We start from the raw sequence: 144179 nt of genomic DNA on the forward strand, positions 1-144179 counted from the left end.
ATAGGGTATTGTTTTCTCGGCACTCTCTAACTCCGGTGATTCCTGTGGATGGATGACCCCTTATTGAACATTTATAGGGTGGAATAATGGTGGGAGAATGCTTTCTTGGTGCACCCTAGTTCCTCAGATACCGGATGTATGACCCCTTCCTGCAGACTGACGTAAGTGTAATAACGGTGCGGGGAAGGTTATCTTTGCACACCCTGCTCCTCTGATACCTGTGGATGGACATATGAAGAGCAGTCCTTCCTTGAGGCTTTTATCTAATCTGTGGCAATTGCGAGTAGCTATAGTGTCGGCATCTCCAATATTCCTACACTACAATGTCATCACTTTTTCACATTTATGCCACACTGAATTGCTGCAGTTTTGATGGCAGCAGAACCAAGAAAATTTGATCCAGCACGTTTCTAGACGTTTCTAGGTAAAGTGGCAGATCACGTTATATACAGTCTAAACTCAGTCAGTGGTCCATTATCTCTCAGCCAATCTTTCTTCTTGGGATTTATAATCAGATTCAAGTGCACAGATATCGGACTTAATGACAATTTTTAAGAAATATTTTAAGAACTGACGTCTGACCTCAACTCAAAGGCCAAAGATCTCCACCAGTATCTATGAAGCACTTTACTCTACGTCTACTGTGAATAACTATGACGGCTGCCCAGTCAATCATAAGTCCGTTCTTGCAGATTTTCTGAAGGTATCAAGTCGAGTGAATGTTAATTGTGCTCTTGTGACAAATTCACAGTCATGAAGCAATGACAAGTCAAAGTAAGTTATTCCAGTAATTAGCGATTCACTAATAAACCCTAAACACATACATATTAACCCCTTAAAGACCAAGGATATTTCCGATTTTTCGTTTCCATTTTTCGCTCCCCTTCTTCTCAGATCCATAACTTTTGTTATTTTTCCATCACTACGGACACGTGGCGGCTTGGTTTTTTTGCGAGACGAATTTTACTTTTGAACAACACCATTGCTTTTACCAAACTGTACACTGGAAAATGGGGAAAAAAATTCAAAGTGCAGTGAAATGGCAAAAAAGGGCAATTCCACAATAGTGTTTTGGATTTTTTTTACTATCTTCAGGAAAACTGCCACTATCACTCCCCAGGTGATTATAAGTTCGTAGATACCAAACATGTAAAGGTTATTATTTATTTAAGTGGTGAAAAAAAATCCAAAGTTTGTCAAATTTCTTTAGAAATGGCGCCATTTTACAAGACCCGTAGCGTCTCCTTTTTCCCAGGATCTGGAGCTGGGAGAGTGCATATGTTTTGCGTGCCGACCTGATGTTTTTATGGACACTATTTGGGGTAGATATGATGTTTTCATCACCCGTTATTGTATTTTATTGCAGTGTTGCAGCGACTAAAAAACTTAATTCTGGCCTTTAGATTGTTTTCTCGTTATACCGTTTACAGTTCGGATTAATTCTTTTTATATCTTGATACATTAGGTGATTCTGAATGATGCGATACCACATATGTGTATTTTTTATTTTACTTTGAATGGGCCAAATGGGGGTGATTTGAATTTTTACACTTTTAACAATTTTTTAATGTTTAAAATTTTTTTTTTTTACTTGTTCCAATAGTCTCCGTGGTAGACTAGAAGCTGCGATCATCTGATAGCTTCTGTTACACATAGCAGGGCTGCAGAACTGCAATGTGTAACAAAAATGATCATAGCAGCTCAGCAATGACAACCCCATCGGCGACCCACGGTCATGTTACACGGGCGCAGATGGGCAGAGCTGAGACACGCATCCCGTTTGTGTGAGTTAAATGCCGAGATTAACAGCGGCATTTAACTAGTTAACAGCCGTGGGTGGATCGCGATTTTACCCACTGCTGTTAGGGGCACATGACAGCTGATGAGATCAGGCTCTGGAGACTGCAACAAAGAGGGGCGGGTGACCTATGACGGACACGGCACGTCATAGGTCATAAAGGGGTTAATGACTCTGATAAATGACAGACTGGCATAGAAGTTATTCTAATGCGATGCAGCGGGGCTGGAGTGGAAATTCTGGCAAATGCCAAATGGTCAGTGGATGGCATTAGTATGCAACACTTTTAATAGTATCCTTTGGACACTGATACTGTTAAACCCTGTTGAGGAGCAGAAAGCCATCTTCTCCTTGCTCCACCAGTTACACTGACAGGCACGGGCAGCTTCTGCTCATTATTATACAAGCTGGAAGAAGAGATGGAGGCTGCAGTGGACATTGAACCAAGGCTGGTTGAGTATAAGCTTTTTGGATATCCTGGGAGTTGAGGGAGCTGTGGTGGCATTATATGGAGGAGTATACTGTGGAGGCCATCATACTCGGCATAGAGGTTTTGGAACCTCATACTGTGAAAAGTGAGGAAATGGTGCATCATAATTTGTATATGGGCTAAAGTATATCACGTATAGAGGCTATGGGGTACCATACTAGGTCAGAGCTATGGGTCATCATACTGTATATAGGGGCTATGTGGCATCAGACTTTGTATGGGAGCTATGGGCAATCATACTGCATGGAATGTCAAACTGTATACACATGGCTATCTGCATCCTTGGGAAATTGAAATGCCAGGCAGGGGTAGGCCATGTGGTGTGGGATGGCACAGGTTCTTGCCCTTGGGCTGTCCCACTCCATGTGCCAGATAGAAACAACCAAATAGCCTGATGTGGCCCATAGGTCACACTTTGACCAGGTCTGGGCTAGAATTTAAAACATGATGTAACAGCAGAATAGTGAATGCAGCTCTGCATATAACTAGAGTATAAAACAAGATTTAATACAGAAAAATGACTGCAGCTCTGGGTGTGATAGAAGAATAAAATTTGATACAGCAGAAGAATGGTTACTGCAGCTCTGGATGTGACTAGAGTATAAGACATTAAGTAACAGCAGAGTAGTGACTGCAGCCAGGGCCAATTCTAGCTTTTTTGCTAACTATGGAGAAAATTGAAATTGCTCTTGTCCCTGCAGTACAATATAAATCTGAAGTAAACAAATGCAATTAAATCATAGTTTTTTTTATATTTGATTTTAAGTTATTCATTATTTGATAAAGGAGACCCGTGGACATGATTCTACAGATCAGTGTCATTACAGCTGGACTAAACTTTCCTGAATTCTTTATTTTGCTAAAAAAAAAATGTTTGGTTTGTAATGCTTATGTTTTTCTCATTACCGTAAGGGCTAAATAGTTTTATATTTTGACAATTTTGATATCCAAATCTTTTACTGATTTGGCTGTACCAATTTTTTTTCTTCTTTATCTTTAATGAGAGAATACAGCACCAGAACCATCAATTAGTACATGAATACATCACTACCACCACCATCAGTACATGCATACATCACCAGAACCATGATCTTTGCTGAGCTAAATCACTAGACCCACCATCAGTATATGACTACCTTACTACAACCACCATCAGTACACGGATACATAATCAGAACCACCGTTAGTACATGACTACATCACCAGAACTACCATCAGTACAAAACAACTCCTAGTATCTCTTTTCCCATTGTTAAAGGGGTTGTCCAGTCTTCTGATGAAAGACTGTAATCACTCTTGTGACTGTAGACTTCAGAATCCTTACAGCATGTGCATGGCATGCGGCCATTGCTATCAGGTGTCGCCGGCAAGAGCAGGTGGTCATGTGAGCGCAAGCAGGGCCGCCATCAGGGCATGACAGCCCTTACTGCTGTATGGGGCCCGGTGAACAGCAGAACAGAAGGGGGCCTGCAGATCAGGAGCCCCGCTCCTGTGCTGCCAGTCATCGGGCCCCAAGTGCTGTGCGTCATAGGGGCGCCGGGTGAGCCCCAAGTGTGCGCTGCGGTCGGGCCCCAAGTGTGCGCTGCAGCCGGGCCTGCAGCGCACACATCAGCAGAACCACCACAGCGCCCGACATCCAAAAGTTAGAGAAGTGCTGAAGGACCTGTGTTAACGTCGTCATTATCACAGGCCTTCAGCATTGATCAGCTCCGCCCCCTGATCACATGACGATGATGTCACCACAGGTCATTTCAGCTCACACAACAGCAGCTCCATCTTCACCGCAGGAGCGAGGTCAGGTAAGAACAAAGTTTTTATTTTATTATTGAAAGGGGCAATATGTTTCCTGGCAGAATGTAGACACGGGGCAGGATCGGAGACATACAAGGGCAAATACGGAGACAGGGGGCAGGATTGCAGACACACAGGGGCAGGATTGGAGACACACAGGGGCAAATATGGAGACAGGGGGCAGGATTGGAGACACACAGGGGCAAATATGTAGACACGGGGCAAAAGGCAAGACATGGGGGCAAAATGCAAGACATGGGGTAGAATGCAAGACATGGGAGCAGAATGCGAGACATGGGGCAGAATGCAGACAAGGGGGCAGAATGTTAGACATGGGGCAGAATGCGAGACATGGGGGCAGAATGCAGACATGGGGCAGAATGCAAGACATGGGGGCAGAATGCGAGACATGGGGGCAGAATACAAGACATGGGGGCAGAATGCAGACATGGGGCAGAATGCAAGACATGGGGGCAGAGTACAAGACATGGGGCAGAATACAAGACATGGGTGCAGAATGTAGACATGTTGGGGCAGAATGCGAGACATGGGGGCAGAATGTGAGACATGGGGCAGAATGGACATGGGAACGGAATGCAGAACGTGAGAGCAGAATACAAGACATGGGGGCAGAATGTGAGACACGGGGCAGAATGGACATGGGAGCAGAATGCAGAACGTGGGAGCAGAATACAAGACGTGGGGGCAGAATACAAGACATGGGGGCAGAATGCAAGACATGGGGGCAGAATGCAAGATATGGGGCAGAATGTGACAGTGAGACACTGGAGGGGGCAGAATGTGAGACATGGGGCAGAGTGCAAGACATGGGGGCAGAATGTGACAGTAAGACACAGGAGGGGGCAGAATATGACAGTGAGACACAGGAGGGGGCAGAATGCAATACATGGGGGCAGAATGCAATACATGGGGACAGAATGGACATGGGTGCAGAATGTGAGACATGAGGGCAGAATGCAGGACATGGGGGTAGAATGCAGACATGGGGGCAGAATGTGACAGTAAGACACAGAAGGGGGCAGAATGTGACATTGAGACACAGGATGGGGGCAGAATGTGACAGAGAGACGCAGGAGGGGGCAGAATGTGAGACATGAGGGCAGAATGTGACAGTGAGACACAGGAGGGGGCAGAATGTGACAGTGAGACACAGGAGGGGGCATAATATGAGACATGGGGCAGAATGTGACAGTGAGACACAGGAGGGGGCAGAATATGACAGTGAGACACAGGAGGGGGCAGAATGTGACAGTGAGACACAGGAGGGGGCAGAATGCGAGACACGGGGCGGAATGACCATGGGGGCAGAATGTGAGACATGGGGTCAGAATGGACATGGGGGTATAATGTGACAGTAAGACACAGGAGGGGCAAAATGTGACAGTGAGACACATGAGGGTGCAGAATGTGACAGTGAGACACAGGGGACAGAATGTGACAGTGAAACAGAGGAGGGGCAGAATGTGAGGCACAGGGGCAGAATGTGACAGCAAGACACAGAAGGGGGCAGAATGTGACAGTGAGAAACAGGAGGGGGCACAATGTGACAGTGAGACACTGGAGGGGGCAGGATGGGAGACATGGTGCAGGATCATGGGGGAAGGATGGATACGATGTAGACAGATGGGGCAGGATCTGGAGATCATGTGGGGGCAGAATGGATACTCATGAGGGCAGGATGAGAGAAAATATGGCTGGAGCCAGGATGGGGGATATTATTACCATAGGGGCTAATTAAGGGATATTATTACTGCAGTGATGTATTTATTTTATTTTTTTGAGGATACTGTTTTAAATGGGGGGAGGTTCTGTTACTGTGCAGAGTGACACTATGTCACCTTTTTTCTTCATCTGGTATAGTGTAGAAGTTGGAAAAAAATTAAGTAATGTGTTCTGCAAGTGGAGCTCTAGATAACTGTGTTATTTCCTGCAGAAACAAGCCCTGGCTACAAGACGTGATGGCGATCTGTGCTGGATGAAAGATGAAAAGCAAAGATGAAGGATTTTACCTAGAGACGTCACTGGTGAGTCAGTGTGTTACCTGTTCAATGACACTATACACTATATGCAGAGTGCCTTTGTACAATGTCACCAGTGATCACTGTATTACCTGTACACTGGCACTATATACAGAGGTCCTGTGCATAATATCACTGGTGATCACTGTATTAACTGTACACTGACACTATATACAGAGCTTCTTCTGTAATTCAAGAAAAAAGTTAGAGTAACCATAAACCACAATAGGATGTAAAAAAATGTAAATCTTTATTAATACAAGTTAAAAACAGTATCACACATATATAAACACATAATAAAGGTAAATATAAAAGGAATAATCCCAGTGTAGCGCAGAGTGAAGCCCCCTTCATGTAAAGTGGCAGCGGGCAAAAGAGCCATATACTGCCAATATGTAGCATAAACTAGACAACAAGGCATGCTGTGCTTAATATCCAAGGACAGTATCTACATATGTCTAAGGCATCCAGATATAATATAAAGCATAGAGCCCAAAGTATTATGAATAATTCTAGCTCAAAAAGATACAAAATCAATCAATTCTGGGATAATACCCAGTATCTATAGTGCTCATGCCACTTACCCATAAGGGATATAGAATGCAGGGAGGATGCTGCGCTCAACCCCGACGCTCGTTTCGCCTCGGCTTTCTCAAGGGGAAGTGCCTATCTATCCTCAAAATACCCATATATAAACGCCACGCTCCAGGTGTTACTGATCAGAGTCGGCGCATGTGCAGTGTGGCCACATGGTAACCGCGCAATGATTCGCCGCCATCAGAGAGCAGCGCGCGTGTGTTGTAATACCACTAGACGTCATAAACACGCGCGCGGCCCACAATATGATGGCCGGAGCATCGCGACCATTGACAGACACCGCGCATGCGCACAGGATCAGCGCCATTTTCTCGGAGACCTATTGTAGGCGGCCATACTAGTGCGGTCTAAACAAGTCATAAGACTGTTAAAAGGGACCAAATAATGGTGGGAGGAAGAAATGTAATTACTAGGACAAAAAGGGTCAAAGAAAGGTTCCCAATGTATAGTTATGATAATATATGAGGTGTCATAGAAAAATGCCATATAAACATAGGTTCACTAAGGGTATAGTATTATACATCAATTACAGATAAATTCCACCTAATATAAAATAAAATACGTCCCAAAGAGGGAGGGAAAGCTCCCAAACACCACAGATCATATATATAAATACCATTATAATGCAACAATTAAATATTAGAATTGGAGTACCATTAACATGATGATATACAATAATACAGGTATCATATGATCGCCATTAAGTGGTGATGCAAAAAATTATTACAGATCCCTCTTTGATGTCTTGACACACTACAATAAACCGTACATAAAAAGATATAGAACCACCCCACCCCTTCTCCCCCATATCATTAACCCCCCTTCAATAATGGCAGATCTTCAGTGAAACGTAGAAAATTCAGAATCAAAATACAGCAATATTTGTCCTCTAGGCGTCCAAATCATCCATGTTTCAGAGAAATCCCAGGCAACATGATCTCCTAGGGAGAGCGACTGCTGATCCAACTAGTTGTAAAAAACGTTGTTAAACCAACTCTTCCGCATTCAGACATGGGCGTCAAAAAACAATAAAACTAAAAGGTGAAGAAGGAAAAAACAGACATAGAAATTAAAAAACAATTCTAAAAAACACAGCTAAGGACACGGACACATATGTATATAAATAATCAAACCTTGGCAGAAAAGGAAAAAGAGCCTTAGATTATAATCAAAATAAATATGATCCCAATAGAGATAAGAGAATTACAATAATAGTTAGAAGCCCAAGATATCAGGGCTAGTAGGTCGAACTCTAACCAAGGAAAGGGGCAAAAGTATTGGTTTCGTTCAAGCCTGCAGGGGCTAAAGTATCTAGCATCACAATCCACCTACACTCATGTTGTGCGAGAATCTTCTTGGTGTTGCCTCCACGAATGCCACAATCAATCCTGTCAATCCCACGGACTAATAAGCCCTTAGGATTGGCACTATGAAACAATTTAAAATGCTTCGGGAGGGTTTTTAAGCTGGAAATATCCTGAATATCTCTAGATGCCGCTATGTCCCTAACATGTTCGCGTACCCGGACTTTAAGTTCTCGGGACGTAAGACCAATGTATATTTTGTTACAGGGACACGTGGCATAATATACCACATTTGATGTGTTACATGTAATATAACTCTTAATGGAAAAAGTCTTTTTCCCATCAGACGTAGTAAAAGATGTAGTTTTACAAATGTTGGGACACGCAACACATCTCCCACAGGGAAAACATCCCTGTATTTGGAGATGTTGAGTCAGGATGGACATTGGTGTGAATTCCTCATGGAACTCTTGGAATTTGTCCTGTCTCATAACTACTTTGTTTTTAAGGATCGTTTTTTTTTGCAGAGGCGTGGCACTGCCATGGGTGCGGCTTGCGCCCCGTCCTATGCTAACCTGTTTCTCGGTTTTTGGGAGAGGTAGGTTTTCTTTGGGGGCGGGGCGCTTGCCGTAAACCATGTGCAGTGCTGGTATCGCTATATCGATGACGTTTTTGCCATTTGGCAGGGGTCGTCATCTGATCTCCAGGATTTCATGCATCATCTAAATTTGAACACTTTTAATCTCAAATTTACTTATAAATGGCATAGATCTAGTATTGAATTCCTGGATGTTCTAATCAGGGCTGATGCGGGAGGCCTGATCCAAACGGATTTGTTCCGTAAAGAGACAGCGGTAAACTCTTTACTGCACGCGTCCTCTGCTCATATTCCACCAATAATTCGTGCCATCCCTAGGGGGCAATTTTTAAGAACAAGGCGTATTTGCTCTACAGAGAGAATGTTTGAAAAACAGGCTAAGGATTTGGGGCATCGATTTAAGGCCAGAGGGTATAGTAATAGATGTATCAAATACGGGTATAGGAGGGCCAAGCAGGCCTCGCGTGATGATTTATTAGCTAAACCCATTAGCACTCGGCAAGACACCAATAAGGACACTATTTGTTTTGTATCTACATCAAACTGCCAGTGGGATCGAATGCGAGAAATTTTTGATAAATGTTGGCCCATTTTACATACAGATACCACTTTGGCAGCACATTTACCTTCACGGCCAAAAATCGTCCCTAGACGTAGCTGGAATTTGAAAGATCACCTAGTAAAAAGTCACTATGTACCCACAATACCATTAGTTCGTGGCTCAACCCGTATACAGGGATGTTTTCCCTGTGGGAGATGTGTTGCGTGTCCCAACATTTGTAAAACTACATCTTTTACTATGTCTGATGGGAAAAAGACTTTTTCCATTAAGAGTTATATTACATGTAACACATCAAATGTGGTATATTATGCCACGTGTCCCTGTAACAAAATATACGTTGGTCTTACGTCCCGAGAACTTAAAGTCCGGGTACGCGAACATGTTAGGGACATAGCGGCATCTAGAGATATTCAGGATATTTCCAGCTTAAAAACCCTCCCGAAGCATTTTAAATTGTTTCATAATGCCAATCCTAAGGGCTTATTAGTCCGTTGGATTGACAGGATTGATTGTGGCATTCGTGGAGGCAACACCAAGAAGATTCTCGCACAACATGAGTGTAGGTGGATTGTGATGCTAGATACTTTAGCCCCTGCAGGCTTGAACGAAACCAATACTTTTGCCCCTTTCCTTGCATAGAGTTCGACCTACTAGCCCTGATATCTTGGGCTTCTAACTATTATTGTAATTCTCTTATCTCTATTGGGATCATATTTATTTTGATTATAATCTAAGGCTCTTTTTCCTTTTCTGCCAAGGTTTGATTATTTATATACATATGTGTCCGTGTCCTTAGCTGTGTTTTTTAGAATTGTTTTTTAATTTCTATGTCTGTTTTTTCCTTCTTCACCTTTTAGTTTTATTGTTTTTTGACGCCCATGTCTGAATGCGGAAGAGTTGGTTTAACAACGTTTTTTACAACTAGTTGGATCAGCAGTCGCTCTCCCTAGGAGATCATGTTGCCTGGGATTTCTCTGAAACATGGATGATTTGGACGCCTAGAGGACAAATATTGCTGTATTTTGATTCTGAATTTTCTACGTTTCACTGAAGATCTGCCATTATTGAAGGGGGGTTAATGATATGGGGGAGAAGGGGTGGGGTGGTTCTATATCTTTTTATGTACGGTTTATTGTAGTGTGTCAAGACATCAAAGAGGGATCTGTAATAATTTTTTGCATCACCACTTAATGGCGATCATATGATACCTGTATTATTGTATATCATCATGTTAATGGTACTCCAATTCTAATATTTAATTGTTGCATTATAATGGTATTTATATATATGATCTGTGGTGTTTGGGAACTTTCCCTCCCTCTTTGGGACGTATTTTATTTTATATTAGGTGGAATTTATCTGTAATTGATGTATAATACTATACCCTTAGTGAACCTATGTTTATATGGCATTTTTCTATGACACCTCATATATTATCATAACTATACATTGGGAACCTTTCTTTGACCCTTTTTGTCCTAGTAATTACATTTCTTCCTCCCACCATTATTTGGTCCCTTTTAACAGTCTTATGACTTGTTTAGACCGCACTAGTATGGCCGCCTACAATAGGTCTCCGAGAAAATGGCGCTGATCCTGTGCGCATGCGCGGTGTCTGTCAATGGTCGCGATGCTCCGGCCATCATATTGTGGGCCGCGCGCGTGTTTATGACGTCTAGTGGTATTACCACACACGCGCGCTGCTCTCTGATGGCGGCGAATCATCGCGCGGTTACCATGTGGCCACACTGCGCATGCGCCGACTCTGATCAGTAACACCTGGAGCGTGGCGTTTATATATGGGTATTTTGAGGATAGATAGGCACTTCCCCTTGAGAAAGCAGAGGCGAAACGCGCGTCGGGGTTGAGCGCAGCATCCTCCCTGCATTCTATATCCCTTATGGGTAAGTGGCATGAGCACTATAGATACTGGGTATTATCCCAGAATTGATTGATTTTGTATCTTTTTGAGCTAGAATTATTCATAATACTTTGGGCTCTATGCTTTATATTATATCTGGATGCCTTAGACATATGTAGATACTGTCCTTGGATATTAAGCACAGCATGCCTTGTTGTCTAGTTTATGCTACATATTGGCAGTATATGGCTCTTTTGCCCGCTGCCACTTTACATGAAGGGGGCTTCACTCTGCGCTACACTGGGATTATTCCTTTTATATTTACCTTTATTATGTGTTTATATATGTGTGATACTGTTTTTAACTTGTATTAATAAAGATTTGCATTTTTTTACATCCTATTGTGGTTTATGGTTACTCTAACTTTTTTCTTGAATTACATGATATTTTGAGTACTCCACTATTATTTAATTTGTCCCTATTATTGGGTGGGGGAATTATTATGGTTATCTAACTAGTTCCCGACCACATTTAATAGTTATGAAGGTTTTGAATTGTTTTTCAAGAGCTTCTTCTGTGTATAATGTCACTGGTGATCACTGTATTACCTGTACACAGACACTACATACTAAGTACAGATCTCCTGTGTATTATGGCACTTATGGTGATAGTAATATGTTTTTTTTATTAATGATCAGTATTGTAGTATCCAGTCACCATGTGCTGGTAATATGTGGTCTGGTCATGGTGCGGTGGTATTTGTCCCTTGTATGTGCTATTATTCTGTCACTGGTGGTAATATGTGGTCTGGTCATGGTATGGCTGTATCTGTTCCTTGTATGTGGTATTATTGGTCACCATGTGGTGGTAATATGGTGTCTGGGCATGGTGTGGTGGTATTTGTCCCTTTGGATGTGATATTATTGGTCATTTTAAAAATTGAAAAATAAATAAAAAATATACCTAAATTGTATTGGATATTTTAGCAAATCTTTAATAGGTTAGAGTAGAGTAGGGCCCAGCCAAAAGAGTCTACCTTGTCATGGTGGTAGATTTAAAAAATCTTTTGGCCATAACAAGAGCTGCTGGCTATGTGTGTGATCTGGAGATGGGAACTGTTAATGTGTGATTGGTGAGAAGTGGAGTTTTTCCAAGAGAGAGCGGTGGGGCTGTGGACAGTTCGAGGGGTGGAGCCTGGGTGGAGTCTCAAGGGGGCCCCGAAAATTTTGCCAGTATGGGGCCCTGAAATTCCTAGTGACAGCCCTGAGCGCAAGTATGTGATTTGCATACTTAGAACCACATCCACTCAATTGAATACAAGTGAATTGAGAAAGGCCAAAGACATCCAATTGCCAGGTGACCGCATGTATGCAAATTGCATTCATGCTGTCACGTCATTACCCACTGTCGCCAGCAACACCAGAGAGCACTGAGAGTGTGTAGTGCACACGCTGTAAGGATTCAGAATTCTGCAGTCAGCTAGACAGGAGATACCAGGAGTTGTTATTACCAGCCAACATCAGACTGCGGATCATACAGGAACCACAGTACTGATGACACGTAAGCTATGTAGCTCCAGCTCAATGCATTGTGTGCTTTCTGCTGACTGAGGGATCTGCTAACATCTGATCGTTAGGAGTTTCACATGTCAGACCGGGACTAATCTGATGTTGATGACCTATGTCATCAAAATCATAGTCTAGAAAGCCCCTTTAAGAGCTCAACAAACATAGACATGTTAAGATGGAGCTGTATCATGATATATCTAATATATAAAGCTCAAGTGTTTGTATGTATGTATGTATGTCCAGGATTGGCATCCGCACCGTCGCAGCTAAAACCACAAAATTTGGCACAGTCACACGTCTGGACCCCGAGAGTGTCCTAAGCTATGTTGTGAGGTGAAATTTTAACCCCACGCGTTCCAATTCACCAAACAATTTTGCCCCTATCTACATAATGGGGAAAAAGTGTGTGTATCAAGCCCGCCCCTCATTATGATGTCATAATGGGATGGAGGATGTGTGATGGGTATATGGGCACGGGACTATGGGATGGCGGATATGTATGACGGGTATATGGGCACGGGACTATGGGATGGAGGATATGTATGATGGGTATATGGGCATGGTACTATGGGATGGAGGATGTGTGATGGGTATATGGGCACGGGACTATGGGATGGCGGATATGTATGACGGGTATATGGGCACGGGACTATGGGATGGAGGATATGTATGATGGGTATATGGGCATGGTACTATGGGATGGAGAATATGTATGATGGGTATATGGGCATGGTACTATGGGATGGAGAATATGTATGATGGGTATATGGGCATGGGACTATGGGATGGAGGATGTGTGATGGGTATATGGGCACTCGACTATGGGATGGAGGATATGTATGATGGGTATATGGGCACGGGACTATGGGAAGGAGGATAATTATAATTTGTTATAACTAACCACAGTTAGTTACTATGCCCGGGCAGCGCTGGGCTCTTCAGCTAGTAGCTTTATATAGAGGATATGATCAAAATACATTTGGGAACAGTCCAGAAACATTTCATCCAGTTACAATAAGCAGAGAAACACCATAAGTTTTCTTTTTATTTTCTTTATTTTAAGTTTTTCATAAGAAAATTGGGGTATGTGGGGATTGTTCTTGAGATGGTCTTCAATAGTCAAGAGTTTTATCTAAGTGTATTCAGGATGTCTCATTCATTGACCCTTAGTGTAACATCTGGTGATGGATGCTTCACACTGAAGTCTCGTAAAATATTACTTCCACTCTCTTCACTTTTTCATAGATCAGGAAACTCTCTGTTCCAACTTTCACTGCTTTAACAGTGCTGATGCTCTTCCACTTGGTGCCCAGGATGTCAATGGCGCGGATACTTGCCTCATGCACCACTGGAGTATATATCTTAGAATTGAGTCTCCTCAACCCTATAAACACGTCAGATAATGCTGACGGATAGAGTTCTTCATAGGGTAACGCGTCTCTTATCATAGTGAGGTGTTTCATGACAGCGTCTACCTCGTCTGCCATATACGGCTTAATATATTCAATGCTGTGGATCATCATCCTCACAAGAAGGGCAGGTTCCTTTTTCCCGAGCTGTTCATATATTTTGTAGGCTTTTTCGCCATCAGCACATAACAGCTCTTGAACGTTCTTACATCCGATGTAAGGAAGACAATGCAGCAAGGCTGCAATACCGGATGCCTTTTCCTGCTGGTTTTTACTGTGTAACTTTATCAGTAACTCGGGTAGGAATGTCCTGACGTGGCGGCTGAAGCTTCTCTTGTCCCTGTTGCAGTTCTTGGCGAGGTCTGCAAATAGTGAAGTGGAGTATGTCCGAACCAGCGGGTTTGGGTGGTTTAGGTAGTCAGTACAACGCTGGACAATTCTCTCAAATTTACTGCCAAGTTTTGATCTTTTCAGCAGGGTAACAAACTTTGACATTGCTTTTAGGGATTCAATGACCACTTTTAGCTTCTGACGACCCACTAGTTTACTGTAAAGGCAGCGATAGATGAGGTCTTTCAGTTGATGCACCTGTCTTGGTGCACCTTTACAGGTATTTCCCATAGCTTCTAAAGCAAGACAGTTCTCAAGTTCGTCCGAACTGTATATCTTCGAAGCCGTTAATAAGATTAAATCTTTTGCCATTTTCTCCTCCAGGAGCTCAGGATGATGGAGTAACAGCTCCGAGAAGATCATGACACTGATGAGTCTGCTCTTTCTGACAGCAGATCTCATTGCTATAAGCAGGTAATGGATGATCTTTCTTCTTTCCTCATCAGTTAAGACACATGTAATGTAACGACATATCCCAGCCTGGGTTGTGTCTGTGTCATGGAGGACATCAGCGTCATCCAGGTGATTTATGAACCCATAGCTAGGGTGCAGGAGATGATAATAAAAATCAAATCCGTCAGGTGGTCCAGCTTGATGTTGTGTAGGGGTAATCAAGTCATCCACTGTCAGTATATTCTGCGCTGCACTTCTCTCTTTCCAACCTGTGATGGTTTTGGTGGAAATGAGATCCAGTGTCTTCAGCGCGCTGATCTGTGGATGCTCCTCATCGCTTTCCAAGCGCTCCATGACGTCTTGGGAGCGGTATACAGCAATATTGGCCAGGAGCGTCATAGCTGCACCAGTTATTCCCTGATGTTTCTCACTTTCTGGTTTCAGCATGTGTTGATAGGTCTTATCAATGAGCTCATTAGACAGAAAGTTGTCAGCGTCCGCTCTGGCAGATGTCATGGTCGACAAGAACAGGAGGGCATTCACCAAATCCTGTCCATCCAGATCATGCAGATGATTTATTAGCATGCTGGTCATGGTCTTCATTTCTTCAGGCTCATATGATTTGATAATGCCTGGAATTGTGTCCTCCAGGAGTGGGACAACGAGCAGGTCCAACACGGCCAACAGGCCTTTATCCTGATCGCTGGATGCCATGCTGGATTGCTTCATCATATAATCAGAAGAGCAAATCTGCTAAAAATGGAATATGATGTTTGAGGAAATGTCATGAAATTCTCAATGAAATTAATACTTATTATAATTAAAAGATAATTATTATTTCTACAATATAAATGCAAATAATATAATATTTCACATTACAGATGTTGTTCTTCTTTCACTCAAATTTCAGAAATATTTGAAACTGATTTATAATGGGTAATAAATACTAAAATGTTTCAGGGCTTACAGCCCCTTCCCCTACAGGGTGCTCTCCCCAGTGCCCATGAATGCCGATACAGTTGAAAACAATAATGGAGTACAGCGCGTCAGATGATTCTCTCTCCCCCATCATTTCCCTTTGCCTCTGACACAGCCGGTGCACAATGACATCACTTCATCGTGCAACATGTTGTGTGTCGGTCAGACAGCAGTGTAGCTGCTGAGAACGGAGCAGATCCTAGAGCAGCAGGGGAACAAGTGAGTGGGTACTGGTGGCCATAAAACTGTAGGACTGGATTATACCCTATGTGGAAACCACATTATATTCTATGTAGGACTGCATTATACCCTATGAGGGGGCTACATTATACCCTGCGAGGGGGCTACATTATATTCTATGGGGGGCTGCATTATACCCTATGATGGGGCTTCATTATACTGTGAGGAATCTACATTATATTCTATGGGGGGCTGCATTATACCCTGTGATGGGGCTACATTATACCCTGCGAGGGGGCTACATTATATTCTATGGGGGGCTGCATTATACCCTATGATGGGGCTTCATTATACTGTGAGGAATCTACATCATATTCTATGGGGGGCTGCATTATACCCTGTGATGGGGCTACATTTTACTCTGAGGAGGGCTACAATATATTCTGTGTGAGGGCTACATTATATTCTGTGAGAGGGGTCTGCATTATATTCCATGAGGGGGTCTACATTATATTCCATGAGGGGGTCTGCATTATATTCTATGAGAGGGGTTGCATTATATTCTATGAGGGGGTCTGCATTATATTCAATGAGGGGGGCTACCCCAACTCCTGTTATATCATTAAGACATGTACTACCTTATGTTATACCATAACACAAGTGTACCACACAATTGTTGGTCTTGCATTTATGTCTATGTAGCTATACAAGTGGGCCCCAAGAATGATTTTCTCTGGTGAGCCCAAGGTGCTCCAGTCTGATGCTGTGTACAGCGATGGTATACCCGGTCACCACAAACCGGCACCTCCGCAATTATACTCACTCTAAAGATGTCCGGCTCTGCCGAGTCCTGTACACGCTGAAGTTCCCTTCTCAGCTTCTGTAGGTGGTGACTGACGTCCCCTCTGTGGTCCTGGACCAGACAGAGTCAGGAGGGAGATCTGAAGGGGATGAGAAAACATTGGAGACATGTTACATGGTGCCATAATCCATGGTGCAGCTCGCTATGCCCCATACAGGTAGAGCGCTGGCTGCCATTATTATTACTAGTATTTATCTCTAAAACAAATATCCCCTCATCCCCCTGTAAATAGCTGGACATGGAGATTTGCTCCCTGGTTTTCTGTCGGCGATTCCTACTTTTATCACTGAGGACTGGATTTGTTTTCTGATTTGCAAATAAAAACCAAAATTCATGAAAACGGTTTATCTGTTGTATTGTGCCATGATTTTGCCGGACGAGTTACTCATCTCTAGGGGCAATGGCCGCTTCCCATACACCAGGGTACAAGAAAAATAATCAGGAGGAAAACTTCTAATTTCATAACAGCCACAATAAATTTACCTCCAGATGGAGAAGTCCTCAGTCAATGATCTCCAGAAAAATCTCCAGAAAATCCAGAAATATTACGCTAATCCAGAATTAATCCAATAATCCAGATGTAATCAGCTAATCCACTAGTAATATGCAAGTAAATCACTAATCCACAAGGAGAAGATCTAGGTAAGTGCAGTCAGGAGACGAACAAATACCAAGTCTGAGCCAGTGAGATGGGACGGAGTGTTTACAGGTTCCGCTCTATTGTGACATCATCACTCACCTGTGTGACATCACTACCAGCTTCCATATAAGGAAAGTGATGATGTCACAATGCAGAATAATAACCAATACTTTTTCTCTCATTGTCTGCCCCTTATAAATCAGCTGATAATGATGGTGGTACAAATAGGGATGAATGAAATAAAATCCTGGCAGTTTTCCAGGTAACAGATTACAGCCGGTGGTTACAGAGGTTTGGCTGAGCTTTTCCTATTTCTAATTCACATCATATAACATTATATCAAATTTAATCTTTTTCTGACAGTTTTCTTTATCTTCTCATTTCCTCTATAACGATACATCTAACTATATAATCTAATGTTCAGGATAAAGTCTTCAAACATTTGGTGGTGTCATTGGATTTTCTCACATTTTCACTGATGGGGGCAGTGTTCTGGGAATTGTGACATCATCTGATTCCAGTCCGACCATCACCAGGACCTCATCTCCTCATACAGTCTATTAGATGGATGATAACATTTCCATGATAGAAGTGATGGCATATTGGAGCCTCATAGCAAAAGTTCTTATTGACCCCACTCTTTCACCCCCTAGAAAAAAATTATATGTATATACGCATATTTATACGTGTGTGTGTGTCTATATATATTATATGTGTATGTACACAGACAGATATATATATATAATTTTGGTGGAGCCCCAACCTTCAAAAACAAGGGGAAGGGCATGTATTATTACAAGTGAACAGTAGTTGTTTTCCTGTTGAAGGCCCCTTAGTTTTCTCGCCCATTTTATAGCAATTCTACTATATGGTGCTTACAAAAATGTCCCCACTATTTAATTCTACATTCACCGGACCCCCTCACCCATCAGGCCTCATAGTACTGGCATGACCAGGCATGATTGCCAGTACTCCACTATTACCAGGTCATTTTTACTGGATAATTAACACTGTAAATTAAAACCCAAAACACAATGGCAATATTTCAGGTTTTTTTTTTTTTCAATTTTAGTGCATTGGGAATTTTTTCCTCATTTTCCCGAACAATCCTTCATGCGATTGTTATGTTTTTCCATAAGAGAAAAATTTCATGAATATACGAAATCTAATGAGACAAAAACTTCTAGTTTCATAAATAAAAGCACACAATAGATTTACCTCCAGATGGAGAAGTCCTCAGTCAATGATCTTCAGGAAATTCCAGAAGTAATCCACTAATACAGACGTAATCCGCTAATTCACAAGTAATTCGCAAGTAAAATCACTAATCCACAAGGAGAAGATCTAGGTAAGTGCAGTCAGGAGACAAACAAATACCAAGTCTGAGCCAGTGAGATGGGACGGAGTGTTTATAGGTTCCGCTCTATTGTGACATCACTCACCTGTGTGACATCACTACCAGCCTCCATATAAGGAAAGTGATGATGTCACAATGCAGCGCAATAACCAATACTTTTTCTCTCATTGTCTGCCCCTTATAAAGCAGCTAATAATGATGGCGGCACACATAGGCATGAATGAAACACAGTAAAATCCCGGCAGTTTTCCAGGTAAAAGATTACAGCCGTGGTTACAGAGGTTTGGCTGAGCTTTTCCTATTTCCAATTCTCATCTTATGACATTATATCACATTTAATCTTTTTCTTACAGTTTCGTTTATCTTCTCATTCTGTATAGAAAGATCCATCTAACCATATATTCTAATGCTGAGGATAAAATCTTCAAACATTTGGTGTTATCATTGGATTTTCTTTCATTTCCACTGATAGGGGGCGGTGTTCTGGGAATTGTGTCATCATAGGATTCCAGGCAGCCATTCTACTTGCCCCCACTCCCTCACACCCTACATAAAAATATACACGTAATATATATTTATACACAACACACACACATACATATACATATTCGGCAATGTCCCAACCTTCATCAGCCAGGAGAAGGACATGTATTATGACACATAAGCAGCAATTATTTTCCAATTGAAGCCCCTTATTGTCCTCATCAGCGATACCCCTTTTATGGCCATTATAAAACATGTTTATAGTAATGCCCCTACCCCCACACACACGGATTTTGATATTCCCACAGTGAATCACTCCAACAGAGTCACTTCACACTTACATTGTGATGTCCCCGCAGTGCGAGCAACAAAATATAATACCGCCATAGCATGATGCCCCTATAGTGTTCCCCCATAGCATGATATAGTTATGGTCGCCTCCTCCATACATAAACAGTATCATGGCCTCCACACAGCATGATGTCCTGTCATTATGATGATCCCCACGCAGTATAACAACCCTCGTTTAGTATGGTGAAACCAACAGCCCACTCTCAAAGTGAAGACCCCCACAGCCCATTCAGTATGATGGCCCCACAGCCGCTTAATTAGTATCAGCACCCACTCACAGAATGAAGCCCCCCCCCACAGCCCTCCACTCAAAAAGAGGGCCCCTCTTCCACTCATTCAGTATGATGGCCCCCACAACCCCTCACACTTTATGGTGGCCTCACACAGCACCTCACCCATTATAGTGGCCCCCATAGCCCATCACACAGTGTTGGTTCCCCACAGCCACTAACACATTTTGATAGCGCTCACACAGTAAAATGGCTCTCACATCTCCCCACTCAGTAAAATGGTCCACTCAGCATGAAGACCTCACCAGCATCCTACTTTAAAATAATGGCCTAGTCTACTACGTGAGGGGATATGCCAACCACTATACTATGTGAGGTGCTGTGTGGGGCCTTCATAAAGTGTGAAGTGATGTGGGGACCATGATAATGAAAGGGGGGATGTGAGGGCCATTATATTGAGTGGGAAGCAGTGGGGTCCTTATACTGTGTGGGTGACTGGTGCACACCCCACTCATGCCCTTGGGTGACAGATTCCCATTGGGCCTCTCTTCAATTCTATTTTTCCTTCTTGCCTTCCAATAGCTCTAAAATGTTTAGTCTTGGGTTGATAGAATTATGTGAGGGCTTGGGGTTTTTCTGATACCAACTGTAGTTTTGTCTTTACCATCTTGGGATCCATATGCCTTTCTGGTCGAAGTGACCAAAAAACGACAATTCTGCTATTTCATTTTTTTTCGTTTCTTTTGCAGTTCACCATTATGGATAAATATAATATTTCATTAGTTTGGACAATTATGAATGCAACCATGCAAAGTACGCTAATTTTTTTATATTTTAGATCTGATAACATTCCGGGAAAAAGTAGATTGATTTGAAATTATTTACATACATTTTTCAAATATTTTTCATTGGTTTTTCAAATTTTTGACTTCTGCAGGGACTTAAACATATATTTGCGTCTACATTACACTCCGGAAACCAGGGCCGGACTGGGACAAAAAAGCAGCCCTGCCACACAAACCCCACCAGCCCACAAATTATAACACTCACCAGCCCCGATCAGTGAATTTTTGCTATACTTTGTCGTCCCCTCATCACTCTATTAAAGGAGTTATTTAAAGAGCCACATGTTAATGGTGTCACTGTGCGTATGATTGGACCACAGCTCCATTTACATGGTGCTCTTCAAAGCTACGTTTCCTAGGATCATGGGGGTCCCAGCGGTCAGATCCACAACAAACAGAAAGTCATCCCCTATCCAAAAGATAGGGGAGAACTTCCGAATTTGGATAACCCTCCATACAGTATTATGTGCACAACTTAGTCCTCCATACATTGTTATTGGTACCACATAGTCCTCTTTACAGTATTATGGGCACCATATAATCCTCTATAGAGTATTATAGGCACCTCATAGACCTCCATACAGTACTATGGGCGCCACATAGTCCTCCATACAGTATTATGGGCACCACATAGTCCTCCATACAGTATTATGGGAACGACATAGTCCTTCATAGTATTATGGGCACAACATAGTCCTACATACAGTATTATGGGCATCACATAGTCCTCCATACAGTATTATGGGCAACACATAACGCTCCATACAGTATAATGGCCCCATATATTGATCCATACAGTACAATGGACCCCACATATTCCTCCATATGGTACAATGAGCCCATATAATGCTCCATACACTATTATGGGCCCCATACATTACTGCATACAGTTTTATGGGCCCCATATAACGGCCCATACAGTATAATGGGCCCTCATACTGTATATTACTTCAAACAGTATAATGGGCCCCATATATTACTTTATACAGTATAATGGGCCCCATATACAGTATTACTTCATACAGTACAATGGGCCCCATATAATACTTCTCCCTGTCCCCACTGCTCTGGTTTCCTCAATGTATTCTGATCCTCTGCACTGCTTGGCATAGATGATTCGCTGTAGTGATGTCATTGCACCCTCTGCACTAAGACATCACAAAGCTCAGACGCAGAGGGGGAAAGATGAGAGAGGGAGCATCAGCAGATGGCTCCCTCACTCATCATTGTTTTCCACTGTGTCAGCGCTGGCACCGGAGCCCCTACTTACGAGCCCCATAGCATGACAAGTCCCTGACGGCAATTGCCCGCTTTTGCCGGGTGGTGATGTCAGCCTTGATATGTGTCATAATTGAGCACCACCAAATATTAAGCAGTGACTGAATTGCTTTTAGGACACACACCCTTAAATCAAAGGCATTTATAAAAAGAAAATAATCAGCACACCGATTAAATGATTAAATAAGAGAAAAGTGGAGGACTCTTTATTAGCCCATGTGGTAATATTTCAATTCCATAGCAGAGAAATGATCTGTTATAGATCCAAAGCTTTGTCACATGGGCAAATAAAGAGTCCACCACTTTGCACAATTCATCGGAGTGCTTTTTATTTTCATAGATACACACACTTAGAGCAGATACTTATATTTACACCATGTATACAGGACAGGAGTAGTATACACAATGTATACAGCTCCACAATATATACCGTGGTAAGGAATATAGAGTGGAGCTGTGTATATACTGTATAGTGTAAAGATGGGCCAGTGTATATAGTGTGGATTCCACACTATATACACAGCAACATACTATATGAACAGCTCTACACTATATACACACAACTCTACATTATAATTGACAGTATTATACTATATTATGTTACATACTGCTGAATATATATCACATTTAGACTACTGTATATACATATGTATATACGAGTGCTGGGGCTGATGTATATACGGGTGCTGGGGCAGATGTATATGCGGGTGCTGGGGCAGATGTATATACGGGTGCTGGGACAGATGTATATACGAGTGCTGGGGCTGATGTATATAAAGGTGCTGGGGCTGATGTATATACGGGTGCTGGGACAGATGTATATACGAGTGCTGTGGCTGATGTATATAAGGGTGCTGGGGCTGATGTATATACGAGTGCTGGGGCTAATCATAGAATCATAGAATCGTAGAGTTGGAAGGGACCTCCTGGGCCATCTGGTCCATCCCCCTGCTCAAAGCAGGATTCGCTAAATCATCCCAGTCAGATGTCTGTCCAGCCTCTGTTTGAAGACTTCCATTGAAGGAGAACTCACCACTTCTCGTGGCAGCCTGTTCCACTCATTGATCACTCTAACTGTCAAAAAGTTTTTTCTAATATCTAATCTGTGCCTCCTCCCATTCAGTTTCATCCCATTGCTTCTAGTCTTTCCTCGTGCAAATGAGAATAAAGTTGATCCTTCTAAAATGTGACAGCCCTTTAGATATTTGTAGACAGCTATTAAGTCTCCTCTCAGTCTTCTCTTTTGCAAACTAAACATTCCCAAATCATGCAACCTTTCCTCATAAGACAGGGTTTGCAGACCGGTCACCATTCTGGTCGCTCTTTTCTGAACTTGCTCCAGTTTGTTGATGTCTTTTTTAAAATGTGGTGCCCAAAACTGGACACAATATTCCAGATGAGGTCTGACCAAAGAGGAGTAGAGGGAAATAATGACTTCACGTGATCTAGACTGTATGCTTCTGTTAATACATCCTAGAATTGCATTTGCCTTTTTTGCTGCTGCATCACACTGTTGACTCATATTCAGTCTGTGATCTATTAGTATACCCAAGTCTTTTTCACATGTGCTGTCACTTAGCCCTATTCCTCCCATTCTATATCTGCTTTTTTCATTTTTATTGCCCAGATGTAGTACTTTGCATTTCTCCCTGTTAAAAACCATTCTGTTAGTTGCTGCCCACTTCTCCAGTTTATTTAAATCTTTTTGAATCCTCTCTCTCTCTTCTCTAGTATTAGCTATCCCTCCTAGCTTTGTGTTATCAGCAAATTTAATCAGTATATACTGTATATAATGTATATACGTATATACGAGTGTATATTATATACATTATATATATATAATGTATATACGAGTGCTGTGGTGATGTATATATGAGTGCTGGGGCTGATGTATATAAGGGTGCTGGGGCTGATGTATATACGGGTGCAGGGGCAGATGTATATGCGGGTGCTGGGGCTGATGTATATACAGGTACTGGGGCTGGTGTATATACGGGTGCTGGGGCTGATGTATATACAGGTTCTGGTGTATATATAGGTGCTGACTAGAGGCTGATCAGTGATGTATATACATGCAGCCCATATATACATCAGCCTCAAGTCAGCACCAGTATATACATCACCCCCGCCAGCACCTGTATATACATCAGCCCCAGCACCTGTGTATTATACAGGTGCTGATGTACAGTTAGGTCCATATATATTTGGACAGGGACATTTTTCTAATTTTGGTTCTAGACCTTACCACAAAGAATTTTAAACAAAACCATTCAGATGCAGTTGAAGTTCAGACTTTCAGCTTTCATTTGAGGGTATCCACTTTAAAATTGAATGAAGGGTTTAACAGTTTCAGCTCCTTAACATGTGCCACCCTGTTTTTAAAGGGACCAAAAGTAATTGGACAGATTTAATAATTGTAAATAAAATGTTCATTTCTAGTACTTGGTTGAAAACCCTTTGTTGGCAATGACTGCCTGAAGTCTTGAACTCATGGACATCACCAGATGCTGTGTTTCCTCCTTTTTGATGCTCTGCCAGGCCTTCACTGTGGTGGTTTTCAGTTGCTGTTTGTTTGTGGGCCTTTCTGTCTGAAGTTTAGTCTTTAACAAGTGAAATGCATGCTCAATTGGGTTGAGATCAGGTGACTGACTTGGCGATTCAAGAATATTCCACTTCTTTGCTTTAATATACTCCTGGGTTGCTTTGGCTTTATGTTTTGGGTCATTGTCCATCTGTAGTATGAAACGACGACCAATCAGTTTGGCTGGATCTGAGCCCACAGTATGGCTCTGAATACCTCAGAATTCATTCGGCTGCTTCTGTCCTGTGTCACATCATCAATAAACACTAGTGACCCAGTGCCACTGGCAGCTATGCATGCCCAAGCCATCACACTGCCTCCGCCGTGTTTTACAGATGATATGGTATGTTTTGGATCATGAGCTGTACCACGCCTTCGCCATACTTTTCTCTTTCCATCATTCTGGTAGAGGTTGATCTTGGTTTCATCTGTCCAAAGAATGTTCTTCCAGAACTGTGCTGGCTTTTTTAGATGTTTTTTAGCAAAGTCCAGTCTAGCCTTTTGATTCTTGATGCTTATGAGTGGCTTGCACCGTGCAGTGAACCCTCTGTATTTACTTTTATGCAGTCTTCTATTTATGGTAGATTTGGATATTGATACGCCTACCTCCTGGAGAGTGTTGTTCACTTGGTTGGCTGTTGTGAAGGGGTTTCTCTTCACCATGGAGATTATTCTGCGATCATCCACCACTGTTGTCTTCCGTGGGCGCCCAGGTCTTTTTGCATTGATGAGTTCACCAGTGCTTTCTTTCTTTCTCAGGATGTACCAAACTGTAGATTTTGCCACTCCTAATGTTGTAGCAATTTCTTGGATGGGATTTTTCTGTTTTTGCAGCTTAAGGGTAGCTTGTTTCACCTGCATGGAGAGCTCCTTTGACCGACTGTTTCCTTCACAGCAAAACCTCCCAAATGCAAGCACCACACCTCAGATCAACTCCAGGCCTTTTATCTGCTTAATTGAGAATGACATAACAAAGGGATTGCCCACACCTGTCCATGAAATTGCCTTGGAGTCAATTGTCCAATTACTTTTGGTCCCTTTAAAAACAGGGTGGCACATGTTAAGGAGCTGAAACTCCTAAACCCTTCATCTAATTTTAATGTGGATACCCTCAAATGAAAGCTGAAAGTTTGAACTTCAACTGGATCTGAATTGTTTTGTTTAAAATTCATTGTGGTAATGTCTAGACTCTAGAACCAAAATTAGGAAAATGTTGTCTCTGTCCAAATATATATGGACCTAACTGTATATACTGGTGCTGAGGCTTACGTATATGCTGTTGCTGAGGCTTATGTATAGATAGGTGCTGACTCGAGGCTGATGTATATACAGTGTATAGTGTATATACATCAGCCATTTTTGGCACAGTGGCTGGTACTGAGGAAAAGAAAGAAAGAACAGAGAGAGAGAAAGAAAAAAGAAAGATTAGAGAGAGAAAGAAGGAAAGAACAGAGAGAGAAAGAAACAGAGAGATAAAGAAATCTAATATATAAAGCTCAAAGTGTGTATGTATGTGTGTATGTATGTGTGTATGTCCGGGATAGGCATCCGAACTGTCGCAGCTACAGCCACAAAATTTGGCACAGTCACACGTCTGGACCCCGAGAGCGGGGTCATAAGAAGCTATGTTGTGAGGCGAAATTCTAACCCCGCGCGTTCCAATTCACCAAACAATTTTGCCCCTATCTACATACTGGGGGAAAAAGTGTGTGCGCGTCAAGCCCCGCCCCTCATTATGATGTCATAATGCCCCTATTTGCCTACTGGGGAAACAGTGTGTGTGTATCAAGCCCCACCCCTCATTATGATGTCACAATGGTTGCCATGGTGACGCTGATGTCATCATAGGTTGCAAGCCCCGCCGCTGCTCATTATGATGTCATAATGGTTGACTATGGGATGGAGGATGTGTGATGGGTATATGGGCACTGGACTATGGGATGGAGGATATGTATGACGGGTATATGGGCACTGGATTATGGGATGGAGGATATGTATGATGGGTATATGGGCACGGGACTATGGGATGGCGGATATGTATGATGGGTATATGGGCACGGGACTATGGGATGGAGGATGTGTGATGGGTATATGGGCATGGGACTATGAGATGAAGGATGTGTGATGGGTATATGGGAACTCGACTATGGGATGGCGAATATGTATGATGGGTATATGGGCATGGGACTATGGGATGGAGGATGTGTGATGGGTATATGGGCACTGGACTTTGTGATGGAGGATATGAATGACGGTTATATGGGCACTCGACAATGGGATTGTGAATATGTATGATGGGTATATGGGCATGGGACTATGGGATGGAGAATATGTATGATGGGTATATGGGCATGGGACTATGGGATGGAGGATGTGTGATGGGTATATGGGCACGGGACTCTGGGATGGAGGATATGTATGATGGGTATATGGGCACGGGACTATGGGATGGAGGATATATATGATGGGTATATGGGCACGGGACTATGGGATGGAGGATATGTATGATGGGTGTATGGGCATGGGACTATGGGATGGAGGACATGTGATGGGTATGTGGGCACTCGACTATGGGATGGAGGATATGTATGATGGGTATATGGGCAGGGGACTATGGGATGGAGGATAATTATAATTTACTATAACTAACCACAGTTAGTTACTATGCCCGGGCAGCGCCGGGCTCTTCAGCTAGTATTGTATAAAGATACTATAGCAGCCCGGCTCCCAATGTAATACCCACCTGAGTCTCCCGATGCAGGACATATCATGATCCGTTCACATGGCCGGCATCCCCGATTCCAAGGCAATCCCTCTGTCCACGCTGTCGGAGGAGGACACGGTGATCTGAAGCATTCTCTGACGTGCCTCCATGGTTCCGTCACAATCTCCTCCCGAAATTACCTCATTTCCGGTCAGCTTCCAGCACGTCACTTTCGGTAGAACGTCACGTGCGAGTTGGCTCCGCTCCGTAAAACTCGTACACATGCGACTCTGCTCCGTACGCCTTGTACACACGTGGCCACGCTCTGTACACCTTGTACACACATGGCTCCACTCCGTAAACCTTGAACACATGCGACTTTGCTCCATACACCTCGTACACACGCGAATCCGCTCCATACACAAGCAGCTCCGCTCCGTACACCCCGCACACACACGGCTTCATTCTGTAAACATCCGGATCTGCTCCGCTCCGTAAACACAAGGCTCAGATCCGTACACTTTGTATACACAGGGCTCCATTCCATACACCTTGTACACACAAGGCTCCGCTCCGTAGACTTTGTACACACCTCCGGCTCCGCTTCGTACACACCCGGCTCTGCTCCACTCCGTACACCTCGCACACATCCGGCTCCGCTCCGTACACCTCGTACACACATGGTTCCGCTCCGTAGACCTTGTGCATACCTCCGCTCCATACACCTCCGGCTCCGCTCCGTACACCTTATACACACACTGCTCCACTCCGTAGACCTTGCACACACCTCCGCTCCGTACACCTCGTACACCTCCGGCTCTGCTTCGTAAACCTCGTACACACGCGGCTCCGCTCTGTACACCCCATACACACCCGGCTCTGCTCCACCCCGCACACCTCGCACACACACGGCTCCACTCCGTAGACCTTGTACATACCTTCGCTCCGTACACCTCCGGCTCCGCTTCGTACACACCCGGCTCTGCTCCGCTCCGTACACCTCGTACACACACGGCTCCGCTCCGTAGACCTTGTACATACCTTCGCTCCGTAAACCTCCGGCTCTGCTCCGTACACCTCATACACACACTGCTCCGCTCCGTAGACCTTGTACACACATCCGCTCCGTACACCTCCGGCTCTGCTTCGTACACCTCGTACACACGCGGCTCCTCTCTGTACACCTCATACAGACCCGGCTCTGCTCCACACCGTACACCCCACCAGTTGAGAGTTCTCCTTCCGTTCTCCCTCTGGTGGTGACAGGAGGTAGTGAGCTTGGTTTAATTGGTAGTGATTTGCCACCTGGTGAGGAAGGATAACGATTGGATCTCTGGAGTATCAGACTGGATATAAGACAGCCGATGCCCAATCCTGGTGCTGGTGATTCAGTCTGCTTCTCAGGTCTTGGACTCAGCTCTGTTCCAGTCTTCTCAAGTTAAGTTTGTTTTTGCTAATGTTCACACTTGCTCTTGTTGGTCAATTCAGTTTTTTGTGGGGTCAGTCAGCCCGGCTGGGCTGTGCTGAATTTCCACTCTTATTTATCTGTATTTGCCAATTTGCTTTTTTTTGTCCCTTATTAGATTGGCCTCTTTTTGCTCTGTCTCAGAATATTTCAGAGTGCTGATATAGTGGGAGAAGTCTAATGACTTCAGGGTTAATTTTGCTATCGGATGTGTTGGACATTATCTTTGGTCGGGTGTTTGGCAGATTGCAGACAGTGTCTTTCCTTTCCTGTCCTTTCTAGTTAGTTTGGCCCCATCGTTTGCTCAGCTTATTTTCCTGCCTTTGTATGTGTTTTCATCTTGTAACACCGTCAATACATGTGGGGGCTGTCTTTCCTTTGGGGTCTGCTCTGGGGCAGTTAGTTTTCCTCTTTTCCTGCTTTAGGCTTATTTAGCTCTCCGGTTGTGACCAGGCGTCTAGGACCAATGTAGGAACCTTCCACGACTGCTGCTAGTTGTGAATTAGAATCAGGGATCTGCAGTCTGCATAGTTACCAACCTCTCTGGTTTTCTGAGGCTTAGCTTGTGTTGTTTTTTTTTCCTCGGCGACCCATTCATAACAGTACACCAGTATACACTGTTGGGGTATTTTTCAATCTTCATATATATTTCAGTCTCAGAAAGAGAGTCCAGACTCTCCGCAAGAGGAAATGAGATGGATACAAGTATAGACGGAAAGTCAACTGATTGCAGAAATTTTAGAATTACTAATCATTGTAAAAACTTCCGGGAGAATTCTCAGAGGTGATGCTGACCCTCATTTACTTTGAGAAAGGGTACAGTATCACCGGATAACAGGTATATATAGCATAGTTTAAACATTAAAAACCTATGTCTATATATCAGGAGGCAGACTCAGAGGGTCTCAGGCCCAGTATGGATTTGACGTGATTGTACAAAGTTGAGAAAGGGTACAGTATCACTGGATAGCAGGTATATATAGAATAGTTTAAACATTAAAAATCTGCGTGTATATTTCCGGAGTCCGACAAAGACACTCACAGCCTCAGTATGGTTTAGACAAAAGTAAAAAGGGTTATGTATTCGAAGCGTACACAAGTATACACTGTAATAAAAGGGTAATAGACATATTATATGTGGAGGCCAAATATCAACGATATATAATGGCCATAAAAGAAGATCAATAATATAAATCATATATCATGATCCACATAATTGAGGCAGGACAAATGCAGGACAACTGCACATTTACTAGAAATTACCAAAAGAAGAAGCAGTCAAAAATCCATAAAACTATAATGTTTATTGAAAATAGTAATAAAACATTAATAAATATGGACACACAGTATTTGGAAAGGGAAAAGGAACAGCATATAGATGAACACAATGGTCATGAAGGGCCAACGAGGCTGCAGACACCCCGTCAGGATAATAGAATGCAGAGCTAGATAATATAGCTAATAAAAGTCAAGGGGATATAAAAACTATATAGTATAAGGACCGACCCTGCTGCCTCCCCCCGTATCTCAGGTATAGCAATGCAGTCTTTTCATGCCATCGCTATGATGCTTATTATGCACCAATTCTATTTGTGCGTTTTGCACTTTGTCAGGGAATATTTCCTATGAAGGATAGCAGCACTTGCTATATGATTTGTTATACTATATAGTTTTTATATCCCCTTGACTTTTATTAGCTATATTATCTAGCTCTGCATTCTATTATCCTGACGGGGTGTCTGCAGCCTCGTTGGCCCTTCATGACCATTGTGTTCATCTATATGCTGTTCCTTTTCCCTTTCCAAATACTGTGTGTCCATATTTATTAATGTTTTATTACTATTTTCAATAAACATTATAGTTTTATGGATTTTTGACTGCTTCTTCTTTTGGTAATTACAAGTATACACTGTTGGGGTATTTTTCAATCTTCATATATATTTCAGTCTCAGTAAGACAGTCCAGACTCTACGCAAGAGGAAACGAGATGGATACAAGTACAGACGGAAAGTCGACTGATTGCAGAAATTTTGGAATTACTAGTAATCACGGTAAAAACTCCCGGGAGAATTCTCAGAGGCGACGCTGACCCTCAATTACTTTGTGTGTGGAGACAGTGAAAACAGTTCTTGTGAAGAAAGGTTTGCTGTATCGCAGTAACGTGGAACCCATCACCGTTACTCATCTCCATCAAATTGTGATCACAGGGACAGATGTAGACATCGCCCTCACTGCCTATCATGATCTGTCAGGTAACTTTGGAGTGCAAAAGACACAAGCCACAGGCCGTAGGCGATTCTATTGGATTGGCATGAGAGGACACATTTAAAAATGTGGGCAGGAATGTCACACGTCTGTGAGTCGGAAAACCGTGAAAGCTGATGATAAACCACCACTGCATCTCATTGTGAGTCGACGTCCATAACAAATGGAAGCCATTGATTATCTGAAGATAGAGCCCAGCAGGACAGTGCATACCTACCTCTTAATCATCATCTATCATTTCACCAAATTTGTATTGGCAGTCCCAGTGCAGTATTTAACAGGCCAGACTACACAGTAGTGGAGCAGGGAGAGGTAAGTCAAGTGCTGGTGCCCTGAGCAAGCAGGGGGGGCCCACTCATGGGCGGCAGTACTGGCACAGGGCCCCTCATAGTACGCCGGTGTGTCTGACGGCGGGTGTGCACCCCCACCGTCAGAGACACTTGATTCTACTATGAGGGACCTTGTGCCAGTGCCTTTGCCAAAGAGTGTGCCCACCCACCTGTCCAGGGCAATGGCACTCGCACGGGTGCGTGCGCCTCGTGGTGACCCCGGCCCTGTGGGAGGAGGCAGCCCAGTTAGGGAGGTGGAAAAAATGGCATATGTTGATGTTGGATATTCAGCAGCTGCAAATGGAGTAATTGGAGAAGTTCGTGGAAGAAGAGGACAAAAGCAAGCCATTTTTCTGGCAACCTACGTGACAGCAGGGGAGGGTGGGACAAAATCCTTTGAAACCCATTATTACGCGCCCCGACGCTCACCTGGGGTCCTCCTCCTCCCGGTGCACCCCTCCTCCATCCTCGCGCCGTGCCCTGTCTGGCTTTGCAGGGTCACGGCGCGTCAGAGGCACGCACATGCGCACTCGCTCGTTTCTGACCGCGGGGCATCCTGGGAGCACGTGACCCGGTGGCTCCGCCCCAACATGGCGGCGCCCACCGGGTATTTCTGTCTGGCGTCTTGAGTGGTAAGACGCCTGTTTGTCTTGCTCTGTGGCGCTTAGCGTTCCTGCGCAGCGTCGCCCCCGACTCTCAGGTCCCTCCACTCTCCTAGTCTGCGCTCTGCTCACCGCTCCGTAGCCCCGTCTGGGATCTCTGCTCAGTTCCCTCTGCTGTCTTCCTTCCTGTTTCCGTGCCTGTCCCTTGCCTGGTCCTCCCCTGCTGCTGTCTTCGTTAGCCCCTTAGCTAGGGCCCTGTCTGTACCCCTAGGCCAGTCCCTCCTAATCTTCCTTCCTTCCTTCTTCCATTCCAGCACCTCTGCTCCGGCTCCGTCCTGATCGGTCCTGGTTCCCTCAGTCTGTTCCCTCCTACTCCGGGTCTACTCTAGTCAGCATCCTTTGGCCTTTCCCTCTGTACACTCCCTGGGTCGTCCCTTTGGTTCCGGCTGTCGTGGTCTCACCCCCCTTGGGCCTGCCCCTAACACTCCCTGTATAGGGGGTGGCCATCACCTGGTCCGCTCGCCCTCGGGGGCTCTGGAGCCACGACCCAGAGGGTCCACTCTCGGGTTCCCACTTAGAACCCTAACACCCATGCATGGTTCATTTTAATGAAGGTTAGATCATCAACATTTTGGGTCGACAGACGGGTCCTTTTTTCTGTCAGGATTGATCCAGCAGCACTGAAGACTCGTTCAGATAACAAACTAGCAGCAGGACAAGCGAGCTCCTGTAAGACATATTGTGACAATTCAGGCCAGGTTTCAAGTTTACAGGCCCAATAGTCAAAGGGGAATGACCGGTGAGGGAGAACATCGATATGGGACGAGAAGTAGTTTGTTACCATAGTTGACAACTGCTGTCTCCTGTCACTTTCGATCGATGCAGTATAACCAGTCGTGTGAGCGGTACTTGAAAAGTCAGTCCACACCATGGTCATGAAACCCCTGTGTCCAACGCCACTTTGGCTGTGTGCACCACGAACACCTCTTCCATGTTGCCTCCTACGGCTCGTTGGAAAAACATCACCGTCGCTGTGTGCTGGGAATGCCCCACCAAGCGGTTAACCAGAGTTGCTTGTTTGTTAGCCAATATTAGCTCTAGGTTCTCCTGTGGCATGATGTTTTGGAATTTGCCTTTATAGCGTGGATCCAGGATGCTGGCCAACCAGTAGTCGTCATCGTTCATCATTTTGGCAATGCGGTGGTCCCTTTTTAGGATCTGCAAGGCATAATCTGACATGTGGGCCAATGTTCCAGGTGTCAATGATGCACTGCGAGTGCTGGGTGGAGGAGCACTTTCTGGCAAATCCACATCCCTCCAGTCATGCACAAACCCTGTATCTGACCTTGCCACGCCAACATTTTCACTTGCCCCCTGAGAAGCATCCTCCCCAAAATAATTATCCCCATAATCCTCCTCCTCCTCCTCTTCTTCCTCCACCTCGTCCATGAGACTTCCCTGAGCAGACAATGGCTGACTGTCATCAAGGCTTCCCTCTTCCTCCTCGGCTGCAGATGCCTGCTCCTTAATGTGCGTCAAAGTTTGCATGAGCAGATGCATAAGTGGGATGCTCATGCTTATGATGGCGTCGTCTGCGCTTACCAGCCATGTGCATTCCTCAAAACACTGAAGGACTTTACAGAGGTCTTTCAGCTTCGACCACTGCACACCGGACAACTCCATGTCTGCCTGCAAACTGCCTGCCCGTGTATCCTCCCACAAATGAATTACAGCCTGCCTCTGTTTGCACAGCCTCTGAACCATGTGCAGGGTGGAGTTCCACCTTGTTGCAACGTCGATAATTAGGCGGTGCTTGGGAAGGTGGAGCAATCGCTGCAGCTTCTGCATACGACTGGAGTTTAGGGGTGACCGGCGGATGTGCGAGCACAGTCTTCGCACCTTATGGAGCAGGGGTGTTAACTCCGGATAATTATTGAGGAAGCACTGCACCACCAGGTTCAAGGTGTGAGCCAGGCATGGTATGTGTCTGAGTTTTGAAAGGGCTATGGCTGCCACAAAATTCCGTCCGTTATCACTAACTACCTTGCCTGTCTCAAGATGTAGACTGCCTAGCCATGACTCAGTTTGTCGCTGCAAGTAGTCGGCCAGTACCTCCGCGGTGTGTCTGTTGTCGCCCAAACACATCATCTTCATCACAGCCTGCTGACGCTTACCACTAGCTGTTCTATAGTGGGACAACTCGTGTGCAACACTGGCAGCTGCGGATGGAGTGCTCGTGCGACTGCGCTCTGTGGACGAGCTTTCGCTTCTGAAGGAGAAGGAGGGTCGAACGCCTACAGCCAACTGTTTCCTATACCGTGGGCTAGGCAGCACTGTCCCACTGCCGCTGTCCCCTGTGGACCCTGCATCCACCACATTAACCCAGTGCGCAGTGATGGACACATAACGGCCTTGGCCATGCCTACTGGACCATGCATCTGTTGTGAGGTGCACCTTTCCACTCACTGATTGCTTGAGTGCATGGACAATGCGGTCTTTCACATGCACGTGGAGGGCTGGGATGGCTTTTTGCGAAAAAAAGTGCCGACTGGGTAGGTCATAGCGTGGTACTGCGTAGGCCATGAGGTCGCGGAAAGCTTTGCTTTCTACCAACCGGTAGGGCATCATCTCTAACGAGATTAGTTTGGCAATGTGGGCGTTCAAAGTGACGCGGATGAGAGGATGAGTACTTTCTTGTCCTACTGAGAGTCTCTTTTAGGGTGAGCTGGACTTGAGAGCTGCATATGGTGGAACTAGCGGTTGACATGGCGAACTGAGAGAGGGTTGGTGATGGTGATGGTGTTGGTGGTGTTGCTGATGGCCTAGATTCAGTCTTTCATAGCAATAACATTGTGATTCCATGACTGCTTTTGCCCTTGCGACGACATCTCGACATTTGCTGCTGGTGGTGTGCTAACCGGTGGGCTTACAGTGGGGGAAGCGATGTAGCATTGCTGACTACCTTTATTCGGAACAGGTGCACATGTGGTACATGAGGTTTGGTAGTCCGTCCACGTTTGCAAGTGCATGGTGGTTAAATGTCTAATCATGCAACTTGTATTCAAATTTCTCAGATTTTTCCCTCGGCTAAAGGTCTTTGTGCTCTTCTTACAGATAACTTTTGCCTGATCATTAAGATTTTGTTCAAAAAATGCCACACTGCACTCTTCCTACTATGGAAGACATTTTGAGACCTTGCACGCTGTTCTAATTTGACCGTCTGGCCAAGCTGTCCTGCAACTCTTTTGGTTTTTGTAACATGTTTTTGGACTGCTACGGTCATGCCAGATAACAGCTGTTGCGATGTCGTTGCCTGCTGCAAATCCTCCTCCTCCTCTTCTGAGCTGTAGGCAGCGGCACCCTCTTCCCCCAATGGATGCCAATCTGGGTCAACAACTGGGTCATCCATCACCTCCTCTTCAATTTCATGTGCACCTTCCTCTGTTTCACCGTGTAAGGTGGTATATTATGCGGGAAGGGGCACTGGAGTTTCATCAGGGTCTGATTCTGCCTCAGTGCACTGCGAGGACAAGGTCGTGCTCTGAGTGAATGTACCAGCAGAAAAATCTAGCAGTGGCTGTGCATCAGTGCACTCCATGTCAGATTCATCTTTGACTGGGGAATTCACGATTTGACTTGCTATCCCAGGTATGGCATGTGAAAAGAGCTCCATGGAGTAATAGGTAGTGTGGCCTGTCATATCCTTCACTTTTGTTAGGGGTGAAGGACACAAGGATAGGTGTTGTTCCTGACGAGGAGCCTCCAATGACGACTCAGTGCTTTTATTTTTTGAAACTTCAGAAGAGGAGGTGAGAGAGCTGGAGGCTGTGTCAGCAATGTAAGCCAAAACTTGTTCTTGAAGCTCCGGCTTTAAAAGCGGTTTACCAAATCCCAGAAAAGAGAGCCTTCGAGGCCTTGTGGAGCCAGACGATGACGCAGGCTCAACACCTCCTGCCTTAGGTGCTATTGTGCTTTTGCCACTACCAACAGATGCAACACCACCACCACCACCATCTGGACCAGCTGGCAACCCCTGCCCACTTCCATGGTGTCTTCCCCCATACTTTCTCATTTTTGTGAAAATGAACCCAAAATACCACCAGCTATATGGTATCTATAGGATTGGTGAGAATTTGAATCTCACTATAGATTTAAGGACGCTGAACTATTGTCTCAGGCCCAGGAGAGATTACACCTCAATGTAACAGGCTGAAATTGGATGGTGTATGACAAGGTGGAGGGTGTCTATAGGATTGGTGAGAATTGGAATCTCACTATAGATTTGAGAACGCTGAACTATTGTCTCAGGCCCAGGAGAGATTACACCTCAATTTAACAGGCTGAAATTGGATGGTGTATGACAAGGTGGAGGGTGTCTATAGGAATGGTGAGAATTTGAATCTCACTATAGATTTGAGGATGCTGAACTATTGTCTCAGGCCCAGGAGAGATTACACCTCAATGTAACAGGCTGAAATTGGATGGTGTATGACAAGGTCGAGGGTGTCTATAGGATTGGTGAGAATTTGTATCTCACTATAGATTTGATGACGCTGAACTATTGTCTCAGGCCCAGGAGAGATTACACCTCAATGTAACAGGCTGAAATTGGATGGTGTATGACAAGGTGGAGGGTGTCTATAGGATTGGTGAGAATTGGAATCTCACTATAGATTTGAGGACACTGAACTATTGTCTTAGGCCCAGGAGAGAATACACCTCAATGTAACAGGCTGAAATTGGATGGTGTATGACAAGGTGGAGGGTGTCTATAGGATTGGTGAGAATTGGAATCTCACTATAGATTTGAGGACACTGAACTATTGTCTTAGGCCCAGGAGAGAATACACCTCAATGTAACAGGCTGAAATTGGATGGTGTATGACAAGGTGGAGGGTGTCTATAGGATTAGTGAGAATTTGGATGTCACTAGAGATTTGAGGACGCTGACAATGATGCTCTCAGTCCAAGTATGGACGCAGGCAGCCTAATAAGCAGGACTGCTGCACACACAAAAGGGTGGAAAAATGAACGCTTGGTAACTGTGCAGAAAGGAGGAAAAAAAGTATTTTTGCTTTTAAAATAGCAGTTTGCACAGCAGTGTGCAAACAGCAATGCAGCTATCAGGGAGCCTTATAAGGCAGCCTAATAACCAACAGAGCTGATGCACAAAATTAGAGCCTCCCCTGTCACTGCACACAAAGTGTTGTGTTGTAAGTGAAAATCGCTAACAGCAGAAGCAGTTTTTTGGTTCTTCTTCCCTGCCTAACGCTCTCCCTTATTCAGAATCAGCAGCTGCAACCTCTCCCTAATGCTAAGATCGGCAGAAGTAAGATGGTGGTCGGTGTGCACGCCCTTTTATAGCCTCTGTGATGCCACACAAAGCCAGCCAATCACTTGCATGCCCTTCTCAAAGATGGTGGTGACCGATGCCTATGTCATCGCGTTGCCCACAGTGTGCGTCCTCCATCATTGGCTGAAAAAGGGCGCTGGAAGCATCTTTTGAAACACGACTTTGGCGCTCTGGTCGCCGAACTCGTGGCCGACCTCATGTTATGGTCGGGTTTCATTTCATGAAACCCGACTTCAGCGAAAGTCGCCGACTTTTGAATACGACCGACCCGTTTTGCTCAACTCTAATCAGGACAGATGAATCTATATGTATTTCTGCTTCACCAATTCAGGCTGCTTGAGAGTGATGGTGATGGAATGTTTTCTTGGCACATTGTGACCCCTGATACCTTTGGATTGATGAACCCTTTCTGCCATGCAGGTGGAGTAATGTTGTGGAGAATGTTGTCTTGGCTCCCTGCATCTCCTACGATACCCGTTGAAGGATGAACCCTTGCTGAAGGCTGGTATGATGGAGTAATGGTGGGGGAATGTTTTATTATTGCACCCTAGCTCCTCAGATTCCTGTGGATAGATGACCTATTCCTGCAAGCTAGTAGGTTAGAATAATGATAGGGTATTGTTTTCTCGGCACTCTCTAACTCCGGTGATTCCTGTGGATGGATGACCCCTTATTGAACATTTATAGGGTGGAATAATGGTGGGAGAATGCTTTCTTGGTGCACCCTAGTTCCTCAGATACCGGATGTATGACCCCTTCCTGCAGACTGACGTAAGTGTAATAACGGTGCGGGGAAGGTTATCTTTGCACACCCTGCTCCTCTGATACCTGTGGATGGACATATGAAGAGCAGTCCTTCCTTGAGGCTTTTATCTAATCTGTGGCAATTGCGAGTAGCTATAGTGTCGGCATCTCCAATATTCCTGCACTACAATGTCATCACTTTTTCACATTTATGCCACACTGAATTGCTGCAGTTTTGATGGCAGCAGAACCAAAAAAATTTGATCCTGCACGTTTCTAGACGACTGTTTTTCTAGGTAAAGTGGCAGATCACGTTAGTCTAAACTCAGTCAGTGGTCCATTATCTCTCAGCCAATCTTTCTTCTTGGGATTTACAATCAGATTCAAGTGCACAGATATCGGACTTAATGACAATTTTTAAGAAATATTTTAAGAACTGACGTCTGACCTCAACTCAAAGGCCAAAGATCTCCACCAGTATCTATGAAGCACTTTACTCTACGTCTACTGTGAATAACTATGACGGCTGCCCAGTCAATCATAAGTCCGTTCTTGCAGATTTTCTGAAGGTATCAAGTCGAGTGAATGTTAATTGTGCTCTTGTGACAAATTCACAGTCATGAAGCAATGACAAGTCAAAGTAAGTTATTCCAGTAATTAGCGATTCACTAATAAACCCTAAACACATGCATATTAACCCCTTAAAGACCAAGGATATTTCCGATTTTTTGTTTCCATTTTTCGCTCCCCTTCTTCTCAGATCCATAACTTTTGTTATTTTTCCATCACTACGGACACGTGACGGCTTGTTTTTTTTGCGAGACGAATTTTACTTTTGAACAACACCATTGCTTTTACCAGACTGTACACTGGAAAATGGGGAAAAAAATTCTAAGTGCCGTGAAATGGCAAAAAAGGGCAATTCCACAATAGTGTTTTGGATTTTTTTTACTATCTTCAGGAAAACTGCCACTATCATTCCCCAGGTGATTACAAGTTCGTAGATACCAAACATGTAAAGGTTATTATTTATTTAAGTGGTGAAAAAAAATCCAAAGTTTGTCAAATTTCTTTAGAAATGGCGCCATTTTACAAGACCCGTAGCATCTCCTTTTTCCCAGGATCTGGAGCTGGGAGAGTGCATATGTTTTGCGTGCCGACCTGATGTCTTTATGAACACTATTTGGGGTAGATATGATGTTTTGATCACCCGTTATTGTATTTTATTGCAATGTTGCAGCGACTAAAAAACTTAATTCTGGCCTTTAGATTGTTTTCTCGTTATACCGTTTACAGTTCGGATTAATTCTTTTTATATCTTGATACATTAGGTGATTCTGAATGATGCGATACCAAATATGTGTATTTTTTATTTTACTTTGAATGGGCCAAATGGGGGTGATTTGAATTTTTACACTTTTAACAATTTTTTAATGTTTAAAATTTTTTTTTTTTACTTGTTCCAATAGTCTCCGTGGTAGACTAGAAGCTGCGATCATCTGATAGCTTCTGTTACACATAGCAGGGCTGCAGAACTGCAATGTGTAACAAAAATGATCATAGCAGCTCAGCAATGACAACCCCATCGGCGACCCACGGTCATGTTACACGGGCGCAGATGGGCAGAGCTGAGACACGCATCCCGTTTGTGTGAGTTAAATGCCGAGATTAACAGCGGCATTTAACTAGTTAACAGCCGTGGGTGGATCGCGATTCTACCCACTGCTGTTAGGGGCACATGACAGCTGATGAGATCAGGCTCTGGAGACTGCAACAAAGAGGGGCGGGTGACCTATGACGGACACGGCACGTCATAGGTCATAAAGGGGTTAATGACTCTGATAAATGACAGACTGGCATAGAAGTTATTCTAATGCGATGCAGCGGGGCTGGAGTGGAAATTCTGGCAAATGCCAAATGGTCAGTGGATGGCATTAGTATGCAACACTTTTAATAGTATCCTTTGGACACTGATACTGTTAAACCCTGTTGAGGAGCAGAAAGCCATCTTCTCCTTGCTCCACCAGTTACACTGACAGGCACGGGCAGCTTCTGCTCATTATTATACAAGCTGGAAGAGGAAATGGAGGCTGCAGTGAACATTGAACCAAGGCTGGGTGAGTATAAGCTTTTTGGATATCCTGGGAGTTGAGGGAGCTGTGGTGGCATTATATGGAGGAGTATACTGTGGAGGCCATCATACTCGGCATAGAGGCTTTGGGACCTCATACTATGAAAAGTGAGGATATGGTGCGTCATAATTTGTATATGGGCTAAAGGAAAGTATACCATGTATAGAGGCTATGGGGTACCATACTAGGTCAGAGCTATGGGTCATCATACTGTATATAGGGGCTATGTGGCATCAGACTTTGTATGGGAGCTATGGGCAATCATACTGCATGGAATGTCAAACTGTATACACATGGCTATCTGCATCCTTGGGAAATTGAAATGCCAGGCAGGGGTAGGCCATGTGGTGTGGGATGGCACAGGTTCTTGCCCTTGGGCTGTCCCGCTCCATGTGCCAGATAGAAACAACCAAATAGCCTGATGTGGCCCATAGGTCACACTTTGACCAGGTCTGGGCTAGAATTTAAAACATGCTGTAACAGCAGAATAGTGAATGCAGCTCTGGATATAACTAGAGTATAAAACAAGATTTAATACAGAAAAATGACTGCAGCTCTGGGTGTGATAGAAGAATAAAATTTGATACAGCAGGAGAATGGTTACTGCAGCTCTGGATGTGACTAGAGTATAAGACATTAAGTAACAGCAGAGTAGTGACTGCAGCCAGGGCCAATTCTAGCTTTTTTGCTAACTATGGAGAAAATTGAAATTGCTCTTGTCCCTGCAGTACAATATAAATCTGAAGTAAACAAATGCAATTAAATCATAGTTTTTTTTATATTTGATTTTAAGTTATTCATTATTTGATAAAGGAGACCCGTGGAGATGATTCTACAGATCAGTGTCATTACAGCTGGACTAAACTTTCCTGAATTCTTTATTTTGCTAAAAAAAAAATGTTTGGTTTGTAATGCTTATGTTTTTCTCATTACCGTAAGGGCTAAATAGTTTTATATTTTGACAATTTTGATATCCAAATCTTTTACTGGTTTGGCTGTACCAATTTTTTTTCTTCTTTATCTTTAATGAGAGAATACAGCACCAGAACCATCAATTAGTACATGAATACATCACTACCACCACCATCAGTACATGCATACATCACCAGAACCATGATCTTTGCTGAGCTAAATCACTAGACCCACCATCAGTATATGACTACCTTACTACAACCACCATCAGTACACGGATACATAATCAGAACCACCGTTAGTACATGACTACATCACCAGAACTACCATCAGTACAAAACAACTCCTAGTATCTCTTTTCCCATTGTTAAAGGGGTTGTCCAGTCTTCTGATGAAAGACTGTAATCACTCTTGTGACTGTAGACTTCAGAATCCTTACAGCATGTGCATGGCATGCGGCCATTGCTATCAGGTGTCGCCGGCAAGAGCAGGTGGTCATGTGAGCGCAAGCAGGGCCGCCATCAGGGCATGACAGCCCTTACTGCTGTATGGGGCCCGGTGAACAGCAGAACAGAAGGGGGCCTGCAGATCAGGAGCCCCGCTCCTGTGCTGCCAGTCATCGGGCCCCAAGTGCTGTGCGTCATAGGGGCGCCGGGTGAGCCCCAAGTGTGCGCTGCGGTCGGGCCCCAAGTGTGCGCTGCAGCCGGGCCTGCAGCGCACACATCAGCAGAACCACCACAGCGCCCGACATCCAAAAGTTAGAGAAGTGCTGAAGGACCTGTGTTAACGTCGTCATTATCACAGGCCTTCAGCATTGATCAGCTCCGCCCCCTGATCACATGACGATGATGTCACCACAGGTCATTTCAGCTCACACAACAGCAGCTCCATCTTCACCGCAGGAGCGAGGTCAGGTAAGAACAAAGTTTTTATTTTATTATTGAAAGGGGCAATATGTTTCCTGGCAGAATGTAGACACGGGGCAGGATCGGAGACATACAAGGGCAAATACGGAGACAGGGGGCAGGATTGCAGACACACAGGGGCAGGATTGGAGACACACAGGGGCAAATATGGAGACAGGGGGCAGGATTGGAGACACACAGGGGCAAATATGTAGACACGGGGCAAAATGCAAGACATGGGGGCAAAATGCAAGACATGGGGTAGAATGCAAGACATGGGAGCAGAATGCAGACAAGGGGCAGAATGCGAGACATGGGGCAGAATGCAGACAAGGGGGCAGAATGTTAGACATGGGGCAGAATGCGAGACATGGGGGCAGAATGCAGACATGGGGCAGAATGCAAGACATGGGGGCAGAATGTGAGACATGGGGGCAGAATACAAGACATGGGGGCAGAATGCAGACATGGGGCAGAATGCAAGACATGGGGGCAGAGTACAAGACATGGGGCAGAATACAAGACATGGGTGCAGAATGCAGACATGATGGGGCAGAATGCGAGACATGGGGGCAGAATGTGAGACATGGGGCAGAATGGACATGGGAACAGAATGCAGAACGTGAGAGCAGAATACAAGACATGGGGGCAGAATGTGAGACACGGGGCAGAATGGACATGGGAGCAGAATGCAGAACGTGGGAGCAGAATACAAGATGTGGGGGCAGAATACACGACATGGGGGCAGAATGCAAGACATGGGGGCAGAATGCAAGACATGGGGCAGAATGTGACAGTGAGACACTGGAGGGGGCAGAATGTGAGACATGGGGCAGAGTGCAAGACATGGGGGCAGAATGTGACAGTAAGACACAGGAGGGGGCAGAATATGACAGTGAGACACAGGAGGGGGCAGAATGCAATACATGGGGGCAGAATGCAATACATGGGGACAGAATGGACATGGGTGCAGAATGTGAGACATGAGGGCAGAATGCAGGACATGGGGGTAGAATGCAGACATGGGGGCAGAATGTGACAGTAAGACACAGAAGGGGGCAGAATGTGACATTGAGACACAGGATGGGGGCAGAATGTGACAGAGAGACGCAGGAGGGGGCAGAATGTGAGACATGAGGGCAGAATGTGACAGTGAGACACAGGAGGGGGCAGAATGTGACAGTGAGACACAGGAGGGGGCATAATATGAGACATGGGGCAGAATGTGACAGTGAGACACAGGAGGGGGCAGAATATGACAGTGAGACACAGGAGGGGGCAGAATGTGACAGTGAGACACAGGAGGGGGCAGAATGCGAGACACGGGGCGGAATGACCATGGGGGCAGAATGTGAGACATGGGGTCAGAATGGACATGGGGGTATAATGTGACAGTAAGACACAGGAGGGGCAAAATGTGACAGTGAGACACATGAGGGTGCAGAATGTGACAGTGAGACACAGGGGACAGAATGTGACAGTGAAACAGAGGAGGGGCAGAATGTGAGGCACAGGGGCAGAATGTGACAGCAAGACACAGAAGGGGGCAGAATGTGACAGTGAGACACAGGAGGGGGCAGAATGTGACAGTGAGACACTGGAGGGGGCAGGATGGGAGACATGGTGCAGGATCATGGGGGAAGGATGGATACGATGTAGACAGATGGGGCAGGATCTGGAGATCATGTGGGGGCAGAATGGATACTCATGAGGGCTGGATGAGAGAAAATATGGCTGGAGCCAGGATGGGGGATATTATTACCATAGGGGCTAATTAAGGGATATTATTACTGCAGTGATGTATTTATTTTATTTTTTTGAGGATACTGTTTTAAATGGGGGGAGGTTCTGTTACTGTGCAGAGTGACACTATGTCACCTTTTTTCTTCATCTGGTATAGTGTAGAAGTTGGAAAAAAATTAAGTAATGTGTTCTGCAAGTGGAGCTCTAGATAACTGTGTTATTTCCTGCAGAAACAAGCCCTGGCTACAAGACGTGATGGCGATCTGTGCTGGATGAAAGATGAAAAGCAAAGATGAAGGATTTTACCTAGAGACGTCACTGGTGAGTCAGTGTGTTACCTGTTCAATGACACTATACACTATATGCAGAGTGCCTTTGTACAATGTCACCAGTGATCACTGTATTACCTGTACACTGGCACTATATACAGAGGTCCTGTGCATAATATCACTGGTGATCACTGTATTAACTGTACACTGACACTATATACAGAGCTTCTTCTGTAATTCAAGAAAAAAGTTAGAGTAACCATAAACCACAATAGGATGTAAAAAAATGTAAATCTTTATTAATACAAGTTAAAAACAGTATCACACATATATAAACACATAATAAAGGTAAATATAAAAGGAATAATCCCAGTGTAGCGCAGAGTGAAGCCCCCTTCATGTAAAGTGGCAGCGGGCAAAAGAGCCATATACTGCCAATATGTAGCATAAACTAGACAACAAGGCATGCTGTGCTTAATATCCAAGGACAGTATCTACATATGTCTAAGGCATCCAGATATAATATAAAGCATAGAGCCCAAAGTATTATGAATAATTCTAGCTCAAAAAGATACAAAATCAATCAATTCTGGGATAATACCCAGTATCTATAGTGCTCATGCCACTTACCCATAAGGGATATAGAATGCAGGGAGGATGCTGCGCTCAACCCCGACGCTCGTTTCGCCTCGGCTTTCTCAAGGGGAAGTGCCTATCTATCCTCAAAATACCCATATATAAACGCCACGCTCCAGGTGTTACTGATCAGAGTCGGCGCATGTGCAGTGTGGCCACATGGTAACCGCGCAATGATTCGCCGCCATCAGAGAGCAGCGCGCGTGTGTTGTAATACCACTAGACGTCATAAACACGTGCGCAGCCCACAATATGATGGCCGGAGCATCGCGACCATTGACAGACACCGCGCATGCGCACAGGATCAGCGCCATTTTCTCGGAGACCTATTGTAGGCGGCCATACTAGTGCGGTCTAAACAAGTCATAAGACTGTTAAAAGGGACCAAATAATGGTGGGAGGAAGAAATGTAATTACTAGGACAAAAAGGGTCAAAGAAAGGTTCCCAATGTATAGTTATGATAATATATGAGGTGTCATAGAAAAATGCCATATAAACATAGGTTCACTAAGGGTATAGTATTATACATCAATTACAGATAAATTCCACCTAATATAAAATAAAATACGTCCCAAAGAGGGAGGGAAAGTTCCCAAACACCACAGATCATATATATATAAATACCATTATAATGCAACAATTGAATATTAGAATTGGAGTACCATTAACATGATGATATACAATAATACAGGTATCATATGATCGCCATTAAGTGGTGATGCAAAAAATTATTACAGATCCCTCTTTGATGTCTTGACACACTACAATAAACCGTACATAAAAAGATATAGAACCACCCCACCCCTTCTCCCCCATATCATTAACCCCCCTTCAATAATGGCAGATCTTCAGTGAAACGTAGAAAATTCAGAATCAAAATACAGCAATATTTGTCCTCTAGGCGTCCAAATCATCCATGTTTCAGAGAAATCCCAGGCAACATGATCTCCTAGGGAGAGCGACTGCTGATCCAACTAGTTGTAAAAAACGTTGTTAAACCAACTCTTCCGCATTCAGACATGGGCGTCAAAAAACAATAAAACTAAAAGGTGAAGAAGGAAAAAACAGACATAGAAATTAAAAAACAATTCTAAAAAACACAGCTAAGGACACGGACACATATGTATTTAAATAATCAAACCTTGGCAGAAAAGGAAAAAGAGCCTTAGATTATAATCAAAATAAATATGATCCCAATAGAGATAAGAGAATTACAATAATAGTTAGAAGCCCAAGATATCAGGGCTAGTAGGTCGAACTCTAACCAAGGAAAGGGGCAAAAGTATTGGTTTCGTTCAAGCCTGCAGGGGCTAAAGTATCTAGCATCACAATCCACCTACACTCATGTTGTGCGAGAATCTTCTTGGTGTTGCCTCCACGAATGCCACAATCAATCCTGTCAATCCCACGGACTAATAAGCCCTTAGGATTGGCACTATGAAACAATTTAAAATGCTTCGGGAGGGTTTTTAAGCTGGAAATATCCTGAATATCTCTAGATGCCGCTATGTCCCTAACATGTTCGCGTACCCGGACTTTAAGTTCTCGGGACGTAAGACCAACGTATATTTTGTTACAGGGACACGTGGCATAATATACCACATTTGATGTGTTACATGTAATATAACTCTTAATGGAAAAAGTCTTTTTCCCATCAGACGTAGTAAAAGATGTAGTTTTACAAATGTTGGGACACGCAACACATCTCCCACAGGGAAAACATCCCTGTATTTGGAGATGTTGAGTCAGGATGGACATTGGTGTGAATTCCTCATGGAACTCTTGGAATTTGTCCTGTCTCATAACTACTTTGTTTTTAAGGATCGTTTTTTTTGCAGAGGCGTGGCACTGCCATGGGTGCGGCTTGCGCCCCATCCTATGCTAACCTGTTTCTCGGTTTTTGGGAGAGGTAGGTTTTCTTTGGGGGCGGGGCGCTTGCCGTAAACCATGTGCAGTGCTGGTATCGCTATATCGATGACGTTTTTGCCATTTGGCAGGGGTCGTCATCTGATCTCCAGGATTTCATGCATCATCTAAATTTGAACACTTTTAATCTCAAATTTACTTATAAATGGCATAGATCTAGTATTGAATTCCTGGATGTTCTAATCAGGGCTGATGCGGGAGGCCTGATCCAAACGGATTTGTTCCGTAAAGAGACAGCGGTAAACTCTTTACTGCACGCGTCCTCTGCTCATATTCCACCAATAATTCGTGCCATCCCTAGGGGGCAATTTTTAAGAACAAGGCGTATTTGCTCTACAGAGAGAATGTTTGAAAAACAGGCTAAGGATTTGGGGCATCGATTTAAGGCCAGAGGGTATAGTAATAGATGTATCAAATACGGGTATAGGAGGGCCAAGCAGGCCTCGCGTGATGATTTATTGGCTAAACCCATTAGCACTCGGCAAGACACCAATAAGGACACTATTTGTTTTGTATCTACATCAAACTGCTAGTGGGATCGAATGCGAGAAATTTTTGATAAATGTTGGCCCATTTTACATACAGATACCACTTTGGCAGCACATTTACCTTCACGGCCAAAAATCGTCCCTAGACGTAGCTGGAATTTGAAAGATCACCTAGTAAAAAGTCACTATGTACCCACAATACCATTAGTTCGTGGCTCAACCCGTATACAGGGATGTTTTCCCTGTGGGAGATGTGTTGCGTGTCCCAACATTTGTAAAACTACATCTTTTACTATGTCTGATGGGAAAAAGACTTTTTCCATTAAGAGTTATATTACATGTAACACATCAAATGTGGTATATTATGCCACGTGTCCCTGTAACAAAATATACGTTGGTCTTACGTCCCGAGAACTTAAAGTCCGGGTACGCGAACATGTTAGGGACATAGCGGCATCTAGAGATATTCAGGATATTTCCAGCTTAAAAACCCTCCCGAAGCATTTTAAATTGTTTCATAGTGCCAATCCTAAGGGCTTATTAGTCCGTGGGATTGACAGGATTGATTGTGGCATTCGTGGAGGCAACACCAAGAAGATTCTCGCACAACATGAGTGTAGGTGGATTGTGATGCTAGATACTTTAGCCCCTGCAGGCTTGAACGAAACCAATACTTTTGCCCCTTTCCTTGGTTAGAGTTCGACCTACTAGCCCTGATATCTTCGGCTTCTAACTATTATTGTAATTCTCTTATCTCTATTGGGATCATATTTATTTTGATTATAATCTAAGGCTCTTTTTCCTTTTCTGCCAAGGTTTGATTATTTATATACATATGTGTCCGTGTCCTTAGCTGTGTTTTTTAGAATTGTTTTTTAATTTCTATGTCTGTTTTTTCCTTCTTCACCTTTTAGTTTTATTGTTTTTTTGACGCCCATGTCTGAATGCGGAAGAGTTGGTTTAACAACGTTTTTTACAACTAGTTGGATCAGCAGTCGCTCTCCCTAGGAGATCATGTTGCCTGGGATTTCTCTGAAACATGGATGATTTGGACGCCTAGAGGACAAATATTGCTGTATTTTGATTCTGAATTTTCTACGTTTCACTGAAGATCTGCCATTATTGAAGGGGGGTTAATGATATGGGGGAGAAGGGGTGGGGTGGTTCTATATCTTTTTATGTATGGTTTATTGTAGTGTGTCAAGACATCAAAGAGGGATCTGTAATAATTTTTTGCATCACCACTTAATGGCGATCATATGATACCTGTATTATTGTATATCATCATGTTAATGGTACTCCAATTCTAATATTTAATTGTTGCATTATAATGGTATTTATATATATGATCTGTGGTGTTTGGGAACTTTCCCTCCCTCTTTGGGACGTATTTTATTTTATATTAGGTGGAATTTATCTGTAATTGATGTATAATACTATACCCTTAGTGAACCTATGTTTATATGGCATTTTTCTATGACACCTCATATATTATCATAACTATACATTGGGAACCTTTCTTTGACCCTTTTTGTCCTAGTAATTACATTTCTTCCTCCCACCATTATTTGGTCCCTTTTAACAGTCTTATGACTTGTTTAGACCGCACTAGTATGGCCGCCTACAATAGGTCTCCGAGAAAATGGCGCTGATCCTGTGCGCATGCGCGGTGTCTGTCAATGGTCGCGATGCTCCGGCCATCATATTGTGGGCCGCGCGCGTGTTTATGACGTCTAGTGGTATTACCACACACGCGCGCTGCTCTCTGATGGCGGCGAATCATCGCGCGGTTACCATGTGGCCACACTGCGCATGCGCCGACTCTGATCAGTAACACCTGGAGTGTGGCGTTTATATATGGGTATTTTGAGGATAGATAGGCACTTCCCCTTGAGAAAGCAGAGGCGAAACGCGCGTCGGGGTTGAGCGCAGCATCCTCCCTGCATTCTATATCCCTTATGGGTAAGTGGCATGAGCACTATAGATACTGGGTATTATCCCAGAATTGATTGATTTTGTATCTTTTTGAGCTAGAATTATTCATAATACTTTGGGCTCTATGCTTTATATTATATCTGGATGCCTTAGACATATGTAGATACTGTCCTTGGATATTAAGCACAGCATGCCTTGTTGTCTAGTTTATGCTACATATTGGCAGTATATGGCTCTTTTGCCCGCTGCCACTTTACATGAAGGGGGCTTCACTCTGCGCTACACTGGGATTATTCCTTTTATATTTACCTTTATTATGTGTTTATATATGTGTGATACTGTTTTTAACTTGTATTAATAAAGATTTGCATTTTTTTACATCCTATTGTGGTTTATGGTTACTCTAACTTTTTTCTTGAATTACATGATATTTTGAGTACTCCACTATTATTTAATTTGTCCCTATTATTGGGTGGGGGAATTATTATGGTTATCTAACTAGTTCCCGACCACATTTAATAGTTATGAAGGTTTTGAATTGTTTTTCAAGAGCTTCTTCTGTGTATAATGTCACTGGTGATCACTGTATTACCTGTACACAGACACTACATACTAAGTACAGATCTCCTGTGTATTATGGCACTTATGGTGATAGTAATATGTTTTTTTTATTAATGATCAGTATTGTAGTATCCAGTCACCATGTGCTGGTAATATGTGGCCTGGTCATGGTGCGGTGGTATTTGTCCCTTGTATGTGCTATTATTCTGTCACTGGTGGTAATATGTGGTCTGGTCATGGTATGGCTGTATCTGTTCCTTGTATGTGGTATTATTGGTCACCATGTGGTGTTAATATGGTGTCTGGGCATGGTGTGGTGGTATTTGTCCCTTTGGATGTGATATTATTGGTCATTTTAAAAATTGAAAAATAAATAAAAAATATACCTAAATTGTATTGGATATTTTAGCAAATCTTTAATAGGTTAGAGTAGAGTAGGGCCCAGCCAAAAGAGTCTACCTTGTCATGGTGGTAGATTTAAAAAATCTTTTGGCCATAACAAGAGCTGCTGGCTATGTGTGTGATCTGGAGATGGGAACTGTTAATGTGTGATTGGTGAGAAGTGGAGTTTTTCCAAGAGAGAGCGGTGGGGCTGTGGACAGTTCGAGGGGTGGAGCCTGGGTGGAGTCTCAAGGGGGCCCCGAAAATTTTGCCAGTATGGGGCCCTGAAATTCCTAGTGACAGCCCTGAGCGCAAGTATGTGATTTGCATACTTAGAACCACATCCACTCAATTGAATACAAGTGAATTGAGAAAGGCCAAAGACATCCAATTGCCAGGTGACCGCATGTATGCAAATTGCATTCATGCTGTCACGTCATTACCCACTGTCGCCAGCAACACCAGAGAGCACTGAGAGTGTGTAGTGCACACGCTGTAAGGATTCAGAATTCTGCAGTCAGCTAGACAGGAGATACCAGGAGTTGTTATTACCAGCCAACATCAGACTGCGGATCATACAGGAACCACAGTACTGATGACACGTAAGCTATGTAGCTCCAGCTCAATGCATTGTGTGCTTTCTGCTGACTGAGGGATCTGCTAACATCTGATCGTTAGGAGTTTCACATGTCAGACCGGGACTAATCTGATGTTGATGACCTATGTCATCAAAATCATAGTCTAGAAAGCCCCTTTAAGAGCTCAACAAACATAGACATGTTAAGATGGAGCTGTATCATGATATATCTAATATATAAAGCTCAAGTGTTTGTATGTATGTATGTATGTCCAGGATTGGTATCCGCACCGTCGCAGCTAAAACCACAAAATTTGGCACAGTCACACGTCTGGACCCCGAGAGTGTCCTAAGCTATGTTGTGAGGTGAAATTTTAACCCCACGTGTTCCAATTCACCAAACAATTTTGCCCCTATCTACATAATGGGGAAAAAGTGTGTGTATCAAGCCCGCCCCTCATTATGATGTCATAATGGTTGCCATGGTGGCGCTGATGTCATCATAGGTTGCAAGCCCCGCCGATCATTATGATGTCATAATGGTTGACTATGGGATGGAGGATGTGTGATGGGTATATGGGCACGGGACTAAGGGATGGCGGATATGTATGACGGGTATATGGGCACGGGACTATGGGATGGAGGATATGTATGATGGGTATATGGGCATGGTACTATGGGATGGAGGATGTGTGTTGGGTATATGGGCACGGGACTATGGGATGGCGGATATGTATGACGGGTATATGGTCACGGGACTATGGGATGGAGGATATGTATGATGGGTATATGGGCATGGTACTATGGGATGGAGGATGTGTGATGGGTATATGGGCACGGGACTATGGGATGGCGGATATGTATGACGGGTATATGGGCACGGGACTATGGGATGGAGGATATGTATGATGGGTATATGGGCATGGTACTATGGGATGGAGAATATGTATGATGGGTATATGGGCATGGTACTATGGGATGGAGAATATGTATGATGGGTATATGGGCATGGGACTATGGGATGGAGGATGTGTGATGGGTATATGGGCACTCGACTATGGGATGGAGGATATGTATGATGGGTATATGGGCACGGGACTATGGGAAGGAGGATAATTGTAATTTGTTATAACTAACCACAGTTAGTTACTATGCCCAGGCAGCGCTGGGCTCTTCAGCTAGTAGCTTTATATAGAGGATATGATCAAAATACATTTGGGAACAGTCCAGAAACATTTCATCCAGTTACAATAAGCAGAGAAACACCGTAAGTTTTCTTTTTATTTTCTTTATTTTAAGTTTTTCATAAGAAAATTGGGGTATGTGGGGATTGTTCTTGAGATGGTCTTCAATAGTCAAGAGTTTTATCTAAGTGTATTCAGGATGTCTCATTCATTGACCCTTAGTGTAACATCTGGTGATGGATGCTTCACACTGAAGTCTCGTAAAATATTACTTCCACTCTCTTCACTTTTTCATAGATCAGGAAACTCTCTGTTCCAACTTTCACTGCTTTAACAGTGCTGATGCTCTTCCACTTGGTGCCCAGGATGTCAATGGCGCGGATACTTGCCTCATGCACCACTGGAGTATATATCTTAGAATTGAGTCTCCTCAACCCTATAAACACGTCAGATAATGCTGACGGATAGAGTTCTTCATAGGGTAACGCGTCTCTTATCATAGTGAGGTGTTTCATGACAGCGTCTACCTCGTCTGCCATATACGGCTTAATATATTCAATGCTGTGGATCATCATCCTCACAAGAAGGGCAGGTTCCTTTTTCCCGAGCTGTTCATATATTTTGTAGGCTTTTTCGCCATCAGCACATAACAGCTCTTGAACGTTCTTACATCCGATGTAAGGAAGACAATGCAGCAAGGCTGCAATACCGGATGCCTTATCCTGCTGGTTTTTACTGTGTAACTTTATCAGTAACTCGGGTAGGAATGTCCTGACGTGGCGGCTGAAGCTTCTCTTGTCCCTGTTGCAGTTCTTGGCGAGGTCTGCAAATAGTGAAGTGGAGTATGTCCGAACCAGCGGGTTTGGGTGGTTTAGGTAGTCAGTACAACGCTGGACAATTCTCTCAAATTTACTGCCAAGTTTTGATCTTTTCAGCAGGGTAACAAACTTTGACATTGCTTTTAGGGATTCAATGACCACTTTTAGCTTCTGACGACCCACTAGTTTACTGTAAAGGCAGCGATAGATGAGGTCTTTCAGTTGATGCACCTGTCTTGGTGCACCTTTACAGGTATTTCCCATAGCTTCTAAAGCAAGACAGTTCTCAAGTTCGTCCGAACTGTATATCTTCGAAGCCGTTAATAAGATTAAATCTTTTGCCATTTTCTCCTCCAGGAGCTCAGGATGATGGAGTAACAGCTCCGAGAAGATCATGACACTGATGAGTCTGCTCTTTCTGACAGCAGATCTCATTGCTATAAGCAGGTAATGGATGATCTTTCTTCTTTCCTCATCAGTTAAGACACATGTAATGTAACGACATATCCCAGCCTGGGTTGTGTCTGTGTCATGGAGGACATCAGCGTCATCCAGGTGATTTATGAACCCATAGCTAGGGTGCAGGAGATGATAATAAAAATCAAATCCGTCAGGTGGTCCAGCTTGATGTTGTGTAGGGGTAATCAAGTCATCCACTGTCAGTATATTCTGCGCTGCACTTCTCTCTTTCCAACCTGTGATGGTTTTGGTGGAAATGAGATCCAGTGTCTTCAGCGCGCTGATCTGTGGATGCTCCTCATCGCTTTCCAAGCGCTCCATGACGTCTTGGGAGCGGTATACAGCAATATTGGCCAGGAGCGTCATAGCTGCACCAGTTATTCCCTGATGTTTCTCACTTTCTGGTTTCAGCATGTGTTGATAGGTCTTATCAATGAGCTCATTAGACAGAAAGTTGTCAGCGTCCGCTCTGGCAGATGTCATGGTCGACAAGAACAGGAGGGCATTCACCAAATCCTGTCCATCCAGATCATGCAGATGATTTATTAGCATGCTGGTCATGGTCTTCATTTCTTCAGGCTCATATGATTTGATAATGCCTGGAATTGTGTCCTCCAGGAGTGGGACAACGAGCAGGTCCAACACGGCCAACAGGCCTTTATCCTGATCGCTGGATGCCATGCTGGATTGCTTCATCATATAATCAGAAGAGCAAATCTGCTAAAAATGGAATATGATGTTTGAGGAAATGTCATGAAATTCTCAATGAAATTAATACTTATTATAATTAAAAGATAATTATTATTTCTACAATATAAATGCAAATAATATAATATTTCACATTACAGATGTTGTTCTTCTTTCACTCAAATTTCAGAAATATTTGAAACTGATTTATAATGGGTAATAAATACTAAAATGTTTCAGGGCTTACAGCCCCTTCCCCTACAGGGTGCTCTCCCCAGTGCCCATGAATGCCGATACAGTTGAAAACAATAATGGAGTACAGCGCGTCAGATGATTCTCCCTCCCCCATCATTTCCCTTTGCCTCTGACACAGCCGGTGCACAATGACATCACTTCATCGTGCAACATGTTGTGTGTCGGTCAGACAGCAGTGTAGCTGCTGAGAACGGAGCAGATCCTAGAGCAGCAGGGGAACAAGTGAGTGGGTACTGGTGGCCATAAAACTGTAGGACTGGATTATACCCTATGTGGAAACCACATTATATTCTATGTAGGACTGCATTATACCCTATGAGGGGGCTACATTATACCCTGCGAGGGGGCTACATTATATTCTATGGGGGGCTGCATTATACCCTATGATGGGGCTTCATTATACTGTGAGGAATCTACATTATATTCTATGGGGGGCTGCATTATACCCTGTGATGGGGCTACATTATACCCTGCGAGGGGGCTACATTATATTCTATGGGGGGCTGCATTATACCCTATGATGGGGCTTCATTATACTGTGAGGAATCTACATCATATTCTATGGGGGGCTGCATTATACCCTGTGATGGGGCTACATTTTACTCTGAGGAGGGCTACAATATATTCTGTGTGAGGGCTACATTATATTCTGTGAGAGGGGTCTGCATTATATTCCATGAGGGGGTCTACATTATATTCCATGAGGGGGTCTGCATTATATTCTATGAGAGGGGTTGCATTATATTCTATGAGGGGGTCTGCATTATATTCAATGAGGGGGGCTACCCCAACTCCTGTTATATCATTAAGACATGTACTACCTTATGTTATACCATAACACAAGTGTGTTTTACCACACAATTGTTGGTCTTGCATTTATGTCTATGTAGCTATACAAGTGGGCCCCAAGAATGATTTTCTCTGGTGAGCCCAAGGTACTCCAGTCTGATGCTGTGTACAGCGATGGTATACCCGGTCACCACAAACCGGCACCTCCGCAATTATACTCACTCTAAAGATGTCCGGCTCTGCCGAGTCCTGTACACGCTGAAGTTCCCTTCTCAGCTTCTGTAGGTGGTGACTGACGTCCCCTCTGTGGTCCTGGACCAGACAGAGTCAGGAGGGAGATCTGAAGGGGATGAGAAAACATTGGAGACATGTTACATGGTGCCATAATCCATGGTGCAGCTCGCTATGCCCCATACAGGTAGAGCGCTGGCTGCCATTATTATTACTAGTATTTATCTCTAAAACAAATATCCCCTCATCCCCCTGTAAATAGCTGGACATGGAGATTTGCTCCCTGGTTTTCTGTCGGCGATTCCTACTTTTATCACTGAGGACTGGATTTGTTTTCTGATTTGCAAATAAAAACCAAAATTCATGAAAACGGTTTATCTGTTGTATTGTGCCATGATTTTGCCGGACGAGTTACTCATCTCTAGGGGCAATGGCCGCTTCCCATACACCAGGGTACAAGAAAAATAATCAGGAGGAAAACTTCTAATTTCATAACAGCCACAATAAATTTACCTCCAGATGGAGAAGTCCTCAGTCAATGATCTCCAGAAAAATCTCCAGAAAATCCAGAAATATTACGCTAATCCAGAATTAATCCAATAATCCAGATGTAATCAGCTAATCCACTAGTAATATGCAAGTAAATCACTAATCCACAAGGAGAAGATCTAGGTAAGTGCAGTCAGGAGACGAACAAATACCAAGTCTGAGCCAGTGAGATGGGACGGAGTGTTTATAGGTTCCGCTCTATTGTGACATCATCACTCACCTGTGTGACATCACTACCAGCTTCCATATAAGGAAAGTGATGATGTCACAATGCAGAATAATAACCAATACTTTTTCCCTCATTGTCTGCCCCTTATAAATCAGCTGATAATGATGGTGGTACAAATAGGGATGAATGAAATAAAATCCTGGCAGTTTTCCAGGTAACAGATTACAGCCGGTGGTTACAGAGGTTTGGCTGAGCTTTTCCTATTTCTAATTCACATCATATAACATTATATCAAATTTAATCTTTTTCTGACAGTTTTCTTTATCTTCTCATTTCCTCTATAACGATACATCTAACTATATAATCTAATGTTCAGGATAAAGTCTTCAAACATTTGGTGCTGTCATTGGATTTTCTCACATTTTCACTGATGGGGGCAGTGTTCTGGGAATTGTGACATCATCTGATTCTAGGCCGACCATCACCAGGACCTCATCTCCTCATACAGTCTATTAGATGGATGATAACATTTCCATGATAGAAGTGATGGCATATTGGGGCCTCATAGCAAAAGTTCTTATTGACCCCACTCTTTCACCCCCTAGAAAAAAATTATATGTATATACGCATATTTATACGTGTGTGTGTGTCTATATATATTATATGTGTATGTACACAGACATATATATTTATATATAATTTTGGTGGAGCCCCAACCTTCAAAAACAAGGGGAAGGGCATGTATTATTACAAGTGAACAGTAGTTGTTTTCCTGTTGAAGGCCCCTTAGTTTTCTCGCCCATTTTATAGCAATTCTACTATATGGTGCTTACAAAAATGTCCCCACTATTTAATTCTACATTCACCGGGCCCCCTCACCCATCAGGCCTCATAGTACTGGCATGACCAGGCATGATTGCCAGTACTCCACTATTACCAGGTCATTTTTACTGGATAATTAACACTGTAAATTAAAACCCAAAACACAATGGCAATATTTCAGGTTTGTTTTTTTTTCAATTTTAGTGCATTGGGAATTTTTTCCTCATTTTCCCGAACAATCCTTCATGCGATTGTTATGTTTTTCCATAAGAGAAAAATTTCATGAATATACGAAATCTAATGAGACAAAAACTTCTAGTTTCATAAATAAAAGCGCACAATAGATTTACCTCCAGATGGAGAAGTCCTCAGTCAATGATCTTCAGGAAATTCCAGAAGTAATCCACTAATACAGACGTAATCCGCTAATTCACAAGTAATTCGCAAGTAAAATCACTAATCCACAAGGAGAAGATCTAGGTAAGTGCAGTCAGGAGACAAACAAATACCAAGTCTGAGCCAGTGAGATGGGACGGAGTGTTTATAGGTTCCGCTCTATTGTGACATCACTCACCTGTGTGACATCACTACCAGCCTCCATATAAGGAAAGTGATGATGTCACAATGCAGCGCAATAACCAATACTTTTTCTCTCATTGTCTGCCCCTTATAAAGCAGCTAATAATGATGGCGGCACACATAGGCATGAATGAAACACAGTAAAATCCTGGCAGTTTTCCAGGTATAAGATTACAGCCGTGGTTACAGAGGTTTGGCTGAGCTTTTCCTATTTCCAATTCTCATCTTATGACATTATATCACATTTAATCTTTTTCTTACAGTTTCGTTTATCTTCTCATTCTGTATAGAAAGATCCATCTAACCATATATTCTAATGCTGAGGATAAAATCTTCAAACATTTGGTGTTATCATTGGATTTTCTTTCATTTCCACTGATAGGGGGCGGTGTTCTGGGAATTGTGTCATCATAGGATTCCAGGCAGCCATTCTACTTGCCCCCACTCCCTCACACCCTACATAAAAATATACACGTAATATATATTTATACACAACACACACACATACATATACATATTCGGCAATGTCCCAACCTTCATCAGCCAGGAGAAGGACATGTATTATGACACATAAGCAGCAATTATTTTCCAATTGAAGCCCCTTATTGTCCTCATCAGCGATACCCCTTTTATGGCCATTATAAAACATGTTTATAGTAATGCCCCTACCCCCACACACACGGATTTTGATATTCCCACAGTGAATCACTCCAACAGAGTCACTTCACACTTACATTGTGATGTCCCCGCAGTGCGAGCAACAAAATATAATACCGCCATAGCATGATGCCCCTATAGTGTTCCCCCATAGCATGATATAGTTATGGTCGCCTCCTCCATACATAAACAGTATCATGGCCTCCACACAGCATGATGTCCTGTCATTATGATGATCCCCACGCAGTATAACAACCCTCGTTTAGTATGGTGAAACCAGCAGCCCTCTCTCAAAGTGAAGACCCCCACAGCCCATTCAGTATGATGGCCCCACAGCCGCTTAATTAGTATCAGCGCCCACTCACAGAATGAAGCCCCCCCCCACAGCCCTCCACTCAAAAAGAGGGCCCCTCTTCCACTCATTCAGTATGATGGCCCCCACAACCCCTCACACTTTATGGTGGCCTCACACAGCACCTCACCCATTATAGTGGCCCCCATAGCCCATCACACAGTGTGATGGTTCCCCACAGCCACTAACACATTTTGATAGCGCTCACACAGTAAAATGGCTCTCACATCTCCCCACTCAGTAAAATGGTCCACTCAGCATGAAGACCTCACCAGCATCCTACTTTAAAATAATGGCCTAGTCTACTACGTGAGGGGATATGCCAACCACTATACTATGTGAGGTGCTGTGTGGGGCCTTCATAAAGTGTGAAGTGATGTGGGGACCATGATAATGAAAGGGGGGATGTGAGGGCCATTATATTGAGTGGGAAGCAGTGGGGTCCTTATACTGTGTGGGTGACTGGTGCACACCCCACTCATGCCCTTGGGTGACAGATTCCCATTGGGCCTCTCTTCAATTCTATTTTTCCTTCTTGCCTTCCAAGAGCTCTAAAATGTTTAGTCTTGGGTTGATAGAATTATGTGAGGGCTTGGGGTTTTTCTGATACCAACTGTAGTTTTGTCTTTACCATCTTGGGATCCATATGCCTTTCTGGTCGAAGTGACCAAAAAACGACAATTCTGCTATTTCATTTTTTTTCGTTTCTTTTGCAGTTCACCATTATGGATAAATATAATATTTCATTAGTTTGGACAATTATGAATGCAACCATGCAAAGTACGCTAATTTTTTTATATTTTAGATCTGATAACATTCCGGGAAAAAGTAGATTGATTTGAAATTATTTACATACATTTTTCAAATATTTTTCATTGGTTTTTCAAATTTTTGACTTCTGCAGGGACTTAAACATATATTTGCGTCTACATTACACTCCGGAAACCAGGGCCGGACTGGGACAAAAAAGCAGCCCTGCCACACAAACCCCACCAGCCCACAAATTATAACACTCACCAGCCCCGATCAGTGAATTTTTGCTATACTTTGTCGTCCCCTCATCACTCTATTAAAGGAGTTATTTAAAGAGCCACATGTTAATGGTGTCACTGTGCGTATGATTGGACCACAGCTCCATTTACATGGTGCTCTTCAAAGCTACGTTTCCTAGGATCATGGGGGTCCCAGCGGTCAGATCCACAACAAACAGAAAGTCATCCCCTATCCAAAAGATAGGGGAGAACTTCCGAATTTGGATAACCCTCCATACAGTATTATGTGCACAACTTAGTCCTCCATACATTGTTATTGGTACCACATAGTCCTCTTTACAGTATTATGGGCACCATATAATCCTCTATAGAGTATTATAGGCACCTCATAGACCTCCATACAGTACTATGGGCGCCACATAGTCCTCCATACAGTATTATGGGCACCACATAGTCCTCCATACAGTATTATGGGAACGACATAGTCCTTCATAGTATTATGGGCACAACATAGTCCTACATACAGTATTATGGGCATCACATAGTCCTCCATACAGTATTATGGGCAACACATAACGCTCCATACAGTATAATGGCCCCATATATTGATCCATACAGTACAATGGACCCCACATATTCCTCCATATGGTACAATGAGCCCATATAATGCTCCATACACTATTATGGGCCCCATACATTACTGCATACAGTTTTATGGGCCCCATATAACGGCCCATACAGTATAATGGGCCCTCATACTGTATATTACTTCAAACAGTATAATGGGCCCCATATATTACTTTATACAGTATAATGGGCCCCATATACAGTATTACTTCATACAGTACAATGGGCCCCATATAATACTTCTCCCTGTCCCCACTGCTCTGGTTTCCTCAATGTATTCTGATCATCTGCACTGCTTGGCATAGATGATTCGCTGTAGTGATGTCATTGCACCCTCTGCACTAAGACATCACAAAGCTCAGACGCAGAGGGGGAAAGATGAGAGAGGGAGCATCAGCAGATGGCTCCCTCACTCATCATTGTTTTCCACTGTGTCAGCGCTGGCACCGGAGCCCCTACTTACGAGCCCCATAGCATGACAAGTCCCTGACGGCAATTGCCCGCTTTTGCCGGGTGGTGATGTCAGCCTTGATATGTGTCATAATTGAGCACCACCAAATATTAAGCAGTGGGTGAATTGCTTTTAGGACACACACCCTTAAATCAAAGGCATTTATAAAAAGAAAATAATCAGCACACCGATTAAATGATTAAATAAGAGAAAAGTGGAGGACTCTTTATTAGCCCATGTGGTAATATTTCAATTCCATAGCAGAGAAATGATCTGTTATAGATCCAAAGCTTTGTCACATGGGCAAATAAAGAGTCCACCACTTTGCACAATTCATCGGAGTGCTTTTTATTTTCATAGATACACACACTTAGAGCAGATACTTATATTTACACCATGTATACAGGACAGGAGTAGTATACACAATGTATACAGCTCCACAATATATACCGTGGTAAGGAATATAGAGTGGAGCTGTGTATATACTGTATAGTGTAAAGATGGGCCAGTGTATATAGTGTGGATTCCACACTATATACACAGCAACATACTATATGAACAGCTCTACACTATATACACACAACTCTACATTATAATTGACAGTATTATACTATATTATGTTACATACTGCTGAATATATATCACATTTAGACTACTGTATATACATATGTATATACGAGTGCTGGGGCTGATGTATATACGGGTGCTGGGGCAGATGTATATGCGGGTGCTGGGGCAGATGTATATACGGGTGCTGGGACAGATGTATATACGAGTGCTGGGGCTGATGTATATAAAGGTGCTGGGGCTGATGTATATACGGGTGCTGGGACAGATGTATATACGAGTGCTGTGGCTGATGTATATAAGGGTGCTGGGGCTGATGTATATACGAGTGCTGGGGCTAATTATAGAATCATAGAATCGTAGAGTTGGAAGGGACCTCCTGGGCCATCTGGTCCATCCCCCTGCTCAAAGCAGGATTCGCTAAATCATCCCAGTCAGATGTCTGTCCAGCCTCTGTTTGAAGACTTCCATTGAAGGAGAACTCACCACTTCTCGTGGCAGCCTGTTCCACTCATTGATCACTCTAACTGTCAAAAAGTTTTTTCTAATATCTAATCTGTGCCTCCTCCCATTCAGTTTCATCCCATTGCTTCTAGTCTTTCCTCGTGCAAATGAGAATAAAGTTGATCCTTCTAAAATGTGACAGCCCTTTAGATATTTGTAGACAGCTATTAAGTCTCCTCTCAGTCTTCTCTTTTGCAAACTAAACATTCCCAAATCATGCAACCTTTCCTCATAAGACAGGGTTTGCAGACCGGTCACCATTCTGGTCGCTCTTTTCTGAACTTGCTCCAGTTTGTTGATGTCTTTTTTAAAATGTGGTGCCCAAAACTGGACACAATATTCCAGATGAGGTCTGACCAAAGAGGAGTAGAGGGAAATAATGACTTCACGTGATCTAGACTGTATGCTTCTGTTAATACATCCTAGAATTGCATTTGCCTTTTTTGCTGCTGCATCACACTGTTGACTCATATTCAGTCTGTGATCTATTAGTATACCCAAGTCTTTTTCACATGTGCTGTCACTTAGCCCTATTCCTCCCATTCTATATCTGCTTTTTTCATTTTTATTGCCCAGATGTAGTACTTTGCATTTCTCCCTGTTAAAAACCATTCTGTTAGTTGCTGCCCACTTCTCCAGTTTATTTAAATCTTTTTGAATCCTCTCTCTCTCTTCTCTAGTATTAGCTATCCCTCCTAGCTTTGTGTCATCAGCAAATTTAATCAGTATATACTGTATATAATGTATATACGAGTGTATATTATATACATTATATATATATAATGTATATACGAGTGCTGTGGTGATGTATATATGAGTGCTGGGGCTGATGTATATAAGGGTGCTGGGGCTGATGTATATACGGGTGCAGGGGCAGATGTATATGCGGGTGCTGGGGCTGATGTATATACAGGTACTGGGGCTGGTGTATATACGGGTGCTGGGGCTGATGTATATACAGGTTCTGGTGTATATATAGGTGCTGACTAGAGGCTGATCAGTGATGTATATACATGCAGCCCATATATACATCAGCCTCAAGTCAGCACCAGTATATACATCACCCCCGCCAGCACCTGTATATACATCAGCCCCAGCACCTGTGTATTATACAGGTGCTGATGTACAGTTAGGTCCATATATATTTGGACAGGGACATTTTTCTAATTTTGGTTCTAGACCTTACCACAAAGAATTTTAAACAAAACCATTCAGATGCAGTTGAAGTTCAGACTTTCAGCTTTCATTTGAGGGTATCCACTTTAAAATTGAATGAAGGGTTTAACAGTTTCAGCTCCTTAACATGTGCCACCCTGTTTTTAAAGGGACCAAAAGTAATTGGACAGATTTAATAATTGTAAATAAAATGTTCATTTCTAGTACTTGGTTGAAAACCCTTTGTTGGCAATGACTGCCTGAAGTCTTGAACTCATGGACATCACCAGATGCTGTGTTTCCTCCTTTTTGATGCTCTGCCAGGCCTTCACTGCGGTGGTTTTCAGTTGCTGTTTGTTTGTGGGCCTTTCTGTCTGAAGTTTAGTCTTTAACAAGTGAAATGCATGCTCAATTGGGTTGAGATCAGGTGACTGACTTGGCGATTCAAGAATATTCCACTTCTTTGCTTTAATATACTCCTGGGTTGCTTTGGCTTTATGTTTTGGGTCATTGTCCATCTGTAGTATGAAACGACGACCAATCAGTTTGGCTGGATCTGAGCCCACAGTATGGCTCTGAATACCTCAGAATTCATTCGGCTGCTTCTGTCCTGTGTCACATCATCAATAAACACTAGTGACCCAGTGCCACTGGCAGCTATGCATGCCCAAGCCATCACACTGCCTCCGCCGTGTTTTACAGATGATATGGTATGTTTTGGATCATGAGCTGTACCACGCCTTCGCCATACTTTTCTCTTTCCATCATTCTGGTAGAGGTTGATCTTGGTTTCATCTGTCCAAAGAATGTTCTTCCAGAACTGTGCTGGCTTTTTTAGATGTTTTTTAGCAAAGTCCAGTCTAGCCTTTTGATTCTTGATGCTTATGAGTGGCTTGCACCGTGCAGTGAACCCTCTGTATTTACTTTTATGCAGTCTTCTATTTATGGTAGATTTGGATATTGATACGCCTACCTCCTGGAGAGTGTTGTTCACTTGGTTGGCTGTTGTGAAGGGGTTTCTCTTCACCATGGAGATTATTCTGCGATCATCCACCACTGTTGTCTTCCGTGGGCGCCCAGGTCTTTTTGCATTGATGAGTTCACCAGTGCTTTCTTTCTTTCTCAGGATGTACCAAACTGTAGATTTTGCCACTCCTAATGTTGTAGCAATTTCTTGGATGGGATTTTTCTGTTTTTGCAGCTTAAGGGTAGCTTGTTTCACCTGCATGGAGAGCTCCTTTGACCGACTGTTTCCTTCACAGCAAAACCTCCCAAATGCAAGCACCACACCTCAGATCAACTCCAGGCCTTTTATCTGCTTAATTGAGAATGACATAACAAAGGGATTGCCCACACCTGTCCATGAAATTGCCTTGGAGTCAATTGTCCAATTACTTTTGGTCCCTTTAAAAACAGGGTGGCACATGTTAAGGAGCTGAAACTCCTAAACCCTTCATCTAATTTTAATGTGGATACCCTCAAATGAAAGCTGAAAGTTTGAACTTCAACTGGATCTGAATTGTTTTGTTTAAAATTCATTGTGGTAATGTCTAGACTCTAGAACCAAAATTAGGAAAATGTTGTCTCTGTCCAAATATATATGGACCTAACTGTATATACTGGTGCTGAGGCTTACGTATATGCTGTTGCTGAGGCTTATGTATAGATAGGTGCTGACTCGAGGCTGATGTATATACAGTGTATAGTGTATATACATCAGCCATTTTTGGCACAGTGGCTGGTACTGAGGAAAAGAAAGAAAGAACAGAGAGAGAGAAAGAAAAAAGAAAGATTAGAGAGAGAAAGAAGGAAAGAACAGAGAGAGAAAGAAACAGAGAGATAAAGAAATCTAATATATAAAGCTCAAAGTGTGTATGTATGTGTGTATGTATGTGTGTATGTCCGGGATAGGCATCCGAACTGTCGCAGCTACAGCCACAAAATTTGGCACAGTCACACGTCTGGACCCCGAGAGCGGGGTCATAAGAAGCTATGTTGTGAGGCGAAATTCTAACCCCGCGCGTTCCAATTCACCAAACAATTTTGCCCCTATCTACATACTGGGGGAAAAAGTGTGTGCGCGTCAAGCCCCGCCCCTCATTATGATGTCATAATGCCCCTATTTGCCTACTGGGGAAACAGTGTGTGTGTATCAAGCCCCACCCCTCATTATGATGTCACAATGGTTGCCATGGTGACGCTGATGTCATCATAGGTTGCAAGCCCCGCCGCTGCTCATTATGATGTCATAATGGTTGACTATGGGATGGAGGATGTGTGATGGGTATATGGGCACTGGACTATGGGATGGAGGATATGTATGACGGGTATATGGGCACTGGATTATGGGATGGAGGATATGTATGATGGGTATATGGGCACGGGACTATGGGATGGCGGATATGTATGATGGGTATATGGGCACGGGACTATGGGATGGAGGATGTGTGATGGGTATATGGGCATGGGACTATGAGATGAAGGATGTGTGATGGGTATATGGGAACTCGACTATGGGATGGCGAATATGTATGATGGGTATATGGGCATGGGACTATGGGATGGAGGATGTGTGATGGGTATATGGGCACTGGACTTTGTGATGGAGGATATGAATGACGGGTATATGGGCACTCGACAATGGGATTGTGAATATGTATGATGGGTATATGGGCATGGGACTATGGGATGGAGAATATGTATGATGGGTATATGGGCATGGGACTATGGGATGGAGGATGTGTGATGGGTATATGGGCACGGGACTCTGGGATGGAGGATATGTATGATGGGTATATGGGCACGGGACTATGGGATGGAGGATATATATGATGGGTATATGGGCACGGGACTATGGGATGGAGGATATGTATGATGGGTGTATGGGCATGGGACTATGGGATGGAGGACATGTGATGGGTATGTGGGCACTCGACTATGGGATGGAGGATATGTATGATGGGTATATGGGCAGGGGACTATGGGATGGAGGATAATTATAATTTACTATAACTAACCACAGTTAGTTACTATGCCCGGGCAGCGCCGGGCTCTTCAGCTAGTATTGTATAAAGATACTATAGCAGCCCGGCTCCCAATGTAATACCCACCTGAGCCTCCCGATGCAGGACATATCATGATCCGTTCACATGGCCGGCATCCCCGATTCCAAGGCAATCCCTCTGTCCACGCTGTCGGAGGAGGACACGGTGATCTGAAGCATTCTCTGACGTGCCTCCATGGTTCCGTCACAATCTCCTCCCGAAATTACCTCATTTCCGGTCAGCTTCCAGCACGTCACTTTCGGTAGAACGTCACGTGCGAGTTGGCTCCGCTCCGTAAAACTCGTACACATGCGACTCTGCTCCGTACGCCTTGTACACACGTGGCCACGCTCTGTACACCTTGTACACACATGGCTCCACTCCGTAAACCTTGAACACATGCGACTTTGCTCCATACACCTCGTACACACGCGAATCCGCTCCATACACAAGCAGCTCCGCTCCGTACACCCCGCACACACACGGCTTCATTCTGTAAACATCCGGATCTGCTCCGCTCCGTAAACACAAGGCTCAGATCCGTACACTTTGTATACACAGGGCTCCATTCCATACACCTTGTACACACAAGGCTCCGCTCCGTAGACTTTGTACACACCTCCGGCTCCGCTTCGTACACACCCGGCTCTGCTCCACTCCGTACACCTCGCACACATCCGGCTCCGCTCCGTACACCTCGTACACACATGGTTCCGCTCCGTAGACCTTGTGCATACCTCCGCTCCATACACCTCCGGCTCCGCTCCGTACACCTTATACACACACTGCTCCACTCCGTAGACCTTGCACACACCTCCGCTCCGTACACCTCGTACACCTCCGGCTCTGCTTCGTAAACCTCGTACACACGCGGCTCCGCTCTGTACACCCCATACACACCCGGCTCTGCTCCACCCCGCACACCTCGCACACACACGGCTCCACTCCGTAGACCTTGTACATACCTTCGCTCCGTACACCTCCGGCTCCGCTTCGTACACACCCGGCTCTGCTCCGCTCCGTACACCTCGTACACACACGGCTCCGCTCCGTAGACCTTGTACATACCTTCGCTCCGTAAACCTCCGGCTCTGCTCCGTACACCTCATACACACACTGCTCCGCTCCGTAGACCTTGTACACACATCCGCTCCGTACACCTCCGGCTCTGCTTCGTACACCTCGTACACACGCGGCTCCTCTCTGTACACCTCATACAGACCCGGCTCTGCTCCACACCGTACACCCCACCAGTTGAGAGTTCTCCTTCCGTTCTCCCTCTGGTGGTGACAGGAGGTAGTGAGCTTGGTTTAATTGGTAGTGATTTGCCACCTGGTGAGGAAGGATAACGATTGGATCTCTGGAGTATCAGACTGGATATAAGACAGCCGATGCCCAATCCTGGTGCTGGTGATTCAGTCTGCTTCTCAGGTCTTGGACTCAGCTCTGTTCCAGTCTTCTCAAGTTAAGTTTGTTTTTGCTAATGTTCACACTTGCTCTTGTTGGTCAATTCAGTTTTTTGTGGGGTCAGTCAGCCCGGCTGGGCTGTGCTGAATTTCCACTCTTATTTATCTGTATTTGCCAATTTGCTTTTTTTTGTCCCTTATTAGATTGGCCTCTTTTTGCTCTGTCTCAGAATATTTCAGAGTGCTGATATAGTGGGAGAAGTCTAATGACTTCAGGGTTAATTTTGCTATCGGATGTGTTGGACATTATCTTTGGTCGGGTGTTTGGCAGATTGCAGACAGTGTCTTTCCTTTCCTGTCCTTTCTAGTTAGTTTGGCCCCATCGTTTGCTCAGCTTATTTTCCTGCCTTTGTATGTGTTTTCATCTTGTAACACCGTCAATACATGTGGGGGCTGTCTTTCCTTTGGGGTCTGCTCTGGGGCAGTTAGTTTTCCTCTTTTCCTGCTTTAGGCTTATTTAGCTCTCCGGTTGTGACCAGGCGTCTAGGACCAATGTAGGAACCTTCCACGACTGCTGCTAGTTGTGAGTTAGAATCAGGGATCTGCAGTCTGCATAGTTACCAACCTCTCTGGTTTTCTGAGGCTTAGCTTGTGTTGTTTTTTTTTCCTCGGCGACCCATTCATAACAGTACACCAGTATACACTGTTGGGGTATTTTTCAATCTTCATATATATTTCAGTCTCAGAAAGAGAGTCCAGACTCTCCGCAAGAGGAAACGAGATGGATACAAGTATAGACGGAAAGTCAACTGATTGCAGAAATTTTAGAATTACTAATCATTGTAAAAACTTCCGGGAGAATTCTCAGAGGTGATGCTGACCCTCATTTACTTTGAGAAAGGGTACAGTATCACCGGATAACAGGTATATATAGCATAGTTTAAACATTAAAAACCTATGTCTATATATCAGGAGGCAGACTCAGAGGGTCTCAGGCCCAGTATGGATTTGACGTGATTGTACAAAGTTGAGAAAGGGTACAGTATCACTGGATAGCAGGTATATATAGAATAGTTTAAACATTAAAAATCTGCGTGTATATTTCCGGAGTCCGACAAAGACACTCACAGCCTCAGTATGGTTTAGACAAAAGTAAAAAGGGTTATGTATTCGAAGCGTACACAAGTATACACTGTAATAAAAGGGTAATAGACATATTATATGTGGAGGCCAAATATCAACGATATATAATGGCCATAAAAGAAGATCAATAATATAAATCATATATCATGATCCACATAATTGAGGCAGGACAAATGCAGGACAACTGCACATTTACTAGAAATTACCAAAAGAAGAAGCAGTCAAAAATCCATAAAACTATAATGTTTATTGAAAATAGTAATAAAACATTAATAAATATGGACACACAGTATTTGGAAAGGGAAAAGGAACAGCATATAGATGAACACAATGGTCATGAAGGGCCAACGAGGCTGCAGACACCCCGTCAGGATAATAGAATGCAGAGCTAGATAATATAGCTAATAAAAGTCAAGGGGATATAAAAACTATATAGTATAAGGACCGACCCTGCTGCCTCCCCCCGTATCTCAGGTATAGCAATGCAGTCTTTTCATGCCATCGCTATGATGCTTATTATGCACCAATTCTATTTGTGCGTTTTGCACTTTGTCAGGGAATATTTCCTATGAAGGATAGCAGCACTTGCTATATGATTTGTTATACTATATAGTTTTTATATCCCCTTGACTTTTATTAGCTATATTATCTAGCTCTGCATTCTATTATCCTGACGGGGTGTCTGCAGCCTCGTTGGCCCTTCATGACCATTGTGTTCATCTATATGCTGTTCCTTTTCCCTTTCCAAATACTGTGTGTCCATATTTATTAATGTTTTATTACTATTTTCAATAAACATTATAGTTTTATGGATTTTTGACTGCTTCTTCTTTTGGTAATTACAAGTATACACTGTTGGGGTATTTTTCAATCTTCATATATATTTCAGTCTCAGTAAGACAGTCCAGACTCTACGCAAGAGGAAACGAGATGGATACAAGTACAGACGGAAAGTCGACTGATTGCAGAAATTTTGGAATTACTAGTAATCACGGTAAAAACTCCCGGGAGAATTCTCAGAGGCGACGCTGACCCTCAATTACTTTGTGTGTGGAGACAGTGAAAACAGTTCTTGTGAAGAAAGGTTTGCTGTATCGCAGTAACGTGGAACCCATCACCGTTACTCATCTCCATCAAATTGTGATCACAGGGACAGATGTAGACATCGCCCTCACTGCCTATCATGATCTGTCAGGTAACTTTGGAGTGCAAAAGACACAAGCCACAGGCCGTAGGCGATTCTATTGGATTGGCATGAGAGGACACATTTAAAAATGTGGGCAGGAATGTCACACGTCTGTGAGTCGGAAAACCGTGAAAGCTGATGATAAACCACCACTGCATCTCATTGTGAGTCGACGTCCATAACAAATGGAAGCCATTGATTATCTGAAGATAGAGCCCAGCAGGACAGTGCATACCTACCTCTTAATCATCATCTATCATTTCACCAAATTTGTATTGGCAGTCCCAGTGCAGTATTTAACAGGCCAGACTACACAGTAGTGGAGCAGGGAGAGGTAAGTCAAGTGCTGGTGCCCTGAGCAAGCAGGGGGGGCCCACTCATGGGCGGCAGTACTGGCACAGGGCCCCTCATAGTACGCCGGTGTGTCTGACGGCGGGTGTGCACCCCCACCGTCAGAGACACTTGATTCTACTATGAGGGACCTTGTGCCAGTGCCTTTGCCAAAGAGTGTGCCCACCCACCTGTCCAGGGCAATGGCACTCGCATGGGTGCGTGCGCCTCGTGGTGACCCCGGCCCTGTGGGAGGAGGCAGCCCAGTTAGGGAGGTGGAAAAAATGGCATATGTTGATGTTGGATATTCAGCAGCTGCAAATGGAGTAATTGGAGAAGTTCGTGGAAGAAGAGGACAAAAGCAAGCCATTTTTCTGGCAACCTACGTGACAGCAGGGGAGGGTGGGACAAAATCCTTTGAAACCCATTATTACGCGCCCCGACGCTCACCTGGGGTCCTCCTCCTCCCGGTGCACCCCTCCTCCATCCTCGCGCCGTGCCCTGTCTGGCTTTGCAGGGTCACGGCGCGTCAGAGGCACGCACATGCGCACTCGCTCGTTTCTGACCGCGGGGCATCCTGGGAGCACGTGACCCGGTGGCTCCGCCCCAACATGGCGGCGCCCACCGGGTATTTCTGTCTGGCGTCTTGAGTGGTAAGACGCCTGTTTGTCTTGCTCTGTGGCGCTTAGCGTTCCTGCGCAGCGTCGCCCCCGACTCTCAGGTCCCTCCACTCTCCTAGTCTGCGCTCTGCTCACCGCTCCGTAGCCCCGTCTGGGATCTCTGCTCAGTTCCCTCTGCTGTCTTCCTTCCTGTTTCCGTGCCTGTCCCTTGCCTGGTCCTCCCCTGCTGCTGTCTTCGTTAGCCCCTTAGCTAGGGCCCTGTCTGTACCCCTAGGCCAGTCCCTCCTAATCTTCCTTCCTTCCTTCTTCCATTCCAGCACCTCTGCTCCGGCTCCGTCCTGATCGGTCCTGGTTCCCTCAGTCTGTTCCCTCCTACTCCGGGTCTACTCTAGTCAGCATCCTTTGGCCTTTCCCTCTGTACACTCCCTGGGTCGTCCCTTTGGTTCCGGCTGTCGTGGTCTCACCCCCCTTGGGCCTGCCCCTAACACTCCCTGTATAGGGGGTGGCCATCACCTGGTCCGCTCGCCCTCGGGGGCTCTGGAGCCACGACCCAGAGGGTCCACTCTCGGGTTCCCACTTAGAACCCTAACACCCATGCATGGTTCATTTTAATGAAGGTTAGATCATCAACATTTTGGGTCGACAGACGGGTCCTTTTTTCTGTCAGGATTGATCCAGCAGCACTGAAGACTCGTTCAGATAACAAACTAGCAGCAGGACAAGCGAGCTCCTGTAAGACATATTGTGACAATTCAGGCCAGGTTTCAAGTTTACAGGCCCAATAGTCAAAGGGGAATGACCGGTGAGGGAGAACATCGATATGGGACGAGAAGTAGTTTGTTACCATAGTTGACAACTGCTGTCTCCTGTCACTTTCGATCGATGCAGTATAACCAGTCGTGTGAGCGGTACTTGAAAAGTCAGTCCACACCATGGTCATGAAACCCCTGTGTCCAACGCCACTTTGGCTGTGTGCACCACGAACACCTCTTCCATGTTGCCTCCTACGGCTCGTTGGAAAAACATCACCGTCGCTGTGTGCTGGGAATGCCCCACCAAGCGGTTAACCAGAGTTGCTTGTTTGTTAGCCAATATTAGCTCTAGGTTCTCCTGTGGCATGATGTTTTGGAATTTGCCTTTATAGCGTGGATCCAGGATGCTGGCCAACCAGTAGTCGTCATCGTTCATCATTTTGGCAATGCGGTGGTCCCTTTTTAGGATCTGCAAGGCATAATCTGACATGTGGGCCAATGTTCCAGGTGTCAATGATGCACTGCGAGTGCTGGGTGGAGGAGCACTTTCTGGCAAATCCACATCCCTCCAGTCATGCACAAACCCTGTATCTGACCTTGCCACGCCAACATTTTCACTTGCCCCCTGAGAAGCATCCTCCCCAAAATAATTATCCCCATAATCCTCCTCCTCCTCCTCTTCTTCCTCCACCTCGTCCATGAGACTTCCCTGAGCAGACAATGGCTGACTGTCATCAAGGCTTCCCTCTTCCTCCTCGGCTGCAGATGCCTGCTCCTTAATGTGCGTCAAAGTTTGCATGAGCAGATGCATAAGTGGGATGCTCATGCTTATGATGGCGTCGTCTGCGCTTACCAGCCATGTGCATTCCTCAAAACACTGAAGGACTTTACAGAGGTCTTTCAGCTTCGACCACTGCACACCGGACAACTCCATGTTTGCCTGCAAACTGTCTGCCCGTGTATCCTCCCACAAATGAATTACAGCCTGCCTCTGTTTGCACAGCCTCTGAACCATGTGCAGGGTGGAGTTCCACCTTGTTGCAACGTCGATAATTAGGCGGTGCTTGGGAAGGTGGAGCAATCGCTGCAGCTTCTGCATACGACTGGAGTGTAGGGGTGACCGGCGGATGTGCGAGCACAGTCTTCGCACCTTATGGAGCAGGGGTGTTAACTCCGGATAATTATTGAGGAAGCACTGCACCACCAGGTTCAAGGTGTGAGCCAGGCATGGTATGTGTCTGAGTTTTGAAAGGGCTATGGCTGCCACAAAATTCCGTCCGTTATCACTAACTACCTTGCCTGTCTCAAGATGTAGACTGCCTAGCCATGACTCAGTTTGTCGCTGCAAGTAGTCGGCCAGTACCTCCGCGGTGTGTCTGTTGTCGCCCAAACACATCATCTTCATCACAGCCTGCTGACGCTTACCACTAGCTGTTCTATAGTGGGACAACTCGTGTGCAACACTGGCAGCTGCGGATGGAGTGCTCGTGCGACTGCGCTCTGTGGACGAGCTTTCGCTTCTGAAGGAGAAGGAGGGTCGAACGCCTACAGCCAACTGTTTCCTATACCGTGGGCTAGGCAGCACTGTCCCACTGCCGCTGTCCCCTGTGGACCCTGCATCCACCACATTAACCCAGTGCGCAGTGATGGACACATAACGGCCTTGGCCATGCCTACTGGACCATGCATCTGTTGTGAGGTGCACCTTTCCACTCACTGATTGCTTGAGTGCATGGACAATGCGGTCTTTCACATGCACGTGGAGGGCTGGGATGGCTTTTTGTGAAAAAAAGTGCCGACTGGGTAGGTCATAGCGTGGTACTGCGTAGGCCATGAGGTCGCGGAAAGCTTTGCTTTCTACCAACCGGTAGGGCATCATCTCTAACGAGATTAGTTTGGCAATGTGGGCGTTCAAAGTGACGCGGATGAGAGGATGAGTACTTTCTTGTCCTACTGAGAGTCTCTTTTAGGGTGAGCTGGACTTGAGAGCTGCATATGGTGGAACTAGCGGTTGACATGGCGAACTGAGAGAGGGTTGGTGATGGTGATGGTGTTGGTGGTGTTGCTGATGGCCTAGATTCAGTCTTTCATAGCAATAACATTGTGATTCCATGACTGCTTTTGCCCTTGCGACGACATCTCGACATTTGCTGCTGGTGGTGTGCTAACCGGTGGACTTACAGTGGGGGAAGCGATGTAGCATTGCTGACTACCTTTATTCGGAACAGGTGCACATGTGGTACATGAGGTTTGGTAGTCCGTCCACGTTTGCAAGTGCATGGTGGTTAAATGTCTAATCATGCAACTTGTATTCAAATTTCTCAGATTTTTCCCTCGGCTAAAGGTCTTTGTGCTCTTCTTACAGATAACTTTTGCCTGATCATTAAGATTTTGTTCAAAAAATGCCACACTGCACTCTTCCTACTATGGAAGACATTTTGAGACCTTGCACGCTGTTCTAATTTGACCGTCTGGCCAAGCTGTCCTGCAACTCTTTTGGTTTTTGTAACATGTTTTTGGACTGCTACGGTCATGCCAGATAACAGCTGTTGCGATGTCGTTGCCTGCTGCAAATCCTCCTCCTCCTCTTCTGAGCTGTAGGCAGCGGCACCCTCTTCCCCCAATGGATGCCAATCTGGGTCAACAACTGGGTCATCCATCACCTCCTCTTCAATTTCATGTGCACCTTCCTCTGTTTCACCGTGTAAGGTGGTATATTATGCGGGAAGGGGCACTGGAGTTTCATCAGGGTCTGATTCTGCCTCAGTGCACTGCGAGGACAAGGTCGTGCTCTGAGTGAATGTACCAGCAGAAAAATCTAGCAGTGGCTGTGCATCAGTGCACTCCATGTCAGATTCATCTTTGACTGGGGAATTCACGATTTGACTTGCTATCCCAGGTATGGCATGTGAAAAGAGCTCCATGGAGTAATAGGTAGTGTGGCCTGTCATATTCTTCACTTTTGTTAGGGGTGAAGGACACAAGGATAGGTGTTGTTCCTGACGAGGAGCCTCCAATGACGACTCAGTGCTTTTATTTTTTGAAACTTCAGAAGAGGAGGTGAGAGAGCTGGAGGCTGTGTCAGCAATGTAAGCCAAAACTTGTTCTTGAAGCTCCGGCTTTAAAAGCGGTTTACCAAATCCCAGAAAAGAGAGCCTTCGAGGCCTTGTGGAGCCAGACGATGACGCAGGCTCAACACCTCCTGCCTTAGGTGCTATTGTGCTTTTGCCACTACCAACAGATGCAACACCACCACCACCACCATCGGGACCAGCTGGCAACCCCTGCCCACTTCCATGGTGTCTTCCCCCATACTTTCTCATTTTTGTGAAAATGAACCCAAAATACCACCAGCTATATGGTATCTATAGGATTGGTGAGAATTTGAATCTCACTATAGATTTAAGGACGCTGAACTATTGTCTCAGGCCCAGGAGAGATTACACCTCAATGTAACAGGCTGAAATTGGATGGTGTATGACAAGGTGGAGGGTGTCTATAGGATTGGTGAGAATTGGAATCTCACTATAGATTTGAGAACGCTGAACTATTGTCTCAGGCCCAGGAGAGATTACACCTCAATTTAACAGGCTGAAATTGGATGGTGTATGACAAGGTGGAGGGTGTCTATAGGAATGGTGAGAATTTGAATCTCACTATAGATTTGAGGACGCTGAACTATTGTCTCAGGCCCAGGAGAGATTACACCTCAATGTAACAGGCTGAAATTGGATGGTGTATGACAAGGTCGAGGGTGTCTATAGGATTGGTGAGAATTTGTATCTCACTATAGATTTGATGACGCTGAACTATTGTCTCAGGCCCAGGAGAGATTACACCTCAATGTAACAGGCTGAAATTGGATGGTGTATGACAAGGTGGAGGGTGTCTATAGGATTGGTGAGAATTGGAATCTCACTATAGATTTGAGGACACTGAACTATTGTCTTAGGCCCAGGAGAGAATACACCTCAATGTAACAGGCTGAAATTGGATGGTGTATGACAAGGTGGAGGGTGTCTATAGGATTGGTGAGAATTGGAATCTCACTATAGATTTGAGGACACTGAACTATTGTCTTAGGCCCAGGAGAGAATACACCTCAATGTAACAGGCTGAAATTGGATGGTGTATGACAAGGTGGAGGGTGTCTATAGGATTAGTGAGAATTTGGATGTCACTAGAGATTTGAGGACGCTGACAATGATGCTCTCAGTCCAAGTATGGACGCAGGCAGCCTAATAAGCAGGACTGCTGCACACACAAAAGGGTGGAAAAATGAACGCTTGGTAACTGTGCAGAAAGGAGGAAAAAAAGTATTTTTGCTTTTAAAATAGCAGTTTGCACAGCAGTGTGCAAACAGCAATGCAGCTATCAGGGAGCCTTATAAGGCAGCCTAATAACCAACAGAGCTGATGCACAAAATTAGAGCCTCCCCTGTCACTGCACACAAAGTGTTGTGTTGTAAGTGAAAATCGCTAACAGCAGAAGCAGTTTTTTGGTTCTTCTTCCCTGCCTAACGCTCTCCCTTATTCAGAATCAGCAGCTGCAACCTCTCCCTAATGCTAAGATCGGCAGAAGTAAGATGGTGGTCGGTGTGCACGCCCTTTTATAGCCTCTGTGATGCCACACAAAGCCAGCCAATCACTTGCATGCCCTTCTCAAAGATGGTGGTGACCGATGCCTATGTCATCGCGTTGCCCACAGTGTGCGTCCTCCATCATTGGCTGAAAAAGGGCGCTGGAAGCATCTTTTGAAACACGACTTTGGCGCTCTGGTCGCCGAACTCGTGGCCGACCTCATGTTATGGTCGGGTTTCATTTCATGAAACCCGACTTCAGCGAAAGTCGCCGACTTTTGAATACGACCGACCCGTTTTGCTCAACTCTAATCAGGACAGATGAATCTATATGTATTTCTGCTTCACCAATTCAGGCTGCTTGAGAGTGATGGTGATGGAATGTTTTCTTGGCACATTGTGACCCCTGATACCTTTGGATTGATGAACCCTTTCTGCCATGCAGGTGGAGTAATGTTGTGGAGAATGTTGTCTTGGCTCCCTGCATCTCCTACGATACCCGTTGAAGGATGAACCCTTGCTGAAGGCTGGTATGATGGAGTAATGGTGGGGGAATGTTTTATTATTGCACCCTAGCTCCTCAGATTCCTGTGGATAGATGACCTATTCCTGCAAGCTAGTAGGTTAGAATAATGATAGGGTATTGTTTTCTCGGCACTCTCTAACTCCGCTGATTCCTGTGGATGGATGACCCCTTATTGAACATTTATAGGGTGGAATAATGGTGGGAGAATGCTTTCTTGGTGCACCCTAGTTCCTCAGATACCGGATGTATGACCCCTTCCTGCAGACTGACGTAAGTGTAATAACGGTGCGGGGAAGGTTATCTTTGCACACCCTGCTCCTCTGATACCTGTGGATGGACATATGAAGAGCAGTCCTTCCTTGAGGCTTTTATCTAATCTGTGGCAATTGCGAGTAGCTATAGTGTCGGCATCTCCAATATTCCTGCACTACAATGTCATCACTTTTTCACATTTATGCCACACTGAATTGCTGCAGTTTTGATGGCAGCAGAACCAAAAAAATTTGATCCAGCACATTTCTAGACGACTGTTTTTCTAGGTAAAGTGGCAGATCACGTTAGTCTAAACTCAGTCAGTGGTCCATTATCTCTCAGCCAATCTTTCTTCTTGGGATTTACAATCAGATTCAAGTGCACAGATATCGGACTTAATGACAATTTTTAAGAAATATTTTAAGAACTGACGTCTGACCTCAACTCAAAGGCCAAAGATCTCCACCAGTATCTATGAAGCACTTTACTCTACGTCTACTGTGAATAACTATGACGGCTGCCCAGTCAATCATAAGTCCGTTCTTGCAGATTTTCTGAAGGTATCAAGTCGAGTGAATGTTAATTGTGCTCTTGTGACAAATTCACAGTCATGAAGCAATGACAAGTCAAAGTAAGTTATTCCAGTAATTAGCGATTCACTAATAAACCCTAAACACATGCATATTAACCCCTTAAAGACCAAGGATATTTCCGATTTTTTGTTTCCATTTTTCGCTCCCCTTCTTCTCAGATCCATAACTTTTGTTATTTTTCCATCACTACGGACACGTGACGGCTTGTTTTTTTTGCGAGACGAATTTTACTTTTGAACAACACCATTGCTTTTACCAGACTGTACACTGGAAAATGGGGAAAAAAATTCTAAGTGCCGTGAAATGGCAAAAAAGGGCAATTCCACAATAGTGTTTTGGATTTTTTTTACTATCTTCAGGAAAACTGCCACTATCATTCCCCAGGTGATTACAAGTTCGTAGATACCAAACATGTAAAGGTTATTATTTATTTAAGTGGTGAAAAAAAATCCAAAGTTTGTCAAATTTCTTTAGAAATGGCGCCATTTTACAAGACCCGTAGCATCTCCTTTTTCCCAGGATCTGGAGCTGGGAGAGTGCATATGTTTTGCGTGCCGACCTGATGTCTTTATGAACACTATTTGGGGTAGATATGATGTTTTGATCACCCGTTATTGTATTTTATTGCAATGTTGCAGCGACTAAAAAACTTAATTCTGGCCTTTAGATTGTTTTCTCGTTATACCGTTTACAGTTCGGATTAATTCTTTTTATATCTTGATACATTAGGTGATTCTGAATGATGCGATACCAAATATGTGTATTTTTTATTTTACTTTGAATGGGCCAAATGGGGGTGATTTGAATTTTTACACTTTTAACAATTTTTTAATGTTTAAAATTTTTTTTTTTTACTTGTTCCAATAGTCTCCGTGGTAGACTAGAAGCTGCGATCATCTGATAGCTTCTGTTACACATAGCAGGGCTGCAGAACTGCAATGTGTAACAAAAATGATCATAGCAGCTCAGCAATGACAACCCCATCGGCGACCCACGGTCATGTTACACGGGCGCAGATGGGCAGAGCTGAGACACGCATCCCGTTTGTGTGAGTTAAATGCCGAGATTAACAGCAGCATTTAACTAGTTAACAGCCGTGGGTGGATCGCGATTCTACCCACTGCTGTTAGGGGCACATGACAGCTGATGAGATCAGGCTCTGGAGACTGCAACAAAGAGGGGCGGGTGACCTATGACGGACACGGCACGTCATAGGTCATAAAGGGGTTAATGACTCTGATAAATGACAGACTGGCATAGAAGTTATTCTAATGCGATGCAGCGGGGCTGGAGTGGAAATTCTGGCAAATGCCAAATGGTCAGTGGATGGCATTAGTATGCAACACTTTTAATAGTATCCTTTGGACACTGATACTGTTAAACCCTGTTGAGGAGCAGAAAGCCATCTTCTCCTTGCTCCACCAGTTACACTGACAGGCACGGGCAGCTTCTGCTCATTATTATACAAGCTGGAAGAGGAAATGGAGGCTGCAGTGGACATTGAACCAAGGCTGGGTGAGTATAAGCTTTTTGGATATCCTGGGAGTTGAGGGAGCTGTGGTGGCATTATATGGAGGAGTATACTGTGGAGGCCATCATACTCGGCATAGAGGCTTTGGGACCTCATACTATGAAAAGTGAGGATATGGTGCGTCATAATTTGTATATGGGCTAAAGGAAAGTATACCATGTATAGAGGCTATGGGGTACCATACTAGGTCAGAGCTATGGGTCATCATACTGTATATAGGGGCTATGTGGCATCAGACTTTGTATGGGAGCTATGGGCAATCATACTGCATGGAATGTCAAACTGTATACACATGGCTATCTGCATCCTTGGGAAATTGAAATGCCAGGCAGGGGTAGGCCATGTGGTGTGGGATGGCACAGGTTCTTGCCCTTGGGCTGTCCCGCTCCATGTGCCAGATAGAAACAACCAAATAGCCTGATGTGGCCCATAGGTCACACTTTGACCAGGTCTGGGCTAGAATTTAAAACATGCTGTAACAGCAGAATAGTGAATGCAGCTCTGGATATAACTAGAGTATAAAACAAGATTTAATACAGAAAAATGACTGCAGCTCTGGGTGTGATAGAAGAATAAAATTTGATACAGCAGAAGAATGGTTACTGCAGCTCTGGATGTGACTAGAGTATAAGACATTAAGTAACAGCAGAGTAGTGACTGCAGCCAGGGCCAATTCTAGCTTTTTTGCTAACTATGGAGAAAATTGAAATTGCTCTTGTCCCTGCAGTACAATATAAATCTGAAGTAAACAAATGCAATTAAATCATAGTTTTTTTTATATTTGATTTTAAGTTATTCATTATTTGATAAAGGAGACCCATGGACATGATTCTACAGATCAGTGTCATTACAGCTGGACTAAACTTTCCTGAATTCTTTATTTTGCTAAAAAAAAAATGTTTGGTTTGTAATGCTTATGTTTTTCTCATTACCGTAAGGGCTAAATAGTTTTATATTTTGACAATTTTGATATCCAAATCTTTTACTGGTTTGGCTGTACCAATTTTTTTTCTTCTTTATCTTTAATGAGAGAATACAGCACCAGAACCATCAATTAGTACATGAATACATCACTACCACCACCATCAGTACATGCATACATCACCAGAACCATGATCTTTGCTGAGCTAAATCACTAGACCCACCATCAGTATATGACTACCTTACTACAACCACCATCAGTACACGGATACATAATCAGAACCACCGTTAGTACATGACTACATCACCAGAACTACCATCAGTACAAAACAACTCCTAGTATCTCTTTTCCCATTGTTAAAGGGGTTGTCCAGTCTTCTGATGAAAGACTGTAATCACTCTTGTGACTGTAGACTTCAGAATCCTTACAGCATGTGCATGGCATGCGGCCATTGCTATCAGGTGTCGCCGGCAAGAGCAGGTGGTCATGTGAGCGCAAGCAGGGCCGCCATCAGGGCATGACAGCCCTTACTGCTGTATGGGGCCCGGTGAACAGCAGAACAGAAGGGGGCCTGCAGATCAGGAGCCCCGCTCCTGTGCTGCCAGTCATCGGGCCCCAAGTGCTGTGCGTCATAGGGGCGCCGGGTGAGCCCCAAGTGTGCGCTGCGGTCGGGCCCCAAGTGTGCGCTGCAGCCGGGCCTGCAGCGCACACATCAGCAGAACCACCACAGCGCCCGACATCCAAAAGTTAGAGAAGTGCTGAAGGACCTGTGTTAACGTCGTCATTATCACAGGCCTTCAGCATTGATCAGCTCCGCCCCCTGATCACATGACGATGATGTCACCACAGGTCATTTCAGCTCACACAACAGCAGCTCCATCTTCACCGCAGGAGCGAGGTCAGGTAAGAACAAAGTTTTTATTTTATTATTGAAAGGGGCAATATGTTTCCTGGCAGAATGTAGACACGGGGCAGGATCGGAGACATACAAGGGCAAATACGGAGACAGGGGGCAGGATTGCAGACACACAGGGGCAGGATTGGAGACACACAGGGGCAAATATGGAGACAGGGGGCAGGATTGGAGACACACAGGGGCAAATATGTAGACACGGGGCAAAATGCAAGACATGGGGGCAAAATGCAAGACATGGGGTAGAATGCAAGACATGGGAGCAGAATGCAGACAAGGGGCAGAATGCGAGACATGGGGCAGAATGCAGACAAGGGGGCAGAATGTTAGACATGGGGCAGAATGCGAGACATGGGGGCAGAATGCAGACATGGGGCAGAATGCAAGACATGGGGGCAGAATGTGAGACATGGGGGCAGAATACAAGACATGGGGGCAGAATGCAGACATGGGGCAGAATGCAAGACATGGGGGCAGAGTACAAGACATGGGGCAGAATACAAGACATGGGTGCAGAATGCAGACATGATGGGGCAGAATGCGAGACATGGGGGCAGAATGTGAGACATGGGGCAGAATGGACATGGGAACGGAATGCAGAACGTGAGAGCAGAATACAAGACATGGGGGCAGAATGTGAGACACGGGGCAGAATGGACATGGGAGCAGAATGCAGAACGTGGGAGCAGAATACAAGACGTGGGGGCAGAATACAAGACATGGGGGCAGAATGCAAGACATGGGGGCAGAATGCAAGACATGGGGCAGAATGTGACAGTGAGACACTGGAGGGGGCAGAATGTGAGACATGGGGCAGAGTGCAAGACATGGGGGCAGAATGTGACAGTAAGACACAGGAGGGGGCAGAATATGACAGTGAGACACAGGAGGGGGCAGAATGCAATACATGGGGGCAGAATGCAATACATGGGGACAGAATGGACATGGGTGCAGAATGTGAGACATGAGGGCAGAATGCAGGACATGGGGGTAGAATGCAGACATGGGGGCAGAATGTGACAGTAAGACACAGAAGGGGGCAGAATGTGACATTGAGACACAGGATGGGGGCAGAATGTGACAGAGAGACGCAGGAGGGGGCAGAATGTGAGACATGAGGGCAGAATGTGACAGTGAGACACAGGAGGGGGCAGAATGTGACAGTGAGACACAGGAGGGGGCATAATATGAGACATGGGGCAGAATGTGACAGTGAGACACAGGAGGGGGCAGAATATGACAGTGAGACACAGGAGGGGGCAGAATGTGACAGTGAGACACAGGAGGGGGCAGAATGCGAGACACGGGGCGGAATGACCATGGGGGCAGAATGTGAGACATGGGGTCAGAATGGACATGGGGGTATAATGTGACAGTAAGACACAGGAGGGGCAAAATGTGACAGTGAGACACATGAGGGTGCAGAATGTGACAGTGAGACACAGGGGACAGAATGTGACAGTGAAACAGAGGAGGGGCAGAATGTGAGGCACAGGGGCAGAATGTGACAGCAAGACACAGAAGGGGGCAGAATGTGACAGTGAGACACAGGAGGGGGCAGAATGTGACAGTGAGACACTGGAGGGGGCAGGATGGGAGACATGGTGCAAGATCATGGGGGAAGGATGGATACGATGTAGACAGATGGGGCAGGATCTGGAGATCATGTGGGGGCAGAATGGATACTCATGAGGGCAGGATGAGAGAAAATATGGCTGGAGCCAGGATGGGGGATATTATTACCATAGGGGCTAATTAAGGGATATTATTACTGCAGTGATGTATTTATTTTATTTTTTTGAGGATACTGTTTTAAATGGGGGGAGGTTCTGTTACTGTGCAGAGTGACACTATGTCACCTTTTTTCTTCATCTGGTATAGTGTAGAAGTTGGAAAAAAATTAAGTAATGTGTTCTGCAAGTGGAGCTCTAGATAACTGTGTTATTTCCTGAAGAAACAAGCCCTGGCTACAAGACGTGATGGCGATCTGTGCTGGATGAAAGATGAAAAGCAAAGATGAAGGATTTTACCTAGAGACGTCACTGGTGAGTCAGTGTGTTACCTGTTCAATGACACTATACACTATATGCAGAGTGCCTTTGTACAATGTCACCAGTGATCACTGTATTACCTGTACACTGGCACTATATACAGAGGTCCTGTGCATAATATCACTGGTGATCACTGTATTAACTGTACACTGACACTATATACAGAGCTTCTTCTGTAATTCAAGAAAAAAGTTAGAGTAACCATAAACCACAATAGGATGTAAAAAAATGTAAATCTTTATTAATACAAGTTAAAAACAGTATCACACATATATAAACACATAATAAAGGTAAATATAAAAGGAATAATCCCAGTGTAGCGCAGAGTGAAGCCCCCTTCATGTAAAGTGGCAGCGGGCAAAAGTGCCATATACTGCCAATATGTAGCATAAACTAGACAACAAGGCATGCTGTGCTTAATATCCAAGGACAGTATCTACATATGTCTAAGGCATCCAGATATAATATAAAGCATAGAGCCCAAAGTATTATGAATAATTCTAGCTCAAAAAGATACAAAATCAATCAATTCTGGGATAATACCCAGTATCTATAGTGCTCATGCCACTTACCCATAAGGGATATAGAATGCAGGGAGGATGCTGCGCTCAACCCCGACGCTCGTTTCGCCTCGGCTTTCTCAAGGGGAAGTGCCTATCTATCCTCAAAATACCCATATATAAACGCCACGCTCCAGGTGTTACTGATCAGAGTCGGCGCATGTGCAGTGTGGCCACATGGTAACCGCGCAATGATTCGCCGCCATCAGAGAGCAGCGCGCGTGTGTTGTAATACCACTAGACGTCATAAACACGTGCGCGGCCCACAATATGATGGCCGGAGCATCGCGACCATTGACAGACACCGCGCATGCGCACAGGATCAGCGCCATTTTCTCGGAGACCTATTGTAGGCGGCCATACTAGTGCGGTCTAAACAAGTCATAAGACTGTTAAAAGGGACCAAATAATGGTGGGAGGAAGAAATGTAATTACTAGGACAAAAAGGGTCAAAGAAAGGTTCCCAATGTATAGTTATGATAATATATGAGGTGTCATAGAAAAATGCCATATAAACATAGGTTCACTAAGGGTATAGTATTATACATCAATTACAGATAAATTCCACCTAATATAAAATAAAATACGTCCCAAAGAGGGAGGGAAAGTTCCCAAACACCACAGATCATATATATAAATACCATTATAATGCAACAATTAAATATTAGAATTGGAGTACCATTAACATGATGATATACAATAATACAGGTATCATATGATCGCCATTAAGTGGTGATGCAAAAAATTATTACAGATCCCTCTTTGATGTCTTGACACACTACAATAAACCGTACATAAAAAGATATAGAACCACCCCACCCCTTCTCCCCCATATCATTAACCCCCCTTCAATAATGGCAGATCTTCAGTGAAACGTAGAAAATTCAGAATCAAAATACAGCAATATTTGTCCTCTAGGCGTCCAAATCATCCATGTTTCAGAGAAATCCCAGGCAACATGATCTCCTAGGGAGAGCGACTGCTGATCCAACTAGTTGTAAAAAACGTTGTTAAACCAACTCTTCCGCATTCAGACATGGGCGTCAAAAAACAATAAAACTAAAAGGTGAAGAAGGAAAAAACAGACATAGAAATTAAAAAACAATTCTAAAAAACACAGCTAAGGACACGGACACATATGTATATAAATAATCAAACCTTGGCAGAAAAGGAAAAAGAGCCTTAGATTATAATCAAAATAAATATGATCCCAATAGAGATAAGAGAATTACAATAATAGTTAGAAGCCCAAGATATCAGGGCTAGTAGGTCGAACTCTAACCAAGGAAAGGGGCAAAAGTATTGGTTTCGTTCAAGCCTGTAGGGGCTAAAGTATCTAGCATCACAATCCACCTACACTCATGTTGTGCGAGAATCTTCTTGGTGTTGCCTCCACGAATGCCACAATCAATCCTGTCAATCCCACGGACTAATAAGCCCTTAGGATTGGCACTATGAAACAATTTAAAATGCTTCGGGAGGGTTTTTAAGCTGGAAATATCCTGAATATCTCTAGATGCCGCTATGTCCCTAACATGTTCGCGTACCCGGACTTTAAGTTCTCGGGACGTAAGACCAACGTATATTTTGTTACAGGGACACGTGGCATAATATACCACATTTGATGTGTTACATGTAATATAACTCTTAATGGAAAAAGTCTTTTTCCCATCAGACGTAGTAAAAGATGTAGTTTTACAAATTTTGGGACACGCAACACATCTCCCACAGGGAAAACATCCCTGTATTTGGAGATGTTGAGTCAGGATGGACATTGGTGTGAATTCCTCATGGAACTCTTGGAATTTGTCCTGTCTCATAACTACTTTGTTTTTAAGGATCGTTTTTTTTGCAGAGGCGTGGCACTGCCATGGGTGCGGCTTGCGCCCCGTCCTATGCTAACCTGTTTCTCGGTTTTTGGGAGAGGTAGGTTTTCTTTGGGGGCGGGGCGCTTGCCGTAAACCATGTGCAGTGCTGGTATCGCTATATCGATGACGTTTTTGCCATTTGGCAGGGGTCGTCATCTGATCTCCAGGATTTCATGCATCATCTAAATTTGAACACTTTTAATCTCAAATTTACTTATAAATGGCATAGATCTAGTATTGAATTCCTGGATGTTCTAATCAGGGCTGATGCGGGAGGCCTGATCCAAACGGATTTGTTCCGTAAAGAGACAGCGGTAAACTCTTTACTGCACGCGTCCTCTGCTCATATTCCACCAATAATTCGTGCCATCCCTAGGGGGCAATTTTTAAGAACAAGGCGTATTTGCTCTACAGAGAGAATGTTTGAAAAACAGGCTAAGGATTTGGGGCATCGATTTAAGGCCAGAGGGTATAGTAATAGATGTATCAAATACGGGTATAGGAGGGCCAAGCAGGCCTCGCGTGATGATTTATTAGCTAAACCCATTAGCACTCGGCAAGACACCAATAAGGACACTATTTGTTTTGTATCTACATCAAACTGCTAGTGGGATCGAATGCGAGAAATTTTTGATAAATGTTGGCCCATTTTACATACGGATACCACTTTGGCAGCACATTTACCTTCACGGCCAAAAATCGTCCCTAGACGTAGCTGGAATTTGAAAGATCACCTAGTAAAAAGTCACTATGTACCCACAATACCATTAGTTCGTGGCTCAACCCGTATACAGGGATGTTTTCCCTGTGGGAGATGTGTTGCGTGTCCCAACATTTGTAAAACTACATCTTTTACTATGTCTGATGGGAAAAAGACTTTTTCCATTAAGAGTTATATTACATGTAACACATCAAATGTGGTATATTATGCCACGTGTCCCTGTAACAAAATATACGTTGGTCTTACGTCCCGAGAACTTAAAGTCCGGGTACGCGAACATGTTAGGGACATAGCGGCATCTAGAGATATTCAGGATATTTCCAGCTTAAAAACCCTCCCGAAGCATTTTAAATTGTTTCATAATGCCAATCCTAAGGGCTTATTAGTCCATTGGATTGACAGGATTGATTGTGGCATTCGTGGAGGCAACACCAAGAAGATTCTCGCACAACATGAGTGTAGGTGGATTGTGATGCTAGATACTTTAGCCCCTGCAGGCTTGAACGAAACCAATACTTTTGCCCCTTTCCTTGGATAGAGTTCGACCTACTAGCCCTGATATCTTGGGCTTCTAACTATTATTGTAATTCTCTTATCTCTATTGGGATCATATTTATTTTGATTATAATCTAAGGCTCTTTTTCCTTTTCTGCCAAGGTTTGATTATTTATATACATATGTGTCCGTGTCCTTAGCTGTGTTTTTTAGAATTGTTTTTTAATTTCTATGTCTGTTTTTTCCTTCTTCACCTTTTAGTTTTATTGTTTTTTTGACGCCCATGTCTGAATGCGGAAGAGTTGGTTTAACAACGTTTTTTACAACTAGTTGGATCAGCAGTCGCTCTCCCTAGGAGATCATGTTGCCTGGGATTTCTCTGAAACATGGATGATTTTGACGCCTAGAGGACAAATATTGCTGTATTTTGATTCTGAATTTTCTACGTTTCACTGAAGATCTGCCATTATTGAAGGGGGGTTAATGATATGGGGGAGAAGGGGTGGGGTGGTTCTATATCTTTTTATGTATGGTTTATTGTAGTGTGTCAAGACATCAAAGAGGGATCTGTAATAATTTTTTGCATCACCACTTAATGGCGATCATATGATACCTGTATTATTGTATATCATCATGTTAATGGTACTCCAATTCTAATATTTAATTGTTGCATTATAATGGTATTTATATATATGATCTGTGGTGTTTGGGAACTTTCCCTCCCTCTTTGGGACGTATTTTATTTTATATTAGGTGGAATTTATCTGTAATTGATGTATAATACTATACCCTTAGTGAACCTATGTTTATATGGCATTTTTCTATGACACCTCATATATTATCATAACTATACATTGGGAACCTTTCTTTGACCCTTTTTGTCCTAGTAATTACATTTCTTCCTCCCACCATTATTTGGTCCCTTTTAACAGTCTTATGACTTGTTTAGACCGCACTAGTATGGCCGCCTACAATAGGTCTCCGAGAAAATGGCGCTGATCCTGTGCGCATGCGCGGTGTCTGTCAATGGTCGCGATGCTCCGGCCATCATATTGTGGGCCGTGCGCGTGTTTATGACGTCTAGTGGTATTACCACACACGCGCGCTGCTCTCTGATGGCGGCGAATCATCGCGCGGTTACCATGTGGCCACACTGCGCATGCGCCGACTCTGATCAGTAACACCTGGAGCGTGGCGTTTATATATGGGTTTTTTTAAGGATTGATAGGCACTTCCCCTTGAGAAAGCAGAGGCGAAACGCGCGTCGGGGTTGAGCGCAGCATCCTCCCTGCATTCTATATCCCTTATGGGTAAGTGGCATGAGCACTATAGATACTGGGTATTATCCCAGAATTGATTGATTTTGTATCTTTTTGAGCTAGAATTATTCATAATACTTTGGGCTCTATGCTTTATATTATATCTGGATGCCTTAGACATATGTAGATACTGTCCTTGGATATTAAGCACAGCATGCCTTGTTGTCTAGTTTATGCTACATATTGGCAGTATATGGCTCTTTTGCCTGCTGCCACTTTACATGAAGGGGGCTTCACTCTGCGCTACACTGGGATTATTCCTTTTATATTTACCTTTATTATGTGTTTATATATGTGTGATACTGTTTTTAACTTGTATTAATAAAGATTTGCATTTTTTTACATCCTATTGTGGTTTATGGTTACTCTAACTTTTTTCTTGAATTACATGATATTTTGAGTACTCCACTATTATTTAATTTGTCCCTATTATTGGGTGGGGGAATTATTATGGTTATCTAACTAGTTCCCGACCACATTTAATAGTTATGAAGGTTTTGAATTGTTTTTCAAGAGCTTCTTCTGTGTATAATGTCACTGGTGATCACTGTATTACCTGTACACAGACACTACATACTAAGTACAGATCTCCTGTGTATTATGGCACTTATGGTGATAGTAATATGTTTTTTTTATTAATGATCAGTATTGTAGTATCCAGTCACCATGTGCTGGTAATATGTGGCCTGGTCATGGTGCGGTGGTATTTGTCCCTTGTATGTGCTATTATTCTGTCACTGGTGGTAATATGTGGTCTGGTCATGGTATGGCTGTATCTGTTCCTTGTATGTGGTATTATTGGTCACCATGTGGTGGTAATATGGTGTCTGGGCATGGTGTGGTGGTATTTGTCCCTTTGGATGTGATATTATTGGTCATTTTAAAAATTGAAAAATAAATAAAAAATATACCTAAATTGTATTGGATATTTTAGCAAATCTTTAATAGGTTAGAGTAGAGTAGGGCCCAGCCAAAAGAGTCTACCTTGTCATGGTGGTAGATTTAAAAAATCTTTTGGCCATAACAAGAGCTGCTGGCTATGTGTGTGATCTGGAGATGGGAACTGTTAATGTGTGATTGGTGAGAAGTGGAGTTTTTCCAAGAGAGAGCGGTGGGGCTGTGGACAGTTCGAGGGGTGGAGCCTGGGTGGAGTCTCAAGGGGGCCCCGAAAATTTTGCCAGTATGGGGCCCTGAAATTCCTAGTGACAGCCCTGAGCGCAAGTATGTGATTTGCATACTTAGAACCACATCCACTCAATTGAATACAAGTGAATTGAGAAAGGCCAAAGACATCCAATTGCCAGGTGACCGCATGTATGCAAATTGCATTCATGCTGTCACGTCATTACCCACTGTCGCCAGCAACACCAGAGAGCACTGAGAGTGTGTAGTGCACACGCTGTAAGGATTCAGAATTCTGCAGTCAGCTAAACAGGAGATACCAGGAGTTGTTATTACCAGCCAACATCAGACTGCGGATCATACAGGAACCACAGTACTGATGACACGTAAGCTATGTAGCTCCAGCTCAATGCATTGTGTGCTTTCTGCTGACTGAGGGATCTGCTAACATCTGATCGTTAGGAGTTTCACATGTCAGACCGGGACTAATCTGATGTTGATGACCTATGTCATCAAAATCATAGTCTAGAAAGCCCCTTTAAGAGCTCAACAAACATAGACATGTTAAGATGGAGCTGTATCATGATATATCTAATATATAAAGCTCAAGTGTTTGTATGTATGTATGTATGTATGTATGTGTGTATGTCCAGGATTGGTATCCGCACCGTCGCAGCTACAGCCACAAAATTTGGCACAGTCACACGTCTGGACCCCGAGAGTGTCCTAAGCTATGTTGTGAGGTGAAATTTTAACCCCACGCGTTCCAATTCACCAAACAATTTTGCCCCTATCTACATAATGGGGAAAAAGTGTGTGTATCAAGCCCGCCCCTCATTATGATGTCATAATGGTTGCCATGGTGGCGCTGATGTCATCATAGGTTGCAAGCCCCGCCGATCATTATGATGTCATAATGGTTGACTATGGGATGGAGGATGTGTGATGGGTATATGGGCACGGGACTATGGGATGGCGGATATGTATGACGGGTATATGGGCACGGGACTATGGGATGGAGGATATGTATGATGGGTATATGGGCATGGTACTATGGGATGGAGGATGTGTGTTGGGTATATGGGCACGGGACTATGGGATGGCGGATATGTATGACGGGTATATGGTCACGGGACTATGGGATGGAGGATATGTATGATGGGTATATGGGCATGGTACTATGGGATGGAGGATGTGTGATGGGTATATGGGCACGGGACTATGGGATGGCGGATATGTATGACGGGTATATGGGCACGGGACTATGGGATGGAGGATATGTATGATGGGTATATGGGCATGGTACTATGGGATGGAGAATATGTATGATGGGTATATGGGCATGGTACTATGGGATGGAGAATATGTATGATGGGTATATGGGCATGGGACTATGGGATGGAGGATGTGTGATGGGTATATGGGCACTCGACTATGGGATGGAGGATATGTATGATGGGTATATGGGCACGGGACTATGGGAAGGAGGATAATTATAATTTGTTATAACTAACCACAGTTAGTTACTATGCCCAGGCAGCGCTGGGCTCTTCAGCTAGTAGCTTTATATAGAGGATATGATCAAAATACATTTGGGAACAGTCCAGAAACATTTCATCCAGTTACAATAAGCAGAGAAACACCGTAAGTTTTCTTTTTATTTTCTTTATTTTAAGTTTTTCATAAGAAAATTGGGGTATGTGGGGATTGTTCTTGAGATGGTCTTCAATAGTCAAGAGTTTTATCTAAGTGTATTCAGGATGTCTCATTCATTGACCCTTAGTGTAACATCTGGTGATGGATGCTTCACACTGAAGTCTCGTAAAATATTACTTCCACTCTCTTCACTTTTTCATAGATCAGGAAACTCTCTGTTCCAACTTTCACTGCTTTAACAGTGCTGATGCTCTTCCACTTGGTGCCCAGGATGTCAATGGCGCGGATACTTGCCTCATGCACCACTGGAGTATATATCTTAGAATTGAGTCTCCTCAACCCTATAAACACGTCAGATAATGCTGACGGATAGAGTTCTTCATAGGGTAACGCGTCTCTTATCATAGTGAGGTGTTTCATGACAGCGTCTACCTCGTCTGCCATATACGGCTTAATATATTCAATGCTGTGGATCATCATCCTCACAAGAAGGGCAGGTTCCTTTTTCCCGAGCTGTTCATATATTTTGTAGGCTTTTTCGCCATCAGCACATAACAGCTCTTGAACGTTCTTACATCCGATGTAAGGAAGACAATGCAGCAAGGCTGCAATACCGGATGCCTTATCCTGCTGGTTTTTACTGTGTAACTTTATCAGTAACTCGGGTAGGAATGTCCTGACGTGGCGGCTGAAGCTTCTCTTGTCCCTGTTGCAGTTCTTGGCGAGGTCTGCAAATAGTGAAGTGGAGTATGTCCGAACCAGCGGGTTTGGGTGGTTTAGGTAGTCAGTACAACGCTGGACAATTCTCTCAAATTTACTGCCAAGTTTTGATCTTTTCAGCAGGGTAACAAACTTTGACATTGCTTTTAGGGATTCAATGACCACTTTTAGCTTCTGACGACCCACTAGTTTACTGTAAAGGCAGCGATAGATGAGGTCTTTCAGTTGATGCACCTGTCTTGGTGCACCTTTACAGGTATTTCCCATAGCTTCTAAAGCAAGACAGTTCTCAAGTTCGTCCGAACTGTATATCTTCGAAGCCGTTAATAAGATTAAATCTTTTGCCATTTTCTCCTCCAGGAGCTCAGGATGATGGAGTAACAGCTCCGAGAAGATCATGACACTGATGAGTCTGCTCTTTCTGACAGCAGATCTCATTGCTATAAGCAGGTAATGGATGATCTTTCTTCTTTCCTCATCAGTTAAGACACATATAATGTAACGACATATCCCAGCCTGGGTTGTGTCTGTGTCATGGAGGACATCAGCGTCATCCAGGTGATTTATGAACCCATAGCTAGGGTGCAGGAGATGATAATAAAAATCAAATCCGTCAGGTGGTCCAGCTTGATGTTGTGTAGGGGTAATCAAGTCATCCACTGTCAGTATATTCTGCGCTGCACTTCTCTCTTTCCAACCTGTGATGGTTTTGGTGGAAATGAGATCCAGTGTCTTCAGCGCGCTGATCTGTGGATGCTCCTCATCGCTTTCCAAGCGCTCCATGACGTCTTGGGAGCGGTATACAGCAATATTGGCCAGGAGCGTCATAGCTGCACCAGTTATTCCCTGATGTTTCTCACTTTCTGGTTTCAGCATGTGTTGATAGGTCTTATCAATGAGCTCATTAGACAGAAAGTTGTCAGCGTCCGCTCTGGCAGATGTCATGGTCGACAAGAACAGGAGGGCATTCACCAAATCCTGTCCATCCAGATCATGCAGATGATTTATTAGCATGCTGGTCATGGTCTTCATTTCTTCAGGCTCATATGATTTGATAATGCCTGGAATTGTGTCCTCCAGGAGTGGGACAACGAGCAGGTCCAACACGGCCAACAGGCCTTTATCCTGATCGCTGGATGCCATGCTGGATTCCTTCATCATATAATCAGAAGAGCAAATCTGCTAAAAATGGAATATGATGTTTGAGGAAATGTCATGAAATTCTCAATGAAATTAATACTTATTATAATTAAAAGATAATTATTATTTCTACAATATAAATGCAAATAATATAATATTTCACATTACAGATGTTGTTCTTCTTTCACTCAAATTTCAGAAATATTTGAAACTGATTTATAATGGGTAATAAATACTAAAATGTTTCAGGGCTTACAGCCCCTTCCCCTACAGGGTGCTCTCCCCAGTGCCCATGAATGCCGATACAGTTGAAAACAATAATGGAGTACAGCGCGTCAGATGATTCTCCCTCCCCCATCATTTCCCTTTGCCTCTGACACAGCCGGTGCACAATGACATCACTTCATCGTGCAACATGTTGTGTGTCGGTCAGACAGCAGTGTAGCTGCTGAGAACGGAGCAGATCCTAGAGCAGCAGGGGAACAAGTGAGTGGGTACTGGTGGCCATAAAACTGTAGGACTGGATTATACCCTATGTGGAAACCACATTATATTCTATGTAGGACTGCATTATACCCTATGAGGGGGCTACATTATACCCTGCGAGGGGGCTACATTATATTCTATGGGGGGCTGCATTATACCCTATGATGGGGCTTCATTATACTGTGAGGAATCTACATTATATTCTATGGGGGGCTGCATTATACCCTGTGATGGGGCTACATTATACCCTGCGAGGGGGCTACATTATATTCTATGGGGGGCTGCATTATACCCTATGATGGGGCTTCATTATACTGTGAGGAATCTACATCATATTCTATGGGGGGCTGCATTATACCCTGTGATGGGGCTACATTTTACTCTGAGGAGGGCTACAATATATTCTGTGTGAGGGCTACATTATATTCTGTGAGAGGGGTCTGCATTATATTCCATGAGGGGGTCTACATTATATTCCATGAGGGGGTCTGCATTATATTCTATGAGAGGGGTTGCATTATATTCTATGAGGGGGTCTGCATTATATTCAATGAGGGGGGCTACCCCAACTCCTGTTATATCATTAAGACATGTACTACCTTATGTTATACCATAACACAAGTGTGTTTTACCACACAATTGTTGGTCTTGCATTTATGTCTATGTAGCTATACAAGTGGGCCCCAAGAATGATTTTCTCTGGTGAGCCCAAGGTACTCCAGTCTGATGCTGTGTACAGCGATGGTATACCCGGTCACCACAAACCGGCACCTCCGCAATTATACTCACTCTAAAGATGTCCGGCTCTGCCGAGTCCTGTACACGCTGAAGTTCCCTTCTCAGCTTCTGTAGGTGGTGACTGACGTCCCCTCTGTGGTCCTGGACCAGACAGAGTCAGGAGGGAGATCTGAAGGGGATGAGAAAACATTGGAGACATGTTACATGGTGCCATAATCCATGGTGCAGCTCGCTATGCCCCATACAGGTAGAGCGCTGGCTGCCATTATTATTACTAGTATTTATCTCTAAAACAAATATCCCCTCATCCCCCTGTAAATAGCTGGACATGGAGATTTGCTCCCTGGTTTTCTGTCGGCGATTCCTACTTTTATCACTGAGGACTGGATTTGTTTTCTGATTTGCAAATAAAAACCAAAATTCATGAAAACGGTTTATCTGTTGCATTGTGCCATGATTTTGCCGGACGAGTTACTCATCTCTAGGGGCAATGGCCGCTTCCCATACACCAGGGTACAAGAAAAATAATCAGGAGGAAAACTTCTAATTTCATAACAGCCACAATAAATTTACCTCCAGATGGAGAAGTCCTCAGTCAATGATCTCCAGAAAAATCTCCAGAAAATCCAGAAATATTACGCTAATCCAGAATTAATCCAATAATCCAGATGTAATCAGCTAATCCACTAGTAATATGCAAGTAAATCACTAATCCACAAGGAGAAGATCTAGGTAAGTGCAGTCAGGAGACGAACAAATACCAAGTCTGAGCCAGTGAGATGGGACGGAGTGTTTATAGGTTCCGCTCTATTGTGACATCATCACTCACCTGTGTGACATCACTACCAGCTTCCATATAAGGAAAGTGATGATGTCACAATGCAGAATAATAACCAATACTTTTTCCCTCATTGTCTGCCCCTTATAAATCAGCTGATAATGATGGTGGTACAAATAGGGATGAATGAAATAAAATCCTGGCAGTTTTCCAGGTAACAGATTACAGCCGGTGGTTACAGAGGTTTGGCTGAGCTTTTCCTATTTCTAATTCACATCATATAACATTATATCAAATTTAATCTTTTTCTGACAGTTTTCTTTATCTTCTCATTTCCTCTATAACGATACATCTAACTATATAATCTAATGTTCAGGATAAAGTCTTCAAACATTTGGTGCTGTCATTGGATTTTCTCACATTTTCACTGATGGGGGCAGTGTTCTGGGAATTGTGACATCATCTGATTCTAGGCCGACCATCACCAGGACCTCATCTCCTCATACAGTCTATTAGATGGATGATAACATTTCCATGATAGAAGTGATGGCATATTGGGGCCTCATAGCAAAAGTTCTTATTGACCCCACTCTTTCACCCCCTAGAAAAAAATTATATGTATATACGCATATTTATACGTGTGTGTGTGTCTATATATATTATATGTGTGTGTACACAGACATATATATTTATATATAATTTTGGTGGAGCCCCAACCTTCAAAAACAAGGGGAAGGGCATGTATTATTACAAGTGAACAGTAGTTGTTTTCCTGTTGAAGGCCCCTTAGTTTTCTCGCCCATTTTATAGCAATTCTACTATATGGTGCTTACAAAAATGTCCCCACTATTTAATTCTACATTCACCGGACCCCCTCACCCATCAGGCCTCATAGTACTGGCATGACCAGGCATGATTGCCAGTACTCCACTATTACCAGGTCATTTTTACTGGATAATTAACACTGTAAATTAAAACCCAAAACACAATGGCAATATTTCAGGTTTGTTTTTTTTTCAATTTTAGTGCATTGCGAATTTTTTCCTCATTTTCCCGAACAATCCTTCATGCGATTGTTATGTTTTTCCATAAGAGAAAAATTTCATGAATATACGAAATCTAATGAGACAAAAACTTCTAGTTTCATAAATAAAAGCACACAATAGATTTACCTCCAGATGGAGAAGTCCTCAGTCAATGATCTTCAGGAAATTCCAGAAGTAATCCTCTAATACAGACGTAATCCGCTAATTCACAAGTAATTCGCAAGTAAAATCACTAATCCACAAGGAGAAGATCTAGGTAAGTGCAGTCAGGAGACAAACAAATACCAAGTCTGAGCCAGTGAGATGGGACGGAGTGTTTATAGGTTCCGCTCTATTGTGACATCACTCACCTGTGTGACATCACTACCAGCTTCCATATAAGGAAAGTGATGATGTCACAATGCAGCGCAATAACCAATACTTTTTCTCTCATTGTCTGCCCCTTATAAAGCAGCTAATAATGATGGCGGCACACATAGGCATGAATGAAACACAGTAAAATCCTGGCAGTTTTCCAGGTAAAAGATTACAGCCGTGGTTACAGAGGTTTGGCTGAGCTTTTCCTATTTCCAATTCTCATCTTATGACATTATATCACATTTAATCTTTTTCTTACAGTTTCGTTTATCTTCTCATTCTGTATAGAAAGATCCATCTAACCATATATTCTAATGCTGAGGATAAAATCTTCAAACATTTGGTGTTATCATTGGATTTTCTTTCATTTCCACTGATAGGGGGCGGTGTTCTGGGAATTGTGTCATCATAGGATTCCAGGCAGCCATTCTACTTGCCCCCACTCCCTCACACCCTACATAAAAATATACACGTAATATATATTTATACACAACACACACACATACATATACATATTCGGCAATGTCCCAACCTTCATCAGCCAGGAGAAGGACATGTATTATGACACATAAGCAGCAATTATTTTCCAATTGAAGCCCCTTATTGTCCTCATCAGCGATACCCCTTTTATGGCCATTATAAAACATGTTTATAGTAATGCCCCTACCCCCACACACACGGATTTTGATATTCCCACAGTGAATCACTCCAACAGAGTCACTTCACACTTACATTGTGATGTCCCCGCAGTGCGAGCAACAAAATATAATACCGCCATAGCATGATGCCCCTATAGTGTTCCCCCATAGCATGATATAGTTATGGTCGCCTCCTCCATACATAAACAGTATCATGGCCTCCACACAGCATGATGTCCTGTCATCATGATGATCCCCACGCAGTATAACAACCCTCGTTTAGTATGGTGAAACCAGCAGCCCACTCTCAAAGTGAAGACCCCCACAGCCCATTCAGTATGATGGCCCCACAGCCGCTTAATTAGTATCAGCGCCCACTCACAGAATGAAGCCCCCCCACAGCCCTCCACTCAAAAAGAGGGCCCCTCTTCCACTCATTCAGTATGATGGCCCCCACAACCCCTCACACTTTATGGTGGCCTCACACAGCACCTCACCCATTATAGTGGCCCCCATAGCCCATCACACAGTGTGATGGTTCCCCACAGCCACTAACACATTTTGATAGCGCTCACACAGTAAAATGGCTCTCACATCTCCTCACTCAGTAAAATGGTCCACTCAGCATGAAGACCTCACCAGCATCCTACTTTAAAATAATGGCCTAGTCTACTACGTGAGGGGATATGCCAACCACTATACTATGTGAGGTGCTGTGTGGGGCCTTCATAAAGTGTGAAGTGATGTGGGGACCATGATAATGAAAGGGGGGATGTGAGGGCCATTATATTGAGTGGGAAGCAGTGGGGTCCTCATACTGTGTGGGTGACTGGTGCACACCCCACTCATGCCCTTGGGTGACAGATTCCCATTGGGCCTCTCTTCAATTCTATTTTTCCTTCTTGCCTTCCAAGAGCTCTAAAATGTTTAGTCTTGGGTTGATAGAATTATGTGAGGGCTTGGGGTTTTTCTGATACCAACTGTAGTTTTGTCTTTACCATCTTGGGATCCATATGCCTTTCTGGTCGAAGTGACCAAAAAACGACAATTCTGCTATTTCATTTTTTTTCGTTTCTTTTGCAGTTCACCATTATGGATAAATATAATATTTCATTAGTTTGGACAATTATGAATGCAACCATGCAAAGTACGCTAATTTTTTTATATTTTAGATCTGATAACATTCCGGGAAAAAGTAGATTGATTTGAAATTATTTACATACATTTTTCAAATATTTTTCATTGGTTTTTCAAATTTTTGACTTCTGCAGGGACTTAAACATATATTTGCGTCTACATTACACTCCGGAAACCAGGGCCGGACTGGGACAAAAAAGCAGCCCTGCCACACAAACCCCACCAGCCCACAAATTATAACACTCACCAGCCCCGATCAGTGAATTTTTGCTATACTTTGTCGTCCCCTCATCACTCTATTAAAGGAGTTATTTAAAGAGCCACATGTTAATGGTGTCACTGTGCGTATGATTGGACCACAGCTCCATTTACATGGTGCTCTTCAAAGCTACGTTTCCTAGGATCATGGGGGTCCCAGCGGTCAGATCCACAACAAACAGAAAGTCATCCCCTATCCAAAAGATAGGGGAGAACTTCCGAATTTGGATAACCCTCCATACAGTATTATGTGCACAACTTAGTCCTCCATACATTGTTATTGGTACCACATAGTCCTCTTTACAGTATTATGGGCACCATATAGTCCTCTATAGAGTATTATAGGCACCTCATAGACCTCCATACAGTACTATGGGCGCCACATAGTCCTCCATACAGTATTATGGGCACCACATAGTCCTCCATACAGTATTATGGGAACGACATAGTCCTTCATAGTATTATGGGCACAACATAGTCCTACATACAGTATTATGGGCATCACATAGTCCTCCATACAGTATTATGGGCAACACATAACGCTCCATACAGTATAATGGCCCCATATATTGATCCATACAGTACAATGGACCCCACATATTCCTCCATATGGTACAATGAGCCCATATAATGCTCCATACACTATTATGGGCCCCATACATTACTGCATACAGTTTTATGGGCCCCATATAACGGCCCATACAGTATAATGGGCCCTCATACTGTATATTACTTCAAACAGTATAATGGGCCCCATATATTACTTTATACAGTATAATGGGCCCCATATACAGTATTACTTCATACAGTACAATGGGCCCCATATAATACTTCTCCCTGTCCCCACTGCTCTGGTTTCCTCAATGTATTCTGATCCTCTGCACTGCTTGGCATAGATGATTCGCTGTAGTGATGTCATTGCACCCTCTGCACTAAGACATCACAAAGCTCAGACGCAGAGGGGGAAAGATGAGAGAGGGAGCATCAGCAGATGGCTCCCTCACTCATCATTGTTTTCCACTGTGTCAGCGCTGGCACCGGAGCCCCTACTTACGAGCCCCATAGCATGACAAGTCCCTGACGGCAATTGCCCGCTTTTGCCGGGTGGTGATGTCAGCCTTGATATGTGTCATAATTGAGCACCACCAAATATTAAGCAGTGGGTGAATTGCTTTTAGGACACACACCCTTAAATCAAAGGCATTTATAAAAAGAAAATAATCAGCACACCGATTAAATGATTAAATAAGAGAAAAGTGGAGGACTCTTTATTAGCCCATGTGGTAATATTTCAATTCCATAGCAGAGAAATGATCTGTTATAGATCCAAAGCTTTGTCACATGGGCAAATAAAGAGTCCACCACTTTGCACAATTCATCGGAGTGCTTTTTATTTTCATAGATACACACACTTAGAGCAGATACTTATATTTACACCATGTATACAGGACAGGAGTAGTATACACAATGTATACAGCTCCACAATATATACCGTGGTAAGGAATATAGAGTGGAGCTGTGTATATACTGTATAGTGTAAAGATGGGCCAGTGTATATAGTGTGGATTCCACACTATATACACAGCAACATACTATATGAACAGCTCTACACTATATACACACAACTCTACATTATAATTGACAGTATTATACTATATTATGTTACATACTGCTGAATATATATCACATTTAGACTACTGTATATACATATGTATATACGAGTGCTGGGGCTGATGTATATACGGGTGCTGGGGCAGATGTATATGCGGGTGCTGGGGCAGATGTATATACGGGTGCTGGGACAGATGTATATACGAGTGCTGGGGCTGATGTATATAAAGGTGCTGGGGCTGATGTATATACGGGTGCTGGGACAGATGTATATACGAGTGCTGTGGCTGATGTATATAAGGGTGCTGGGGCTGATGTATATACGAGTGCTGGGGCTAATCATAGAATCATAGAATCGTAGAGTTGGAAGGGACCTCCTGGGCCATCTGGTCCATCCCCCTGCTCAAAGCAGGATTCGCTAAATCATCCCAGTCAGATGTCTGTCCAGCCTCTGTTTGAAGACTTCCATTGAAGGAGAACTCACCACTTCTCGTGGCAGCCTGTTCCACTCATTGATCACTCTAACTGTCAAAAAGTTTTTTCTAATATCTAATCTGTGCCTCCTCCCATTCAGTTTCATCCCATTGCTTCTAGTCTTTCCTCGTGCAAATGAGAATAAAGTTGATCCTTCTAAAATGTGACAGCCCTTTAGATATTTGTAGACAGCTATTAAGTCTCCTCTCAGTTTTCTCTTTTGCAAACTAAACATTCCCAAATCATGCAACCTTTCCTCATAAGACAGGGTTTGCAGACCGGTCACCATTCTGGTCGCTCTTTTCTGAACTTGCTCCAGTTTGTTGATGTCTTTTTTAAAATGTGGTGCCCAAAACTGGACACAATATTCCAGATGAGGTCTGACCAAAGAGGAGTAGAGGGAAATAATGACTTCACGTGATCTAGACTGTATGCTTCTGTTAATACATCCTAGAATTGCATTTGCCTTTTTTGCTGCTGCATCACACTGTTGACTCATATTCAGTCTGTGATCTATTAGTATACCCAAGTCTTTTTCACATGTGCTGTCACTTAGCCCTATTCCTCCCATTCTATATCTGCTTTTTTCATTTTTATTGCCCAGATGTAGTACTTTGCATTTCTCCCTGTTAAAAACCATTCTGTTAGTTGCTGCCCACTTCTCCAGTTTATTTAAATCTTTTTGAATCCTCTCTCTCTCTTCTCTAGTATTAGCTATCCCTCCTAGCTTTGTGTCATCAGCAAATTTAATCAGTATATACTGTATATAATGTATATACGTATATACGAGTGTATATTATATACATTATATATATATAATGTATATACGAGTGCTGTGGTGATGTATATATGAGTGCTGGGGCTGATGTATATAAGGGTGCTGGGGCTGATGTATATACGGGTGCAGGGGCAGATGTATATGCGGGTGCTGGGGCTGATGTATATACAGGTACTGGGGCTGGTGTATATACGGGTGCTGGGGCTGATGTATATACAGGTTCTGGTGTATATATAGGTGCTGACTAGAGGCTGATCAGTGATGTATATACATGCAGCCCATATATACATCAGCCTCAAGTCAGCACCAGTATATACATCACCCCCGCCAGCACCTGTATATACATCAGCCCCAGCACCTGTGTATTATACAGGTGCTGATGTACAGTTAGGTCCATATATATTTGGACAGGGACATTTTTCTAATTTTGGTTCTAGACCTTACCACAAAGAATTTTAAACAAAACCATTCAGATGCAGTTGAAGTTCAGACTTTCAGCTTTCATTTGAGGGTATCCACTTTAAAATTGAATGAAGGGTTTAACAGTTTCAGCTCCTTAACATGTGCCACCCTGTTTTTAAAGGGACCAAAAGTAATTGGACAGATTTAATAATTGTAAATAAAATGTTCATTTCTAGTACTTGGTTGAAAACCCTTTGTTGGCAATGACTGCCTGAAGTCTTGAACTCATGGACATCACCAGATGCTGTGTTTCCTCCTTTTTGATGCTCTGCCAGGCCTTCACTGCGGTGGTTTTCAGTTGCTGTTTGTTTGTGGGCCTTTCTGTCTGAAGTTTAGTCTTTAACAAGTGAAATGCATGCTCAATTGGGTTGAGATCAGGTGACTGACTTGGCGATTCAAGAATATTCCACTTCTTTGCTTTAATATACTCCTGGGTTGCTTTGGCTTTATGTTTTGGGTCATTGTCCATCTGTAGTATGAAACGACGACCAATCAGTTTGGCTGGATCTGAGCCCACAGTATGGCTCTGAATACCTCAGAATTCATTCGGCTGCTTCTGTCCTGTGTCACATCATCAATAAACACTAGTGACCCAGTGCCACTGGCAGCTATGCATGCCCAAGCCATCACACTGCCTCCGCCGTGTTTTACAGATGATATGGTATGTTTTGGATCATGAGCTGTACCACGCCTTCGCCATACTTTTCTCTTTCCATCATTCTGGTAGAGGTTGATCTTGGTTTCATCTGTCCAAAGAATGTTCTTCCAGAACTGTGCTGGCTTTTTTAGATGTTTTTTAGCAAAGTCCAGTCTAGCCTTTTGATTCTTGATGCTTATGAGTGGCTTGCACCGTGCAGTGAACCCTCTGTATTTACTTTTATGCAGTCTTCTATTTATGGTAGATTTGGATATTGATACGCCTACCTCCTGGAGAGTGTTGTTCACTTGGTTGGCTGTTGTGAAGGGGTTTCTCTTCACCATGGAGATTATTCTGCGATCATCCACCACTGTTGTCTTCCGTGGGCGCCCAGGTCTTTTTGCATTGATGAGTTCACCAGTGCTTTCTTTCTTTCTCAGGATGTACCAAACTGTAGATTTTGCCACTCCTAATGTTGTAGCAATTTCTTGGATGGGATTTTTCTGTTTTTGCAGCTTAAGGGTAGCTTGTTTCACCTGCATGGAGAGCTCCTTTGACCGACTGTTTCCTTCACAGCAAAACCTTCCAAATGCAAGCACCACACCTCAGATCAACTCCAGGCCTTTTATCTGCTTAATTGAGAATGACATAACAAAGGGATTGCCCACACCTGTCCATGAAATTGCCTTGGAGTCAATTGTCCAATTACTTTTGGTCCCTTTAAAAACAGGGTGGCACATGTTAAGGAGCTGAAACTCCTAAACCCTTCATCTAATTTTAATGTGGATACCCTCAAATGAAAGCTGAAAGTTTGAACTTCAACTGGATCTGAATTGTTTTGTTTAAAATTCATTGTGGTAATGTCTAGACTCTAGAACCAAAATTAGGAAAATGTTGTCTCTGTCCAAATATATATGGACCTAACTGTATATACTGGTGCTGAGGCTTACGTATATGCTGTTGCTGAGGCTTATGTATAGATAGGTGCTGACTCGAGGCTGATGTATATACAGTGTATAGTGTATATACATCAGCCATTTTTGGCACAGTGGCTGGTACTGAGGAAAAGAAAGAAAGAACAGAGAGAGAGAAAGAAAAAAGAAAGATTAGAGAGAGAAAGAAGGAAAGAACAGAGAGAGAAAGAAACAGAGAGATAAAGAAATCTAATATATAAAGCTCAAAGTGTGTATGTATGTGTGTATGTATGTGTGTATGTCCGGGATAGGCATCCGAACTGTCGCAGCTACAGCCACAAAATTTGGCACAGTCACACGTCTGGACCCCGAGAGCGGGGTCATAAGAAGCTATGTTGTGAGGCGAAATTCTAACCCCGCGCGTTCCAATTCACCAAACAATTTTGCCCCTATCTACATACTGGGGGAAAAAGTGTGTGCGCGTCAAGCCCCGCACCTCATTATGATGTCATAATGCCCCTATTTGCCTACTGGGGAAACAGTGTGTGTGTATCAAGCCCCACCCCTCATTATGATGTCACAATGGTTGCCATGGTGACGCTGATGTCATCATAGGTTGCAAGCCCCGCCGCTGCTCATTATGATGTCATAATGGTTGACTATGGGATGGAGGATGTGTGATGGGTATATGGGCACTGGACTATGGGATGGAGGATATGTATGACGGGTATATGGGCACTGGATTATGGGATGGAGGATATGTATGATGGGTATATGGGCACGGGACTATGGGATGGCGGATATGTATGATGGGTATATGGGCACGGGACTATGGGATGGAGGATGTGTGATGGGTATATGGGCATGGGACTATGAGATGAAGGATGTGTGATGGGTATATGGGAACTCGACTATGGGATGGCGAATATGTATGATGGGTATATGGGCATGGGACTATGGGATGGAGGATGTGTGATGGGTATATGGGCACTGGACTTTGTGATGGAGGATATGAATGACGGGTATATGGGCACTCGACAATGGGATTGTGAATATGTATGATGGGTATATGGGCATGGGACTATGGGATGGAGAATATGTATGATGGGTATATAGACATGGGACTATGGGATGGAGGATGTGTGATGGGTATATGGGCACGGGACTCTGGGATGGAGGATATGTATGATGGGTATATGGGCACGGGACTATGGGATGGAGGATATATATGATGGGTATATGGGCACGGGACTATGGGATGGAGGATATGTATGATGGGTGTATGGGCATGGGACTATGGGATGGAGGACATGTGATGGGTATGTGGGCACTCGACTATGGGATGGAGGATATGTATGATGGGTATATGGGCAGGGGACTATGGGATGGAGGATAATTATAATTTACTATAACTAACCACAGTTAGTTACTATGCCCGGGCAGCGCCGGGCTCTTCAGCTAGTATTGTATAAAGATACTATAGCAGCCCGGCTCCCAATGTAATACCCACCTGAGTCTCCCGATGCAGGACATATCATGATCCGTTCACATGGCCGGCATCCCCGATTCCAAGGCAATCCCTCTGTCCACGCTGTCGGAGGAGGACACGGTGATCTGAAGCATTCTCTGACGTGCCTCCATGGTTCCGTCACAATCTCCTCCCGAAATTACCTCATTTCCGGTCAGCTTCCAGCACGTCACTTTCGGTAGAACGTCACGTGCGAGTTGGCTCCGCTCCGTAAAACTCGTACAAATGCGACTCTGCTCCGTACGCCTTGTACACACGTGGCCACGCTCTGTACACCTTGTACACACATGGCTCCACTCCGTAAACCTTGAACACATGCGACTTTGCTCCATACACCTCGTACACACGCGAATCCGCTCCATACACAAGCAGCTCCGCTCCGTACACCCCGCACACACACGGCTTCATTCTGTAAACATCCGGATCTGCTCCGCTCCGTAAACACAAGGCTCAGATCCGTACACTTTGTATACACAGGGCTCCATTCCATACACCTTGTACACACAAGGCTCCGCTCCGTAGACTTTGTACACACCTCCGGCTCCGCTTCGTACACACCCGGCTCTGCTCCACTCCGTACACCTCGCACACATCCGGCTCCGCTCCGTACACCTCGTACACACATGGTTCCGCTCCGTAGACCTTGTGCATACCTCCGCTCCATACACCTCCGGCTCCGCTCCGTACACCTTATACACACACTGCTCCACTCCGTAGACCTTGCACACACCTCCGCTCCGTACACCTCGTACACCTCCGGCTCTGCTTCGTAAACCTCGTACACACGCGGCTCCGCTCTGTACACCCCATACACACCCGGCTCTGCTCCACCCCGCACACCTCGCACACACACGGCTCCACTCCGTAGACCTTGTACATACCTTCGCTCCGTACACCTCCGGCTCCGCTTCGTACACACCCGGCTCTGCTCCGCTCCGTACACCTCGTACACACACGGCTCCGCTCCGTAGACCTTGTACATACCTTCGCTCCGTAAACCTCCGGCTCTGCTCCGTACACCTCATACACACACTGCTCCGCTCCGTAGACCTTGTACACACATCCGCTCCGTACACCTCCGGCTCTGCTTCGTACACCTCGTACACACGCGGCTCCTCTCTGTACACCTCATACAGACCCGGCTCTGCTCCACACCGTACACCCCACCAGTTGAGAGTTCTCCTTCCGTTCTCCCTCTGGTGGTGACAGGAGGTAGTGAGCTTGGTTTAATTGGTAGTGATTTGCCACCTGGTGAGGAAGGATAACGATTGGATCTCTGGAGTATCAGACTGGATATAAGACAGCCGATGCCCAATCCTGGTGCTGGTGATTCAGTCTGCTTCTCAGGTCTTGGACTCAGCTCTGTTCCAGTCTTCTCAAGTTAAGTTTGTTTTTGCTAATGTTCACACTTGCTCTTGTTGGTCAATTCAGTTTTTTGTGGGGTCAGTCAGCCCGGCTGGGCTGTGCTGAATTTCCACTCTTATTTATCTGTATTTGCCAATTTGCTTTTTTTTGTCCCTTATTAGATTGGCCTCTTTTTGCTCTGTCTCAGAATATTTCAGAGTGCTGATATAGTGGGAGAAGTCTAATGACTTCAGGGTTAATTTTGCTATCGGATGTGTTGGACATTATCTTTGGTCGGGTGTTTGGCAGATTGCAGACAGTGTCTTTCCTTTCCTGTCCTTTCTAGTTAGTTTGGCCCCATCGTTTGCTCAGCTTATTTTCCTGCCTTTGTATGTGTTTTCATCTTGTAACACCGTCAATACATGTGGGGGCTGTCTTTCCTTTGGGGTCTGCTCTGGGGCAGTTAGTTTTCCTCTTTTCCTGCTTTAGGCTTATTTAGCTCTCCGGTTGTGACCAGGCGTCTAGGACCAATGTAGGAACCTTCCACGACTGCTGCTAGTTGTGAGTTAGAATCAGGGATCTGCAGTCTGCATAGTTACCAACCTCTCTGGTTTTCTGAGGCTTAGCTTGTGTTGTTTTTTTTTCCTCGGCGACCCATTCATAACAGTACACCAGTATACACTGTTGGGGTATTTTTCAATCTTCATATATATTTCAGTCTCAGAAAGAGAGTCCAGACTCTCCGCAAGAGGAAACGAGATGGATACAAGTATAGACGGAAAGTCAACTGATTGCAGAAATTTTAGAATTACTAATCATTGTAAAAACTTCCGGGAGAATTCTCAGAGGTGATGCTGACCCTCATTTACTTTGAGAAAGGGTACAGTATCACCGGATAACAGGTATATATAGCATAGTTTAAACATTAAAAACCTATGTCTATATATCAGGAGGCAGACTCAGAGGGTCTCAGGCCCAGTATGGATTTGACGTGATTGTACAAAGTTGAGAAAGGGTACAGTATCACTGGATAGCAGGTATATATAGAATAGTTTAAACATTAAAAATCTGCGTGTATATTTCCGGAGTCCGACAAAGACACTCACAGCCTCAGTATGGTTTAGACAAAAGTAAAAAGGGTTATGTATTCGAAGCGTACACAAGTATACACTGTAATAAAAGGGTAATAGACATATTATATGTGGAGGCCAAATATCAACGATATATAATGGCCATAAAAGAAGATCAATAATATAAATCATATATCATGATCCACATAATTGAGGCAGGACAAATGCAGGACAACTGCACATTTACTAGAAATTACCAAAAGAAGAAGCAGTCAAAAATCCATAAAACTATAATGTTTATTGAAAATAGTAATAAAACATTAATAAATATGGACACACAGTATTTGGAAAGGGAAAAGGAACAGCATATAGATGAACACAATGGTCATGAAGGGCCAACGAGGCTGCAGACACCCCGTCAGGATAATAGAATGCAGAGCTAGATAATATAGCTAATAAAAGTCAAGGGGATATAAAAACTATATAGTATAAGGACCGACCCTGCTGCCTCCCCCCGTATCTCAGGTATAGCAATGCAGTCTTTTCATGCCATCGCTATGATGCTTATTATGCACCAATTCTATTTGTGCGTTTTGCACTTTGTCAGGGAATATTTCCTATGAAGGATAGCAGCACTTGCTATATGATTTGTTATACTATATAGTTTTTATATCCCCTTGACTTTTATTAGCTATATTATCTAGCTCTGCATTCTATTATCCTGACGGGGTGTCTGCAGCCTCGTTGGCCCTTCATGACCATTGTGTTCATCTATATGCTGTTCCTTTTCCCTTTCCAAATACTGTGTGTCCATATTTATTAATGTTTTATTACTATTTTCAATAAACATTATAGTTTTATGGATTTTTGACTGCTTCTTCTTTTGGTAATTACAAGTATACACTGTTGGGGTATTTTTCAATCTTCATATATATTTCAGTCTCAGTAAGACAGTCCAGACTCTACGCAAGAGGAAACGAGATGGATACAAGTACAGACGGAAAGTCGACTGATTGCAGAAATTTTGGAATTACTAGTAATCACGGTAAAAACTCCCGGGAGAATTCTCAGAGGCGACGCTGACCCTCAATTACTTTGTGTGTGGAGACAGTGAAAACAGTTCTTGTGAAGAAAGGTTTGCTGTATCGCAGTAACGTGGAACCCATCACCGTTACTCATCTCCATCAAATTGTGATCACAGGGACAGATGTAGACATCGCCCTCACTGCCTATCATGATCTGTCAGGTAACTTTGGAGTGCAAAAGACACAAGCCACAGGCCGTAGGCGATTCTATTGGATTGGCATGAGAGGACACATTTAAAAATGTGGGCAGGAATGTCACACGTCTGTGAGTCGGAAAACCGTGAAAGCTGATGATAAACCACCACTGCATCTCATTGTGAGTCGACGTCCATAACAAATGGAAGCCATTGATTATCTGAAGATAGAGCCCAGCAGGACAGTGCATACCTACCTCTTAATCATCATCTATCATTTCACCAAATTTGTATTGGCAGTCCCAGTGCAGTATTTAACAGGCCAGACTACACAGTAGTGGAGCAGGGAGAGGTAAGTCAAGTGCTGGTGCCCTGAGCAAGCAGGGGGGGCCCACTCATGGGCGGCAGTACTGGCACAGGGCCCCTCATAGTACGCCGGTGTGTCTGACGGCGGGTGTGCACCCCCACCGTCAGAGACACTTGATTCTACTATGAGGGACCTTGTGCCAGTGCCTTTGCCAAAGAGTGTGCCCACCCACCTGTCCAGGGCAATGGCACTCGCACAGGTGCGTGCGCCTCGTGGTGACCCCGGCCCTGTGGGAGGAGGCAGCCCAGTTAGGGAGGTGGAAAAAATGGCATATGTTGATGTTGGATATTCAGCAGCTGCAAATGGAGTAATTGGAGAAGTTCGTGGAAGAAGAGGACAAAAGCAAGCCATTTTTCTGGCAACCTACGTGACAGCAGGGGAGGGTGGGACAAAATCCTTTGAAACCCATTATTACGCGCCCCGACGCTCACCTGGGGTCCTCCTCCTCCCGGTGCACCCCTCCTCCATCCTCGCGCCGTGCCCTGTCTGGCTTTGCAGGGTCACGGCGCGTCAGAGGCACGCACATGCGCACTCGCTCGTTTCTGACCGCGGGGCATCCTGGGAGCACGTGACCCGGTGGCTCCGCCCCAACATGGCGGCGCCCACCGGGTATTTCTGTCTGGCGTCTTGAGTGGTAAGACGCCTGTTTGTCTTGCTCTGTGGCGCTTAGCGTTCCTGCGCAGCGTCGCCCCCGACTCTCAGGTCCCTCCACTCTCCTAGTCTGCACTCTGCTCACCGCTCCGTAGCCCCGTCTGGGATCTCTGCTCAGTTCCCTCTGCTGTCTTCCTTCCTGTTTCCGTGCCTGTCCCTTGCCTGGTCCTCCCCTGCTGCTGTCTTCGTTAGCCCCTTAGCTAGGGCCCTGTCTGTACCCCTAGGCCAGTCCCTCCTAATCTTCCTTCCTTCCTTCTTCCATTCCAGCACCTCTGCTCCGGCTCCGTCCTGATCGGTCCTGGTTCCCTCAGTCTGTTCCCTCCTACTCCGGGTCTACTCTAGTCAGCATCCTTTGGCCTTTCCCTCTGTACACTCCCTGGGTCGTCCCTTTGGTTCCGGCTGTCGTGGTCTCACCCCCCTTGGGCCTGCCCCTAACACTCCCTGTATAGGGGGTGGCCATCACCTGGTCCGCTCGCCCTCGGGGGCTCTGGAGCCACGACCCAGAGGGTCCACTCTCGGGTTCCCACTTAGAACCCTAACACCCATGCATGGTTCATTTTAATGAAGGTTAGATCATCAACATTTTGGGTCGACAGACGGGTCCTTTTTTCTGTCAGGATTGATCCAGCAGCACTGAAGACTCGTTCAGATAACAAACTAGCAGCAGGACAAGCGAGCTCCTGTAAGACATATTGTGACAATTCAGGCCAGGTTTCAAGTTTACAGGCCCAATAGTCAAAGGGGAATGACCGGTGAGGGAGAACATCGATATGGGACGAGAAGTAGTTTGTTACCATAGTTGACAACTGCTGTCTCCTGTCACTTTCGATCGATGCAGTATAACCAGTCGTGTGAGCGGTACTTGAAAAGTCAGTCCACACCATGGTCATGAAACCCCTGTGTCCAACGCCACTTTGGCTGTGTGCACCACGAACACCTCTTCCATGTTGCCTCCTACGGCTCGTTGGAAAAACATCACCGTCGCTGTGTGCTGGGAATGCCCCACCAAGCGGTTAACCAGAGTTGCTTGTTTGTTAGCCAATATTAGCTCTAGGTTCTCCTGTGGCATGATGTTTTGGAATTTGCCTTTATAGCGTGGATCCAGGATGCTGGCCAACCAGTAGTCGTCATCGTTCATCATTTTGGCAATGCGGTGGTCCCTTTTTAGGATCTGCAAGGCATAATCTGACATGTGGGCCAATGTTCCAGGTGTCAATGATGCACTGCGAGTGCTGGGTGGAGGAGCACTTTCTGGCAAATCCACATCCCTCCAGTCATGCACAAACCCTGTATCTGACCTTGCCACGCCAACATTTTCACTTGCCCCCTGAGAAGCATCCTCCCCAAAATAATTATCCCCATAATCCTCCTCCTCCTCCTCTTCTTCCTCCACCTCGTCCATGAGACTTCCCTGAGCAGACAATGGCTGACTGTCATCAAGGCTTCCCTCTTCCTCCTCGGCTGCAGATGCCTGCTCCTTAATGTGCGTCAAAGTTTGCATGAGCAGATGCATAAGTGGGATGCTCATGCTTATGATGGCGTCGTCTGCGCTTACCAGCCATGTGCATTCCTCAAAACACTGAAGGACTTTACAGAGGTCTTTCAGCTTCGACCACTGCACACCGGACAACTCCATGTCTGCCTGCAAACTGCCTGCCCGTGTATCCTCCCACAAATGAATTACAGCCTGCCTCTGTTTGCACAGCCTCTGAACCATGTGCAGGGTGGAGTTCCACCTTGTTGCAACGTCGATAATTAGGCGGTGCTTGGGAAGGTGGAGCAATCGCTGCAGCTTCTGCATACGACTGGAGTGTAGGGGTGACCGGCGGATGTGCGAGCACAGTCTTCGCACCTTATGGAGCAGGGGTGTTAACTCCGGATAATTATTGAGGAAGCACTGCACCACCAGGTTCAAGGTGTGAGCCAGGCATGGTATGTGTCTGAGTTTTGAAAGGGCTATGGCTGCCACAAAATTCCGTCCGTTATCACTAACTACCTTGCCTGTCTCAAGATGTAGACTGCCTAGCCATGACTCAGTTTGTCGCTGCAAGTAGTCGGCCAGTACCTCCGCGGTGTGTCTGTTGTCGCCCAAACACATCATCTTCATCACAGCCTGCTGACGCTTACCACTAGCTGTTCTATAGTGGGACAACTCGTGTGCAACACTGGCAGCTGCGGATGGAGTGCTCGTGCGACTGCGCTCTGTGGACGAGCTTTCGCTTCTGAAGGAGAAGGAGGGTCGAACGCCTACAGCCAACTGTTTCCTATACCGTGGGCTAGGCAGCACTGTCCCACTGCCGCTGTCCCCTGTGGACCCTGCATCCACCACATTAACCCAGTGCGCAGTGATGGACACATAACGGCCTTGGCCATGCCTACTGGACCATGCATCTGTTGTGAGGTGCACCTTTCCACTCACTGATTGCTTGAGTGCATGGACAATGCGGTCTTTCACATGCACGTGGAGGGCTGGGATGGCTTTTTGCGAAAAAAAGTGCCGACTGGGTAGGTCATAGCGTGATACTGCGTAGGCCATGAGGTCGCGGAAAGCTTTGCTTTCTACCAACCGGTAGGGCATCATCTCTAACGAGATTAGTTTGGCAATGTGGGCGTTCAAAGTGACGCGGATGAGAGGATGAGTACTTTCTTGTCCTACTGAGAGTCTCTTTTAGGGTGAGCTGGACTTGAGAGCTGCATATGGTGGAACTAGCGGTTGACATGGCGAACTGAGAGAGGGTTGGTGATGGTGATGGTGTTGGTGGTGTTGCTGATGGCCTAGATTCAGTCTTTCATAGCAATAACATTGTGATTCCATGACTGCTTTTGCCCTTGCGACGACATCTCGACATTTGCTGCTGGTGGTGTGCTAACCGGTGGGCTTACAGTGGGGGAAGCGATGTAGCATTGCTGACTACCTTTATTCGGAACAGGTGCACATGTGGTACATGAGGTTTGGTAGTCCGTCCACGTTTGCAAGTGCATGGTGGTTAAATGTCTAATCATGCAACTTGTATTCAAATTTCTCAGATTTTTCCCTCGGCTAAAGGTCTTTGTGCTCTTCTTACAGATAACTTTTGCCTGATCATTAAGATTTTGTTCAAAAAATGCCACACTGCACTCTTCCTACTATGGAAGACATTTTGAGACCTTGCACGCTGTTCTAATTTGACCGTCTGGCCAAGCTGTCCTGCAACTCTTTTGGTTTTTGTAACATGTTTTTGGACTGCTACGGTCATGCCAGATAACAGCTGTTGCGATGTCGTTGCCTGCTGCAAATCCTCCTCCTCCTCTTCTGAGCTGTAGGCAGCGGCACCCTCTTCCCCCAATGGATGCCAATCTGGGTCAACAACTGGGTCATCCATCACCTCCTCTTCAATTTCATGTGCACCTTCCTCTGTTTCACCGTGTAAGGTGGTATATTATGCGGGAAGGGGCACTGGAGTTTCATCAGGGTCTGATTCTGCCTCAGTGCACTGCGAGGACAAGGTCGTGCTCTGAGTGAATGTACCAGCAGAAAAATCTAGCAGTGGCTGTGCATCAGTGCACTCCATGTCAGATTCATCTTTGACTGGGGAATTCACGATTTGACTTGCTATCCCAGGTATGGCATGTGAAAAGAGCTCCATGGAGTAATAGGTAGTGTGGCCTGTCATATCCTTCACTTTTGTTAGGGGTGAAGGACACAAGGATAGGTGTTGTTCCTGACGAGGAGCCTCCAATGACGACTCAGTGCTTTTATTTTTTGAAACTTCAGAAGAGGAGGTGAGAGAGCTGGAGGCTGTGTCAGCAATGTAAGCCAAAACTTGTTCTTGAAGCTCCGGCTTTAAAAGCGGTTTACCAAATCCCAGAAAAGAGAGCCTTCGAGGCCTTGTGGAGCCAGACGATGACGCAGGCTCAACACCTCTTGCCTTAGGTGCTATTGTGCTTTTGCCACTACCAACAGATGCAACACCACCACCACCACCATCGGGACCAGCTGGCAACCCCTGCCCACTTCCATGGTGTCTTCCCCCATACTTTCTCATTTTTGTGAAAATGAACCCAAAATACCACCAGCTATATGGTATCTATAGGATTGGTGAGAATTTGAATCTCACTATAGATTTAAGGATGCTGAACTATTGTCTCAGGCCCAGGAGAGATTACACCTCAATGTAACAGGCTGAAATTGGATGGTGTATGACAAGGTGGAGGGTGTCTATAGGATTGGTGAGAATTGGAATCTCACTATAGATTTGAGAACGCTGAACTATTGTCTCAGGCCCAGGAGAGATTACACCTCAATTTAACAGGCTGAAATTGGATGGTGTATGACAAGGTGGAGGGTGTCTATAGGAATGGTGAGAATTTGAATCTCACTATAGATTTGAGGACGCTGAACTATTGTCTCAGGCCCAGGAGAGATTACACCTCAATGTAACAGGCTGAAATTGGATGGTGTATGACAAGGTCGAGGGTGTCTATAGGATTGGTGAGAATTTGTATCTCACTATAGATTTGATGACGCTGAACTATTGTCTCAGGCCCAGGAGAGATTACACCTCAATGTAACAGGCTGAAATTGGATGGTGTATGACAAGGTGGAGGGTGTCTATAGGATTGGTGAGAATTGGAATCTCACTATAGATTTGAGGACACTGAACTATTGTCTTAGGCCCAGGAGAGAATACACCTCAATGTAACAGGCTGAAATTGGATGGTGTATGACAAGGTGGAGGGTGTCTATAGGATTAGTGAGAATTTGGATGTCACTAGAGATTTGAGGACGCTGACAATGATGCTCTCAGTCCAAGTATGGACGCAGGCAGCCTAATAAGCAGGACTGCTGCACACACAAAAGGGTGGAAAAATGAACGCTTGGTAACTGTGCAGAAAGGAGGAAAAAAAGTATTTTTGCTTTTAAAATAGCAGTTTGCACAGCAGTGTGCAAACAGCAATGCAGCTATCAGGGAGCCTTATAAGGCAGCCTAATAACCAACAGAGCTGATGCACAAAATTAGAGCCTCCCCTGTCACTGCACACAAAGTGTTGTGTTGTAAGTGAAAATCGCTAACAGCAGAAGCAGTTTTTTGGTTCTTCTTCCCTGCCTAACGCTCTCCCTTATTCAGAATCAGCAGCTGCAACCTCTCCCTAATGCTAAGATCGGCAGAAGTAAGATGGTGGTCGGTGTGCACGCCCTTTTATAGCCTCTGTGATGCCACACAAAGCCAGCCAATCACTTGCATGCCCTTCTCAAAGATGGTGGTGACCGATGCCTATGTCATCGCGTTGCCCACAGTGTGCGTCCTCCATCATTGGCTGAAAAAGGGCGCTGGAAGCATCTTTTGAAACACGACTTTGGCGCTCTGGTCGCCGAACTCGTGGCCGACCTCATGTTATGGTCGGGTTTCATTTCATGAAACCCGACTTCAGCGAAAGTCGCCGACTTTTGAATACGACCGACCCGTTTTGCTCAACTCTAATCAGGACAGATGAATCTATATGTATTTCTGCTTCACCAATTCAGGCTGCTTGAGAGTGATGGTGATGGAATGTTTTCTTGGCACATTGTGACCCCTGATACCTTTGGATTGATGACCCCTTTCTGCCATGCAGGTGGAGTAATGTTGTGGAGAATGTTGTCTTGGCTCCCTGCATCTCCTACGATACCCGTTGAAGGATGAACCCTTGCTGAAGGCTGGTATGATGGAGTAATGGTGGGGGAATGTTTTATTATTGCACCCTAGCTCCTCAGATTCCTGTGGATAGATGACCTATTCCTGCAAGCTAGTAGGTTAGAATAATGATAGGGTATTGTTTTCTCGGCACTCTCTAACTCCGGTGATTCCTGTGGATGGATGACCCCTTATTGAACATTTATAGGGTGGAATAATGGTGGGAGAATGCTTTCTTGGTGCACCCTAGTTCCTCAGATACCGGATGTATGACCCCTTCCTGCAGACTGACGTAAGTGTAATAACGGTGCGGGGAAGGTTATCTTTGCACACCCTGCTCCTCTGATACCTGTGGATGGACATATGAAGAGCAGTCCTTCCTTGAGGCTTTTATCTAATCTGTGGCAATTGCGAGTAGCTATAGTGTCGGCATCTCCAATATTCCTGCACTACAATGTCATCACTTTTTCACATTTATGCCACACTGAATTGCTGCAGTTTTGATGGCAGCAGAACCAAAAAAATTTGATCCTGCACGTTTCTAGACGACTGTTTTTCTAGGTAAAGTGGCAGATCACGTTAGTCTAAACTCAGTCAGTGGTCCATTATCTCTCAGCCAATCTTTCTTCTTGGGATTTACAATCAGATTCAAGTGCACAGATATCGGACTTAATGACAATTTTTAAGAAATATTTTAAGAACTGACGTCTGACCTCAACTCAAAGGCCAAAGATCTCCACCAGTATCTATGAAGCACTTTACTCTACGTCTACTGTGAATAACTATGACGGCTGCCCAGTCAATCATAAGTCCGTTCTTGCAGATTTTCTGAAGGTATCAAGTCGAGTGAATGTTAATTGTGCTCTTGTGACAAATTCACAGTCATGAAGCAATGACAAGTCAAAGTAAGTTATTCCAGTAATTAGCGATTCACTAATAAACCCTAAACACATGCATATTAACCCCTTAAAGACCAAGGATATTTCCGATTTTTTGTTTCCATTTTTCGCTCCCCTTCTTCTCAGATCCATAACTTTTGTTATTTTTCCATCACTACGGACACGTGACGGCTTGTTTTTTTTGCGAGACGAATTTTACTTTTGAACAACACCATTGCTTTTACCAGACTGTACACTGGAAAATGGGGAAAAAAATTCTAAGTGCCGTGAAATGGCAAAAAAGGGCAATTCCACAATAGTGTTTTGGATTTTTTTTACTATCTTCAGGAAAACTGCCACTATCATTCCCCAGGTGATTACAAGTTCGTAGATACCAAACATGTAAAGGTTATTATTTATTTAAGTGGTGAAAAAAAATCCAAAGTTTGTCAAATTTCTTTAGAAATGGCGCCATTTTACAAGACCCGTAGCATCTCCTTTTTCCCAGGATCTGGAGCTGGGAGAGTGCATATGTTTTGCGTGCCGACCTGATGTCTTTATGAACACTATTTGGGGTAGATATGATGTTTTGATCACCCGTTATTGTATTTTATTGCAATGTTGCAGCGACTAAAAAACTTAATTCTGGCCTTTAGATTGTTTTCTCGTTAGACCGTTTACAGTTCGGATTAATTCTTTTTATATCTTGATACATTAGGTGATTCTGAATGATGCGATACCAAATATGTGTATTTTTTATTTTACTTTGAATGGGCCAAATGGGGGTGATTTGAATTTTTACACTTTTAACAATTTTTTAATGTTTAAAATTTTTTTTTTTTACTTGTTCCAATAGTCTCCGTGGTAGACTAGAAGCTGCGATCATCTGATAGCTTCTGTTACACATAGCAGGGCTGCAGAACTGCAATGTGTAACAAAAATGATCATAGCAGCTCAGCAATGACAACCCCATCGGCGACCCACGGTCATGTTACACGGGCGCAGATGGGCAGAGCTGAGACACGCATCCCGTTTGTGTGAGTTAAATGCCGAGATTAACAGCGGCATTTAACTAGTTAACAGCCGTGGGTGGATCGCGATTCTACCCACTGCTGTTAGGGGCACATGACAGCTGATGAGATCAGGCTCTGGAGACTGCAACAAAGAGGGGCGGGTGACCTATGACGGACACGGCACGTCATAGGTCATAAAGGGGTTAATGACTCTGATAAATGACAGACTGGCATAGAAGTTATTCTAATGCGATGCAGCGGGGCTGGAGTGGAAATTCTGGCAAATGCCAAATGGTCAGTGGATGGCATTAGTATGCAACACTTTTAATAGTATCCTTTGGACACTGATACTGTTAAACCCTGTTGAGGAGCAGAAAGCCATCTTCTCCTTGCTCCACCAGTTACACTGACAGGCACGGGCAGCTTCTGTTCATTATTATACAAGCTGGAAGAGGAAATGGAGGCTGCAGTGAACATTGATCCAAGGCTGGGTGAGTATAAGCTTTTTGGATATCCTGGGAGTTGAGGGAGCTGTGGTGGCATTATATGGAGGAGTATACTGTGGAGGCCATCATACTCGGCATAGAGGCTTTGGGACCTCATACTATGAAAAGTGAGGATATGGTGCGTCATAATTTGTATATGGGCTAAAGGAAAGTATACCATGTATAGAGGCTATGGGGTACCATACTAGGTCAGAGCTATGGGTCATCATACTGTATATAGGGGCTATGTGGCATCAGACTTTGTATGGGAGCTATGGGCAATCATACTGCATGGAATGTCAAACTGTATACACATGGCTATCTGCATCCTTGGGAAATTGAAATGCCAGGTAGGGGTAGGCCATGTGGTGTGGGATGGCACAGGTTCTTGCCCTTGGGCTGTCCCGCTCCATGTGCCAGATAGAAACAACCAAATAGCCTGATGTGGCCCATAGGTCACACTTTGACCAGGTCTGGGCTAGAATTTAAAACATGCTGTAACAGCAGAATAGTGAATGCAGCTCTGGATATAACTAGAGTATAAAACAAGATTTAATACAGAAAAATGACTGCAGCTCTGGGTGTGATAGAAGAATAAAATTTGATACAGCAGAAGAATGGTTACTGCAGCTCTGGATGTGACTAGAGTATAAGACATTAAGTAACAGCAGAGTAGTGACTGCAGCCAGGGCCAATTCTAGCTTTTTTGCTAACTATGGAGAAAATTGAAATTGCTCTTGTCCCTGCAGTACAATATAAATCTGAAGTAAACAAATGCAATTAAATCATAGTTTTTTTTATATTTGATTTTAAGTTATTCATTATTTGATAAAGGAGACCCGTGGACATGATTCTACAGATCAGTGTCATTACAGCTGGACTAAACTTTCCTGAATTCTTTATTTTGCTAAAAAAAAAATGTTTGGTTTGTAATGCTTATGTTTTTCTCATTACCGTAAGGGCTAAATAGTTTTATATTTTGACAATTTTGATATCCAAATCTTTTACTGGTTTGGCTGTACCAATTTTTTTTCTTCTTTATCTTTAATGAGAGAATACAGCACCAGAACCATCAATTAGTACATGAATACATCACTACCACCACCATCAGTACATGCATACATCACCAGAACCATGATCTTTGCTGAGCTAAATCACTAGACCCACCATCAGTATATGACTACCTTACTACAACCACCATCAGTACACGGATACATAATCAGAACCACCGTTAGTACATGACTACATCACCAGAACTACCATCAGTACAAAACAACTCCTAGTATCTCTTTTCCCATTGTTAAAGGGGTTGTCCAGTCTTCTGATGAAAGACTGTAATCACTCTTGTGACTGTAGACTTCAGAATCCTTACAGCATGTGCATGGCATGCGGCCATTGCTATCAGGTGTCGCCGGCAAGAGCAGGTGGTCATGTGAGCGCAAGCAGGGCCGCCATCAGGGCATGACAGCCCTTACTGCTGTATGGGGCCCGGTGAACAGCAGAACAGAAGGGGGCCTGCAGATCAGGAGCCCCGCTCCTGTGCTGCCAGTCATCGGGCCCCAAGTGCTGTGCGTCATAGGGGCGCCGGGTGAGCCCCAAGTGTGCGCTGCGGTCGGGCCCCAAGTGTGCGCTGCAGCCGGGCCTGCAGCGCACACATCAGCAGAACCACCACAGCGCCCGACATCCAAAAGTTAGAGAAGTGCTGAAGGACCTGTGTTAACGTCGTCATTATCACAGGCCTTCAGCATTGATCAGCTCCGCCCCCTGATCACATGACGATGATGTCACCACAGGTCATTTCAGCTCACACAACAGCAGCTCCATCTTCACCGCAGGAGCGAGGTCAGGTAAGAACAAAGTTTTTATTTTATTATTGAAAGGGGCAATATGTTTCCTGGCAGAATGTAGACACGGGGCAGGATCGGAGACATACAAGGGCAAATACGGAGACAGGGGGCAGGATTGCAGACACACAGGGGCAGGATTGGAGACACACAGGGGCAAATATGGAGACAGGGGGCAGGATTGGAGACACACAGGGGCAAATATGTAGACACGGGGCAAAATGCAAGACATGGGGGCAAAATGCAAGACATGGGGTAGAATGCAAGACATGGGAGCAGAATGCAGACAAGGGGCAGAATGCGAGACATGGGGCAGAATGCAGACAAGGGGGCAGAATGTTAGACATGGGGCAGAATGCGAGACATGGGGGCAGAATGCAGACATGGGGCAGAATGCAAGACATGGGGGCAGAATGTGAGACATGGGGGCAGAATACAAGACATGGGGGCAGAATGCAGACATGGGGCAGAATGCAAGACATGGGGGCAGAGTACAAGACATGGGGCAGAATACAAGACATGGGTGCAGAATGCAGACATGATGGGGCAGAATGCGAGACATGGGGGCAGAATGTGAGACATGGGGCAGAATGGACATGGGAACGGAATGCAGAACGTGAGAGCAGAATACAAGACATGGGGGCAGAATGTGAGACACGGGGCAGAATGGACATGGGAGCAGAATGCAGAACGTGGGAGCAGAATACAAGATGTGGGGGCAGAATACAAGACATGGGGGCAGAATGCAAGACATGGGGGCAGAATGCAAGACATGGGGCAGAATGTGACAGTGAGACACTGGAGGGGGCAGAATGTGAGACATGGGGCAGAGTGCAAGACATGGGGGCAGAATGTGACAGTAAGACACAGGAGGGGGCAGAATATGACAGTGAGACACAGGAGGGGGCAGAATGCAATACATGGGGGCAGAATGCAATACATGGGGACAGAATGGACATGGGTGCAGAATGTGAGACATGAGGGCAGAATGCAGGACATGGGGGTAGAATGCAGACATGGGGGCAGAATGTGACAGTAAGACACAGAAGGGGGCAGAATGTGACATTGAGACACAGGATGGGGGCAGAATGTGACAGAGAGACGCAGGAGGGGGCAGAATGTGAGACATGAGGGCAGAATGTGACAGTGAGACACAGGAGGGGGCAGAATGTGACAGTGAGACACAGGAGGGGGCATAATATGAGACATGGGGCAGAATGTGACAGTGAGACACAGGAGGGGGCAGAATATGACAGTGAGACACAGGAGGGGGCAGAATGTGACAGTGAGACACAGGAGGGGGCAGAATGCGAGACACGGGGCGGAATGACCATGGGGGCAGAATGTGAGACATGGGGTCAGAATGGACATGGGGGTATAATGTGACAGTAAGACACAGGAGGGGCAAAATGTGACAGTGAGACACATGAGGGTGCAGAATGTGACAGTGAGACACAGGGGACAGAATGTGACAGTGAAACAGAGGAGGGGCAGAATGTGAGGCACAGGGGCAGAATGTGACAGCAAGACACAGAAGGGGGCAGAATGTGACAGTGAGACACAGGAGGGGGCAGAATGTGACAGTGAGACACTGGAGGGGGCAGGATGGGAGACATGGTGCAGGATCATGGGGGAAGGATGGATACGATGTAGACAGATGGGGCAGGATCTGGAGATCATGTGGGGGCAGAATGGATACTCATGAGGGCAGGATGAGAGAAAATATGGCTGGAGCCAGGATGGGGGATATTATTACCATAGGGGCTAATTAAGGGATATTATTACTGCAGTGATGTATTTATTTTATTTTTTTGAGGATACTGTTTTAAATGGGGGGAGGTTCTGTTACTGTGCAGAGTGACACTATGTCACCTTTTTTCTTCATCTGGTATAGTGTAGAAGTTGGAAAAAAATTAAGTAATGTGTTCTGCAAGTGGAGCTCTAGATAACTGTGTTATTTCCTGCAGAAACAAGCCCTGGCTACAAGACGTGATGGCGATCTGTGCTGGATGAAAGATGAAAAGCAAAGATGAAGGATTTTACCTAGAGACGTCACTGGTGAGTCAGTGTGTTACCTGTTCAATGACACTATACACTATATGCAGAGTGCCTTTGTACAATGTCACCAGTGATCACTGTATTACCTGTACACTGGCACTATATACAGAGGTCCTGTGCATAATATCACTGGTGATCACTGTATTAACTGTACACTGACACTATATACAGAGCTTCTTCTGTAATTCAAGAAAAAAGTTAGAGTAACCATAAACCACAATAGGATGTAAAAAAATGTAAATCTTTATTAATACAAGTTAAAAACAGTATCACACATATATAAACACATAATAAAGGTAAATATAAAAGGAATAATCCCAGTGTAGCGCAGAGTGAAGCCCCCTTCATGTAAAGTGGCAGCGGGCAAAAGAGCCATATACTGCCAATATGTAGCATAAACTAGACAACAAGGCATGCTGTGCTTAATATCCAAGGACAGTATCTACATATGTCTAAGGCATCCAGATATAATATAAAGCATAGAGCCCAAAGTATTATGAATAATTCTAGCTCAAAAAGATACAAAATCAATCAATTCTGGGATAATACCCAGTATCTATAGTGCTCATGCCACTTACCCATAAGGGATATAGAATGCAGGGAGGATGCTGCGCTCAACCCCGACGCTCGTTTCGCCTCGGCTTTCTCAAGGGGAAGTGCCTATCTATCCTCAAAATACCCATATATAAACGCCACGCTCCAGGTGTTACTGATCAGAGTCGGCGCATGTGCAGTGTGGCCACATGGTAACCGCGCAATGATTCGCCGCCATCAGAGAGCAGCGCGCGTGTGTTGTAATACCACTAGACGTCATAAACACGTGCGCGGCCCACAATATGATGGCCGGAGCATCGCGACCATTGACAGACACCGCGCATGCGCACAGGATCAGCGCCATTTTCTCGGAGACCTATTGTAGGCGGCCATACTAGTGCGGTCTAAACAAGTCATAAGACTGTTAAAAGGGACCAAATAATGGTGGGAGGAAGAAATGTAATTACTAGGACAAAAAGGGTCAAAGAAAGGTTCCCAATGTATAGTTATGATAATATATGAGGTGTCATAGAAAAATGCCATATAAACATAGGTTCACTAAGGGTATAGTATTATACATCAATTACAGATAAATTCCACCTAATATAAAATAAAATACGTCCCAAAGAGGGAGGGAAAGTTCCCAAACACCACAGATCATATATATAAATACCATTATAATGCAACAATTAAATATTAGAATTGGAGTACCATTAACATGATGATATACAATAATACAGGTATCATATGATCGCCATTAAGTGGTGATGCAAAAAATTATTACAGATCCCTCTTTGATGTCTTGACACACTACAATAAACCGTACATAAAAAGATATAGAACCACCCCACCCCTTCTCCCCCATATCATTAACCCCCCTTCAATAATGGCAGATCTTCAGTGAAACGTAGAAAATTCAGAATCAAAATACAGCAATATTTGTCCTCTAGGCGTCCAAATCATCCATGTTTCAGAGAAATCCCAGGCAACATGATCTACTAGGGAGAGCGACTGCTGATCCAACTAGTTGTAAAAAACGTTGTTAAACCAACTCTTCCGCATTCAGACATGGGTGTCAAAAAACAATAAAACTAAAAGGTGAAGAAGGAAAAAACAGACATAGAAATTAAAAAACAATTCTAAAAAACACAGCTAAGGACACGGACACATATGTATATAAATAATCAAACCTTGGCAGAAAAGGAAAAAGAGCCTTAGATTATAATCAAAATAAATATGATCCCAATAGAGATAAGAGAATTACAATAATAGTTAGAAGCCCAAGATATCAGGGCTAGTAGGTCGAACTCTAACCAAGGAAAGGGGCAAAAGTATTGGTTTCGTTCAAGCCTGCAGGGGCTAAAGTATCTAGCATCACAATCCACCTACACTCATGTTGTGCGAGAATCTTCTTGGTGTTGCCTCCACGAATGCCACAATCAATCCTGTCAATCCCACGGACTAATAAGCCCTTAGGATTGGCACTATGAAACAATTTAAAATGCTTCGGGAGGGTTTTTAAGCTGGAAATATCCTGAATATCTCTAGATGCCGCTATGTCCCTAACATGTTCGCGTACCCGGACTTTAAGTTCTCGGGACGTAAGACCAACGTATATTTTGTTACAGGGACACGTGGCATAATATACCACATTTGATGTGTTACATGTAATATAACTCTTAATGGAAAAAGTCTTTTTCCCATCAGACGTAGTAAAAGATGTAAATTTACAAATGTTGGGACACGCAACACATCTCCCACAGGGAAAACATCCCTGTATTTGGAGATGTTGAGTCAGGATGGACATTGGTGTGAATTCCTCATGGAACTCTTGGAATTTGTCCTGTCTCATAACTACTTTGTTTTTAAGGATCGTTTTTTTTGCAGAGGCGTGGCACTGCCATGGGTGCGGCTTGCGCCCCGTCCTATGCTAACCTGTTTCTCGGTTTTTGGGAGAGGTAGGTTTTCTTTGGGGGCGGGGCGCTTGCCGTAAACCATGTGCAGTGCTGGTATCGCTATATCGATGACGTTTTTGCCATTTGGCAGGGGTCGTCATCTGATCTCCAGGATTTCATGCATCATCTAAATTTGAACACTTTTAATCTCAAATTTACTTATAAATGGCATAGATCTAGTATTGAATTCCTGGATGTTCTAATCAGGGCTGATGCGGGAGGCCTGATCCAAACGGATTTGTTCCGTAAAGAGACAGCGGTAAACTCTTTACTGCACGCGTCCTCTGCTCATATTCCACCAATAATTCGTGCCATCCCTAGGGGGCAATTTTTAAGAACAAGGCGTATTTGCTCTACAGAGAGAATGTTTGAAAAACAGGCTAAGGATTTGGGGCATCGATTTAAGGCCAGAGGGTATAGTAATAGATGTATCAAATACGGGTATAGGAGGGCCAAGCAGGCCTCGCGTGATGATTTATTAGCTAAACCCATTAGCACTCGGCAAGACACCAATAAGGACACTATTTGTTTTGTATCTACATCAAACTGCTAGTGGGATCGAATGCGAGAAATTTTTGATAAATGTTGGCCCATTTTACATACGGATACCACTTTGGCAGCACATTTACCTTCACGGCCAAAAATCGTCCCTAGACGTAGCTGGAATTTGAAAGATCACCTAGTAAAAAGTCACTATGTACCCACAATACCATTAGTTTGTGGCTCAACCCGTATACAGGGATGTTTTCCCTGTGGGAGATGTGTTGCGTGTCCCAACATTTGTAAAACTACATCTATTACTATGTCTGATGGGAAAAAGACTTTTTCCATTAAGAGTTATATTACATGTAACACATCAAATGTGGTATATTATGCCACGTGTCCCTGTAACAAAATATACGTTGGTCTTACGTCCCGAGAACTTAAAGTCCGGGTACGCGAACATGTTAGGGACATAGCGGCATCTAGAGATATTCAGGATATTTCCAGCTTAAAAACCCTCCCGAAGCATTTTAAATTGTTTCATAATGCCAATCCTAAGGGCTTATTAGTCCGTTGGATTGACAGGATTGATTGTGGCATTCGTGGAGGCAACACCAAGAAGATTCTCGCACAACATGAGTGTAGGTGGATTGTGATGCTAGATACTTTAGCCCCTGCAGGCTTGAACGAAACCAATACTTTTGCCCCTTTCCTTGGATAGAGTTCGACCTACTAGCCCTGATATCTTGGGCTTCTAACTATTATTGTAATTCTCTTATCTCTATTGGGATCATATTTATTTTGATTATAATCTAAGGCTCTTTTTCCTTTTCTGCCAAGGTTTGATTATTTATATACATATGTGTCCGTGTCCTTAGCTGTGTTTTTTAGAATTGTTTTTTAATTTCTATGTCTGTTTTTTCCTTCTTCACCTTTTAGTTTTATTGTTTTTTTGACGCCCATGTCTGAATGCGGAAGAGTTGGTTTAACAACGTTTTTTACAACTAGTTGGATCAGCAGTCGCTCTCCCTAGGAGATCATGTTGCCTGGGATTTCTCTGAAACATGGATGATTTGGACGCCTAGAGGACAAATATTGCTGTATTTTGATTCTGAATTTTCTACGTTTCACTGAAGATCTGCCATTATTGAAGGGGGGTTAATGATATGGGGGAGAAGGGGTGGGGTGGTTCTATATCTTTTTATGTACGGTTTATTGTAGTGTGTCAAGACATCAAAGAGGGATCTGTAATAATTTTTTGCATCACCACTTAATGGCGATCATATGATACCTGTATTATTGTATATCATCATGTTAATGGTACTCCAATTCTAATATTTAATTGTTGCATTATAATGGTATTTATATATATGATCTGTGGTGTTTGGGAACTTTCCCTCCCTCTTTGGGACGTATTTTATTTTATATTAGGTGGAATTTATCTGTAATTGATGTATAATACTATACCCTTAGTGAACCTATGTTTATATGGCATTTTTCTATGACACCTCATATATTATCATAACTATACATTGGGAACCTTTCTTTGACCCTTTTTGTCCTAGTAATTACATTTCTTCCTCCCACCATTATTTGGTCCCTTTTAACAGTCTTATGACTTGTTTAGACCGCACTAGTATGGCCGCCTACAATAGGTCTCCGAGAAAATGGCGCTGATCCTGTGCGCATGCGCGGTGTCTGTCAATGGTCGCGATGCTCCGGCCATCATATTGTGGGCCGCGCGCGTGTTTATGACGTCTAGTGGTATTACCACACACGCGCGCTGCTCTCTGATGGCGGCGAATCATCGCGCGGTTACCATGTGGCCACACTGCGCATGCGCCGACTCTGATCAGTAACACCTGGAGCGTGGCGTTTATATATGGGTATTTTGAGGATAGATAGGCACTTCCCCTTGAGAAAGCAGAGGCGAAACGCGCGTCGGGGTTGAGCGCAGCATCCTCCCTGCATTCTATATCCCTTATGGGTAAGTGGCATGAGCACTATAGATACTGGGTATTATCCCAGAATTGATTGATTTTGTATCTTTTTGAGCTAGAATTATTCATAATACTTTGGGCTCTATGCTTTATATTATATCTGGATGCCTTAGACATATGTAGATACTGTCCTTGGATATTAAGCACAGCATGCCTTGTTGTCTAGTTTATGCTACATATTGGCAGTATATGGCTCTTTTGCCCGCTGCCACTTTACATGAAGGGGGCTTCACTCTGCGCTACACTGGGATTATTCCTTTTATATTTACCTTTATTATGTGTTTATATATGTGTGATACTGTTTTTAACTTGTATTAATAAAGATTTGCATTTTTTTACATCCTATTGTGGTTTATGGTTACTCTAACTTTTTTCTTGAATTACATGATATTTTGAGTACTCCACTATTATTTAATTTGTCCCTATTATTGGGTGGGGGAATTATTATGGTTATCTAACTAGTTCCCGACCACATTTAATAGTTATGAAGGTTTTGAATTGTTTTTCAAGAGCTTCTTCTGTGTATAATGTCACTGGTGATCACTGTATTACCTGTACACAGACACTACATACTAAGTACAGATCTCCTGTGTATTATGGCACTTATGGTGATAGTAATATGTTTTTTTTATTAATGATCAGTATTGTAGTATCCAGTCACCATGTGCTGGTAATATGTGGCCTGGTCATGGTGCGGTGGTATTTGTCCCTTGTATGTGCTATTATTCTGTCACTGGTGGTAATATGTGGTCTGGTCATGGTATGGCTGTATCTGTTCCTTGTATGTGGTATTATTGGTCACCATGTGGTGTTAATATGGTGTCTGGGCATGGTGTGGTAGTATTTGTCCCTTTGGATGTGATATTATTGGTCATTTTAAAAATTGAAAAATAAATAAAAAATATACCTAAATTGTATTGGATATTTTAGCAAATCTTTAATAGGTTAGAGTAGAGTAGGGCCCAGCCAAAAGAGTCTACCTTGTCATGGTGGTAGATTTAAAAAATCTTTTGGCCATAACAAGAGCTGCTGGCTATGTGTGTGATCTGGAGATGGGAACTGTTAATGTGTGATTGGTGAGAAGTGGAGTTTTTCCAAGAGAGAGCGGTGGGGCTGTGGACAGTTCGAGGGGTGGAGCCTGGGTGGAGTCTCAAGGGGGCCCCGAAAATTTTGCCAGTATGGGGCCCTGAAATTCCTAGTGACAGCCCTGAGCGCAAGTATGTGATTTGCATACTTAGAACCACATCCACTCAATTGAATACAAGTGAATTGAGAAAGGCCAAAGACATCCAATTGCCAGGTGACCGCATGTATGCAAATTGCATTCATGCTGTCACGTCATTACCCACTGTCGCCAGCAACACCAGAGAGCACTGAGAGTGTGTAGTGCACACGCTGTAAGGATTCAGAATTCTGCAGTCAGCTAGACAGGAGATACCAGGAGTTGTTATTACCAGCCAACATCAGACTGCGGATCATACAGGAACCACAGTACTGATGACACGTAAGCTATGTAGCTCCAGCTCAATGCATTGTGTGCTTTCTGCTGACTGAGGGATCTGCTAACATCTGATCGTTAGGAGTTTCACATGTCAGACCGGGACTAATCTGATGTTGATGACCTATGTCATCAAAATCATAGTCTAGAAAGCCCCTTTAAGAGCTCAACAAACATAGACATGTTAAGATGGAGCTGTATCATGATATATCTAATATATAAAGCTCAAGTGTTTGTATGTATGTATGTATGTCCAGGATTGGCATCCGCACCGTCGCAGCTAAAACCACAAAATTTGGCACAGTCACACGTCTGGACCCCGAGAGTGTCCTAAGCTATGTTGTGAGGTGAAATTTTAACCCCACGCGTTCCAATTCACCAAACAATTTTGCCCCTATCTACATAATGGGGAAAAAGTGTGTGTATCAAGCCCGCCCCTCATTATGATGTCATAATGGTTGCCATGGTGGCGCTGATGTCATCATAGGTTGCAAGCCCCGCCGATCATTATGATGTCATAATGGTTGACTATGGGATGGAGGATGTGTGATGGGTATATGGGCACGGGACTATGGGATGGCGGATATGTATGATGGGTATATGGGCACGGGACTATGGGATGGAGGATATGTATGATGGGTATATGGGCATGGTACTATGGGATGGAGGATGTGTGTTGGGTATATGGGCACGGGACTATGGGATGGCGGATATGTATGACGGGTATATGGTCACGGGACTATGGGATGGAGGATATGTATGATGGGTATATGGGCATGGTACTATGGGATGGATGATGTGTGATGGGTATATGGGCACGGGACTATGGGATGGCGGATATGTATGACGGGTATATGGGCACGGGACTATGGGATGGAGGATATGTATGATGGGTATATGGGCATGGTACTATGGGATGGAGAATATGTATGATGGGTATATGGGCATGGTACTATGGGATGGAGAATATGTATGATGGGTATATGGGCATGGGACTATGGGATGGAGGATGTGTGATGGGTATATGGGCATGGGACTATGGGATGGCGGATATGTATGACGGGTATATGGGCACGGGACTATGGGATGGAGGATATGTATGATGGGTATATGGGCATGGTACTATGGGATGGAGGATGTGTGATGGGTATATGGGCACGGGACTATGGGATGGCGGATATGTATGACGGGTATATGGGCACGGGACTATGGGATGGAGGATATGTATGATGGGTATATGGGCATGGTACTATGGGATGGAGAATATGTGTGATGGGTATATGGGCATGGTACTATGGGATGGAGAATATGTATGATGGGTATATGGGCATGGGACTATGGGATGGAGGATGTGTGATGGGTATATGGGCACTCGACTATGGGATGGAGGATATGTATGATGGGTATATGGGCACGGGACTATGGGAAGGAGGATAATTATAATTTGTTATAACTAACCACAGTTAGTTACTATGCCCAGGCAGCGCTGGGCTCTTCAGCTAGTAGCTTTATATAGAGGATATGATCAAAATACATTTGGGAACAGTCCAGAAACATTTCATCCAGTTACAATAAGCAGAGAAACACCGTAAGTTTTCTTTTTATTTTCTTTATTTTAAGTTTTTCATAAGAAAATTGGGGTATGTGGGGATTGTTCTTGAGATGGTCTTCAATAGTCAAGAGTTTTATCTAAGTGTATTCAGGATGTCTCATTCATTGACCCTTAGTGTAACATCTGGTGATGGATGCTTCACACTGAAGTCTCGTAAAATATTACTTCCACTCTCTTCACTTTTTCATAGATCAGGAAACTCTCTGTTCCAACTTTCACTGCTTTAACAGTGCTGATGCTCTTCCACTTGGTGCCCAGGATGTCAATGGCGCGGATACTTGCCTCATGCACCACTGGAGTATATATCTTAGAATTGAGTCTCCTCAACCCTATAAACACGTCAGATAATGCTGACGGATAGAGTTCTTCATAGGGTAACGCGTCTCTTATCATAGTGAGGTGTTTCATGACAGCGTCTACCTCGTCTGCCATATACGGCTTAATATATTCAATGCTGTGGATCATCATCCTCACAAGAAGGGCAGGTTCCTTTTTCCCGAGCTGTTCATATATTTTGTAGGCTTTTTCGCCATCAGCACATAACAGCTCTTGAACGTTCTTACATCCGATGTAAGGAAGACAATGCAGCAAGGCTGCAATACCGGATGCCTTATCCTGCTGGTTTTTACTGTGTAACTTTATCAGTAACTCGGGTAGGAATGTCCTGACGTGGCGGCTGAAGCTTCTCTTGTCCCTGTTGCAGTTCTTGGCGAGGTCTGCAAATAGTGAAGTGGAGTATGTCCGAACCAGCGGGTTTGGGTGGTTTAGGTAGTCAGTACAACGCTGGACAATTCTCTCAAATTTACTGCCAAGTTTTGATCTTTTCAGCAGGGTAACAAACTTTGACATTGCTTTTAGGGATTCAATGACCACTTTTAGCTTCTGACGACCCACTAGTTTACTGTAAAGGCAGCGATAGATGAGGTCTTTCAGTTGATGCACCTGTCTTGGTGCACCTTTACAGGTATTTCCCATAGCTTCTAAAGCAAGACAGTTCTCAAGTTCGTCCGAACTGTATATCTTCGAAGCCGTTAATAAGATTAAATCTTTTGCCATTTTCTCCTCCAGGAGCTCAGGATGATGGAGTAACAGCTCCGAGAAGATCATGACACTGATGAGTCTGCTCTTTCTGACAGCAGATCTCATTGCTATAAGCAGGTAATGGATGATCTTTCTTCTTTCCTCATCAGTTAAGACACATGTAATGTAACGACATATCCCAGCCTGGGTTGTGTCTGTGTCATGGAGGACATCAGCGTCATCCAGGTGATTTATGAACCCATAGCTAGGGTGCAGGAGATGATAATAAAAATCAAATCCGTCAGGTGGTCCAGCTTGATGTTGTGTAGGGGTAATCAAGTCATCCACTGTCAGTATATTCTGCGCTGCACTTCTCTCTTTCCAACCTGTGATGGTTTTGGTGGAAATGAGATCCAGTGTCTTCAGCGCGCTGATCTGTGGATGCTCCTCATCGCTTTCCAAGCGCTCCATGACGTCTTGGGAGCGGTATACAGCAATATTGGCCAGGAGCGTCATAGCTGCACCAGTTATTCCCTGATGTTTCTCACTTTCTGGTTTCAGCATGTGTTGATAGGTCTTATCAATGAGCTCATTAGACAGAAAGTTGTCAGCGTCCGCTCTGGCAGATGTCATGGTCGACAAGAACAGGAGGGCATTCACCAAATCCTGTCCATCCAGATCATGCAGATGATTTATTAGCATGCTGGTCATGGTCTTCATTTCTTCAGGCTCATATGATTTGATAATGCCTGGAATTGTGTCCTCCAGGAGTGGGACAACGAGCAGGTCCAACACGGCCAACAGGCCTTTATCCTGATCGCTGGATGCCATGCTGGATTGCTTCATCATATAATCAGAAGAGCAAATCTGCTAAAAATGGAATATGATGTTTGAGGAAATGTCATGAAATTCTCAATGAAATTAATACTTATTATAATTAAAAGATAATTATTATTTCTACAATATAAATGCAAATAATATATTTCACATTACAGATGTTGTTCTTCTTTCACTCAAATTTCAGAAATATTTGAAACTGATTTATAATGGGTAATAAATACTAAAATGTTTCAGGGCTTACAGCCCCTTCCCCTACAGGGTGCTCTCCCCAGTGCCCATGAATGCCGATACAGTTGAAAACAATAATGGAGTACAGCGCGTCAGATGATTCTCCCTCCCCCATCATTTCCCTTTGCCTCTGACACAGCCGGTGCACAATGACATCACTTCATCGTGCAACATGTTGTGTGTCGGTCAGACAGCAGTGTAGCTGCTGAGAACGGAGCAGATCCTAGAGCAGCAGGGGAACAAGTGAGTGGGTACTGGTGGCCATAAAACTGTAGGACTGGATTATACCCTATGTGGAAACCACATTATATTCTATGTAGGACTGCATTATACCCTATGAGGGGGCTACATTATACCCTGCGAGGGGGCTACATTATATTCTATGGGGGGCTGCATTATACCCTATGATGGGGCTTCATTATACTGTGAGGAATCTACATTATATTCTATGGGGGGCTGCATTATACCCTGTGATGGGGCTACATTATACCCTGCGAGGGGGCTACATTATATTCTATGGGGGGCTGCATTATACCCTATGATGGGGCTTCATTATACTGTGAGGAATCTACATCATATTCTATGGGGGGCTGCATTATACCCTGTGATGGGGCTACATTTTACTCTGAGGAGGGCTACAATATATTCTGTGTGAGGGCTACATTATATTCTGTGAGAGGGGTCTGCATTATATTCCATGAGGGGGTCTACATTATATTCCATGAGGGGGTCTGCATTATATTCTATGAGAGGGGTTGCATTATATTCTATGAGGGGGTCTGCATTATATTCAATGAGGGGGGCTACCCCAACTCCTGTTATATCATTAAGACATGTACTACCTTATGTTATACCATAACACAAGTGTGTTTTACCACACAATTGTTGGTCTTGCATTTATGTCTATGTAGCTATACAAGTGGGCCCCAAGAATGATTTTCTCTGGTGAGCCCAAGGTACTCCAGTCTGATGCTGTGTACAGCGATGGTATACCCGGTCACCACAAACCGGCACCTCCGCAATTATACTCACTCTAAAGATGTCCGGCTCTGCCGAGTCCTGTACACGCTGAAGTTCCCTTCTCAGCTTCTGTAGGTGGTGACTGACGTCCCCTCTGTGGTCCTGGACCAGACAGAGTCAGGAGGGAGATCTGAAGGGGATGAGAAAACATTGGAGACATGTTACATGGTGCCATAATCCATGGTGCAGCTCGCTATGCCCCATACAGGTAGAGCGCTGGCTGCCATTATTATTACTAGTATTTATCTCTAAAACAAATATCCCCTCATCCCCCTGTAAATAGCTGGACATGGAGATTTGCTCCCTGGTTTTCTGTCGGCGATTCCTACTTTTATCACTGAGGACTGGATTTGTTTTCTGATTTGCAAATAAAAACCAAAATTCATGAAAACGGTTTATCTGTTGTATTGTGCCATGATTTTGCCGGACGAGTTACTCATCTCTAGGGGCAATGGCCGCTTCCCATACACCAGGGTACAAGAAAAATAATCAGGAGGAAAACTTCTAATTTCATAACAGCCACAATAAATTTACCTCCAGATGGAGAAGTCCTCAGTCAATGATCTCCAGAAAAATCTCCAGAAAATCCAGAAATATTACGCTAATCCAGAATTAATCCAATAATCCAGATGTAATCAGCTAATCCACTAGTAATATGCAAGTAAATCACTAATCCACAAGGAGAAGATCTAGGTAAGTGCAGTCAGGAGACGAACAAATACCAAGTCTGAGCCAGTGAGATGGGACGGAGTGTTTATAGGTTCCGCTCTATTGTGACATCATCACTCACCTGTGTGACATCACTACCAGCTTCCATATAAGGAAAGTGATGATGTCACAATGCAGAATAATAACCAATACTTTTTCCCTCATTGTCTGCCCCTTATAAATCAGCTGATAATGATGGTGGTACAAATAGGGATGAATGAAATAAAATCCTGGCAGTTTTCCAGGTAACAGATTACAGCCGGTGGTTACAGAGGTTTGGCTGAGCTTTTCCTATTTCTAATTCACATCATATAACATTATATCAAATTTAATCTTTTTCTGACAGTTTTCTTTATCTTCTCATTTCCTCTATAACGATACATCTAACTATATAATCTAATGTTCAGGATAAAGTCTTCAAACATTTGGTGCTGTCATTGGATTTTCTCACATTTTCACTGATGGGGGCAGTGTTCTGGGAATTGTGACATCATCTGATTCTAGGCCGACCATCACCAGGACCTCATCTCCTCATACAGTCTATTAGATGGATGATAACATTTCCATGATAGAAGTGATGGCATATTGGGGCCTCATAGCAAAAGTTCTTATTGACCCCACTCTTTCACCCCCTAGAAAAAAATTATATGTATATACGCATATTTATACGTGTGTGTGTGTCTATATATATTATATGTGTATGTACACAGACATATATATTTATATATAATTTTGGTGGAGCCCCAACCTTCAAAAACAAGGGGAAGGGCATGTATTATTACAAGTGAACAGTAGTTGTTTTCCTGTTGAAGGCCCCTTAGTTTTCTCGCCCATTTTATAGCAATTCTACTATATGGTGCTTACAAAAATGTCCCCACTATTTAATTCTACATTCACCGGACCCCCTCACCCATCAGGCCTCATAGTACTGGCATGACCAGGCATGATTGCCAGTACTCCACTATTACCAGGTCATTTTTACTGGATAATTAACACTGTAAATTAAAACCCAAAACACAATGGCAATATTTCAGGTTTGTTTTTTTTTCAATTTTAGTGCATTGCGAATTTTTTCCTCATTTTCCCGAACAATCCTTCATGCGATTGTTATGTTTTTCCATAAGAGAAAAATTTCATGAATATACGAAATCTAATGAGACAAAAACTTCTAGTTTCATAAATAAAAGCACACAATAGATTTACCTCCAGATGGAGAAGTCCTCAGTCAATGATCTTCAGGAAATTCCAGAAGTAATCCACTAATACAGACGTAATCCGCTAATTCACAAGTAATTCGCAAGTAAAATCACTAATCCACAAGGAGAAGATCTAGGTAAGTGCAGTCAGGAGACAAACAAATACCAAGTCTGAGCCAGTGAGATGGGACGGAGTGTTTATAGGTTCCGCTCTATTGTGACATCACTCACCTGTGTGACATCACTACCAGCTTCCATATAAGGAAAGTGATGATGTCACAATGCAGCGCAATAACCAATACTTTTTCTCTCATTGTCTGCCCCTTATAAAGCAGCTAATAATGATGGCGGCACACATAGGCATGAATGAAACACAGTAAAATCCCGGCAGTTTTCCAGGTAAAAGATTACAGCCGTGGTTACAGAGGTTTGGCTGAGCTTTTCCTATTTCCAATTATCATCTTATGACATTATATCACATTTAATCTTTTTCTTACAGTTTCGTTTATCTTCTCATTCTGTATAGAAAGATCCATCTAACCATATATTCTAATGCTGAGGATAAAATCTTCAAACATTTGGTGTTATCATTGGATTTTCTTTCATTTCCACTGATAGGGGGTGGTGTTCTGGGAATTGTGTCATCATAGGATTCCAGGCAGCCATTCTACTTGCCCCCACTCCCTCACACCCTACATAAAAATATACACATAATATATATTTATACACAACACACACACACATACATATACATATTCGGCAATGTCCCAACCTTCATCAGCCAGGAGAAGGACATGTATTATGACACATAAGCAGCAATTATTTTCCAATTGAAGCCCCTTACTGTCCTCATCAGCGATACCCCTTTTATGGCCATTATAAAACATGTTTATAGTAATGCCCCTACCCCCACACACACGGATTTTGATATTCCCACAGTGAATCACTCCAACAGAGTCACTTCACACTTACATTGTGATGTCCCCGCAGTGCGAGCAACAAAATATAATACCGCCATAGCATGATGCCCCTATAGTGTTCCCCCATAGCATGATATAGTTATGGTCGCCTCCTCCATACATAAACAGTATCATGGCCTCCACACAGCATGATGTCCTGTCATTATGATGATCCCCACGCAGTATAACAACCCTCGTTTAGTATGGTGAAACCAGCAGCCCACTCTCAAAGTGAAGACCCCCACAGCCCATTCAGTATGATGGCCCCACAGCCGCTTAATTAGTATCAGCACCCACTCACAGAATGAAGCCCCCCCCCACAGCCCTCCACTCAAAAAGAGGGCCCCTCTTCCACTCATTCAGTATGATGGCCCCCACAACCCCTCACACTTTATGGTGGCCTCACACAGCACCTCACCCATTATAGTGGCCCCCATAGCCCATCACACAGTGTGATGGTTCCCCACAGCCACTAACACATTTTGATAGCGCTCACACAGTAAAATGGCTCTCACATCTCCCCACTCAGTAAAATGGTCCACTCAGCATGAAGACCTCACCAGCATCCTACTTTAAAATAATGGCCTAGTCTACTACGTGAGGGGATATGCCAACCACTATACTATGTGAGGTGCTGTGTGGGGCCTTCATAAAGTGTGAAGTGATGTGGGGACCATGATAATGAAAGGGGGGATGTGAGGGCCATTATATTGAGTGGGAAGCAGTGGGGTCCTCATACTGTGTGGGTGACTGGTGCACACCCCACTCATGCCCTTGGGTGACAGATTCCCATTGGGCCTCTCTTCAATTCTATTTTTCCTTCTTGCCTTCCAAGAGCTCTAAAATGTTTAGTCTTGGGTTGATAGAATTATGTGAGGGCTTGGGGTTTTTCTGATACCAACTGTAGTTTTGTCTTTACCATCTTGGGATCCATATGCCTTTCTGGTCGAAGTGACCAAAAAACGACAATTCTGCTATTTCATTTTTTTTCGTTTCTTTTGCAGTTCACCATTATGGATAAATATAATATTTCATTAGTTTGGACAATTATGAATGCAACCATGCAAAGTACGCTAATTTTTTTATATTTTAGATCTGATAACATTCCGGGAAAAAGTAGATTGATTTGAAATTATTTACATACATTTTTCAAATATTTTTCATTGGTTTTTCAAATTTTTGACTTCTGCAGGGACTTAAACATATATTTGCGTCTACATTACACTCCGGAAACCAGGGCCGGACTGGGACAAAAAAGCAGCCCTGCCACACAAACCCCACCAGCCCACAAATTATAACACTCACCAGCCCCGATCAGTGAATTTTTGCTATACTTTGTCGTCCCCTCATCACTCTATTAAAGGAGTTATTTAAAGAGCCACATGTTAATGGTGTCACTGTGCGTATGATTGGACCACAGCTCCATTTACATGGTGCTCTTCAAAGCTACGTTTCCTAGGATCATGGGGGTCCCAGCGGTCAGATCCACAACAAACAGAAAGTCATCCCCTATCCAAAAGATAGGGGAGAACTTCCGAATTTGGATAACCCTCCATACAGTATTATGTGCACAACTTAGTCCTCCATACATTGTTATTGGTACCACATAGTCCTCTTTACAGTATTATGGGCACCATATAATCCTCTATAGAGTATTATAGGCACCTCATAGACCTCCATACAGTACTATGGGCGCCACATAGTCCTCCATACAGTATTATGGGCACCACATAGTCCTCCATACAGTATTATGGGAACGACATAGTCCTTCATAGTATTATGGGCACAACATAGTCCTACATACAGTATTATGGGCATCACATAGTCCTCCATACAGTATCATGGGCAACACATAACGCTCCATACAGTATAATGGCCCCATATATTGCTCCATACAGTACAATGGACCCCACATATTCCTCCATATGGTACAATGAGCCCATATAATGCTCCATACACTATTATGGGCCCCATACATTACTGCATACAGTTTTATGGGCCCCATATAACGGCCCATACAGTATAATGGGCCCTCATACTGTATATTACTTCAAACAGTATAATGGGCCCCATATATTACTTTATACAGTATAATGGGCCCCATATACAGTATTACTTCATACAGTACAATGGGCCCCATATAATACTTCTCCCTGTCCCCACTGCTCTGGTTTCCTCAATGTATTCTGATCCTCTGCACTGCTTGGCATAGATGATTCGCTGTAGTGATGTCATTGCACCCTCTGCACTAAGACATCACAAAGCTCAGACGCAGAGGGGGAAAGATGAGAGAGGGAGCATCAGCAGATGGCTCCCTCACTCATCATTGTTTTCCACTGTGTCAGCGCTGGCATCGGAGCCCCTACTTACGAGCCCCATAGCATGACAAGTCCCTGACGGCAATTGCCCGCTTTTGCCGGGTGGTGATGTCAGCCTTGATATGTGTCATAATTGAGCACCACCAAATATTAAGCAGTGGGTGAATTGCTTTTAGGACACACACCCTTAAATCAAAGGCATTTATAAAAAGAAAATAATCAGCACACCGATTAAATGATTAAATAAGAGAAAAGTGGAGGACTCTTTATTAGCCCATGTGGTAATATTTCAATTCCATAGCAGAGAAATGATCTGTTATAGATCCAAAGCTTTGTCACATGGGCAAATAAAGAGTCCACCACTTTGCACAATTCATCGGAGTGCTTTTTATTTTCATAGATACACACACTTAGAGCAGATACTTATATTTACACCATGTATACAGGACAGGAGTAGTATACACAATGTATACAGCTCCACAATATATACCGTGGTAAGGAATATAGAGTGGAACTGTGTATATACTGTATAGTGTAAAGATGGGCCAGTGTATTTAGTGTGGATTCCACACTATATACACAGCAACATACTATATGAACAGCTCTACACTATATACACACAACTCTACATTATAATTGACAGTATTATACTATATTATGTTACATACTGCTGAATATATATCACATTTAGACTACTGTATATACATATGTATATATGAGTGCTGGGGCTGATGTATATACGGGTGCTGGGGCTGATGTATATACGGGTGCTGGGGCAGATGTATATGCGGGTGCTGGGGCAGATGTATATACGGGTGCTGGGACAGATGTATATACGAGTGCTGGGGCTGATGTATATAAAGGTGCTGGGGCTGATGTATATACGGGTGCTGGGACAGATGTATATACGAGTGCTGTGGCTGATGTATATAAGGGTGCTGGGGCTGATGTATATACGAGTGCTGGGGCTAATCATAGAATCATAGAATCGTAGAGTTGGAAGGGACCTCCTGGGCCATCTGGTCCAACCCCCTGCTCAAAGCAGGATTCGCTAAATCATCCCAGTCAGATGTCTGTCCAGCCTCTGTTTGAAGACTTCCATTGAAGGAGAACTCACCACTTCTCGTGGCAGCCTGTTCCACTCATTGATCACTCTAACTGTCAAAAAGTTTTTTCTAATATCTAATCTGTGCCTCCTCCCATTCAGTTTCATCCCATTGCTTCTAGTCTTTCCTCGTGCAAATGAGAATAAAGTTGATCCTTCTAAAATGTGACAGCCCTTTAGATATTTGTAGACAGCTATTAAGTCTCCTCTCAGTCTTCTCTTTTGCAAACTAAACATTCCCAAATCATGCAACCTTTCCTCATAAGACAGGGTTTGCAGACCGGTCACCATTCTGGTCGCTCTTTTCTGAACTTGCTCCAGTTTGTTGATGTCTTTTTTAAAATGTGGTGCCCAAAACTGGACACAATATTCCAGATGAGGTCTGACCAAAGAGGAGTAGAGGGAAATAATGACTTCACGTGATCTAGACTGTATGCTTCTGTTAATACATCCTAGAATTGCATTTGCCTTTTTTGCTGCTGCATCACACTGTTGACTCATATTCAGTCTGTGATCTATTAGTATACCCAAGTCTTTTTCACATGTGCTGTCACTTAGCCCTATTCCTCCCATTCTATATCTGCTTTTTTCATTTTTATTGCCCAGATGTAGTACTTTGCATTTCTCCCTGTTAAAAACCATTCTGTTAGTTGCTGCCCACTTCTCCAGTTTATTTAAATCTTTTTGAATCCTCTCTCTCTCTTCTCTAGTATTAGCTATCCCTCCTAGCTTTGTGTCATCAGCAAATTTAATCAGTATATACTGTATATAATGTATATACGTATATACGAGTGTATATTATATACATTATATTTATAATGTATATACGAGTGCTGTGGTGATGTATATATGAGTGCTGGGGCTGATGTATATAAGGGTGCTGGGGCTGATGTATATACGGGTGCAGGGGCAGATGTATATGCGGGTGCTGGGGCTGATGTATATACAGGTACTGGGGCTGGTGTATATACGGGTGCTGGGGCTGATGTATATACAGGTTCTGGTGTATATATAGGTGCTGACTAGAGGCTGATCAGTGATGTATATACATGCAGCCCATATATACATCAGCCTCAAGTCAGCACCAGTATATACATCACCCCCGCCAGCACCTGTATATACATCAGCCCCAGCACCTGTGTATTATACAGGTGCTGATGTACAGTTAGGTCCATATATATTTGGACAGGGACATTTTTCTAATTTTGGTTCTAGACCTTACCACAAAGAATTTTAAACAAAACCATTCAGATGCAGTTGAAGTTCAGACTTTCAGCTTTCATTTGAGGGTATCCACTTTAAAATTGAATGAAGGGTTTAGCAGTTTCAGCTCCTTAACATGTGCCACCCTGTTTTTAAAGGGACCAAAAGTAATTGGACAGATTTAATAATTGTAAATAAAATGTTCATTTCTAGTACTTGGTTGAAAACCCTTTGTTGGCAATGACTGCCTGAAGTCTTGAACTCATGGACATCACCAGATGCTGTGTTTCCTCCTTTTTGATGCTCTGCCAGGCCTTCACTGCGGTGGTTTTCAGTTGCTGTTTGTTTGTGGGCCTTTCTGTCTGAAGTTTAGTCTTTAACAAGTGAAATGCATGCTCAATTGGGTTGAGATCAGGTGACTGACTTGGCGATTCAAGAATATTCCACTTCTTTGCTTTAATATACTCCTGGGTTGCTTTGGCTTTATGTTTTGGGTCATTGTCCATCTGTAGTATGAAACGACGACCAATCAGTTTGGCTGGATCTGAGCCCACAGTATGGCTCTGAATACCTCAGAATTCATTCGGCTGCTTCTGTCCTGTGTCACATCATCAATAAACACTAGTGACCCAGTGCCACTGGCAGCTATGCATGCCCAAGCCATCACACTGCCTCCGCCGTGTTTTACAGATGATATGGTATGTTTTGGATCATGAGCTGTACCACGCCTTCGCCATACTTTTCTCTTTCCATCATTCTGGTAGAGGTTGATCTTGGTTTCATCTGTCCAAAGAATGTTCTTCCAGAACTGTGCTGGCTTTTTTAGATGTTTTTTAGCAAAGTCCAGTCTAGCCTTTTGATTCTTGATGCTTATGAGTGGCTTGCACCGTGCAGTGAACCCTCTGTATTTACTTTTATGCAGTCTTCTATTTATGGTAGATTTGGATATTGATACGCCTACCTCCTGGAGAGTGTTGTTCACTTGGTTGGCTGTTGTGAAGGGGTTTCTCTTCACCATGGAGATTATTCTGCGATCATCCACCACTGTTGTCTTCCGTGGGCGCCCAGGTCTTTTTGCATTGATGAGTTCACCAGTGCTTTCTTTCTTTCTCAGGATGTACCAAACTGTAGATTTTGCCACTCCTAATGTTGTAGCAATTTCTTGGATGGGATTTTTCTGTTTTTGCAGCTTAAGGGTAGCTTGTTTCACCTGCATGGAGAGCTCCTTTGACCGAATGTTTCCTTCACAGCAAAACCTTCCAAATGCAAGCACCACACCTCAGATCAACTCCAGGCCTTTTATCTGCTTAATTGAGAATGACATAACAAAGGGATTGCCCACACCTGTCCATGAAATTGCCTTGGAGTCAATTGTCCAATTACTTTTGGTCCCTTTAAAAACAGGGTGGCACATGTTAAGGAGCTGAAACTCCTAAACCCTTCATCTAATTTTAATGTGGATACCCTCAAATGAAAGCTGAAAGTTTGAACTTCAACTGGATCTGAATTGTTTTGTTTAAAATTCATTGTGGTAATGTCTAGACTCTAGAACCAAAATTAGGAAAATGTTGTCTCTGTCCAAATATATATGGACCTAACTGTATATACTGGTGCTGAGGCTTACGTATATGCTGTTGCTGAGGCTTATGTATAGATAGGTGCTGACTCGAGGCTGATGTATATACAGTGTATAGTGTATATACATCAGCCATTTTTGGCACAGTGGCTGGTACTGAGGAAAAGAAAGAAAGAACAGAGAGAGAGAAAGAAAAAAGAAAGATTAGAGAGAGAAAGAAGGAAAGAACAGAGAGAGAAAGAAACAGAGAGATAAAGAAATCTAATATATAAAGCTCAAAGTGTGTATGTATGTGTGTATGTATGTGTGTATGTCCGGGATAGGCATCCGAACTGTCGCAGCTACAGCCACAAAATTTGGCACAGTCACACGTCTGGACCCGGAGAGCGGGGTCATAAGAAGCTATGTTGTGAGGCGAAATTCTAACCCCGCGCGTTCCAATTCACCAAACAATTTTGCCCCTATCTACATACTGGGGGAAAAAGTGTGTGCGCGTCAAGCCCCGCCCCTCATTATGATGTCATAATGCCCCTATTTGCCTACTGGGGAAACAGTGTGTGTGTATCAAGCCCCACCCCTCATTATGATGTCACAATGGTTGCCATGGTGACGCTGATGTCATCATAGGTTGCAAGCCCCGCTGCTGCTCATTATGATGTCATAATGGTTGACTATGGGATGGAGGATGTGTGATGGGTATATGGGCACTGGACTATGGGATGGAGGATATGTATGACGGGTATATGGGCACTGGATTATGGGATGGAGGATATGTATGATGGGTATATGGGCACGGGACTATGGGATGGCGGATATGTATGATGGGTATATGGGCACGGGACTATGGGATGGAGGATGTGTGATGGGTATATGGGCATGGGACTATGAGATGAAGGATGTGTGATGGGTATATGGGAACTCGACTATGGGATGGCGAATATGTATGATGGGTATATGGGCATGGGACTATGGGATGGAGGATGTGTGATGGGTATATGGGCACTGGACTTTGTGATGGAGGATATGAATGACGGGTATATGGGCACTCGACAATGGGATTGTGAATATGTATGATGGGTATATGGGCATGGGACTATGGGATGGAGAATATGTATGATGGGTATATGGGCATGGGACTATGGGATGGAGGATGTGTGATGGGTATATGGGCACGGGACTCTGGGATGGAGGATATGTATGATGGGTATATGGGCACGGGACTATGGGATGGAGGATATATATGATGGGTATATGGGCACGGGACTATGGGATGGAGGATATGTATGATGGGTGTATGGGCATGGGACTATGGGATGGAGGACATGTGATGGGTATGTGGGCACTCGACTATGGGATGGAGGATATGTATGATGGGTATATGGGCAGGGGACTATGGGATGGAGGATAATTATAATTTACTATAACTAACCACAGTTAGTTACTATGCCCGGGCAGCGCCGGGCTCTTCAGCTAGTATTGTATAAAGATACTATAGCAGCCCGGCTCCCAATGTAATACCCACCTGAGCTTCCCGATGCAGGACATATCATGATCCGTTCACATGGCCGGCATCCCCGATTCCAAGGCAATCCCTCTGTCCACGCTGTCGGAGGAGGACACGGTGATCTGAAGCATTCTCTGACGTGCCTCCATGGTTCCGTCACAATCTCCTCCCGAAATTACCTCATTTCCGGTCAGCTTCCAGCACGTCACTTTCGGTAGAACGTCACGTGCGAGTTTTAAAGTGCTCCTCGGGGCTCCGCCGCGTACTCCTGTGTCCGCGGGAAAAGTAAGCTTCCAGCTGGGGCAGTCTCTCTCTCAAAATCGGGACTGTCCCATTGGATACGGGACAGTTGGGAGGTATGAATGCTCCCCACCATACACCTCGTACACGCATGGCTCCGCACGCCTCATACACACACGGTCCAGCTTTGTATGCCTCGTACACACACGGCTCCGCTCTGTACACCTCGCGCACACATGGTTCCACTCAGTACACACATGGCTCCGCTCCGTAAAACTCGTACACATGCGACTCTGCTCCGTACGCCTTGTACACACATGGCTCCACTCCGTAAACCTTGAACACATGCGACTTTGCTCCATACACCTCGTACACACGCGAATCCGCTCCATACACAAGCAGCTCCGCTCCGTACACCCCGCACACACACGGCTTCATTCTGTACACATCCGGATCTGCTCCGCTCCGTAAACACAAGGCTCAGATCCGTACACTTTGTATACACAGGGCTCCATTCCATACACCTTGTACACACAAGGCTCCGCTCCGTAGACTTTGTACACACCTCCGGCTCCGCTTCGTACACACCCGGCTCTGCTCCACTCCGTACACCTCGCACACATCCGGCTCCGCTCCGTACACCTCGTACACACATGGTTCCGCTCCGTAGACCTTGTGCATACCTCCGCTCCATACACCTCCGGCTCCGCTCCGTACACCTTATACACACACTGCTCCACTCCGTAGACCTTGCACACACCTCCGCTCCGTACACCTCGTACACCTCCGGCTCTGCTTCGTACACCTCGTACACACGCGGCTCCGCTCTGTACACCCCATACACACCCGGCTCTGCTCCACCCCGCACACCTCGTACACACACGGCTCCGCTCCGTAGACCTTGTACATACCTTCGCTCCGTACACCTCCGGCTCCGCTTCGTACACACCCGGCTCTGCTCCGCTCCGTACACCTCGTACACACACGGCTCCGCTCCGTAGACCTTGTACATACCTTCGCTCCGTAAACCTCCGGCTCTGCTCCGTACACCTCATACACACACTGCTCCGCTCCGTAGACCTTGTACACACATCCGCTCCGTACACCTCCGGCTCTGCTTCGTACACCTCGTACACACGCGGCTCCTCTCTGTACACCCCATACAGACCCGGCTCTGCTCCACACCGTACACCCCACCAGTTGAGAGTTCTCCTTCCGTTCTCCCTCTGGTGGTGACAGGAGGTAGTGAGCTTGGTTTAATTGCTAGTGATTTGCCACCTGGTGAGGAAGGATAACGATTGGATCTCTGGAGTATCAGACTGGATATAAGACAGCCGATGCCCAATCCTGGTGCTGGTGATTCAGTCTGCTTCTCAGGTCTTGGACTCAGCTCTGTTCCAGTCTTCTCAAGTTAAGTTTGTTTTTGCTAATGTTCACACTTGCTCTTGTTGGTCAATTCAGTTTTTTGTGGGGTCAGTCAGCCCAGCTGGGCTGTGCTGAATTTCCACTCTTATTTATCTGTATTTGCCAATTTGTTTTTTTTTGTCCCTTATTAGATTGGCCTCTTTTTGCTCTGTCTCAGAATATTTCAGAGTGCTGATATAGTGGGAGAAGTCTAGTGACTTCAGGGTTAATTTTGCTATCGGATGTGTTGGACATTATCTTTGGTCGGGTGTTTGGCAGATTGCAGACAGTGTCTTTCCTTTCCTGTCCTTTCTAGTTAGTTTGGCCCCATCGTTTGCTCAGCTTATTTTCCTGCCTTTGTATGTGTTTTCATCTTGTAACACCGTCAATACATGTGGGGGCTGTCTTTCCTTTGGGGTCTGCTCTGGGGCAGTTAGTTTTCCTCTTTTCCTGCTTTAGGCTTATTTAGCTCTCCGGTTGTGACCAGGCGTCTAGGACCAATGTAGGAACCTTCCACGACTGCTGCTAGTTGTGAGTTAGAA

Source organism: Dendrobates tinctorius, unplaced genomic scaffold (genome assembly GCF_039654945.1).
Source record: "Dendrobates tinctorius isolate UK_male_01 unplaced genomic scaffold, ASM3965494v1 ptg000075l, whole genome shotgun sequence".
Lineage (NCBI taxonomy): Eukaryota > Metazoa > Chordata > Amphibia > Anura > Dendrobatidae > Dendrobates > Dendrobates tinctorius.